General features: G+C 44.7%; 2 protein-coding genes and 1 long non-coding RNA gene across 12 annotated transcripts in view; 1 reads left to right on the top strand and 2 right to left on the bottom strand.

Moving 5' to 3' along the window:
• CHST13 (carbohydrate sulfotransferase 13) overlaps positions 1–21832 on the top strand; it is a 27638-nt gene extending 5806 nt beyond the window's left edge. The window contains exons 2-4 of one of the 2 annotated variants that reach the window (XM_063411754.1): positions 16063–16215; positions 17200–17276; positions 20508–21832. In XM_063411754.1, the coding sequence (XP_063267824.1) occupies positions 16173–16215; positions 17200–17276; positions 20508–21353 (966 nt within the window). In that variant the 5' untranslated portion in view covers positions 16063–16172 and the 3' untranslated portion in view covers positions 21354–21832. The remainder of the gene's footprint in view (positions 1–16062; positions 16216–17199; positions 17277–20507) is intronic. The other variant, XM_063411753.1, reaches the window with a different exon arrangement.
• Positions 21833–24077: 2245 nt separating this feature from the next.
• On the bottom strand, positions 24078–56104 carry SLC41A3 (solute carrier family 41 member 3). Of its 9 annotated transcripts, XR_010082275.1 has the most exons (13): positions 55957–56094; positions 54608–54924; positions 43885–43992; positions 42996–43067; positions 42048–42192; positions 39864–40010; positions 37111–37255; positions 36308–36387; positions 34500–34634; positions 33570–33718; positions 28384–30242; positions 25463–25535; positions 24830–25357 (listed from the first exon to the last, which is right to left on the bottom strand). XR_010082275.1 is itself a non-coding variant. In XM_063411506.1 (11 exons), exons 3-11 carry the CDS (start codon positions 43912–43914, stop codon positions 30057–30059), a joined length of 1089 nt encoding a protein of 362 aa, XP_063267576.1. In that variant the 5' UTR covers positions 43915–43992; positions 54892–54924; positions 55957–56104; the 3' UTR covers positions 24078–30056. The 9 variants fall into 9 exon arrangements, 6 of the variants coding, with proteins under 6 accessions (XP_063267576.1, XP_063267575.1, XP_063267574.1 ...); XR_010082274.1 differs by having other exon boundaries at positions 24080–25357; positions 25463–30242; XR_010082273.1 differs by having other exon boundaries at positions 24829–25535.
• Positions 56105–74721: 18617 nt separating this feature from the next.
• Positions 74722–143720, bottom strand: LOC134558178 (uncharacterized). The gene is made up of 3 exons (XR_010082294.1): positions 143590–143720; positions 142475–142578; positions 74722–77272 (listed from the first exon to the last, which is right to left on the bottom strand). It is a non-coding gene; the product is annotated as an uncharacterized LOC134558178 (long non-coding RNA).
• Between the last annotated feature and the right edge of the window lie 459 nt (positions 143721–144179).

Below are 144179 nucleotides of genomic sequence, written 5' to 3'. Positions count from 1 at the left end.
CACTAGGGCCTCTGTTGTCTCTGCAGGAGGCAGCATGGGTGGTTCCAGCAGCCACCAGTGCCAGTTCCCCTCTGCATGGAGCTGAGCAAGCCCAGGACACCCAGTAGCCAGAGGAACCTGCAGTGGCTAACATCCTGAGCTATCACCCTGACACTTCACAGCCCACAAATCTCTGCTCCCCTCTTGGTGGGCTCAATCTGTCAGAGCTCAGTGGTGTCCTGTGTTCTCAGTCTGAGCTCCTCAACAGGACAGTGATTGCAAAAAGCAAACACACAGACACTGCCCTGTGCACACACGCTCCCCTGCCATTGGCAAATTGGTCTCTGCACCAGCCCCACACACTGCTGTGACTCACCCTGGGCAGCTGCATACAGTATGGATTTTCATTCTGAAAAGCTGATGAAAGGCTGTGTGAGGGCACCACGTGGGATCAGGGCCACGGTCTTGCCATCGGAGCTCCATCTGGGATCTGGTGCTGCCCTTCTGACTTGCCAGCTTGTTGATGTGGGGACATCTTTATGCTGGCTTCTGGTGGACAGGGAGAGGGCAAGTGGGAGAGAAGCTGAGCTCTCTTGCAGCATTTCTTTTGAATGCTATTGAGCAAGTTTCATTTTTCCCAGACCCTTTGCAGCAGCCCGTACTGGGATGTCTGGGGTCTTGTAGGCTTTTTGAAGGTCCCTGCCTTGTAACCTTTTCCACCTCCCATCTTTTGAAGTCTCAGAGGCAACGATCTGCCTCAGTTTAGTTTCTAGATCTGTGGTGATCTTTTCTTCAGAGATCCTTTAGCTTGCTGGCATGGTGCTGAGCACATTTAGCTTCAGGGTATGAAGGTGTCCAGCCTTGAAGCAGCCAGTGGGGAATTCCTGGGGAATTCCTTCAACGGGCTACCTGTTGAAGGCTGGCAGCTCTGCCTGCTCCTGTTTTCCCCCTAGTGCCCCATAGCTCTTAATATCTGGATGTGTTTTGACTAAACAAATAGTTGTAAATTTTTGGGCAGGCAGACTGATGGGAATTTGGCTGGGAAGGGCTTGGAGTTGGTCTTTCCTGGGAGAAGAGAGCAGAGTTTCTCCTCTCTGGTTAGGACTGTAGAAGCTCCACCACTCGTGGGTTCAGCAGCAACGTCCTCAGCTGAGGTGGCTCATCGCTGTCTGCCAGTGCAGGAAAGCCTGGCCACATAACCCACATCCTCTGGCATCTCTGTGCTGAGAGAACAATCACCATTCAGAGCTGAAAGTGGTTGAGAACCTGGTTTTGAGGGTGTGAATGTGTATGGGTTCAGTGCCTGCTGATTTTTCTTGTCCCAGTTGAACATGCTGTCCCATGCCACCTTAGGTCCTTCCCTGTGCTTCCTGACCTACAGCTCTCCTAGCACCAGCCATCCCCAGCCCTGCAGACAGCTCTTTGGAGTCCTGGTTGCCTCCCTGTCTATTGGCATGTCCTATCTCCCCTCTACCTTCCCAGTGATCCCTGATACATTGGAGCAACAAATGGCAAAGGTGTTCAGTGCTCCCAGCAGTGCTGCATCCCTAGTCACTGAACCCTTGGTGGTGTCACACAGTGAAGCTGTTTTGTCAGCTGTGAGATGCTGCAAACCACAGTGCCCCACGTTTGTGTGTGGTGTTGTGCTTGGGTGAGTCTGTTACGTGGCTGTGTACACAAACCATGCTGAGCACAAGTGCCGAGACCTGCTGTGCTGAAGAAGCACCTGATTCTGGTGAGACCTAGCTTTTTCCAAACTGGACTTAATTTTTGTAGACTCCCTCAGAGCAGCATCCAACTGGACTTGAAGCTGTTTTCTCTTCAAAGAGTGTCTCTGAGGGTGTTGCTGCCTCTGCAGTGGCTCGAGTGACAGATGAGGAAGCCTCTAGCCTGGGCATGTCAGGTGGGCAAGTGCTGGCATCTCTACCCATGGTACTTGTGCAAGGAGATGTGCTATTAAATGTTTTGGATCTTCACAGCAGTGCACAGGGCCCACAGGTCCCTTCCCATCAGCTTGTCACCTGTGATACAGAGGGATGCTGAGGCCATGAGTCCTGGCTTCCAGTCACAACATGCTCACCGCTTTTCCTTCTCTGTGTAAATGCCGCTTGATTTATAGCCCTCCATCTCCTGGCTGCTTTCCCAGCTCTTCCAGGAAGGGAGCAGCAGCAGGTTTGAGCCATCCCTTGCGGTGCTCTTTCTCTACGAGTTTGCAGTGTCATTGCTAGAGTGGAACCCAACCCAAGCCTGCTCTCTGGCCAGATGTTGCTTCACTGACCTCGCAGGAAGATGGGTAATATTGACATGAGGTTCAAAGGTGATGTTTGTTTGGAGCTGCTGAGTGCGGATGTCTCTGGGACTGCCTTGCTTGTTCTAGAAGGCTTTCTTCAAAGCAGGGACCTGAGGAATAATCAGCACAAAGTAATGGGAGGTCAGCAGCTCCTCAGCAGCTGCCCACCCCCATTTGTACTGTGTTGCCCTGCGAGAGTGCGGCTCTGCCTGTCCGGGAGTGTCTCTGCACAGGCAGATTTCCCTATGGCAGGAGAAGGCAGCGAGTTCAGTCCTGCACATATCTACAGAGCCAGGCCCTTCCTTTTGGCAAGGGTGCAGGAGTAGCATGTTCACAGCTGGGTCTCTTCCAATTTTACTCCTGGCAATATCAGGGAGATTGATTCCCTTTAGCTTAATAGGGTCAGCAGGCACAGGCACTAGGAGACCCAAACAAGGGTGAATTGATGCTGGTGGAGTTTTGCATCAGTAGCCCACAGCTGCTGCTGGGTGGTATAGGCACAAGCCTCCCAGTTCCCTTCTTCCTGAGGTCCCATCAGAGCTTGCTCACTCCCTATGAAAAGGAAAGGGATGTCCCAGAGCCAACAGCCACTCTCAGGAAGGGTTAAATCCAACAGCCACTCAGACAAGCATCTACCAGTGATGCTGGACCTATTGTGCCCCAGAGATGCAATGGCACTGGTGTTTGTGTCCTCTGCTGAACATGCTGGCTGGGGAGGCAGGGCTCTTTGGTGGCCTCAGGCCATGGTCATTACCAAATGCAGCAGAAGTAGGCACGAGGGGCCATGTGGTGGGATTGTATGTGCTGGAGATGGTTCTCAGAGATGGTTCTCCCTAGTCTCCAGCCCAGCAGGCTCTAATTCACTCCTCTCCTCCTCTGCGAGCTCATGCACCTCTTCAACTCTTTGTAAAGCCTCTTGTGTATCTTGTGACAGAGAGTGTCACCAGCTAATGACCTGTGTCATTTAGAAAGGCAGGACACAGCCCCTCAGCTGCCTCTGCTGGGAGCAGAGAGGTGAGAGCCCTGAAGCAAAGCCAGGGCGGGATGGCTGTGTGCAAGGTGCTGCACTGGGAAGTTTGCTGAGTGTGCATTTTTTCTCAGATCAGCTTGTTGAGGCTTTCATCAATCCCAGATGCACAGAGCTGAGAAGATGGCTTGAAACATATTTAGCTGGCAAGTTGAGCCATCTGACATTAGAGACTCCTGTATGTTGTACCTGTGCAGGTGGCCTGTGTGCAGAGGGCACAAACAGCATCTGCCCAAACCAGACCTGAGTGTAGGCAGGTTTTGAGCAAGCCCAGCCTGGTCCCCTGCATGCTGGCCTGCCGTGGTCTCAGCAGCTGAGCAGGAGGCAGCAGGCTGGTGCAGATGGTCTGGCTTGGCAGCTCCATGGTGCTGCCTGAGCCTGCCCAGAGATGGGGGCCTGCAGGGGTACAGACACCACACCAGCGGGCTTGTAGGGAGAGATGGATCTCTGGTGCAGCCCTGCCCAAGGAAAATCAGCCCCTGTCCATCCCAGCAAGGATGCCTGCCTTGGCACTGGTGGTGCAAGCCCTTCTTCTGCAGTTCCTTCGGGCAGCAGGCTGCAGAGGAGGAGTTTATTGACAAGGAATGGAAATGCTGGCAGTTCAGGCTTGTATTATAAATGCAAGGAGGCAGCTGGGGCCAGGAGAACGACAGGCATAATGGGGAAGAGAAATTGCCCTTGGAAAGCTTCTAACTTGGCTCATAGAAGGAATTAACCATTTGGAAACAGAAGATTGCATGGTACTTACACACAAATTCTTTATTTGCTCACAGAGGCCGTGTTCGTGCTGGATATTATGAATTTTCTGTTTCCTATAAAGATCTTAATTGCAGTCCTTGTGACAGTAGAGACCTAGGGACACTGCCCCAGCAAAATACATCCTTCCAGCAAAAATGCCTGTGATGTTTCTATTAAACCTTCCTGGCATCTGCCTCAGGCTGGTACCAGGTGACCAGAGCCTCCTGCTGCTGAGGAGGTACAAAGGTTTAGGAAGAACCCCTGCAGAGAATGGGGCAGAGTGTTCAGACCAGCTGCCATTGGCTCTGTTCCTAATATGATCCCTACAGACGATGCTGGGGCATTTGGCAAGCTCCTGGAAGCAGCTAGATTCCTTCTTTCCCTTTCTGCATGATTTATTGGGAGCTAATCCTATAACTGTCACCATTTTCCATCACTTGATTAGGGTTTTCCTGGCTGATCCTTGACTCGACAAAATGGGAGGAGGGAGGGAGACCCAGAGCCAAGGCCCAACTGTGCCAGTTCCTGAGCCTGGGTGTGGTTGGTGGCACTGTGATAGTCCGAGAGGTGTCATCGGTGAGAAATAAAGAAAAATTATCTTTAGAACATGAAGGCAAAGTAAGCTGTGCAAGAAAGCGGGAGCCAAAAGAGGAAAGAGCTTTCATGAAGCTTTATAGAAAACAAGGAGGTTCTTTATGCAATTTTAGCATCTTCCTAATGGCAATGGCAATAACTTCTTCCTAAATAAACCTTCCAGGATCTTGAACATCAAGAGTAATGCACAAGTGGTTTTAAAGCATTTCCAGAAGCCAGATCTCTGAATCACAGTCACTTCTGGAACCAGTGGCAGTACCCTGCACTGGCTTGGGTACAGCCAGCTCTCCCTAAACAGTAGGCATCTGGCTGAAGCTTGGACACACCAGGGATTTCAGATTTCAGAGGTCTCTTCCAGGCAATTAAAAGCTGAGCAGCCTCCTGTCAGGGGAGAAGTTTAAAAAAAAAAAAAAAAAAAGTAAAGTTAGAAAGATAATTATTTTTCTGCCCAATGCGTGTGACATGCAATAGAAATCTAAACTAGTGCAGGATGTTCTGACCCCATCTCACGTCAGGAGTTTAATGTTCTTTTTGTAGCAGCCTAAAAAAACATCCATCTGATGACACCCCCTCAAACCTCGCAGCCACCTCTGGGGCTGCTGCCTGAGCTTTGTGCACAGCAGATGGGAGGCAGGGAGGCAGAGCTGGCTGCAAACCGCTCAGCGCTGGATCATCCCTCAGCCTGGGTTAGCTGCAGAGTGCTGAGTGTGCACTGCAAATGTGAAGCTCTGTGGGCTGAGTATGTCAGCCAGGCACGAGGAGCAAAACACACACGAGCCCATTCTCTCTTTTGCCAGGCAAGTGCTCCAGCAGCCTGCTGAGAAGTGCCCCTCCGAAGGGCACTGGTGGGGGCTGCATGCAGGGTCTGGCTTTGCTCATCTGGGTGTCCTTGCATGCCTTGGACCGTGACAAGTCAGCTCCAAGGTTTCCAGTTTCTGCTAAACCTGTAAGAGCATTAATAGAAATGGACAGTGGAGATTACACTGGCAGCAGTGCTTGCTGTGTTTCTTTGGAGCACTTTCAGCAGAGATCCCTCTTTTTTAGTGGTTTGGAGAAGAACCCAAATAGCTCTGAACATTGGATTGCTGCCTCCCTCCCTCCCACCCCACATCCCACGTGGTGCTGAATGGGACACGCAGGCTGTGGTGTAGCTGTGATCTCACCCAGCAACCCAGCGTCCTGTTTCCAGTCATGAACTGTGCCAAAGGCACATCCAAGCAGATCCTGGGGGTGGGAATGGAGAAATTGCCCTGTGGAGGGGCAGTTTTTGGATCCTTTCAGTAAAGGAAGGAGTGGTGATGTGAAATAAGGTCTAGCTGTCTCGTTTTTGTAGTGATGGTAGTGCCAGCCCCATGTGTGACCTGTCAGAGGGCTCTCTTCAGGTGTGACTCCTGGTAAGGGACATGGCTGGGACATGTTCAAGCTAAAAGAGAAGATACTGAAATTTGGCAGCAAGGGGGACAGCCATGAGGAAGGCTGGGAAGAGGGTTAGGTCAGCTGTGGGGCTGCTGCCTGTCTCACCATACTCTGGAGGCATCTGAGCTGCTCTTGGCACAGGGGCATGGCCTGCCCTACAAAGGGTGCTACCGTGCTTGAGAGGCATTCCAGTGAACTTGAACTGGACCCAGGTGGAGAAACCTGAAGTCTGGTGGCACTTGGTGCACGTGGCCCCTTATGCTGCTGGCCCCTGCTTGCTGTCTGTGCTTTTATTGCATCTGGCATGAGTCATTGAATGTGGAAATGGTTGTGGGTAGGTGACAGTTGTGAGCATGGGTCACTGCAGCCCCAGACTGAGGAAGCAGAGAGCATCCACCTGCCTCTTGCAGGCTGGAAACCATGTGAGTGCATTTAATGTGCCTGGGGCTTCTGTGCTCTCCTCAGATTTCTGTGTGAGAGTCTGCACTGTGAGTAATTTGCACTGTGTGGGTGGGACAAGTGTCCCAATATCAGACAAAGAGGTGATGCAGCTCTGCTGCCTCTCCATCCCCCAGTGCAGCATGCCAGAGGCACTCCAGTCCCATGAGCACCGTTTACAGGAATGCTGCCTGCAGATGACTGTGCCCAGATACCAGGGATCTTAGGCACAAGTAGAGGCAGGTGTGCTTGGATTTTTGGTCCCACTTCAGTTCCCTGAGGCTGTGTATTTCGACTCCAGACATTCACCATAACCACTGCTGCTTCTGGCAGGCCTGGCTGTTCCCTGTCTAGCTGGAATGAGAGCAGGACGTGTACTCATGCCTCTGCATGGCTTTTCCCATCCATCACTTTCCAGAGAGAATAGCTTAGAACCTTCTTCCACGCCCTCATTAACGTTTCCTGAAGGCAGCACACCCCCTGTCCCTCTCTTGCCCGTGGACTGCTGCCTTCCAGTAGGCAGGCCACACATCCCTGGAGGAGTGAAGGACTTTTCCTGTTAAAGGTGGTTCAGTCCATTGAGTTATCCCATGTAAAACAGTGACTCATTGTCCCCTCTTTGGAGTGTGTTTCTTGGCTGGAGGAAAGCTGTTGTCAGTGCCAGGGAGCCTGGCTGCCATTACCACCCAGTTGTGCCACACAGCCCTGGCAGTCTGGAGAAGCTGCAAGGGGGTGATTGCAGAAAAGAAGGGTATTATTTTTAGGGGGTGACACCTCCTTTCATCTTCCCAAAGGAAGCCATCTTGGACATCTGGTCTATGTACACCTGGTTATGTGAGGTCCAGGGATCCCCAGTACCTTCACATCCCTCTGTGTGTGGAAGAAATGTGTGGTTTGGGGCAGGAAATGCTGCAGAAGGGTTTGTCCCAGGGGATGGTAGCTGTGTTGCATATGCATTTGGTGGAAGGAGTTAGGAAAATACTCCTTTCCCTCTTGGCTAAGAGGTGTGTACTCCTGTGCCTCCTCAGAAGTGGGCTGTGTCACCTCAGTTCAGTGCCTGTGGAGCTTCCTCTGAGGGTTGTGCCTGGGAAGGGGGTACTGGAGTGCTTCAGCAGCAGAGATGTGATGAAAATGGGTCCTGGGGATGGGGTGCCCTATCACCCTTCAGGAGCCATCTGTGACTGCTTGGAGTTGGTGTTAAGTAGCTTCCCAGGAAAACAAGAGAGTCATTTGTGCAAAAAGGGGAGATTTCAGGGGAGGAAGGTCTTTATGATAGAGACTGGTAGGATCCCTCCACTGGCTCCATGGGAATGTGATGTATTATAGCCAGGTACTGGAGAAGAGGAAGATGATGGACCATTGTGCAGCCTTCATCCCTCTTCTGCATGGTACCCCTCATCTTGCCCTGAAATGGTACTTTATCATTGTGGCTAAAACATCACTTCTCTGTGACCCCAGTGCTTGTGGAGATGCAAAACCACCCTCTCGCATATGCAAACATATGTGGGTTCACCCATCTGGGCTGATGGGGGAGAAGATTTGTCATCCCCTGCTGCAGCTCATTGTACGTGGGCTGTTCTCTGTGTAAAACTACATATGTGCATGTCCTGTCTTGCCCTGCTCAGGTTTGCCCTGAGCTTCTTTCCTTGTGATTTTTTCCCTTAGCATTGTGGGTAACCTCCTCCCAATGTATCTCTATTTCCAAGTGCTGGGAGGTGAGGGGAAGCAGGGGGGTTTAATTACTTGGTTTGGCTGTTTCAAGAGGACTAGGGGAGATGGGAGAAAATGTGCAGCTCTGGGTAAAAAAGCCTGAGCTAAGCTTTCAAGCATCCCTGTGTTGCTGGGACTCAGTTTTGTCTGATCCAGCCAAGTTCAAGTCACTTGGTTTAATTTCTGCTAAATGAAATATCATTAAGTCAGGAGCCACCAAATGGAACCCCTTTGCCATGCGGATAAACTGGGCTGACAACATCCAGGCACTGACTTTGTTTCAAAATAAAATCGTATTGTCCAAACCCAAGCTACTTGAGGCAATTTCTGAGCTTGAGAGTTAGGGTGCAGCACTGGTGAGACACTTACCCACTGGTTTCAGAGGGGCAGTCGAGCTTCCTGGTGCCCTGCCAGTGCCTGAGGGTTGTGGCTCAACTGATGACATGGAGGAATGCCACTGAATTATGTGATGGCTTTGCAGGGCACAGGGATGTGCCTGCCTGCTCTTCTGCTCAGGGAGGCAGAATCACAAAGGTCCTGCCCTTCTAATATGCTGCATTAGCCTGGCTGGGTTATCTGGAAAGGACCTGCTCCAGGACCCTTGCAGGGATACAACCATCTTGGCTCTGCTCTAATGCCTGAAGGAACAAGCATGGGGAAGGTTCTGCTGCTCCCCAGGATGCTACAAGTTGTCAGTCTGCTGTAGGGAGCAGGAGGGGAAGGTCTGATGGAGAATTATTCCTGTTCCCTAGCAAGTGAGCTGAGACAGATGTCTCCAACAGACTCTCCACCACCTGTACCTCAGCAGAGAGACATGCAGAGCGGCAAGCCCTTCCCAAGGATTGGCCCACAGAGCCAAGGGCAGGCTGTTATGAATTCCTTGGGTTATACATTGCTGGCTTGCTCATCAGCAAGGAAAACACTGGAAGAGGCCAGTGGTGGGTCTGCCTGTGACCACACTGCATGGGTCTGTGTTAGGTGGCAACCTGTTATCTATGTCAGTGCTGAGCCTCTGCAGGAGGACATTGTCATGAGGCAGAACAGGCTGAACAAGGCATAACTGGGGAGAAAAGTACCATGAAAAGAGAAGCAATGATGGAAAGGGCCACAGGGGCATTTCCTGGGCTACAGATGATGTTGGTATGGAAAAAGAAATGCATGTTTGTATTGTAACTATTAGAGTTACAGAGTTCGTGAGTTGGTGCCAGCTCCCCTCCATCACTGCTGCTCATCAATCGCTGGCACAGCCCCAGGATGAACAAAAGAGGTCAAGTACAGTGTTTGCTCCACAGGGACCTATTCCCTGCCATGTGGAAGCTATGCAAAGCGCGGGCTGTTGTGAGTTGGTCTCTCTCCTCTTGGGGACTGGTGCTGTGCTGGGAGACACCCAGGGAAAAGATCAGAAATCACCTCTTCTTGTTATTCTCCATAGAGCTGGTTGCTTTTTGCCATTGCCATTGCTTGCCATTGCTTGCCATTGCTTGTCTGAATATTGCTGTGACATGTTCTCTCTCCCCAAAATTCTTTCTTGTGTATGTGCTCTGCTGCAAGTTACGTGCCGGAATGGGGCATGGATGCTGCCCACTGCCTCTAAGTGTTCTGGGTGCAGACACTGGATGAGCCAGGCACTTACACTTCCTTACACTTGCAGCTCCCCAGCAGAGGTGGTTGTGTCTGAATTCACAAAAATGAAGGATACATTTATGCAAATCAATCATGTGGCACTATTAGATTTCTTTTCCTAAGCTATGTAATTAAGCTTCAGTTGTCTATATCCTTCACTTTCTATATGCAGTAAAAATGAGCAGTCACAAGAATCTAAGGAGATTCAATTGCCTCTTTGAAGCCAAAAATATGATTTGCTTATGGTGCCAAAAAATTCCCATTCCCAAATCAAAACCCTTCAGTAAGAATTAAAATAGGAATAATTCCCAAAGGTCCTCCCTTAGCTCTGTGATCACCAGAATTGCCACACAGTTCTTCACAGCCAAGAGTATGATATGAGAAAGCAAATGGTCACTTATTTGGTCATCTTGTCCATCAAAGAGAAGTCACTGCCTTCCACAACATTAAAGCAGTAAGTGAGTCTGGAGTACTCTGGGGGATAATGGTGTTGGATTCTCACATCATTGTAGTTTTGAAAAATGTCTGTATTTAAAAACAAAACAACAAACAACAATCACCCTTTATGCTTAGACAGAAATTAAGGAAATGGGTTCTCCACCAGTAGGAATCCAATCACAAAAGCCAGAGCTTCCTAGAATTCAACTGCTTTCTGGAGACAACATTGTTTGACCCTATAGTTCTGATCCTTGCAGGCAGGGTTCTTCAACTCGACCACTGAACACTGCCCAGGGGTTCAACTGGTTTTTCCATGTGGGATTTCTAGGCCTCTGTGTCCTGGACCATCCTCATGCAGTCTGTGTGTCTAGCTGCATGTCTCAGTCTTTGCTATCAAACCAGGAGGGAAAACTGAGCTCAGGCTGCAAGAACTGTCTGGATCCATCACTGCTGCTGCCAAGCTCTGTTTTCTTTTTTGCTTTTTTTTTTTTTTTTTTTTTGTCCTGCTTGGATGTTAAAATCGAAAATTGGACAGATTTAGCAGCCAGTGGCTGCAGTTAGGGTTTGGCTTTGACTAGCACAGTCACAATATCCTCTCAGAAATTCTATGGCAGGATCCTTCTCTGTGTCTTGTGGGTGCATTATTTCAGTAGTGAGCAGCCTGTCTTTGTGGAGTGGAGCAGCATCTTTGTGGTCAGGGGTGGGTGACCTGTCACTGCTGAGGCTGAAGCACTCACTCATTGCCCCTGGCAGGTCCTGGAAAGGAGACAGCAAGGTCTGGAGAAGTTCACTGCTGTGCCCCTGAAGAGATCCAGGTCCTAATTTCTGGCTCTTCAGTGACTGACTTAAACCAAGTGCTAATCCCTGTACACCACAGAACTCTGGGCATTGTTTACCTTTCTGGTAATACAGTTGTTTCTCACTGTACACTCCTGCTTCTCCCATGCACACAGTTCAGCTGCACACATGCCATGTGTGCCAAGCAGACAGCTTCTGTCACCACTCCGTTTTCCTTTGTTCTAGTCAGAATCCATGGAAAGTATCACCTTCAATTTCACAACTGTTTCTTTGGTGTGAGAGAGAGCATTCCTTTCCAAGAGGGTCTGGCTGAGAACTGACTCTTCCTACAGAACAAGGAAGCACCTCTCCCACTGCCCCGCTGGCATTTGCAGGCTGTAATTTACACTGATCATTTCAGGCACCGCAATTGTTTTTTTCTCTTTTTTTAGGTTTGCACAGACACAACAGGAAGCAAAGCTGGGGTTGTGAGACAGCAGTGGGGAGGCAGTGGTGGGGTCAGGATTAGCTCCTCAGGGCCCCTGGGGTGCCTGCTCATGTGCAAGTACATGTGCTGTCTCTTCACTTCCCTTGGTTGGAGACCACTGAATCTCCTCCAGGTGTTAACACTCTCCAGTGTCTCATATTGGACATCGCATGTGGAATTTTTGGCTTTTTGTGGCCCCAGGGTCCAGCCTGGAAAATATCTGACAGCTTCATCCTCAAGCCCACAATGAGCTGGGATTCCTCCTGTTGCATCCCAGTCACTCACTCCCACTGATCTGGGGTTTTCAAACCTCTCCCTGTCTGCTACCTGAGCAAGTGGGCATGAAGATATCCCGCATGTGAAACCCTGCCCTCCCTCTCTGCTGGCCTGTTCCCAAGGGGTGGTCACATCCAAGCTCAGCTCATACACACATCCAGCCCGTGCAGCCTCCCATGGCACAGCAAATCCTGGGATCACCTGATCACCTGGCAGCCCTTCTCAGCTACTCTGGATCTGCTGTGGTCCCAGGAGAGCAGAGCTGTCAGTGCTGCAGGTGAGGGTCGCCAATGGTATGGATAATAGCATATGGATAGCGCTTTTTTTTTTTTTTTCTGCGATGGCAGATATCTCACTTGATTTGTTTCAGGGCTTCATTTGCCTTTTTTTATGACTGACACACTGGCAGCTGATGGCCCAGAACTAATGCATCTGGGACCTCCTGCCACTTCCAGCAGCAGAGTAGCAGAAACTGCTGAATTCCAGCATTGTGAAATTAAATCCTATTAAATTTCCACTCCCCTCATCCAGGATGAACTTCAGTTTCCCTGTTGGTGTTTGTCTTTCCCTGCCATGGCAGCCTTTCTCAAGTCTTTGCCCATCATCAGTATCTTTCTGTTTTTATGTCAACTCCTTCTCAAAGTATTAATTCCAAAGCTAATCTGGGAGGTATTTTTCTAGAAATCTGCCCTCTGCCCAGTATTTCGCATTGAAGTGCCACTTGCTTTCTTGTTGCTCATGACCTTTACTGTTCACCTTCCAAACTTCATCCTCTCTGACTGAAGTCCTTGTTTCCTGTGGAGTGTTGTCTCTCCTGCACTGTGTGTATCTGGGTGAGGATCTACCACATAGGCTCGATTTACAGAAACAGCCTATTTTATATACAGACAAGTTTGTATGCGTATGAGCTGTGTCTGGTAAGTGCCGTGTTGATTTTCATTCTAAGTTATTTATTATCCAGTTGCACCCACATCTTTTAATTGCTTTCTTTGCTTCAGACTGTTTTCTAAAGCCTGGGTAATGCTGATGTCAGCTTAGCAGGCTTGTTACTGCCTGAATCCTGTCTCCAAGCCAAAATCTTCAATTCACGCACTAGTTTTGCTGTTGTGGTTTCAGAGAACCTCCCTCCCTTTTTAAGGGTCCCTGCAGCCAAAACAGCATATTCTTTCACTGCTGCTTCCAGAAGTCTGGAATAGGCATGATCCAGTCTTTCCCTCACCTCACACATCTGGCTGTCTTTGCAATCAGCTAGTACACGTAAATATTCACAGCTTTAAAATCTATTCCCTTTTCCAAGGACTGGCAAGACACTGAAGCCTCAGATCCTGCTGCGGTGTTGATGTCACACTGAAAGAGAGTAGCTTCAGCTGTGATGGGACAGCACTGAAATCTGGGGTACAGGAGGAAAGAAAGGAGGAAGTGTGATATCTTTTTAAGCTCCAAAAGAAAGTCTGAAAGCCCTTGTAGTACAGGAGACTCAAAAATGTGCCTGAGCTTCCTGTCAGGCTCATCTTATTCAGCGATTTCTGGTCAGCGTCTCTGCCTTAGCACAGCGGTTTTGGTCTCCTGCTCCACATCACTCTTATTCCCTCACCTCATCGTTTGAAGATTCAAAGGACAAATGTGATACTTCCTTCTGCCTGTGTCAGTGGAAAACACTTCAGATTTGGATCATGAACATGCGCTGTATTGATACCTCTCACCCAAACAGCGATCCTGCAGTTGCCAGGGGTTGGTGGTTTTTCCCCTTTAGAAAGCTGGTATGCCTTGGCTAAGTGATGTCCCTGCATTCAGATGCAATTGTGGCCGTGCTAAATTTCCAAGGATTACCACTGCATGTGGTGGAATCTGGGAACCTCAGCAACAAGCTATAAAGTCAGGAGAAAAACCAAGATGCAAAGATCTTGGCAGCTCCTCCATGATGGAATAACCTGCTGCACTCAGGTGCCAAAAGGCAACACAAACCATTAATTTACTCACATGATACTACCTCCTCAACACTGTCATTTATTTCAGTATTCCTTGACCTTCACAAACTTTTTGGGAGTCCTGGGGGCATTCCAGAGACTGGTAAACCAGTGGTACAGGAAATGGGATGCTTAACTTGCTCTCAGCATGAATGAATGGGATAGGAGGGATGTGTAAATTCCAGCCAGCATCTGGCAATGGGGAGGGCTGGGGCAGGAGTGTGTGCGCAGTGATGCTGCAGGTGCTGGGGCTGATGAACAGGGGGTGCACAGCTTGGGGTCATGGGGCAGGGCTGTGTTGGGTGTCAAAGGCTGATCTTAGTGGGGTGGACTCCATTAAATTACTGTCTCCAGCCTGCTGCTGGCTCAAGCAGGTTGCAGCAGCCCTGGCCTGCTTACTACTGTGGCAGCCAGGTGATCCCAGATGTTTTGAGGATGCTTTGGGCACAGACAGCCTGGACTTGTCTCTGTTCACACACCTGCAGCCACTCTGACCCAGCCTTGTGGAGAATGGACACTCCATCCCTCGGGACACAGCCTATGCTGCCCTCCTCATGCACTGGCGCCTCATGGAGCTGTGTAGGCCCAACCCTGCATCTGCCACGGGGCTTGGCCCTGCCTCCAAAAGTCACTATCATGGCCCAGCCGGGATCCCGGCTGCTTTTCTCCTGGGGATGCCGTGTGTAGTGCGAGCAGTTTCTGAGCGGAGAGATCTCCTGCAGTGGAGCCGTGTAAAAACCAAAGCCCTGCCGCGGGCCAGGCCGTGCTCTGAGGGGTTTGGCTCCTCAGGACAGGGGTGGTTCATGGCTTTGGAGCGCTCAGACCGTCAGCGTGCAGCCACTGCCGAGGGCCCGGGTCTGCCCCTGCCAGCTCAGCACTCCCGCCCTCCTCCGGCTGCACGGGAGCAGCCTAGCGGAGATTTTTTTTTCCGCTTCTTTTTATCTCTTCCCCTTTTTTTCTGGAACCCTGTACAGCAAGAGCATAGCAGGGATCCCGGGGGGTTTGCTGCTATCCAGAGAAGTTGCCTTGTTCTCTGACGGATCTTGTGCTGGGGAAGGGCTGGAGGAAATCCATTTTGCAACGTTTCTTCTGGGGCTGTTGGCAAGAGCCCTGCAAAGTGCAGCAGCCGCTGGCCAGGCTGGTCCCTCTGAAAAAAAGAGGTCAGAGCATGGCTGTGACCTGCCTGACCTCTGCTCCCTCCCCTCTTTACTGCAGATTTGCCTTTTGTTGAGCCTAAAGAACCTCCTGCCAAACCAGCGCTCCTCCGGGGCCGTGACCTGACGCTGCAGCAGGCACTGAAGCCTTTCCCTGGGACATTTCCACACTGTCCTGTGCAGCACCAGCATGAGCTATTTGCATTTCTAACAGCCTTAAGTCAGCCTGAGCCACCTGGGGTTTGCTTCTGTCCCGGTGAGAAAGGTTCTGGCTGATGCACGTGTTGATCGCAAAAACTAACGCCTCCATGTTGTTTTACTAAATATAGGAGCAGTGTCTGCTGCAAGGCATTGCCAGCAGCCCTCAGCGGGGTCACAGTCCTGCATCCAACAGGAGATTATCAGCCCCAGCCGAAGGGGAAAGGGCTTGGGTTCAGTGCACTCTGTTCGCAGATGTGAGCTGCAGTGAGTTGAATTTTCAAAGTCGATCTCATTCCCTGCCAATGGCAGAGGGCTGAGCCTGGAAATGTGAAACTGGGCTCCTCTGGGATGAGCATCTCAGCCCAGCACTGTACACTGGATTTTCTGCTTATCTCCCACTGGCACAGATGCTATTTCACCCTCCTGTGGGATAACTGATATAGGGGATTGAAGAAGAAACTGTATCTTCTCTTTGACTCACATCTTGATCAATCCAGTACTGCAGGAAGTGTCATTTCCCGTGGACATGCAAGCGTGCAGCACTGCTGATGAAATCTAGTGAGGTCAGGCAGTCATTTCCTCCTAATTACAGCTCCAGAAATGAATAATGTTTCGCTGAGACCCTGGTGACTTTGTACTTTGGAGCAGTTTTCATTCAAGCAAAATACAAACATATCAAAATGAACACAGGATCTGGATTTTTCCTTCTGGTTATTTTGGTTGTACAGATACCATCTGGGATTTATATAACAAATTTGGGGTTGTTTGGTGATGGTCAGTGAATGAAAAGATCCAGAGCCCCAAACTGTCATGTGAAAAGCTTCTGTTAGAAAGCTTCATGCTGCCAGCAATGTCTTGCAGCAGATGCTTTTTCCAGGAACTTGGAGGACTGGAAGAGTGTCCCGGGCTGCAGTCTCCTGAACAATGTGTTCTGTCTTCCCCTTCAGAAAAAACATAATTCTCCATTTTGAAACTCATGATGTGATTCCTTCTGTGGAAGCTGACTCCAGGGCTGCACAACCCCCATGGTTACAAACCTTGTCATGTGGAAATTGTCATGACATCTGCCAATGGAGAGAGTCAGAGCCAAGAAGCAGAGGGTGGGTGAGTGGTGGGAGAGCTGTTTGAAAGTGTTGCTGTAAGTGAGAGCCTGTGCCCCTGCCATGCGTTGGGTTTGGGATATCCAGGCCACATGGTTCTGCCCCCACTCTGCTGGAAACAGGTCCCTGAGGGCACCTCAAGGGCTGAGGAGTGGCAGCTGAAGCAGATGCTTCCTAGCCTGGAAGGTGGATGCATCCCTAAATAATTTACGAGCATGAGAACTTGAGCAGCTGTCACTGATTGGGTTTCTGGTGTCGCACTTGTGGCTGGCCACATCCAGCCTTGTGTTTGGTGCTGCTGCAAATGGACCTCCAAAGTGAAATAGCTGATCTGCAGGCCAGGGAGGAGCAAGAACTGTATGGGTGGCTGTCTTCAGCTTTAAACATAATGGAGATGCTGCTGGTTTAGAAGGGAAGAAAAATATATAAATAACAAGTAAGAACTTCAACTGATTTACCAGTCAGACAAAGCACCTGACCAATTTGTGTGCTCCCGTCCATGTCTCTGAGCCTGAAAGTGCAAATTCTGAGCCTGGAGGGGCTCAGCACAGAGCTGCCAGTGTTGGATCTGCCCCTTCTCTCTGCCATGTACAGAGGCTATCTCACACCTCACAGGGCTGAGGCAATGCTGGTCAGGGTCCTGTCTCCTCTGAGTCATTCCCTTGAACATACAGCCTGGACAAAGTGGCATTTCCCAAAAGCATATGGATCAAACTTATCCCAGTTGCACTTGAAATTGTAATTGTTATCTTTATTTATGGTGTTTTATTTGTTAAAAAATAAGTCTGGACCTTTTAAATCCTGACCGCAGATTTTGTTACAAAGTAAGGGGAAGGGAAGAGCATTGGTTGAGCATCACTTCAAGAGCAAAATGGGTTTGTCTCTTTTTGGGAGAGGTTGTCTTATCCTGACTTGGTCATCTCAAGAGAAGGTGAAGGAAGCAGACCCTTCCAACCCCTCTGATTTTCCTCACTCCTTTTTCAGCCTCTGAAGATATGAGATCCACCTGGCAAGGCAAGGCTGGTCGCAGCCCACTCCAGGCCCTATATGAGAGTGACCAGGTAAGGGGACAGGGACAGAGAAGTGGTGGGGTGAAGATTGAGTGGAGCACTGAGTGCTGAGCCTTTCTTCCACTCCTCTGGTGTGTGGGGCACTGTGCCAGGTCCAGCCACCCCCAGGATCCTTGCAGCTGAACCTCTGGCTGTGTCTAAAAGGCAAGACCACACTGCTTAAGGGAGTAACTGGATAGAAACTGTTTATGGCCCTTGCTGGTACTTGGGCAAACGTTTTAATTACCAGTGGTCTGAGCCATAGCTGGGCAAACCTGGGAGACTTTGCTGTCTGAACATTTCAAAGCCAACTCTGGGCCATCATAGCAGGGCAAGAGCTTCATTACTGCCCTCCCTGGGCTAATAATTGGCAGATGTTTCTGTGTTAGCTGCTATAGATACATGCACACACATAGGTATATGTGTTTACGTAGATGTAGCTGGACTCAGCCATGGGGAATTTATAATCTTGGAACATCTCAGCTGTGCCAGCTCTATCTGCTGAGAAATGAGCAAAGCCTGGGCAAAGAATCACTCCCCTCCAGGTGGGCTAAGCGGGTCCCTCCCTGTGCAGGAATCCAGGAAGGTGTCCTGCGTGTCCTTCACAGCAGAGCTGTAAAAAGTGTTTGTTTCTTTCTTCTGCTTTTCCCCCTGGGCAGGCAGTTTTCCCCTCATTCAGCCACACTTGCCTTTGCAGAGGGATCTTCACCCACAGCTTCCCTGCAGGAAGCCCTGTGGGAAACCACCCTCCAACGGGTGCCATGCCACGTGTCCCAGCCACCAAACGTGCCCTCCGTCTCCCCGTGTCCATGGCGCTGTCATCTGTTGCAGCCCACAAGAACAGGGGGCAGTGCTGGTGGCCCCTCAGTGTGCTGCCATTCCTGCTGCCTCCCTACTGCCCCTGGGCAGTGCCCAATGCAGCCAGAGTCAGATGTGTTGCTTTGTGTTACTGTCTAGGTTGATGCTCTTATGTCTGTAAGCAGCCAAAGTACGTTTGCTCTCTGAAAAAATGGCAAATATGGACTCCTGTGGCCATGATGCCAGCAAACCCTGATGCTGCTGGAATGTCATGGTGTTATTTCCTTAAAAGTGATACTTAATTTCCCCAGTTTTTAAAGAGAAGGAAATGAAGGGAGCAATTTTGCTCTGAAATAACTGCAAGACATGCATTTATTCCAGTGGGTGGCTGCTGAAAAGTAGTCACATTTATTTGTTGCCATGCCTGCAGACAGTGTCTGTCTGTCTGTCTCTCTGGTCCAATAGTTTTGAATTATGCAAGTGCAGGGAAAAACACCTGAAAAAAAATCACATTATTAAAATGCCTCTTTTTCTAAGCCCTTGCAAAAAGGTTTTCCAATTCTAAAAGCTGACAGGGAGGCTCCAGACAAAAGAAATTTCTACTGAAAGGTTTGGCTGTGTTACAAAGCAGCATGAGAATGCTTCTTCAGCTGTGGTTATCACCTCCCTAGGTGTGCTGTATTTTCTTTCTAGCCTAGTAGCCAACAATGTCAGAGTAATACCTTGCTGGCAGTTAGCATCTGTTCACCTGAATTTCCTTCATTGTGGCATTTTCCCTTATCATGTTCCTATTGGAAGGCATAAGGATGGGATGCTTTCTCCTCTTCCTGTCTCAGATTACTGCCCATGCAGGTTCCTGGAGAAAGTGGTCACTAAGGTGACCTAGACGAGGTTATTTTTTTGTGGAAATAAGATCCAAAAGCGTCTGAGTGTGGTTCATCCCCTGGATCGACAGTTTGTCTTAGCATCCCAACTCCTGGTAGGAGCTTTACAAGCTCTTACAACTGCCCTTCAAAACACCTCATTAGCCCCCAGGGAGCAGTGAGGCACCTGAAGCCTGGTAAAGGGTGTCCTTTAGCATGCCTGAGAAGTGACAGCTCTCAGCAGCTGTGTAGGCAGCAAGGCCTGCCCTTGCCCTTCATGTGGAGGTTGCCACATCTGTGCAACAGAGCTGTTTGCTGCGGCACCCTCTGACCCTGGGAGGACTGTCTTTACAACCCCAAAGTGGGAGCCACGGCGATACTGGGAGATGGTGGTCACTGCATGGCATTAAAGCCACAGCCCTGCAGGGTCAGGGCCACCCCAGCTTAGTGGGGGTGCTGCACCCCTGCTTGGTGCTGCCTTTCCCAGGCATGGCTGTTGGATGTTCCCAGCAATGAGGAACACAAAATTTCCCAACCCTTGTGAGCAAAACACATAGGGGGCAGGAGGAGGAGGGGACCTTCCCCTTCTGACTTCCTGGAAATGATTCCCTTCCCCAGATGTTCTAATGACATTTTGGGATTTCTGACAAAAACCATGACAGGAAAGGTCACGTCCCCAGATCTGCAAGATGGTTTCAGCTGGGTTAGGGGTTAAGGGACTCTGGGCTTCTGGTAAGCCAGTGCAGCAGCTGTTAGTTCTTGATGCAAGGGGCAGAAGGGTTAAAAGACCATGTGTTGGTTCCTTGTCCTTGCAGCCAAAGGAAACTGTGACCAGAGCTGAGGCGCTGGAGTGGCCTGTGTGGAAGAAGACCCTCAGGAGAAGGAACCCAAAGCCCTCAGGAAGGGTCCCAGCACCACCCACTCAGCCCCTTGCTCCTCTCCATCATACCTGCCAGCCCACCTAATCTCCAACTCCCCTGCTGCTCACCAGGGTTTGATCATCAGTGTTAGAGACCATTTCCATTTGCCTTTCCTTGGCAGGATACCCAGGCCACTTCCATCCAGCATGCCCAAATGTGTGTGCCACATTTCTGCCCTTGGCTGGGCACACAGCAAGCATGTGTGTGGGTGTCAGTGTGAGGCAGCAATGCCCCATAGCAGCAGGAGTGTGCAGAGCCCTGTGCCAGTGAACAGGCTGTGCTTTCTGTCTCTGGGGGCGTGCATCCCCCCAGACTGGTGTGAGGGACAGTGCTTTAGCCCAGTGTATGTGTCTGCTTTTAAAAAAATGTTCTGTTATTGACCCTCTCTGCACCGCCTGTTCTTCCCTCACCCCCTCGATTTGTCTTCTCGTCCAGCTCCTCATCACATTTTGTACTTTCTTTTGATGCCAGCCTGTCCAAGGATTAAGTGCACCAAATCAAGTTGTGTTCAAAGTGAGTGCTATCTCCAAAAGCCCACATGGATGACTGACAGATCCAGTAAAGGGGATGCAGTGGGCACAACTGTGGGCCAAGTGTTGTGTGTAGGCCACAGTCAGCTCGGGCAAGCTGGTGACCATCTCTGTTGGGTTTTTTCTCCCCAGTTTGAGCAGTCATCCCTGCAGGCTGTTCACCAGCAGAGACGGGAGATGTTGAGCAACGTGTGCAGCCGTTACACCCGCAAGCGGCGTCTCCTGCAGCCGGATGACTTGCGGCACTTGGTGGTGGACGACACGCACGGGCTGCTCTACTGCTACGTCCCCAAAGTGGCCTGCACTAACTGGAAGCGGGTGATGATGGTCCTGACGGGGCAAGGCAAGTACCAGGACCCTCTGGGAATCCCCGCCCATGAGGCCCACGTCCCCTCCAACCTGCGCACCCTCTCTGAGTACAGCGTTCCCGAGATCAACTACCGCCTGCGCAGCTACCTCAAGTTTGTCTTCGTGCGGGAGCCCTTTGAGCGCCTGGTCTCGGCCTACCGCAACAAGTTCACGCTCAGCTACAACACGGCCTTCCACAAGCGCTACGGGACCAAGATCATCCGGCGGCACCGCCGGGAGCCCAGCGACCGCGCCCTAGAGCGTGGGGACGACGTGCGCTTCGAGGAGTTTGTGTACTACCTGCTGGACCCACGGACGCAGCAGGAAGAGCCTTTCAACGAGCACTGGGAGCGGGTGCACTCGCTCTGCCACCCCTGCATCATCCACTACGACGTGGTGGGCAAGTATGAGACCTTGGCCGAAGACGCCAACTACATCCTGCAGCTGGTGGGAGCCGACACGAGCGTCAAGTTCCCGGCTTCGTCCAAGACCACCAGGACGACAGACGACATGACAGCCCAGTTCTTCCAGGACATTAGCCCCTTCTACCAAAGGAGACTCTTTAATTTATACAAAATGGACTACTTGCTATTCAATTACTCCATCCCCTCGTACCTCCGCATCCGATGAGGCAGGGCCTATGGGGGAAGAGGTGAGCGAGAGCTGGATAACTCTCATCTTGCCACAATTCCTCTCCTCCTACCTTGTGCTCATCTCTTGGTTGACTTCTTTGCTGTGCCCTTTTATTAGGGTCTGCTCCACCTCCTGATGCCTTGTTCATGCATGATCTGGAGGAAGAACACTTGTGAAAACACTGGGGCTGAAGCTTTTCCTTCCCTTTCCCTTCCAGCCTTCAATATCTACAGGGAATGGTGATGGGACTGGACACTTCTTGCCTTGGCTGAAGACTTTCTTTTAACTAAGAGACTCCTCTGTAGATCCAAATATTGGGAAGGCTCCTTTTTTGGGCAGGTCCCCTTCAGGTCTTTCTCCTCCTTACTGTTTGTGCTGTTTGGAGGCAGACATGGAGTCTCAGGGGTCAGAGTGGAGTGTATCAGAGACTTGCATAGAACCAGAAATAAAGCAATAATTTAATGTAACTTTTTCCTTTTATTTAAAATTGCTCCCACCTCTTTGTCTTGTTTTCCTCTCTCCTAATCTCACTTCCCACACCATCCCCTACTGAGGGGGATGAACACACAGAGGGGGATGTAACACACAGAGGTGTGTTACTCTGACCACATTTTTATCCCTGGAGGGATTTTTTGTTCCTCCCCTTCCTCATGTTCTCAGTAGTGGTGCAAAATACTCCAAAGGTAGAGAGGAAAGGCTTGCAGCAGGTCCTCAGTGCTTTCCCCTGAACTACCACAGCAGAGCCCTCAGTGCCTGTGTGTGCATGTCTCTGGATTTCTGGTCAAATCCATTAAATCCAGGCCCCACACCTGCCATTTTTTGAAAGCAGATGATAACAGTTGTAAAACCATACAGACAGCATGGAGGCAGGTGTCTGTTCTGATGAAATCACATCATCCACAGTGTCCTGCCCATGGCCCCATTGGTCAGGCCCCTGCTGGCAGTGCTGGCTGCTCTTCCCATGGCAACATGGGCTGCTCCTGTGTGCAGCCCCTTTATAAAAGTCCTGAAGTGTTTGGGGAGCACTGGGCTGGGATGTGGGAGATTGCTGTGGTAATGGAAAGGTAATGTTGGACTGGGAGGCCAGAAAAGTCTGTGTGTGTATGTGTGTGTCCCTATGTGTGTGTGAGAAAAAATTGAGGATATAAACGGGGAGAGAGACACCTAGAGGGAAACAGTCCTTTGTCTGGTTGCCTTTGGAAAATCATTCCTTGAAGAAAAAACAGGGAGGAGAGGGTGAAACACAAAAGAAAATGACAAACCGAGCCCTAGGATTTTAAATTAAAAACAGTCCATATTTCAGTCTTTCCTCTTTTCTGTTTGGCTTTGGCTTGCTGGCTGGCTTTGTAAATAAACACACTGGTAATAGATGCTGTAGAGTGTGTCTGCTGGCTCGGCTGCAAACACTTGACTTATTAGTGCAATACAATGGGAGGTTTTATAAAACCACAGTGCTCTCAGTGTCTGTAAAAAAATGGTGTTTCCATCTAACAACTTTCAGCTGTTATATCCTAACCTTTTTCCTCCCTGCCTCTGACTAGCATCTATATGCTGACACTCCCTCCTTGCTTGCTCCATTGGAGATTGGCTTTAGCAAAGCAATGAAAAAGAAAAGTAAATGAAGCTGCTGGTGATCCTGGCAGTGTGACTGATTCTCCCAGTCTGCACTGGAGGTCTTGAAGAAATGGCCTTTCTCATGCTATCTTGGTATCTCCCTGTCTAGCTGAAACACAAAGCACAAAACCAGATTATATGATGCAACAAATTTCATCTGCAGCACTCAGGCTTGGAGTGCATTCCTCCTGCTTTCCCAAGAATCTCATGTTCCCTGCTTAGAGCTGCCTCCGCTTAGAAAAATCATTGTTCAAATCACTGCAAGATCTTTTCATTGCTTTTGGTCATGAATCATAATTTGGGGTCAGATGCAGGGTCATAAAGGGTTGGATTTTTGGATGGTTGTTTTTGTTTTTCCTAAGTACTGTTCCCTGCCAGTACCTCCGAAGAGCTGATGGCACAGTGAGTAGCAAGGACAGATACACTCACCCCCAGCTGTGCTGTCTGTGGCTGCTTAGACAACATCTGGCTGGCTGGGAGACACTTTGGGCTTTCTTTGGTGTGAAAGTGAGGGAATAGGCTTTGTTCTTCAGCCAGCTGGTTTCTAATCTTTCCTGCAACAGTGGCAATGGGGAGGTGGTCCCCATTGCCACTGGTCCCCCACCTCAGCTGGTGGTCCCAGCTGTGAATGGCTGTTTGACTGGCAGCCTGTCCTGGCATCCCCATCAGACCTGACCCACTGACCCAATCAACAGCCCAGCCACACACGGATGGACCAAATGCAGCCCTGCAGCCTTGGCTGTGAGCTGCTGAAGGCAGGACCCTGTAAAGGTGTGGTTTGGATCATGTAGGACCTTTAGAAACACCCGCCTTTGGCTGTTTCTGTAAAATCCCAACAGCCAATATCCACAATCCAGACCACTTAGGTCACTTGGTTTCCTCCCTGCCTAAATCCAAAGCTTTCCAAAGGAAAACCTAACCACGCAAACAGAAAAGAGGTACTTTTTATTTCTGAAGCGAACATTTCAGCCGGGGCTGGAGCTTTCCGGGAAAGGAATCGCTCAGCCCTGGGACCAGGATGCTCTGGGGCCAGCTCTGGAGCCGGGATGCTGCGGGGCCGGGATGCTGCGGGCCGGGGATCGGGATGCTGCAGGGCCGGGATGCTGCAGGGCCGGGATGCTGCAGGGCCGGGATGCTGCGGGGTCGGGATGCTGCAGGGCCGGGATGCTGCGGGGTCGGGATGCTGCGGGGTCGGGATGCTGCGGGGTCGGGGTGCTGCAGGGCCGGGATGCTGCTCGCCGCAGGCACGGTCCGATCCTTCCAGGTCCGACCGAAAGCGCTGGAGGAGCAGGACGGAGCTAGGAGGACCCCGTGTGACCGGTGATCCCAACTACAGGCGGTGTAATTCGCTGTACGGGTGCTGGGAACAATTTGTCTGAGGGCTCCTGGTTGGTTGGGCTTTTTAAACTGGTTGACTCGGTCTCTTTTTCTTTTTCGAGGAGAAAATTTCAAGGAGGCCTGGATCATCTCTGAAGTGTAACTGGATTTGGTTTTCTCCTCTACTTAGAAGTGGGAATGTGGGAGTGGCTGATGTGCAGCAAGGGCATGAAGTACAAGGGGATGCCCAGGGTCTGCGCCCCAGGAGCAGGTCAGGGCATCCTCCCCTCGGCCCTGTCCGGGCACTCCTCTCTGAGCAGGGCATGTGAGCGGCAAAAGGGGCCAGTCCTGGCCTCGCTGGAGAAAGGACCATGGTAGTAAAGTCCCCCCAGCCCCCTGAAAGGTTCCCATCCTGGCCTCAGGCTGCAGAGCTTGGGAACAAGAGACTCTAAATGAGTCAGGTTAGTCCTGGACTCTGGCCCAAGGCTTGAGAGCTACTGGGGAGTTCTCAGAGCACCAGGGAGACACACACAAAAAAACAACAGACTCACTTTGGTATGTTCATGTGTGCACAAATATACAATGAACATAATGATTATAATACAATGTATAATAGAATTACTGCTGCATCAATCTACGTACTTTATATTGAGCAATTACATTTGTATATGGTTATAATCCTTAATAGACATTTGGCTTATGTATGTCTACGTATGTGTGTCTGCACACCATCCCATTTATTACATAAATACTCATATACCCCCCAGCATAAAAGAGGGAGTACCTTCCCTTGCAGCACTGTTGAGCTTTGCCACAGCCCAGCGTGGCTCAGGAGTTAATAAAGAACCAGCCCCTTCCTCTGTGTGCCTCCAGCAGCTCCAGCCTTCCCAGTGTGGAAGGCACTCAGCCTGTGCTGTGGGTTTTGCGTTCTATGGAGCTGCTGGCCCCATCCCTCATGGCCCATGTGAAGCTGTTGAGTTTCTCCTTCCAGTGGAACAAAACAGAGCTTCAGTGATCAGGAGGTTTCCTTCCAGACTTTCCTGTGCACCACAGATTGGGTTGTTTACCAGCTGGAGGATTAAATAGACTTTCATTCAAGAGAAAAAAAAAACAAAAGTGTGTTGAAGTATGTCTTGGAAGCAGTGTCTCCCTTGAAGGAGGCTTTTCAGACTTACTGTGTTTGCTGCCTGGCACTTGGCTTGTCCCTGGTAAGGAAGCTCCATCTCACAGAGAGTTTCTGGAAAATTACTGTGTTAGGATAGAGACAGTGAGTGGAAGCAGTGGGGGAAGAAAAAGAAATGATTTGACTATCCCTGAAAACAAATCCCTGTTCCCATCAGCATCTATAGATGGTGACAGCCCCTTCTTTGCAAAGAAAACCCCTTATGCACCAGGAATAGGGGAACTCCTGCCTGACCTTCCTCCCTGGTTCGGCTGGGATCTCCCCAAGGTCCCCGCAGCCACCCCAGGACCCCAACACAGGTGCTGGTCCAGGGCAGGAACCCACCCCCTCCCAAACTCCAGTGCTCTTCCTTAGCCCCCATCCCACAACACTGACACAAACCCGAGATTTAGTTTATTAGAGGACAAATAGTGACTGATGTCAGGAGTGAGCCTTCCTGCACTGTTAATCCAAAGGGAAATAAAACAATGGGACTTAAAATTACATGGTTTCACTGCCCACTACTAGAGTCCAGATCGGCTGGCTGATGGCTGCATAGAGTTCAAAAATAGCCAATCTCATTCTCTGCCAACACTCCACACTTTCCTTGATTCCCTCTAAAGATTACAACAAGGTAAGCCTTCCACAAGCATCTCACAGCATTGGATGGGTTTCCAGAACCAGCACTGAGCCCAAAGGGGCAGGTCAGCAGCCAAGGACTAAAGAGCAGCAAGAAAGAAACTCTCTTCCTCCACCTCCTCCTTTTTAAGGCTATTGCTTATTTAGGAACTGTGAGGACTAAATACAAATAAAAGTCAGTGCTGGCTGAAACTGAGGTGCTGGTTACTCTGGCAGGGTGGGTCCAGCCCAGTGAAAAGCTGGGCACAGTAATAACACAGACACAGCAGCAGAGAAGCCAGGCATGCTGCTGGCAGTGACTTCCCTGCTGGGTTAGACTGAAGACAGAAATCACTGTGAAATGTCCCCACCCTCTGGGCTCTGCTACCCACACCAATGTGTGCTGAAACTGAAATTTGTGGAAGAAAAGGGAGGCAAACAACCCCCTCCCCAAGTCTCCCCCCTGACCAAATCACTCCACACAACACCACAGGGAGCATAAAACCAGGTAGGGCCTGCTGTGATGTACTGAAAATTCTTAGAAGCTGAGAAGCCTGCAGGTATTTAAGCATCAAATTTCTGCTTTTAAAGGGAGAGAAGGGGGGGGTGCCTGGACAACTCAGGGGCTTCTGGCCCTGCTGGGAATGCTGGGGCAACTGGTGCCAGGGGACAGGACAGTGCTTCCCACTTACTGGAAGGACTGGGGGTGCTTTCTTAGAGGAGCCAGTTCAGACAGAGTTACAGGAATGCTGACCCAAGCTGTGCACTGGGGTTACATATAAGCTTTGTGAGCAAAGGCCTTTCTCTTTGCACAAGGCAAAAAAAGAGAAAGAGTAAACAGGCTGAGCAGCCAAATAACTAGCTGTTGGGAAGGATGAAGTAGAAAGACCTTACAAATATAGTGGTTTAGATTCTGGGAGTCTGAGTTCAACAAGCGAGATAGAAATGAAAGCATGCTTTGAGATTTAGGGTGTGGGGTGCAGGGCCATCAGCTAGTGAATAACGATGTGCTAAGCTGAGGGCCAGCTCCCTTGATTAAACAATATACTTCTGCTAAGCTGAGGGACAGATCGTTTGATTAAACAATCCCCTTCTGCTTGCCTTGGGTGGTGGGACATTTCTATTGGCTGTATATGTTGTCATCTTGTATTAGATTGGTTGGTCCAACTCATACTCTTCAACTTAGAAAGATATTTAATGTACGGGATTCGGGGCTCTCTCTCTCTCTCGGCTCGGTTCGCTGTTCCTGCTCTCCTGGCCTGCTTTAGCTGTGCCCAGCAGCTACAAGCAAGGCCTTCACAATAAACCACGTGTTACCCCTGCTCATTGCTTATAGAGATACTTTGTCGCCGATTCTACCCTGACGGAGATACTCCTTCAACTAGCCTCTCACTGCCCTTAAAAAAAGGAAAAAAAAATCCCTTTTTATTGAAACCATTTCCTTTGGTTATATCATTTCTCCTGAGGCTGGAAGCAATTTTAAGTCTTAAGTATGTTCCCTGCACTAAGTGCACAGGCACAAGGCTGATGCTTGGCTGCCCACCAAGGGGTGCTCTGGAGAGCAGCACATCTTGCTGTGCCCTCTGTCATTTCCCCACATCACCTGTGAGCCCCTCCTGCAAGGGAGGAACCCCCGAGCCTGGCACAGGCAAGGTGCAGCATAGGTCACCTTGGAGCAGCTGAGTCCCACAAGTAGGACACAGATGGCATCCATTACATGTTCCCATCCCTGTCCTCTGTCAACAGTGACAGCCAGATTAAGATGAGTTCTGCCCAGAAATCCCCCAGTGAAAGGACATGCTAGTGCCAGGGCTTTGCTGCAGGCACATGGCAGAGAAGCACCCGTGCATTGGACACTGGGATTTGATGCTGGAGGAGTGTGACTGGGGTCCCTTGCACCAGCCACTGGCTCCAGTCTAGGTCTTTTGCAAGATTAGAGGAAGCAGGGGCAAATCTGTGTTATTAAGAGAAAAGCAGAAGCTTCACATGTTCAGGATCCTGTAGAAGGCTGGGGTGTCCCCAGCAGCTTGGCTTTAGCACCAGCCTTACCTGATTCCCAAGACCAGCAAAAGCACCAAGCTCCAGAGAGGACCTCTGAGGTGGGGACAATGCAGCAAGGAGGAGCAAACATGGTGTTGAGGCAGGAGGAGTTATTTGCCAGGACTGCTCAAGCCAGTGACAAATTTACAAAGTAAAGCACTAAGCTCAAGTTATTAAAATATTTAAGTACATATCCTCTAATGCAGCCCCTCAAACTGGGACTGTCAGATGCTTTGCTTTCCCCACACGCCCCTCTGCTGCTGCTGCAGTTCTCACCTGTGAGTGCCCTGGGAGCAGAGGCAGCAGCACAGGCTGCAGGGGGATGAAGCAGCGACACCCGAGGCAGGGCAGTGTGTGCCTCGCCTGCTGGAACCTCCCTGCTGTGCACAGCCTCTCCCGCTCAGCGGCATCGGGCAATTCGTCCTTCGTGACAAAAAAAAGACAAAGCTTGGAAAAAAGGGAGGCAACAGCTCTTTTTTTTTTCAGGAACTGCTTTTCCCCACGCCTGGCAGCCCAGAGCCGTTCAGCTTTTGCTGTCAGGGACCTTCAGCCCTGTGTTGAAACCATGCAGGGGCCTCGGCTCTGGGGCACCAGAGCAGAACTGGAAGCAACGAAACACCCCAGGCCAGCAGGCACTCAACACAGCTAAGGGTCAAGTGTTTTACAGCTGGCAGGTCCTTGACTAAGGCAAGCTCAATGCCAGGAGACTGGGGGACTTGACCTCCCCTTTTGCCTTCTCCAACAAGAAGGCAGATAATTAATAAAGGTGAGGCCTAGTGACATTTTTCAAAGGCTTGATCCATGTCCTCAGCTCCTGCCTCTTCAGCATCTTATCTGGAGGACTCTATTGCTTCTTCAATTTCAGTGAGAATTGGCTGCTTTTAGCCCCAAAAACCTCCCTGACATGTCCCTGGTAGCACCAGATTGCCACCCTGGAGCAAGGACTTGAGGAGTCAGTGGCCACAGCCTTGTGCCTGACTGTCACTCAGACCAACACAGACAGCTTTTGGACTTATTCCAGAGCAGTTGTTAATGAGTGGATGGTGACTGTGGGAGAGGCTTTAATTCTAACCTGAAACATGTGGGTGGCAAAAAGTTCTTGGCAAGGAAACACTGATTTTCCTGAAGCTCTATTAAAATTGTGTTGTCCAGTCCTGAATGGATGAGAAAAAAAACAAGAAGTCCTACCTGACAAGTTAGAACTAGAAACAGGCAGAGTTGTGGCAAGAAAAAAAAAACCTGCAAATCTACACCATTACCTTTTCTTTACCCACTTTATTTATGTGTGTGTTTCTATAAACATTTTAACTACTGGACATTTCATAAACCGTAAAAACAAACCTTCCTGCCCCCAAAATACAATCTAACCAGCTTTTTGGTCAGACACCAGCGATGCTGTCAGGGCAGGTAGGTAGTATCCCTAGATAACCTTCCACTGGGCATGAGCCAGCAACTCACTGCCTCAGATCCTGAGCCTCTGAGCAATGGAGAGGAGACAAGTTCAAAGACCTGGCTGCTCTGCTACTCCAGGGATTCAGCAGGAGAAAAGTGGGGTGAATAAAGAATTTCCCTTGATGAAAAGTCAGAGTCCACTGGAGGAGCTGCAACATCCCCTTGAAGGATCAGACGCAGTGACCTCGGGGCTGTGTCAGTGCTGGGGACAGAGACCACGGCCCCAGGGCTCCTTCCTGCCTTGTCTGCCAGGTCCAGGTGTGAGCAGCAGGTGCTTCTTAAAACTGTCTTGCTCCCCTGCAAGGGCACAAGTTTGTGGTGCTGATTCCTCGGGGCGGGTGAGCCTGGCTTTAAGGCACGACGGGGAGGGCAGGTGGGGTGTCAGGGTGGCAGGAGAGGCCCAGCCCAGCCGGGTGACCCAACGCTGATGGCCAGGTACCCCGGTGTCCCCAAGGAAAGCACCGTGTGGTGCCAGGGTGAGAGCAGCACACGGACTCTCAGTTCCCCAGGTTCATTTCTGTGCCATGGATGAGCCAAACGAGGCGGAAACAGATGGCCAGGAACCCAGTGCCCAGGAGATCACCCAGGGCAGTGAGGTAGGGGATGGAGAAATTATCCGGGTCCAGAGCCTTCCTCCACATCAGGCGCACAATCAGGTCGGCCACGTAGAGCAGGATCCCCACCTGAGGGAGGCAAGACAGGCCCTGCAGTGAGGCAGCAGAAGGTAACACACAAACCCTCAGCTCCAAGTGAAGTGATGTGGCCATGGCCAGGGTACCAGAGCTAACAGGGATCACTGAGCGCTCACACCTTTCCCAGAGAGCCAAGTTCCTCTGTGGGATGGGATGGGATGGGATGGGGTGGGATGGGATGGGATGGGATGGGGTGGGATGGGGTGGGATGGGGTGGGATGGGGTGGGATGGGGTGGGATGGGGTGGATGGGGTGGGATGGGGTGGGATGGGGTGAGATGGGGTGGGATGGGGTGGGATGGGATGGGATGGGGTGGGATGGGGTGAGATGGGGTGGGATGGGGTGGGATGGGATGGGTGTAGCTGTCTCCTACCCTTTGGCATCACATAACCCACAGTGCCACAGCCCTCTGCTGCCAGCCACAAGTGTAGAGACCCTGCTTGAACTGCTCATCAGCACTGCCTGCCCAAACCAGAGCCTGGCCACACCAAAAGCATCTCCCAAAGGTATGGTTCCTATTCCCATGCCTTGAGTGAGTGCTCCCACTCACTCCACCAGATGAAGGGTTCCTGTGAATACGCAAGCAGCTCCAAAGGACAAGACTATTTTCTCTTCATCCTTCTTTTTTCCATTAGAAATTCAGTTCATGTCTACTTTATTTCTCCAAGAAGTCTCAGTGGACAACTGGAGTTTGAGGCAGTTTTTACACCAAAGTTATCCCAAGCAGATATGTTAAAAAAAAAAAAAAAGAAAATTTTTTTCATCTCAACTTTTTAAAATCTTTGTTGTGATTTCTTTTAATTCTCATTTCATTTCCAATTCTGATAAACAGATGGAGGAAAAAAATACTTTGGTTAAAGATTAAAGATTGTCTAGTTAATTGAATTAAGAAGGGAGACAGAATTTGCACCTCACATCTTTGGTCCCTCCATGGGAGACCACAGCACATCAGTAACCAAAGCCTGAGGCAGCATTTCTAAAGGTGAAAACTGCAAGCTGGACTGGGAGAAAGGGAGGAGGAGGGATGGGGGAAGTAAATTAAATAACAGAATCACAGAAACTAAAGCTGGCTGGAAACTCGAGAGTCTTACATAGATCATTCGTCTTCCTCAATTCAGGATCAAATATATCCACATCTTTCCTGACGGAAAATTTGTTTAACTTGTGCTAAACAACCCTCAGAGATGGAGATGCCACACTCTAAGCAATCAGCCCCACGGCTTTTTTCCCTCATTTTGTTTTCCCAAGGCCTAACATAAATCTGCCTTTTTCCATTTGAAATCCATGATTTCATGTTTCCTCCCCTAGTGACCACAGAGCAAATGTTATTCTGTCCCTTCCTGCAGATATTTGGTAGTTTAATGGCTGTTAACCAGATTTTTAGCAAGCCTCTCTACTTTGGACTAGTTAATTCAATCACTCCATTCAGTCACTCCTCTGAAGTCATGTTTTCTGGGCCTCTGATCTTGGGCTTCCTCCAACTGACCCAAACTTTCCCCCCAACTTTCTTTCTTTCTTTCTTTATAAAGTATAACAGAGGGGAAAAAAAGGCCAGGCAGAGTGTATTCTCCTCCACGGGAATCTTTCGGGGTCAGTGGTGTTGCTGGGATGCTGCTCTTTATGCTGTCATTTATTCTTTGTATTTTCATGCTTGGCTTTGGTTGAGGAGTTAACTCAATGCATGAAGAGAAGAATAAATATTTTCCTTCACAACTGTGGCTATGCTGCTGGGCTTAGGGCTGTGCAAAGGTCGAGAAAAACTGATTGTTTACACACACAAGGAATTCACCCTCAGACACAAGCCTGCTTGTAAGGCAGTGAGAGTCAGCCACCTCATCATGCAAATTAATGAATCACTGACTTAAAAGGGCAAGTGAAGTCACAGCCTCTTGTGAGTTCAGGCAACAGCCACATGCATTTCTGAGTGAGAAAAACAAAGTTTACAGGGCAGGAAAAAGAGCAAAAGGGAACAAGCAGGACAAATCAGATGATCTGTCCATTGCCTACCAGGAACTTTCACTTCTGATGATGAACTGCTCAGGGCCTGGGCTTTGCCTTTGTTTTTTATCCATATTGCCCTGCCCAGAGGGATTCCCAGGGTCTTCACCATATGTCTTGGTTATGTAACCAAAAAAATGTGTATTCTATTTCATCTGCTGAAACCAGGTGGGGAGATGGTTTTTTTTTTCCTTTTTCTCTTGTAACTCCAGGGGGGAGGGGGCAGATGCCTTCTGATAACAGGCCAGCTGTTAAAACCAGGTGGAACAGTGTTTCTTATCTCTTCCACCACTGTCCACCTTCGGGGAACATTTTCTGTTAATGGGCCATTAAGGCTCACCAATGACATGACACATTGCATCATTTCATTGTGAGATGCTCCACCCAGTGAGGGGGGAGCCCCAGCCGTTCCTACCAAGATAAAAACTGAGATGCAGGAACACCAAGCATCCACTTTTCCACTGGATTCTCAGAGGAAGACCGGACTCATCTCGCCACCACTGAACCTGTTTACAAGATCATCTCTACTCCAACAGAACCACTTCTGTCACTTCAGGAGGACTTATTTGGACTGCTTCCAACAGCCTGGCCAACAGGGTGTCAGGTCGTATTCCTGACTCTGTCAGGGTTTTCTAGGACTTCTGTTTGTTTGCTTGCTTAGTTTTTTGTTGTTTTTTTTTTTTTAATTACTGCATTTGCATTTTTAATATTCCTAGTAAAGAACTGTTACTCCTATTCCCATATTTTTTTTTGCCTGAAAGCTCCTAATTACAAAATTATAGTAATCTGGAGGGAAGGGTTTTTACGATCTCCTTTCCAAGGGAAACTCCAGTTTTTCCCTGACAGATACCTGTCTTTCCAAACCAAGACACCATAATATGTGACAGTCGTTTCTAAAATGGATGGGGAAACCTGCTGGCTGAGGTGACTGCTCTCACTTGCCCCTTGCTGGGGTGACTCGTGGCAGCCTGGAAATACTTGGAGCTTGGAGACTCAATTTTAAAACAAGACCTTCCTTGCCAAGTGTGTCTCTGCACACTTACTGCAGCTCAGTGGAGGCTGAGAACTCCTTCCTCCTCTCCCTCCTGATCCCTCACTCACCCTAAAGCACAGATGTGGTCCTGTGGGAAACTAGAGCTTGGCAATTTGGGTGAAGTATTACTGGACCTACAGAATGTACGTGATTCTCGGTAGAAGCACATCTGAAATGACAGGAAACAGGCTGCTGCTGAATGTTTTACTGTGTTTCGTTTTTAACCTGGAGAATGCTGGTTTTATGTTATCTGATAGATTCCTGTTGGATGAGAGTTCAGGGTTTACCTGCAGCAAAGCAGCAGCCAGGTAGAACATCACAAAGGTGAAGGACAGGGATGTGTGGCCCCCCTGCAGCAGATGGATGGTGTAGAGGAACACGAGGTGCCCTGGGATAACCAGGAGGAACAGGACGCGAGCTGACTTGGAATTCACCCCTGCAAAGCACAGAGACAGAAACAGGGGTAACAGCAGCTGGAGAGGGTGAGGGGAGGACAGGACAGAGTGCATATTTTAATGCATAAACCTGGGGCTGCCCTCTCCCACCAACCACTTCTCTAGATCACACAGACACAGGAAGCATCTGCAGGATCAGCCCAGCAGCTTTGTCTAGCACTGAAACTACATGCCAAAGGCTTTGTGTTCTGTGCTGATCCACTCTGATTCTTGCAGACACTCCTCTCAGCTGCTCTCTGCCTCCCACAACTTCTGTTCTGCCTCACTGCAACAGATTTTCCCAGTTTATAGTTTGATCTAGCACTAACTCTCAACCTAACAGGGAAAATCAAGAGGAACTCAATAAAGACAACATACCCAAAATTGAGTTTTGCTGATGCTTAAGTATTTCCAGTGCTGAAGATGGAGGAATTGCTGGTTTTCAGCAAGATTATGGTCTATTCACTGCTCTGTCCACAGGTGATGGCTCTAGGCTGGCCATTAAAATGACTTTCTGTTAGATCAAATCCAAGATTCTTTTTCAATTACTTTCTTTAGTGCTCCCTGAAGGCCACTTTCTTTGCATGCCAGTGAGCAAATATGCCATGAGCCTTTTTTCATGCTGCCCACTGCAAAGATGCTTCCTCTGTGATCTGAATATTCTCTGTGGAAGGGGAAAGTTCTGCCTTTGAAACCCACCTAGTCCTTCACCAGCCAGGCTTGGGAAAGGAGCTATCTGTATGACAGGCCCTGAGACACGGACACCAAGGGTTCAGGGTCTACCTGATGAGAAGAATGTGGTGCATGGGTTGGGCCAATTCTGCCTCATCTTGTACGGCAAAACTCCAGGCATGCTCCAGAAGTGCAGGAATGTTGAAATTCGGCTGGCTTGGATGGCGACCAGATTTCCTCCAACACCTGTGAGGACAAAACACAGAAAACCTGCAAACCACCTTCAGCACATCAGGAAACAGCAATCCAAAACCTAGCCTAAGGTAAGTCATCTGCATTCACTGAGAGCAGTAGTGAAAGAGAGAAAACACCTGATCCCTGTATCCTTAGTGGTGCTGCACTATTCGCTTTGCAGGAACAGCTCCTAAAAATCAGGAAGGCTCCAGTAATTGTATACTGCTGACTGGAAACATTTTCCCTTTCTCACTGGATATAAATGCCACATGGCCTCTGAAGATGATGTAATTGTGCACCTGGTTTGACACAGCCTGTGAGCAACACCTGGGAAAGAAGTGTAGATGCTGCTCATGGCCACTTCTTGGATTTACTCAGTCAGAGAACCATTATTGTTTAAAAGACAACAAAACATCACAGAGAGTGATTATATGTCTGTCTGAAGGTACCTAACACACTTGTTAAATGAGAAGGAATCATGAGCATGAATTAGAACCCAAATATGTTAGCTAATTAAAGTAAATTAATTCCTTCCAGACCAATTAATTATAGCAAACATGAAAAAGCAGCTACATTTTCCAGTAGAAAATAGAGGGATAATCATCTGTGGAGCAAACTTCCACCACGCTAAGTATTTTCAGGGAGGAAATGCCACAGAAAAGATAATGGTGAGCCAGACGCCACAGGCTTCTCATGTTTTCCCTTTCTGGGAGAAGGAATCATCCTTAAATGTGAGATTTTCCAGATGGGAATCAAAGTGAAAATACTCAGGCAGTCTCACTGTAGCTCAAGATGGGATCTTTCTGAGCCATGCACTGCCACGCTTTGCACATGCAAGGTCAGGAGCTGCCTGTGCAAAGACACAGAGCACTGCACAACTCTGCCACCAGCTCTGCCAAATGGGTCACCTGTTCCCACAGAGCCATTTCTGGGGCTGCTATTGCTCAACTAAATGGCTGTTGACTTCATGGACATCCAGGAAGGTGGCAGCTGTGTGACACCCTCTGGCACTGCAACAGGACACCCTTGTTTTGAGGGTGGCATGAGGCCTTGGGAACCTGGGTCTCCCTTGGGATGGGCCTGTGCTACAAGAATGTTATAATAGCAGAAAAATAACCTAATGGATCTTCAGTGATTACCAGGAACAGGAGCAGTTTGTACTGATAGATGTGTGTATAAAAGTACTGTGAATGTAAATAAAAATATAAATACAAATATACACACAAAATATGTTGATATATATATATAAATCAAATTAGATCCAATACATACATATAATCTTTTAGATACATACACACATATAATCTTATTCTATTAATATTTATCAACAATCTCTATAGGGGATGGTTGCACAGCACAAATTACTGAGTGGAAGGAAGGAAACAAGGGAAAATGGATTTAGTCTGACATTTCAGCCAGTTTGATGTTATGAAAAGTGTCAATGTAGCTCTCAGAGATGCTGTTAACGTTTTTGCACAGCTTTGTCCTCACTGCCATTTTTCTCCAGAGACACTTCAAAACATAAGCAGGAATGTGATAGGGACCAGTAGCTTCACTTCCACTCATGATGGGAGCAGGGACTTGAACACTCATCTCTGTGTAGGGGCAAGAGTGGATACCAGAACCCTTGGGAGGAAGGGGAGGTATAAATAAAAGCACAGAGAGAACCCCCATGCCCAACCTACCATTAATCACAGGAGTGAAAACTGCCATGCCTTCAAAGTTTGGATCAGTTACAGTTTTGTCCAGGATGAGCCCACCAATGCTGTTGAGAAAAGAACAGGAAATTAGGGTGGATCAATCTTTTCCCAGGGCAATTCCTACACTGTGAAAATAGCACACTGACATGGGTTACTGCATCTTCCTCATTGCCAGGGCTGACTGTTCACCATGTACTCCTTTTACAGCTCAGTTTTCACCAATAGAAAGCATTACAGATTTTGTTAATGGCATAATGAGTTCAGGAAGACTTCCTTGCCCACCCCCAAGCAAAACTGGTAATAGTTAGGAAAGCTTTATCATCCTCCCATAAAGTTTTGTTACACTTCTGTACTGGCTTTAGCAGTTTGTTTAAATTCTCTTCCAGATCTCAGCTGGTTGTGAAAGATGTAGCATAGCAGGAATGAACTACCTGGCTCTACATTTACCAGTATTTTCTCTTATATCTTATATTCTCAGCTGGATAAGAATGAGGTTGGAGCCTGACAATTTGTGATGATCATCATCTGTGCTTTCAGCTCCCTGGCTTTCATCCATGTGGTGCCTGGATGTGCAAGTGAGACTTCGAATGATTTGCTTTTTCCAGTCCTTTGGGGGCTTCTTTTCTGCTGTCTCGCAGCCTGTTGGAGAGTCACCAATGGCTGAGAAGCCCTGGGCAAACACCCTTCTGCTGTCCCTCCCAGTGTCACCTTTGATGGCCTTCTAAGTGAGGCCAGGGTCTCTCTGCAGTGTGCATCCAGGGCTGGGCTGGGAGCGGTGCCTCCTTTACCTGCTGATGCTCATGGCAACAATAACAGGCTGCCATCCAGATTTCAGGACTTCGGCCAGGGAAGGACTTTGCTTGGCAATTGCAACCCACAGAGGGATCATGACAATGAAGACAGCACAGATCAGAGGAGAAAGGTACTTCACATCTGTCAAGGAGAAGAAATCTTGAATTAAATATCTGTAGCTTCACTGGTTGCCAAAATCATACTGCACAAAAGTAGGAAGAAAGGCAGCAGGACTCTTGTTCCAACCAAGTTATGTTAGAAGAAAAATCACATGAAGCATGATGGTCCCCACAAAACCATCCCATTATACCACAGAAATCCACAATTAATCCCTGAAATTCACTGCTAGAGGATGCTGTTTGAAAATCAGCAGGATTCAAAGCAAGTTATATTTGAAGACGAACAACTCTCCAATTCCATCTCCAACTAAGAAAGACAGAAAGTTACAAAATTTCTGGCTTCAGGGTACAAATCAAATAGCAAGGCAAGGGGTAAAGTCTTGTGTGGAAGCTGTATCTCACGTAGGGCAGACACCTCATACCTTCACCTAAAACAAGAGGTAAGAAGTACTTTAGGAGGCAAGCTAGCAGAATTGCTGAGCAGCTGGTCTGCTCTATAGGAACAAATGTTCTCTGGCACATATAAGCCAGTTAAGATCTGGGGTTTCTTTTGTGCTAGCTTGCATGTGTTTCCATTAGGTGCTTTTTCCATTCAGCAGAGGCATAGCTGTGGAGCAATCTTTGGAAGCAAAGAAATTAAAAAATAAGTAGATGTGCAGCACTGAAAGAAAATAAACATGACTCAGAAGCATGAGAAACACCTTTGAGCAATGGGGCTGATGCCAACCCTTTTGATTCAAAAATGCTTCTTCAAGAAAGCTCTCCATCTGGTCTCTGAGCTGGGGCCAAAGGCAGTGGCACGGAACACTGACTTTGCAGGTAATCTGGGAGATGAAGCAGCTCAAAGTGTGCAATTTTAAAAACACCATTGCCAGGGCCTTGGGCTACCTGGATGCAACAGAACTGATGTGATGGCATCTTTTGTGAGCGAAAGGCTCTTACACCAAGAGGTGCAACTCTTCATGAGTCGCTTCAGTGGGCACTGAAATGCAACTCCTTTTGGGGAGTTAAGAGTTTTGTCGGCGCACTTTTCCCCCTGGAGTCATCCAGGACAGGTGGGTTGTATGACAGACTTAGCTGCTGGACTGGTTGTCTTACCCACACCATATGTTGTTTTGAGCAATTAATTCCTTCTTCAATAATGCAGACACAGAGCACTGGAATTGATCAAACCTTATCAGAGCCCACAGAAAGACTCCTGGTAGGATGAATGGTCTTCAGGCTTCACATTCCAGTTTTGCCACATTCTCTCACAGGCAGCCCATAAGCAAGCTGAAAACCTTTGGCACAGTTTGTAACTCCTTTGTGCAGGACTGAGAAGGACCAGAGGCAATTTAAAAAAAGAAATTGAGAATCTTCTCTGGCAAGAGGATATTCTGCAGAAGGAGAAGGTGCTGCATCAGGTGGCACACAGTACTTCAAACTTTATAGACTCATGAGTATTTCTGAAGGATACATATACATTTTGATAGGACCCAAAAGTTTTTAGGTGACCTGTACCTTATTACACCCTGGGCAGGGAAATGGATTTGTTCAAGCACCATCAGCAGTGCCATCCTCCAACCTGCTTCACTTCATGCTCCCAATGGCTTGATGTCTGTGTGCTGACTATTTTTCCATCTCAAGAGGCTCTTTAAACTACTCTGGCAACCCCAGAAATGCTCTCTGGTCACAGTCATAGAGGTTATCATGTTGTTCTTCCCTGTGCTCCCTGGGAGATATTATCTGAGGCACAGCAACTGAAAGATTAGTTTTACAGAGGCAGGCGTGATCACATCATGGAATAAAAAAACTATTAAAAAAAAGCACCTCTGAAGCTCAAGGAGGACTGGATGGAAGTGATTCATAGGTCTCTCCCTGCAGTGTGTGCTCCTTCACTCCCTCACTTGTGCTTGCACATGGAATGAGTTATGCAAACTGAGAACAGCTGCCTCACTGCTTCTGCTCAGTCTGAAGCAACACTTCGGGTTTCAAATGGTATTGAGTTTGCTGCATCTTTTTATTTTCCCATTTCTGTTCTAGCTTAGGCTCACAGTAAGTAGCCTAACACTTTAAAAGCAACAGACATATATCACCAATGTTTTGAGCTTCTGAGGATCATCAGGTGTCCAAGGTGTCCAAGTCTTTGACAACCACCAGCACAGCTAACCCCAGACCACAGCTCCTACTCAGAGTCCTGCAGGCAGAAAACAGTGCAGACTACTTCCCTCCAACTGAATATCTTGTTCATCCATGACTCCCCACGTGAGAGGATACAAGAATATGTTACTACTCTGAAATTGCCTTGTGAAGAAGGACCTGCTATTGCCCATGCACAGGAGGTAGTTTTGCTGGGCTAGTGACAGATCGAGGAACAGAGTCAGTGTCACATATGTCAGCCTTCTGTTCCAAAGCTGCACAATACATGTTGGTAATTTCTTTGACAAATCCCAGTTGTGTTTATTAGGTTCTGCCTTCCAGTTTGTTACTAAAAGAGAGTCTGGAAAAAGCCTCTTTGGTCATTTTTCTACCCCAGTGGCATGACAGCCTCCATTCTGAAACATGCCAGAAATGCTGAGGCAGTCTGCAATAATTTCACCAGGATTTGTGAGCTCCCTTGCTGAGCTGCAATTCCCTGCTGAACACTGTACCTATGTATTTGAAGAGTGTACTGCTGATTCCTGCGAGGAGGGAAAGGGTTATCAAATCTCCAAGGCTTGCTGCTATGGGTGTGGCGACATTGTCTGGATTGATCCCAACCTTCCTGGCTCCGATGATCACGCCAATCATCACCAGACCTAGAGAAGACACAGAGCAGGCATTAGAGAAAGCATTCTGCTGTGTTTTACCCCAGAACTGCTGTTCTTGTTCCCAGAGGGACGTGGGGCTCCAAGAGAAGCAAGAAGCACAACAGCATCATGCAGCTGGAGATTAGACACCCCCAGGAATTTGTCCTCTTTTTTTCACCAACCTGAAGTGCATGACTCTGTCCTTATAAACTGCACCAAGGGCCCAGAGGCACACAGGCAAATTCCAGGGATCAAAGGAGATACCAGCAGGCAGCCCAAATGTAGAAGCTCCCCTCCTGAGCAGCCTAATCTTTGCTGCCTTGAAGCAGGACCAGGCATGAAGCACAGTCATAGATAAGCACACAGAAGACATGCAGCAGCCTCCTGGTGCCATCCCCTTCTCTGGATTCCATAGCACAAAGACATTTTCCATATTAGACTGAAATTTCTCAAAGTTTGAATCACCAAGGAGCAATGAACTTCCTTATAGTAGCCTGCATTAGCCTTTCAGCCCAGCCATCAGACTGCACCCTCATGTCCCAGAGTCTTTGGGCTGCTTTAATTTGCAGTGGGTGGACATTCATGCTGTGAGCAGCTCCAGAGTCAAGCGGTTATGGTGGTGGCCCACATCTCTTCCCGTGTCCTCTGAGGTGCACCTGGAATATTGAGCTGCTTTTCAGCATTGCTGGGGAGAAGGGAAGTTTTGCTTGCACAAGTAGGTTCAGGAGCACAAGCTCCAAACCCTGACGAACATGTGTGAATCCCTCAGCTATCAGACCTCTCACAGGCCTGTGGAAGAAGCACCTGGAATAAGCCCTGCCTGGCCAGGCTCCACTGCTAAGTAGCAAAGGCAGCCTTGAGTCAAAAGACATCCCTTCAAAGTCCTTCCATGGCTGACAGGCTGCACCAAAGGAAGCCTGAGAAATGGTGATTCCCTCCAGCTCACAACCGCTCTGTGCCTGTCTACACAGCCCCTCAAAACTGAGCATACACAGGAGCATCAGTTCTACCCCAAGAAACGCCACATGTGCATCTTCCCTGATACAACATCCCTTATACAAAAACACACAGCATGACATTTCCACAGCAGCCCTCCCAGACACCCACACTCCCCTCCCCACAGCACAATTCATGCTGCTTCCCTCCATGGCCATAAAACCAGCAGCTTCTTGTCATGCACACCCATACACAGCCTGCCTGTGACTGTGTCCAGGGAAAGAACTAATGTCAGCAGCAAACCTGAGACAGTACAGCAGCAAAGCCTCTCTGTACCCCACCAAGCAGGGGGATTGTAGGGAAGAGTAATGAAAGCTGAGCTGCTGTTTTTTAACAACTGCCTCACCCCACGTTTTTCACCAAAGGCATCTACAATCACCCTTTGACTCCAGCTTAGGGATATGCAGTTGTTCTAACTTGTCCCTTTCATATAGAAAACTTGCGGTATCCTTTGTGCCAGCTCCTCTATTCAGGGTATCATACTGCCCTCGTATGGCAGACCCACAAACTGGAGATCTGCAGGCCCAGCTCCTACTGCCCAGCCCACCATGTTCCCCTGGCAGGGAAGAGCCAGGGGAGAGGAGTGCCTGGCTCCCAGCTCCCAGCAGGCACTCTACTGGCCACAGCCCTGCTCAGGGTGTGGGGTGACACAAGCGTGTCTCGAGCGGGGTCTGGGTTTGTCTGCTAACAGACCCTGCATTCCCTGGGTGACATTATTTCACCCTCCCCGGGAAAGGGCCGTGTAGATAGCTCATGTGACACCAAGAGACACCGAGTGGGGGTGTTTGTACACCCATGCACAGCATGGGGCATTTTTCATGTGTCAGGGGAAGGACATTTTGATTGCTGCCTGTGGATGCTGAGGGTCCAGTGAACAACAGATCATGGGGAAAGAGAAGCAGAGAGGATGAAAGCAGCAGACACAGCTCCCTGCATCCCTCCTCCCTCTGCCAGACCAGCGGGGTGCCAGCAGGGCCTCTCTGGTGGAAGGGACAGTTCATTCCCCACCTGAGTGCTGCATGTTTGATCTGAGGAACCAGAACCACTCACCAAGGGAAAGGGCAGCTATGAAGGCCGTGGTCACGCTGCTGGCACACAGCACAGCAGCCTGGCTCAGCTCCACAGAGCCCTTGGAGATGGCTCCCAGGATCACAGCAGCAACAGCAGCCAGAAGTCCCACCACAGTGGCCTGGACCTGGGGACCAAAGGACAGCTGGTGAGCACTCACCCACATCTGCTCCCAGGCAGCCCTGGCTCCACACAACTGCAGCACTGCCACACAGCTTGAAGGGAAAAGCCTGGCACAGATGCTGATTATTTGAGTATTTAAACATCGTCCCTGCAAGGCTCCACTAGATCAAAAAAGAAAACCTGACAAAGTTTGGAGAAAAGCTCTGGGGGCCTGCAAAGGGCAGATAATACTTCAGTAAAGAACACCAAGTCCATTGGCAAAGGAATAGCCCTGGTCAGCACAAAAATGGACTTCCCATCAGCACTGCACTCCTGGGAAGGTTGGAGCTGTGGAGGGAGATAAAGCAAAGCACACCGACACATGTTGCCAGCCCTGTGGTCTTGCCATGTGCAAACGCTATTTGTTCCTGGATTTTAACAAGCACGAGGAGCTACAAAGAGGCAATTTCTCCCATCTCTCCCCTCCTGCCCAAGGTTGATTCCCAAACACTGCCAGTAAATGACAGGCTTTATCCAGAGGCTGCTGTGAAACAGGGATTGTGCCATAGCTCCCGCTGCAAAAGGAGTTTTATTACTTCAGTTTGTCCACAAAGGCAATGAATGTCTAGGTGTGTTTTACAGCTAAACTACAAGCTCTGGGGCCACAGAGATCTTTATTAGAGGTCAAGTCCTGGCTCTGCTTGGCTGTGTTGAGGATACCTGCCCCAAATCACCAGCTCTACATTCAGCACTGCTGGAACAGATGCTGCTGGTCTGCAGCATACCAAGAGAAAAGGGATTTTTCATCTCCCAGCTGAAGTGACTCACCTGGATAAGGGCTAAATTGCAGGTGGCCATTTTCCACTGCTTCTGGGCATCATCCATCTGTCCAGTGTTAGCCTAGGAGTCAAAAGAGATACCCTGAAAAGCTGTTTCTATGTTACAGGTGGCTGCTGAAGGTAGTTTCACCTGGTCCCTGGGGGAAAGGGGCTGTCAGAGAGAGGCAAATGCAGGTCAGCATCTCTCAGCCTTCTCCGCACTTCCTTCTTGGCAGTCTTCCACCAGCCCAGTGTCCCAGGGGTATCAGAGGCTCACACTGGAGGTGCAGAGGTGTTGTGGGGCACCCAGCTAAAGGTAGAGTGAGCATATCCACCACAGCCCACACAAACAAAAAGCTGCACAAATTAAATTATTTTTTGTCTCTTCTTCCCCCTAAATTGCTCTGGGCAGCTACAATTTCTCCTGAGGCATAATAAAAAAAAAGGCCAAAGTAAACAGTATTGCTTAGGGAGATAGAAGAGATCAAATACAGAGTAGCAAAAGCTGCTGCAGGTTCCAAGAAGCATGGGTCTGCTGCTCCCATGGTAGGATTGCTGGGAAGCCTGCAATCAATACCCACAGAAAAGCAATCCAGTACTGAAGCTGACAGCTGTGGAGCCCTGGCTTTGTCTCCTTCATGTGTCACAGGGCCCCAAATATCAGCAAGTGGCCACCCAGGGACTAATTCACCTTCAAAGTGCAGATGGAAATTCTCTGTTCCAGTTACAAAATGAGGGCAAACACATTATTTTATTTTAATGCTCACACCCCACTAGTTTCTACTTAGCAGAAAAGGGCATCTCTCATACACAGTGTGATTATATAAATGAATAATCTCCTGATGTTTCCTGCTAATCACCCCCTTCCCAACACCCCCCACCAGCTTGTTAACACTCACAGCAGTGGAGAGCCTGGATGCCAGTGTCATCTCCAGATTACCCTTCAGGCCAACCAAGGCAGGAACCAGGATAAACACTTCTGTAATTGTCCGAAACACATCCCAGTGCTGGAAGGAAACAAAGGCAATGATCTCAGTTTGTGATGCTGACCAGTCCAATGCTGTTGCACCCCAGGGCAGCAGGTTCTTGTCTCACCACCTCCAGGCATCCTGTGCACATAGGGCCAGATGCTGCCCTGATGCATTTTACGTTTTGCATTTTTGGGCTGAAAGAAGGAATTTTCAGCTCACAGTATTCTTTCTCATCCCAGGCACAACAAAGTACTACCCTAATGGGGAAGGATCTTTCCTTCTAGGGGCAAGAGAAGATTTTGGAAACACACAAGTTAAAATCTGCCTTTAGCATCAGCCAAGACCAACATTAAAAGTAATTAAGCTTCACAAACCAAATTAAATAGAGCATATTCTCCATCCTTTGCACTGACAGTAGATACAGGAACCTCTATTGCTACCCAAACTCGTAAGAACAAAAACAAAGATCTGGAAAATGATTTCACAACAAGAAGTAATGTCTGGCTTTTCTTACCAAACTTCTAGTTAAGCATCTAAGACTGGTGGTGGGAGGGAATGAGATTTTTGCATCTATTCTCCACAGGCAGTTCCTAAATCTTCCTGTTACCAAGTACATTCTTGGTGCAACTGGAAAAAGGTTTTGAATTAAGATATCTCATAAGCCAAATTGCTGGGCCAATATCTTGACTGTTGTTGCTCCTCTGAAGCTGAACTGTACAAAGCTGTTGAATCAGCTGCAACACCAGAGACAATCTGAAAATGTAAGAAACTTTGTTGACTGACAAGTCTTCTCTAGTTTTTGTACCATACAGTGCCTTGGAATAGAATTAATTCCTCCTCTGTGCATTCAAGGATGTTGGTGAAGTCCAGCTGTAGCCAGAGAGGTTTAAATCAGGATGAAATCACAGAATGGGGCCACTGAGCATGAAGGAAAAGTAACAAGCCCAATATCTGAGAGTGGAATACAAGGAAAAAAGGGTGTCTGCAGTGAGTCAGATCCATCTAACTAATCTAACGGTCCATCTAACCCATCCTTAGCTCTGCCAATAATTAATTCGGGTGTATAATACAAGAATCTACAAAAATGACAAGTAAATGTGATAATTCTCCTGTGTATTTTCCAGGCTATGACTACCTGCCAGAGTACTGAGCTGGTGGGGGTTTTCTGCACACTTACCAGTGTTGGAGGGCTTTCACAGAATCACTAGGTTGGAAGAGATCTTCAAGATCATGGAGTCCAACCCAGCCCTAACACCTCAACTAAACCATGGCACTGAGTGCCACATCCAGTCTTTTTTTTAAACCATCCAGGGATGGTGACTCCACCACCTCCCCAGGCAGGCTATTCCAGTACTTGTTATCACTCTCTCTGTGAAAAAATTCTTCCTAATATCCAACTTATACTTCCCTTAGTGCAGCTTAAGTCTGTGTCCTCTCCTTCTGCCAGTTGTTGCCTGGAGAAAGAGACCGCCCCCCACCTGACTACAACCACCCTTCAGGAAGTTCTAGAGAGTGATAAGGTCATCTCTAAGTCTTCTTTTCTCCAGGCCAAACCCCGTTTCTCTTTCAGGTGCTCATCCAAACTCCCCCCTCCAACCCATGTGTCATCCTGTGGCAAAAATTTCCATAGTTTAGCTGCACATGACGTGAAGGATCAATTTGTTTGTTGTTTCCAACTTGTCACTGGCTACTACCCATGGTGGTCCTGAATTCTGGCACTAGAGGACAAAACTAACAGCACATCCCTACCCACCTTTTTCACATCCACTGGGATTCTATAAACACGAGTATCCAGGTGGTTGGACAGACTAAACAAATGGTGACACATTCAGCTGCCAGCCTGTTAGGAAATATATACAGGGTGTAACAGCTCGGTGTTTTTCTCTGGCTGTGGCATGGGAAGCTGCAGGAAGCTGTGGGTAGGTGATGTTGTCTGTCTGCTGGGAAGACCTCACAGCTTCCTTCTCAGTCAGGATGAATGAAATTGGGGCTGAGCCAGTCCTGAGCTTGTGGTGCAAGGCAACAGAAGTGCAGATAACAGGAAAAACGTTATTATCGATATAAAAAAGGTACGTTTCCTGGCAAGTGATTTGGAAACAGGCGCTATTCAAAATGTTCAAGGTATGTTACTGTTGCATAAACAACCAACAACACAAAAAATTGTCCGTTTATTTGACACACTACGGTTTTGTTTATGTTTGTTAACATGGAACTTAAATACCTGAGAAAAGCTAGGGGCAGACACCTCTTTTAAAGATTCACATCCCCCTCTCTCCTCTCTCTTTAATTAAGAATAAAGATCCAAACACATCTCTGACACTTTGAAAGGAAAGGGGAGAAAAAACAGACTTCATAGTCACAATGTAAAAATCCCCAATCATTTAAAGCACAGAGGCATGCAGAAATTCATACTTAAGACCTTGCATATTTTGCACATAAAAAGACATAAACAGAAAGCAATAGAAATGTATTTTCTGTGCATGCCACCTTTGGGAAATGTGACTTTGGTATATCTAGGTAAGCTCCAGTCCTTGGGACATAATAGATTTTGCAGGTCTCAAGCCATCAGAACAGAAGTTTCAGCATATGAGGCATGATTTTTTGGTACTCTGCCTTACATATAATTACACCTGAAAGCTCTGAACAATTAATAATCACACAACTGTACTAATAAAAAAAGCTGACTTAATTGCCTCTATTTGAGTCTCATTAGTGACTCACCGAGAGCCTAAGGACAGATTCACAATGATTTATACCACAACAGCCAGGACTCCACTGTGTTAGTGACTGCAGAAATACAGAATAAACAGATGATGTCTGTGCCATCAACTTGCAGTACTGACAGCTGGGGGAGTGGCTGAGTGGGACAGTTTGGAGCCATGCAGGCAAGGAACCACCTGAATGAAGACACCTGGACAAAGCCTAGGAAATGTCTCTGCCCTTTGAGATGAAAATGGCCTAGAAAGAACAAAAGCATTCCATGCAGCATTGCAAACCCACACAGGCGGACACAGAGCCAGAAGGAGACTCTTTTCCACTTCATATTTTCATAATTGAGTTTTGGCCCTAAAATTTAGCTCCAAAGAAGCTTGGTTAACCCCCTGTTCTACCCATAGCAGCTGGATCTGCTTGTGGGGTCCCTCAGAGGAAGAGAAGTTATCATGGGTGTACTGAGCCAGCCCCCCAGCTTCAGTGCAGCCCTCCTGGAGCTCCTCACATTGTCTTCACAGACCCAACCACATCCTGTTACCTCCCCAGGACATTCATCTCCTATGGCAGCAGCTCAGAAGCCTCAGAGGTTTTCCATTGCTCTGAACAACTCAACAGAAAGATCAAAATCTCCTAGAGTACAAAATGCAAGCCAACTCAAAATCCTTTTCAAAGCTAATCATCTCATGGGCTTTTGTAAACAAAGGACAGAGATATCTTATAGCTGTGACTTTTATTTGGACCGTGTCCCATTCCAGTGGTGTGGAAAGGGAAAATGAAAGGGAAGTTTTCCTCCTGAATTCTCTGGTTTGAAATTGATTATCCAGCTTCAATAGGATTCTTCACCTTACTGTAAAAAAGTGGGCCACACTGTGCCAGGGTCCTGCAAGGTCTCCACCAATGCCAGCCAGCCAAGAATCCAGATGGACCAGCGGGCCAAGGATCACTGGAGCAGAGGCAGAAATGTCCAGAAGGAAGAAAACCTGTGCCACGCTATCAGTCCAGTAGAGAGACTGTATCACCTGCACCCAAGAAAGAGAAAATGGCAAACATCTATTTCTCTGGGCATCCTTTTCCTACAGCATAGGAGACCCAGGTCTGAGCCCTAGAGTCAACTGGGCTAGATAAGTCTCTTCTGTTGAGTTTTCTTTTAAACAGCAATACGTACTGTTCTTGGTTTCATCCCAGAGCAGATCAGAAACTGCTAAAATCTTAAGAAGTTTGATAGGATACGAATGAGCAATTTACACTTTGTTCTCCTTACAGCAATATGAGCCCTGCAAAAGACAGCATCAGCTGGACTCACAACACAGAACCAAGTTTTTTCAAGATATTTTGTATGTAATAAGAGAAGGGCAGCAGGATTAAACTCAGTATTATCTGTGCTCTAGATACCATCCTTAAGCTTGCCCATATATCTCCCTGTCCAAGGCAGACACAAAGTTTCCTAAGAATGTTTTGCAGTCACTACAAACAGAGCGAAACATTCCTTAGCCAGAAGAACCACTAGAAAATGGGCAAATCACAAACTCCTGGACTTGAAAAACCTGTAGTTTCAGTATGGGAGCACTCATGACTGGAAATACGAGTCTTATGGTACCTGGCCTCAAGCAAACAAACTTAGTGTCAGGTTTTAGTTGGACAAGACTGTGAGTTTCTAGCTCTCACGCCTGCAGGAAGTTGAAAATAAACAGCTCAAAGACAAAGAAGCACAAAAGAATATCCTCAACCTTTAAAGGCTAAGATCTCTGCATTTTCCCAGCCACTGGTTTTGGTTTTAGCTATGGGGTTGTTGATACCATGGCAGCTAACCTCACTAACATCTCTCCTGTGCCAGTTGTGACTTTCAATGCATAGCTAAAAACTGGGCTCCCTCCTTTGGGAGCTGAACCCATAGACTGGTGGTTTCTATCTCAACATAGTTCACCAAAATATACACTTCCTGTGACTGTGGTTTACACCTGACCCCATTTATAGGAGCCAAGTGAGAAAATACACAGACTAGATTGCACATTGTTATTTAAAGGACAGTGCAATGTATGCATACATGGCTTGTGTTTCCCATCAGTTTGGATACAATTACATTTTTGAACATAGCTCCCTTCCTAGCAAGTGAATTGATTTCTTCTAGACAAAGACCTATTCACTCCAAGGTACAGAGTGGGTATGTGCTACATCTTTCTCCTTCTTTGAAACAAATGATAACTATTAACATCTTGGGTAGTTTGAGAACTTCTGTAATGCTGCAAGACAGGTCTGTGGCTAAGCACAGCACAAGGTGGAGATGACAAACACAGCACAGCATCAGCTCGTGCCACTCCAGTTAACCCTTCTTTGATATTCCTTGTGTTCCCTTTAGTTCTACTTCTCTGCCTTCTTTGTTTCTTCCAGTGCAAGAAAAAAACAAGCAAGGTATTGTCTTTCCAAACATTCAAGTATCCATATTTAGCTCCTCCTGTGGTATTAATGCCAGAGAATCCAATGTACTCCAGTGAGCTCAGAGTGCAGGATATATCCTTGGGAAACTCTGCCAGCCTTTTGATTTGTAAATCCACTGGCATGAGATGACCAAACTACATCAAATTTTGCATTTCTATTTGTGCCACTGGTACAAAGGAAAGACACATAGGATAGATCCTGGTTGTGGGCACAATGGTGTAAATGCAGCAGCACTCCCTGGCAGTCAGTGGAAGTTATTCTAAATTTATACTCACCTCAGAAACTGCCCAAGAAGCACTCAGTTTGTAGGCAATGCTAATCATTTTATGGTGGCATGCCTCTCATCACAGTATCTAAATGCATTCTAGACCAAAGATTACATTAGTTTGCAAAAAACTGAAAGCATGAACTTGCCTCTAAGTAAAATAGGTAGTTAATAACAACCCTGACCTAGATCTCCTTATCAGCAATTTTTGAAGGAAAGAAGTGATATCATGCAACAGGGGAATATGCTGCAGCCTGATCCAGTTTCTTCACAGGAGTCTTTACCAAAGCGTTTAGTTTGATAGAGAAAAGGGAGGGCCCAATCCAATGCAGCCAGTGCAGTGTTACGCAGCCATCTGAAAAACAGTATCCCACATTACATGGAACCCAGCTATTGACCTAAAGGACCTAAAGGAGATGGATAGAATCCCTCCAGCACAGAAAAAGCCTACAGCCATACTGCTACTGGCTGCTAGGACCACAGTCATTAAAAACAAACAAGCACAAATACTCAAGGTCAGAGCCTTAGCCCACCCTCTCACTACAAGTTGCCTAATCACAGGTACCTACTTGAACAACATCCATCAAGAGGCCAGCAGCTACCATTCCCAAGCCAGCCAGAAGGAACGGCACAAAAATCTGGGAGGCAATGGAGAATGAAGTCTCTGGGAGAAATCCACTGGCTGACCTGGTCAACTTGCAGGTGAAACCTCTCAGCTTCTTGCCGTGGAAGCACAGTTCCAGCTGTAACTGGGTGACCACCATGGTCACACACTGCTACCCCATGCTCAGCAGGAAAATGGAGGGAGATCAAGACATCACACAGATCCTCCTTATAGCTCTCTCCAAAGTCAGAAGGAATGTTTTTCCTCAAACTACAGCAACGATGCCAAATTCCTTTAGTTTCTTCTCCTCCTAGGAGCCCGTCCAGATGATTGCAGCAAGGGTATCCTCCAAAACTGGTTCAGCTGGGTTGAGCCCAGGTGGCAGCAAACCCGATGGACACAATTTCTCTGATTTATATCCAGGGGGGAATTAAAAAAGAGAAGAGAAGATTGTAGAGATGCCTGTGGACAAACAGAAACGAGCCCACACCCCATTCAGCTCCCACCACTTCAGCAAAAACCAGTAAGACCTGCTCAGGCTACAACACTGAAAGAGTGACAGGTCACACAAGAATCCCTCAGCGTGCTCAAACACCCTGGTGTCCTTTCTCCTCGGGTTACATTTCTTGTCAGAGCGCGGCGCGCGTTTGATTCGATGGTTTAATGTGTAAGCCTGCTGCAAACCAGCCCAGCTCCCTCGCTCCCACCACAAGCACTGCCGAACTTTCCTCACTGTCCCGAGGCCGAGGAGGTGGGGAGTTACCAACCACGATCCATTCTGCACTTCTCCAAGGTGAAGAAAGGTCAGGGAAAGCAGGAGCCCACGTTTCCCTCAGCTGACAGCGTTGCGCAGGTCTCGTCCCCGGGCAGGTGACACAGCGGAGCCGGCTGGTGACACCAGATCTGCCCCGCTAGACCCTGGCCCCTCGTGTCCGCTCCATGCTCTCTGCAGGACACAGCGATCCGGCTGTGCCAGCTGTACCTCTGAATGACTGGCTCCAGGGGGAAAAAAAGTTCAGAGAACCAGCCAATAAGCTTCAAAAGCGAACACCCTTATCTGCTGTCATCACTTCAACTTTCTGCTAGTTTGCAAAGGCCAAGATAAGAGTCCTAGCCGGAGCTTATTTAAGGTAGCTCCATAATATCCCTGCACGACAGGCAAGGGAGAGAAAGGGCACACTGTGAGCTGCTCACCCTTCCTGTTCTACAGTGAAACATGCTGCTCCTGCATGCTCCCAGGGAGGTACTGTCTTTGAGAGAGGGGGGGTCTCACCCCAGAGGCTTCATGGTTAAGCAGCTTATAAAAGGTCCAAAATCAGAGCTGTACCATGGCTACATATGGCCAAAAAACCTGTATCCTGCTCCGTAAAGGCTTCAGCTCAAATTCAAGTGTGTAGGGAAAAGATTCATGGTATTATGCTTGGGCTTCTTTCCAATAATTATTTTGGGCAAAATAATTGATTCAGAGGGTCAAAAAGCTTTAAAAACTACCATTTAGGATGGATCAACCCCTTCCCTCACATCCTCTGCAGAGACAAAAAGGCTAATGGCTTGTGGACTCTGTCCTTGTGACAGGGTCCCCAGCATTGTGGGGGAGTTGGAGAGAACATGACATGCTTGCAGCTAAATTGGGAACTGAGGAAGCTCTCGGCCATTTAGACAGTGTTTATTTGGTCTGAATTCACACAAACTGAGGTGACAGAGCAGATCTCCCTGGAAGCAAGGCAGAGTGGAAAATAAAGCTCTGTCCTTTGCTGCTTTCTGTCTGCTATTTTGGTACAGCCCCTAAAACCTTCTCCCATCTACCTTGGTGTGTACTGTATCTTCAACACCTAACAATGGTCCAGTTAGCTGAAAGCTAACAGGAGAGTACATTTCAGCTAATCTAACTGGAAAGAAAGTCCCACAATATCTGGAAGAGTTAGGTTAATGAAAATCCTGTAATAACCACACATGACCCAACCTCTTTATACCAGCTGGGAGGAGAGAAATGACAGTATGAAGATAGAGTTCTGGTTAGTCATTCACAGAGGCTTCAAGGAAATAAAAGACAATTTCTGGACAAAATTTCTGGACAAGAACATAGGTTTTCAAGTTCTAATAATGTGCCTACCTAGTCCCATATGCCAGCTGGATTGGTGACAGGCAGAAACATTAATGTAAAGGAAATATCAATGAGCCTAAATGACTCAAATGGCATTAAAAAAGTCAGCAGCAACACATCCTGTACTAAAGAGTCAGCCTGATAGGGTTTATGAGTTTATCACGCTCCATCTCTCTCCTTCTAAGCAAGCACCATAAAAAGCCCTCAACCGATAAATCAGTATGCAGAGAGGTAATTGGTTCAGGTGACCCACGTGTGTACACTGGGTCATTTTATTATGCATTTAAGGAGCCTCTGATAAAGAGCCACACCGTATTTATTAGCAGAGAGATGCATCACATTTTCCTGGCAAAGAAATATACCTTGTTTTTCCAGAAAAGATACATCAGGTTTGAGAAGAAAGAGAGCATTGCTAAACAGTGGGAAAAAGATTGTAACTAGCTAGTGAAAAAACTAAAAAAAAACCCACAACAATTCAAGGCTGTACCACTGAAGATGCTAAAACCCGGGGAGGTGCACTACTGCCCTTCTGTGCACACAGATATGCCCTATCCTCATGTTGCCAACAAGTCAACAAGTAGCACTGTCCTGGAAGAATCAAAGCAGAAACAGCCTCTTTGGTGAGTCCTGACCCTGATCTAGATCCTCCATCCACCGACACAGTACAAAACACAGAACAGAAAGATGGCAAGTGTCTGAGAGCACAGTTTCATACCTACCTTGTCATCCCTGCAAAGAGACAGAAATGCCTGTGAATGCTCTCACAACGTGGCAATGTTAGCAACAGGCAGCACTATTCCAGAACCATGGGCTTACAGGAGAACGATGCTCTTCAGGGACTGCACGTCCCAGTTGCTCAAGCACTACCACTCCTGACTCTGTGAGCTCTCTGTTACATCAAGCAGTGTATTTTTGTTTCTAACCTTGCTCTCCTCCCCCTCACTTTAGGAAAGGGCAGAGAAGAGAACTTTTGTGGAGAGGTGGAAAGCAGGCAAATGGAATGTGCCTCAGGCCTGGGGACTCTCAGGGATCCACTGCTTGTCCCAAACAAGAGCAGCAGCCAGGCAAAGGCCAGGACTGGCTCAGGAAGGAAGGGCAGCACAAGTCCTTGATGAGATGTGCTCAAGTAGACCATGATCATGCACAAACAGCCACTGTGCTAATTGCCAAAAGCCACGTTTCCAATGACATGTTGCATGGGTTGCATGGGTTGATTTCCCATACTTTAAGCACTAATATGATAATTTTAGTGAACTCTTTATCTACAAAAACAGAAAGCAGACTTTTGCAGTTTCAGAGGAGAATGAGGTTTGCCTCACATTCTGTTCATATTAGTGGCTCAGTTCCTCTTAGGAAAAAAAAACCTGCCAGGGAAGAAACATTGAAGGAAAAGTCCTCCTCCAACATCATAAACCCATCTGCAATCCATTTCACACTTTAATAACTCACAGTAGGAAGAAACATACATTTAATGTCAGAGATTCATAGGAACAGGCAGCTCTAAAAAGTCTAAAAAATAAAAACGGAAGTGGCTGCTCAGTGCTCAAGACTCTTGGGAATGATGTCTAGGGAGACAAAAAGTAGTTTGACACTGGGTTCTGAATTTGCTTGGTGTTCTGTGATCTGACTAGACATTCTGCTGTGTATCAAGCACATGCTAAGGTCAGTTAAGGATACTGGGTCACTCCTAAGCCTCTGTAGCTCTTCTAGCTCAGGGAGATCAGCCCTGGGTTAATGACAAAGGAACACAGCTCCACATTTTTGCAAGTTGTCAATGTCAGCACAGTAGTTTCTGTGTCACTATTTCAGATAGGTCAGGGTAGTTTGACCTCACAGCTAGTTAGTCAAATAACAAGGTTAACAAAAAAGCATGCTTTTAGAGTAACCCAGAGTGCAAAGGCATGGCAATTTATAATCTGGAAATTAACTGCAGCTTTAAACTGTCTAATATTAGGTGCTGATCATTGCCTTAAAGGTCTGTATTGCTGCACCACAGAAGAAAAGGTCTCATCCTGACCACCACACAGTCAGAAATGGGACTTAAAGAATCCAAGTCATCTGCTGTGAGGCCACAGAAAAGGAGTAGGTGCACAGGCAAGGCTGAGCTGTTGTATGAAGAGTTAGCAGTGCTGGGCTGGCTGATGCCTTGTGCAAGGAAGCAGCGGGTGCAGGGCTGTCCAGAGCTACACCCGTGAGTGATGTCACCAGTGAATCTGCTGCAGGAAAGCACAGTGCTACCCCAGCCATGAGACTGCTCTCACCCACCCTCTTACCAGGACCAAGGGGAGATCTCTGCACAGCACTGCACATTCCTAATCATCCTTCATGTACTCTTTAGTACCGTGTTCTCTTTTTTAACCAGAGGAGGAAAGGCGCCAGAAAAGCACCACATGTCTCTCGAGAGGGACAAGCTGGCATAGAAAACTGCTGCAAATCTCCCTTACTATGCCATTCCCAGAGCAAATCCTCTGCCTGTGAAGAAAAGTCCCCCCCTTATCCCATATATGTCATATGAGTTTCTTTCCCTTACCTGAACATAATCCAAAACCATGCCTGCCAAGACCATGCCAAGCCCCGCTAGGAGGTATGGCAGGAGCACTTGCAGGCAAATTGAGATTGCTGACTCTTCCTGTGACTTTGCCATGGCCGCTTTCTCCTCAGCCAACAGCTTCTTTTGTGCATGCAGAGAGACATCCTCTGCTTCCTGGCTGCCAAGTCGGCTCTCTTTGTGTTTACCCTTGCTCTTTCCTTTGTGCCTGGATCGCTCTCCATTCCTAGACCTGCCCTCTTTTCTCCTCTGCCGAACTTCCTCACCTTTCATGGTGGCTTTCTTGAATCACAGATTTTCTGAAAAACAAAGTCAGAAACAATGAGATAACAAAAGTATCAGGTAGGTGAGAGACGGGAAATTCTTTGGCACTGTGTGCACTTAACCTGAAGGCAAACTAGCACTTAGTCCCCAAACCCGAGATACTCTGCTGGCCTAAATACTAGCACTTAGTTTACCTTCAACTTTGTATAGTGTCAAACCAATCTCCCTTTTTGTAGTTGCATCTCCTCCTAGGCATGTGTTCATGCTGCAGTGTTTGCTGTGCATCCCGGCTCTTCCCCTGAGAAAGCCTAGAAGCATGCAGAAGGTGCTGCATGTGGCCTGAACTCTTGACCCACCAGCTCTCACACTGGGAGTCACAAGAACTTACGAGCCCAGCAGAATCCAACCCTTTTCAGGACCTGACACCTAGCCAAAAAATGGGAGCAGTTGACTTCCTTATATCCTAGCATCCCACAGTCCACCAAAGAACTAGCCTCCAGATGTGTACTATGATTGCCACCTAGCACAGCTGTCCAGCCCTCCTCAGTAACAAGACAATTCTTTGATCTTCCTGCTAATCTGGATACTTTTCCTTCCTTTTGTGCCTTAGTTGACATACATGCACTGCATGACTCATCTATCTACAGGGAAGTTGCAATGACCCCACAGCATCTTACAAGAAAAAATAAACATGCAAAATTCTAACCAGTAGCCCATTTGCTGCCATCAGATCTCATTCCTTGATAGAACTGTCACTCATACTGCCTGTCCCACTGCTGGCCCAGGCAGTGCCCCAAGTCTTTCACCCATCACCTCCTGCCAGCCTTCATCTGGATTAACCTCTGCCAGATGTTCTCTGGCGCTCTCATTTTCAGGGTGGAGCCCTAACACGCCGAGGCCCTGCGCTATCCCAGGTAGGACCAGCCCTCTTCTTGCCCCAGCATCTGGGGAGAGGAAGAAATCTGGGGGCTGGGAGGCCCCAATCACGGCTGGGGAGGGGAGGGAGGAAGACAAAGTCCCGTTCTGCGGGCGGAGGAACCGCGGCCCCCTCCCCGCGCGGCGCTTACCGGCTCCGTGCGCTGCCCGTGCCGGGGCGGTCCCCGCGGGCCCGCGGGCGCGGCCGGGGCGATGCGAGCGCGGGAGCTCCCGCCACATCTGGGCGCGGCGGGGGCGGCTCGGCGCCCGCCCTGCGCGGCGGCCGCGGGTTCGAGCCCGGCCCCCGCTCGAGGAGGCGGAGGCGGTGCCGTGAGTGGCAGTCGCCGGTCCTGCCCCGGCGCCGTGCCCGCACCGCGGCTGCCGCACGCCCCGCTACGCCGGCAGCAGCCTCAGCCCCCTCCCGGTACCCCCCGGCCGCAGCGGGGGCGCTCCCAGCACGGACGGCTCTGGCTCGGGGCAGAGCCCCCGGGCCGGCCGCGCTCGGGGGCCCGGAGCGGCGCCCGCTCTCCCTCGCCGCTCCCGGAGCCCGGGAAGGATGGTAGGGAAAGGGTGACAGCTTCCAGCGTGGGCAGCGTAAACAGGAGGCTGCAATTAAGAGCTGCGGAAAGACGTTTCCTCTGTTTGGGTTCGTCGGGGTGTTTTTTGTTGGGTTGGTTGGCGGGTTTTTTTTTCCTCCTCATTTTGGCATTTGCGAGAGCTCGGGTTGCAGGCTTCCTGTGCAAAAGCCTGCCTCCACCACCGGCAAAGCAAAACTCCTGTTGATTTGGTTTTTCTCCCCCTCCCGTTCTGAATCAGCGTGTTAGAAATGTGATTACAGCATCCATCACATTTAAGCACATAAATCTTATTATCACTGGAGTAACCATACTCATGCAAGTCTCCTGAATCATGCAGCTCAAATTTCCAGAACAATTGAGGTTATTAAATCATACCTCAGTACCAGAGCAAACTTATATCCTGCTGGAGTCTGTCAGATGTCATGCTATGCTAAAGGGCTCTTAGAGATAAAACGGTGCCTCTGGCTCAAAGCAGGGCACACCAAAAGGAGTTGAAGGTTTTTGTAAGTGGCAGTAATGAAACCCTGCAGCTGCTGCGTGTCGAGGGTGCACGGTGGCTGTTGAACGTCACTCTATAAGGGCAAGGCTTTAAATTTCAGCTCACTTGGTGTAATTTTACGTCTTTGCAACTGATGCTTCCTTGAGAGTGGTCAGAAGACAGCGTCTTGGTGTGAGAAATGAGGGGAAGGAATGCGGTTTTAAAAAGTAGCAACATTGCCAAGACAATTTTAGACCTGTTAAGTGTATTCTCCTATCATTTTACCCCTGAGCTTCAAAGAAAAATATCTACAGAGCAAGCACAAAGTCTCCGGGGAACTTGATTGACAAGGGCATTTTGGTAATGCTTCCAGCTCAGGAATGTAACTGTTCTACAAGGGATCTCACACCTGGGTCTGAGCAGCAGCCACAAGAAGAGCTTCCAGCTCCCTGCCAGAGCTCACTCTGGGTGCAGAGGACCTGCCTGGCTCATGTGCCATGACCTGGTGTGCCAGGCTGCAGCCCCTGGAGCATCCCCAGTGGGTGCATGTTTGAGTAGGCTGCCTTTCAGCAGCGGCACAAAGCTGCTCTTTCTCGGAAGTGCAGCAACACTGTTTGGATAGATCCTGGCTTTGACGTAAGGGAACAGTGGCTGGACCTTGATTGCAAACAGAGCTCCAAAGACCCTTTAGATAGGATAGCTCAGCTGCTCCTTGCAGCCTGAGAAGTGCCTGTTAGCACAAAGCTGAGCAACCTCATCCTAAGATGTTTTATCTCCCCCCTGAGTTATAATTCACATGTGCTGCTTTCCTCTGCTCTCTCACAGGTGTGCAGGTAGCACCAGCAGTTGGAAGGTGAAGACTCAATACACTCATTACTGTTTCTCCCCACAGTGCTTTTGTAGACTGTTTCCTTCAGCAGGGAAAAAGATTTGTATTACCTTTGTCACCTCCATATTGCTTCACAGCTGGGCTTTCTTTCCAGCAATTATTCCCTCAGCCAAGAAGAGTGGAATTTTACAGCTTTCTTCAGTGTTCTGTCTGAAGATGTGATTTTTTTCCTTCACAGCTTTCTCCTATAAAATGGCATTTCTTGTTTGACTAGGGACTACTAGAGACATTTCTCAAATATAAATCACGATTTATTACTTCAGTTAGCCCTGGTTACAGACTTAGTTGGACTGCTGGGCCATGCAAGCTCCCTTGTCACCACTGGGGCTGTGTTAAGGTTGCTGGAGACTGCTGCATGGCTCACCAGGCTGCATGCCTCTGGACACCCACCTGCTGCAGCTCAGGGATGCATAAAGGAATATGCAGTCTCCAGCCTTTCTCCTCTGTGTGACAGTGTTAGCTAGCATGGCTTAAAAGAATTATTTGGAGATACATGCATAGACAGAAACAGGCAGTGCAATACTTGTACATGATCAATATTTTTTAGATTATAAATCTGAGGGTTTAGAGGCAGAACACAGCAGGAACTTCCTGGAGCTGGTAAAGGGGGAGAAGGAGAGATCTTTTCTCTTTTGTGTTCCTTTATGTAATATTTGAAGGAAAGTGAGCTTTATTGTCTGCTGGTCCAGGCCAAATAAATTCTAGATAGTTATGTTGATTTTGTTCTAATCTCTACCTCCTTCTCCTGATACAAAGTTCTGGGAAGTCCAGATGTTTTGTGTGCACCAGTGGTTTAAAGAAAAATTAAAAGTGCCATCTCCCACCTTCTTTTTTTTATCACCTCCCCTTTTTATATGCTCATCACTCAGTTGCCATTGCCCTTGGAGCAGTTGTTAAGCCAGGCCACAATCACAAACTTTCCCTGAGATTTCCTGGATGGAAACAACTCAGCAGAGAAGAGCAAGAGCAGTGTGAAGACCTGGTGTTTATAGTGCGACACTTCTGTGTTGAGTTGCAGCACAGCAGTCCTTTGTCAAACTCTTCTTTAGAGGAACAAAACCAGCCTAAATCCCCATGCTTCCCCAGCACTCTGATGAGAATTACCTGTGCAGGTTCTACCACCTACTATAGTCCCAAGGGTGATATTTATGTTGCTTTCTATTGCTTGAGGCCTTTCCACTCCATCTGCCATTAGATGGCAGCAACTGAATGCGAATGAGGCTCTGCGAGTCCTGTTTATCCTGTGGCTTGTGCAGGGATTTCAAGCTTTTCGCTTCTAGGTCAATGGTTCAAATCTGGCCCAGGTCAGGAGGGGCCAGAGATCTTTATAATCCAACAGCTGCTGAGCGTCCTCCGTGAGAGCAGTTTGTGCATTTCTGCTTCTGATCTTGTGGACGAGTGCCCTTCTCTGGCACTAATTGGCACCAGTGCTTGACAGCCAACAAAGAGGCAAAAGATGCTTCAAAGAGACAGAATTCTCCTCCCTGAACTCCACATGGTGGGACAAAGGGGAGCACTCATGCCTGTGCACAAGCCTGCCCTCGGTAATGATGCCAGAAGAATGTTCTGGCCCCATTCCTCCTCTAAGAGAGTAACTGCCCAAAATTATCTCATTCCAGACAGGAGGGTGACAGTTGGGGTCTTTCAGCAGATAAAATTAATTTGTTATTAATTTGAGATATGATGTTCAGATAGAGTAGTGATGGCGCAATGAAATCTTGTCAAACGTTGTAATACCGATGTTATTTACAGCCTCTATAACTGTGGACAAACTCCATCCAGAACTGCCTTAAAAGGTGACCTAATTTGGAAAAGAAAACAGATACAGAATTTTCTCACATTAGAGGACACTTCACTGTGACTTCTTCCCTTACAAATTTAAAGCCCTGTGAAGGACTGGAGCAACTGATACTCTCCAGAGAAACCCATGAGATAAGAACTGAGCCTAGCAAGCATGTGATTGTGATACAGTTCAAGCCCGTGTGCGTATCACTCAGCCTGTTCTATAAAGATTTGAGAAGCATGTCACTACGTAAATCCCTCTGGGCAGCTGGGCTCCCCTCCAACACACAGATTTCCCTTGCTGCTAATGAATCAGCCTCTTTTGCTAACTTACCTCCAAAGCTCGTTTACTTGGAAACCAAGGGAGCTTAGGGAACAGGGTTCTCTCCATGCATAACAATGACCTATTTTAGATACTTCTCCTCACGAGGTCACAGAGAAGGGGCAGCAAAAGAGTGCTTCTATCCAAAAGGCATTTGCTGGAATCAGTCCTAAACAATGCCAGCCATTTCCATTTTGAGACCTGACATTTCATGGTACCAGTGCCACCATACAACAGAAAATGCCGGTGTGAGCCAGGGATGGGATCCAGCTGCCTCATTCCAAGGACACGCACCCAGGCCCGCTGCATACGTCGGTATTATTCTCCAAACAGCTCCCTTACCACAGAAGCTGGTAACCCAGAATGGAAATGCTGCACAGCACTCCCAGAGCAGGATGGCAGATGAGGCCAAGGGCATGTTGCACACATCTGGGTGTGTTTACATCACTGGGCTCTCTCAAGTGTCATGAGCAATACAGTAAGGAAAACACAGAAATGCATCAGGGAATCTGTCCTTCCTCACTGAGCTCTGAGATGCTACCCATGCTGAATTAGCAGCACAGTTTACAGGACTGCAGGAAAGAGGCATCTGGTAGCCCCACAGGAAGTGCTTGCAAACAGGAAATGTTTCATGTGCCATCTTGCCTCTGAGATGTGGGCTACTGCCCAAACTTGGGAAGGATTCAAGCACTTTGTGATTTTCCCACAGTTACTGCCCTGAAGCAAACTGGGAGGAACAAACAGATTATAATGTATTCATTTTGTATTTTATTTAACCGAAATCTCACCAATCTGATTACAAAGCTGAGATCCCAGACTGGAACTCTGTGGTTTCAGCCCATCCATCCGAGGTTGATATCCTTCAAGGCAAGAGAGGACCATTGTCTTGTGTACTCAAAGCACACAACATGTCTTTAGATTAGCTCCTGGTTGAACTGGAGCATTTCTGTTAGAAATCCTGTTAGAATGTCTTTGTGAGGCTAAATTTGACCCATTTTGGCTTTCAGCCCCTGAATGCAGTTACATCTTTATGACTGTATAAGCTCATTTCCAAGCTGCCCTTTCCCTTCTTGTCATTCTGCTTGAGCCCTTCACACTAGGACAAGCAGATTAGCTTCCACTCACTCATGTGGGTCTCCCCAAAACTTCTCTCACTTAACTAACTTTCCAAATAGTGTGCAAAACAACAGGGCCCAGTATTGGCCAGTAGTGCTGAATCCAGAGAGAACCAAACTATCTGCACCAGCAGCAGACTTTGTCAAACCAGTGATCATTTTAGCCCTGCTAGACCTTTAAAGACTGACACATAGATTTTCATAACTAAAGTACTGGTTGTTTGCCTGTGCAACAGGAGACTGTCAGTCTGCTACAGTGTCACTTCAGCCCATCAATAATAGATCTCTGCCTGTAACCCATCACCCTAACTGGATTAATTTGAAGGGACCCATTTTTCCTAAATAAATGTTCAGTGATGTTAATTACCCAGTTATTTTCACTCATGAGTCACCTCTGAGCTCTTCCATTATTTTGACTAATAGCACTGTCGCAACCAGTGACACACAGCACAGCCTTTTTTCCATTCTCCTGGAACATACCTGTGCTTTGCTGCCCCTGCAGGGTACATTTCTCACCACCACCGACAGCTCAGGCTACTGAGTAAGAGTGAGAGGGAAAAAATAAAATCAGTGTTTTCACAGAATCACAGAATGGTTTGAGTTGGAAGGAATCATTAAGATCATCTATTTCCAACCCCCTTGCCACAGGCAGAGTTTTTTTCTGGTTACTAATAGGTAATTACTCAGTCTGCTTCATCTCCCAAGTTTACTCATGGCAACATCAAATATCGTCTCTTCAGTTAAAGCTATTTTTAGTATTAAAAAGGGTGTCATCTTCCTGACCCCTGAAAATTCAGTAAGGTATGATGAATAATTATTCTTAGTCATCTCAGCATGTTCAATTTAGCATAACTGCACCTTTGCTAAGAAACAAGATGGCTGTATTTATGCTAAGCACTACAATTAGCTCCCTGTAATTCACACCAGAGTATGAGGTAAAAGCTGTACTCACTATTTCTCAGTTTCCCTGTTTGCAGTGATCACTTCAAGATATCTTGCAAAACCATTCAAGAATACTTACACTTGCAGTGCCCTAGTATGGGACACAGCCTCATAATAGCTTTTTTCAGGTGCTTGAGTATGATGGAGGTGGCAGTAGGAAATCTTTCTGCTGGGATGTAGCAGCTCCAAATGTAGGTAACAAAAACATCATTTCTTCCTTTCAGTTCTGGCTGGAACTGATACCTTAAAGTAAGGCAGTGATCCTTCTACTAATTTTTTTATAGCTCTTAAAATAAACCATCTTTCAAAACCACTCAGTTTTGCAGAAACTTGGACACTATTGAATATATTTGGAGCTGTGTCACTGCCCCCAAGGAAGATGAACAAAGAAACCTTTCCATACAGATAAATGCCTCTTGCTTAAGAGGAATTAAATATAGACACTTATTCCTTAGGGCACGGCTGTACTTAAATGAATTTTATTAAGTGACTTAAAAAGGATAATTTTGAAATATTGTTCTGGTTTGTCAGGATATCTTCTCAGGAAAAGGTTTCGTTCTTACCTTTTGCTGATCTGTATTATGATTTTGTAGCTGTTTGCTGCTGCAAATAGCAGCAAACTTTCCTCTCTGAACCCTTTCCAGAAAAGCTGAAGCTTTCTTGACAAAGGATCTGTGAAGTCTAAACAATATTGCATAGCAAAAAAAAAAAAAAAAAGCACTGAAAGTGTCCCAAAGATCACCATAAGAAATGGCCCCAAGCTTGGCAGTCTCAGCAGAAAACTCTGGGCGTAAAGAGGACTATGAAGTCTGAGCCTGGACACATTCATTACCGAAAATAGGCTTTTAAAAAGCATAGTTATAGCCATAGGCTTTCAGGGGCACCTTTTCAAAGGGATTGTCTGACAAGGCAAGTGCATTTTGTGTACCCTGTCTCAAGAATTGTCAAATGAATATGTAAACTCACATAGTTATTATGCAAATGTATTTTAATCCTCAGATATCTCAATACAAAACTCCCATAAGGCAGCATTTAGACCTTTTGGAAACCATGGGAGGCACCAAGGTCTGGGTGCAGACCTCTGACAACACCCTCTTTACTCAGCCAGCCCTTGGTCACCTGGGGGACCAATGTCCCGCCAGTGCCATGGAACAGACACACACAAATGTCACAGATCACCTTCTAAGAGCAGAATCTGCTTGTGGGTTGGGTGGCAGGGAAGACATTTCAGCAGCATGAAAATAACAGAGTCATATTTCCTCCAAGGATCCTTGAGCAATTTACGAGCTTCCTCAAGAAGATTTATTTGTCAAGTAGTGTTCTGAAAAGTTGATAAGTATTACACAGATGTTCTGATGCTGCTGTTATTAAGCCCAAAAAGGCAGATTAAGGAATCAGACTCAGTCCCCTTCAAAGTACAGATACTGAGGGTTATTTCTCCCCATCAGTAACTACACACTCACATGGTGCTTCGCTGGCTGTAGGCCTGCACACCTGTAAATTCTTGCTCACGGTATCATTTATTTGTGCAAGTCCTAATCTAACAAACTCCCCTCACTGAAAACAACAGCAACAACTTTTTCAGCACTTGCATTTCTATTTCAGTCTTGACTTTTCTTCTTTTTCTACTACATACCAAGCAAAGCACCCAGTTTCTTTTCCCCATCAATGTGTTGTCCACAAGCAGGAGAAATGGATGTTGCTCTGCAGCCCTGTTGAGAGCATGCCACCCACAGGCAGGGAGAAATGAGAGGGAAAACTTGTGTCCCTGCTCTGCAGCTGGGCTTCAGCGTGTCAGCCTGGTCACGTATTTAGTAGGTTTGCAGCTGCCTGTTATTCAGCTCCCCAACAGAGGCTGATCAGGCTCACTGGGGCTGTGCCAGGCTCTCCTGAAAAAAAAAAAAAAAAAAAAGGAAAAGGTATTTATTTATAACTGACTTGTGAGATGGAAAAGTGGTTTCTATATTTAATAGAAAGTGTTCCCAGCAGATTAACCGTGGTAGTATTAGGTTTGGGGACTTGTTTGGTTTTATTTGAGCATTAGCTACTATACTTATCGTATTTCCAGGTCCAGTCCTCCACAGAGTGGAGTCCCATAGCATAATTGTTTACTGCTTAGAGTGAGGATAGTTTATTCTCAACCTGTCAGAAGATCCAGACTTAGAATTGTACAGTCAAGAGGAAAGGAAGACAGTAATTTTAAAGGGTTTGCTGAGTTCTTATTTTATATTTGAAAAAAAGAATTGTTGTTTGAGTACACTTGATGCTTTGTGCTGCAGCCATCGGTACCACATGAGCCCCTGTCCTGTGATCTGTAGTAAGATCACTTCTGCCTTTTGAGGCCAAATTCAAGGGCATGTTCCCACCTAAACAGCAAGTTTAGAAACACTGCATAAGATCTTCTAAGAGGATGGCCACTTCAAAATGAGTTTGAGCATGTATTTCTCAGTAGCTCCATTCAGTGAGGCGATGCAGTAGCTGCAGTGCCCATGTGCAGAAAACAGCTGGATGCAGGCAGACAATGCACTCACAGATGCTTCTGGAGCTGCCCTGCCAACACTTCACAGGTCTCTGCAATCAGTCTCCTGCCATCACAGCACAAAGGCAAAAGAAACTGTGAGAGAAAGGCTATCAAACATGGGTGCAAACTGAAGGCCAGAAGTTCCTTATGCAAATAATCTCTGAGTTCCAGCCTGGGTAGATTACATCCTTCAAATTTGCATCACCATTTCTTCTTCGAGGTATGCAGTGCATGATCCCTCTACCCTGCTGTGCACTGCTGTGCCAGGCTGTGAAAAAAGCACTGCTGTAACATTCAGTCCCAGACATGGGTACATTCCAGGAGCAGGAGACACTATTCCTGTGCGTTTCCCTCTACCCTGTCCAGCTCAGCTTGTTTTGAAACTGACTTTCTATTTGTGACAGACTTTGGGGATACTTGGCTAAAAACATACACATAGATCTCCTTTTCTAACTTAGGCTACATTTCTCTTGTGATGATTAAGGAAACTGAGACACAAGGAGCTCTAATTAACTCACACAAAGCTATGGACATAGCTGTAGAAGACTCCAAGTAGAAAAAAACTCTGTAACCTCTAGATTATATCACTTTTCATTATTCTCTAACCTCTTGTTCTCCAGTCCCTTCTCCTTAATAATGAGGAACATCTTTCCAGACTCAGACTCTAATCTGAAGTGTCCATATAGGCCACCATGCAAAGAGATCCCATCCTGATATGGCAAGCTTAGATTCTCTGTCAAAGTAGCTTAGAATTCTGATTACATTCAAGTATGTATATATGTAACATTAAAACACCAGAGACAAACACAATTCTAGAAAACCTTGGTTTTTTCCTTTCATTTGCAGCCTGGACAAAGGGAAAAAGCCACATGTTCTTGCGTGTGTGTCACTGCTCAGCTGGTGCAGGGAAATTCGCAGTTCCTGAATGCAAGAAGTGCCTGGTCAGAGAGGGGCCTGCTCATGGGTGTACAACCCATGTGCTGCCTCCAGGTCTCATACCAGCACGCTGAGAGTAGCCATCACATGCTCTGGCTTTTCAAGAACCTGTACCTACAATATTACTCAATCTTCTACACACCCCTGGCCATAGGGAGAACCGTTGCTGGCCTGTATCAGCAGGGAGAGGTTTATATGAAATGTAGAGCCCTTCTGGTTCAGAAACAATGAGCAGACATAGCACATGATATATGCTAAGTAGTTCTTCAATCTGTTTACCAAAAGCTTTGATATGATTCTGAAAGATATTGGCAGTGCTGGGCACTTCAGAGGCAGCACAGCCCAGCTGTCAAAAAAGCAGCTTTGGAGGAGGCAAAGCAAAACTTACATTTGAATATGCTGCTAGTTTGAGCAGCATTTTAGTCTCCTAAGTCTCAGTCTTCTCATGGATGCTACCAGGATAATTGCACTTAACAACTGAGCACAGTCTGTGGTAAATCTTTCTTAAACATTAGGGTGTTAAAATCTGCCGACAACATTTATGGATTTTCATTCCATTGGCAGTTAGCTTCTGCCACAAATAGGACCCAAACCAGCTTTGATATCTTAAGACGAGATCTATTTATGTATCTGTGTGCTAAGCAAAAAAAAAAAACAACCAGAGACCTTGAAATGACAGACAAACAGGTTTCTCTGTGTGGAGAGCCAAGCTGCTAGGGATAACCGATCTGCTGAGCACCATGTGTTTAATGTTTTCCTGTGCCTCAAGAGACAGACACTGGTGAATGAACACTGCCTTGCCCTGCCTGGAAGCTCTGACCTGGCAGCAAAGTGGTTTGGAGTAATGGAAGCCATAATAAGTATGTGAGCCCTGAGCTTTCCACATTTGTGGGGTGTGTGGAGCCTGTGGCAGCACTGTTAGTAGTACACTGCATCCCATGGCCTGCCCTGTAATAATAATGTACAGTGACATTAAGACCAGGGCAAATGTTTTGCAGTGTGCACTCCGGGATGAAGGTAATAATTTAATGAGCTTTTGAAGAATTTGCACCCTTCCAGAAAACTCTGCCTGGGAATGAGCTTTAAAACAACTTCCTTCCCATCTATAACATAAGAGACTATCACTCTCACTGAACAAATACCACATCACAAGTACCAGAGAGTGTCTTGTGTACAGGTGCAAAAAGGATCTTGCTGAAGCTCTCCTTCCTTTTCAAATTGCCATATAATCAAATATACTTCATTAACTTGAACTGGAAGAGCCCTCAAAGTCACTTGCAGTTTTTCCAAGAAAAGTGACTTAAAAAAAAGGCAAATCTTCCAACTTTCCCCAGACAGAGCACTTCCTAAAACATCTCTTTAATGCTACAGACCATTGCTATCTTCTTACTGTCAGAATCTAGTTGCAACCTCCCTTCTCCTCCCTTGTCCACTTAAACATCCCTTGAGATTTTTTGCTTTATTTTGATGTTCATTAATACATTTGTTTAATTACCTCTGTTGAAATGCTAACAAGCACCCAGAAAGACATGGTGAATTTGGCTTCAGCTTAGGAAGAGGTTTCAGACTACAGAAATAATGAAGCATTAGGCCAGCATGCCTCAAATAATTGAGATTTTTATAGGCATAAACATCTATACACATGTAGCTGCAGCAGAGGATGGATGAGAAGGCTTTTAGAGTTGCCTTCTCACTCCATTGTTTGTTAATTAGCTATGATAAACATCAACTACCCACTCTCTGAAAGTAAAGAAGGATAAGCAACTAGACTAGAGGTACATCCTTTGGTATTTTATAAATTGCAGTTAAAAGTGTCTCATTCTTAGACACTCAATTGAGTTGGTCTGGTTTACTGAGCTACTGCACATCAGCTGAGCTACATAAATCTTTGCTTTTCATAGATGAGGGGGGAAATGTAAGCTGTGAGCACTGTTAACCCAGATGAATAATACCTAAAGCCCCTAACTGCATATGTCAAAATTGAAACAGGTTGGATCATACCCACTAAACATTAGGAAGGCTAGAGAGCCAGGGAGCAAATCATCAAATCCATCTTAAACACATTTCTTCAGATGGAACCCAGTAAAAGTGCTCATTGTTCTCTCCTGGCTACAGAAGGAATCTTCCTTAAACACTGAATTTTAAAGTAAACAGACAATATGAGTCTTGGAAGAAATCTTCAGCACTAAACAAAGCCTACTAACACTGCCCACCTTTCTGCTTGTACATGGATGTACTGGTTTTGGCTAAACAAGGACAAGGAGGAAGGCTTTTTTTTTTTTTTTTTCAGGCTGCAGTGAACACAAGATCCAAGTGGCTTCAGGGTTCAAGCCTGAGGTGCATTTCTTCTCATCTGTTTAACTACTCTTTTGGCAGAACTGCTTATCTCAGCCCTGCAGCTATGCAGAGAGGTTTGCATTCACAGGAACACTGTGAGAGCCTCTCAAGGGAAACCTGCCTGGCATTTTCCCACATTACAGCCTTAATCCTCAAAGTTCACACTAAGTGCCTCCACTCACTGCATGTTTTGCACGTGGCAATGGATTCTGTGCAAGGAGACACTGAAATATGAGTGTTTAGCATTCCTTTCCTGATGTTGACAATGTGATCCTTTTAGAACAAGGAAAAAGTAAAGCCCATGATGAGATATACTGTTATAGCTTGATAGTTTCCCAGAATAAAATATAGATCCCTTACTCTTCCTTGTCACACAGCTGTTTTGCTTGCCAGTATCTGCCCAGTATCCTGCCCTGTCCCAGGCAGCAGAAAGTTCACTGTCTACCTCTATCTACTGACAATCCATCCTCTCCACAAGTAGTACAGGCACTTCCATAACATGTTCATTTTTCAGGGTGTTACTTCTCCTTTACCTATGCCCAAAGAAATTAATCGTCAAGCTCAAAACTCATCAGAAGATTAAAGCCTTTGGAAATGGAGAGCAAAGTTGGAAAGGGGCAGACTAGCGTGGTTCAGTGTTGCAGAGAGCAGGCTGGATGTCAGAGCCCCACGCTGCGGTCACAGCCAGTGTTGTCACACGGCAGGCACACAGCACACCCCAGGGCAGCAGCTGCTCCACAGCTGGTGCAGGGCTGGCTCTGGCTCACTACACTCCCAAGCACAGCCCCTCAGTGTGTTTTGGCACTGCATGTGGCTGACAATCATTCAAGTTTGGCCACAGTGCAAGCACAAAAGGAACAGAGGTAGTTGCAAGAAGCAGCTCTTTTTTCTTTCCACCTCCAACCCCCGTGTATTGACATGAGGGATAAAATCATCACCTTAATCCAAGGCACTTCTTCAGACAGAGAAACGTGACCTGTCTCTAGGCAGGACAACATTGCCAGATTAGATTGACTACAACCAGCTATAGACAACACTGGTTCTGGGAGAGGTCCTCATAACACATTCCCATTAAGGACCTCCACCCTCACCTCATTCATTTCTCAATGAGTGAAAGCCTGCTGTCAGAGACACAATAATGGCTAAAGGGATAAATGTTCTTCAGAGCATTAAATTCATTACATGCTTCCAGAAATGGTGGGCTAACCTGCTAAACCATTTGCAGTGAGAACATCCAGTAATGGACTTGTCTGTCCCACAGGTGTGGAAGATGGGGCACAAGATCATAACATTTTCCCCAATGGCTGAGAACAAGACACTTAAAACAACATTGTTAGTTAGCTGGCTTCTACCTAAGTCCTTAGAAGACCGTACAAACTGAGGAACACTGAGGTATCCAGTTTAAGGTATGATCAAGTTGTAAATACAATCCTAGCTTGAAATTCACAAGCCAGCACTCCTGTCTCCAAATCTAGCCACTGGCAAAAACCCCACTGATTCAAGTGAGGCCAGAGACTGACCCAGGTTGGTCACAGCTGGGGTTTTCTGACATGATAAAGATTTGCTAAATTTGGAACTCAGTTGTGGGTCAGCTTCCTAACACCATCCATGTTTGGGGTGGCTGTAGCTGGAGTTTCAGTTCTGGCCCTTGTCCATGGAACTGAAAACCAGAATTATGATAATGACAACAAAAATATTCAGCATTTCATGCTCAAAGGGTAGGGTGGCTGGTTCAGTCAGTGCCCAGCTAATCAATGGCACAATATGAACCATGCCATCAATTATTCATACACAAACTACCAATTATTCATACACAAGCTACATATGAAAATATCCTGTGGGGTTCATAGGTATATTTACATTTCTTTTTCTCTAGAGTTTTCCCTATTTCTAGATTCCCCAAACCGCAGTAACAGCAATACATTTTTTAAAGGCTGTTGTGATGCTCTAGAGGCAAGCTGGAGGGGAGACGTGAATGGATACTCCTAAAGTGATCACTTTTTACTTTATTTGTGGCTTTCTGAGCTGTTCCTGTGTGTCCTTTTACCCTCCTGCTGAGGGATTTGGCTGGAAACATCCTCATCACCTGCACTACCTCCTTGATTGTTGGAAGCATTTCCTTGGTGACCAGAAAGTGGCACAGAGGAGTAATTGAATGTGAACTCTTTAAAGGGCTGGCACAATCCCAGTAAATGAGTGATCAGAAAAGCCACTCTACTGAGCAGCCTGAGAGGAAGGAGCATTTTGCAAAGCAACCAGACTGGTAACAGAGGCTCAGGTTTTTTAAAATGGAAACTTCTTGTCCAGAGGATCAAAGTAGGTGCATAAAGAAATACAGAATAATTGTCTCAGAGTGCAAGAGATGCCTGGAGAAGATGCTTCCTTTCCTTCTTGGTCAGGAAGGGGAAATTTGCTTGACCCACATCACACTACTTTTATTAAGGAGCTGATCTTGCTCTGTGCTCAAGAGCTTTGGCTTTCACACTTATCAGTGACTGGAGGTCACCCAGTGTTTTGCAGGAACATATTCCATGGCAGGGTCAGGTTCTAAAGTTTTTGATGTCCAGTCTTTTCTTTGCTGTTAAACATGTCACATATCTGTTTAAAAAAGCATCAAGCTCACTCCAGGGCACAACACCTTTAGGATTTTTCTCAGTGCAGAGAGCTGTGCTATGTGTTTACTCTTCAATGCACTCCTGTGGATCACATACACACTGTGGGCTGGAAAAACCTTACAATGTTCCTTGTACTGTCTTCAGCTCAAGACCAACAGGCTCTTCTACTTATATCAGAGCCCAGTTTAGCTAACTTGAAATAATCTTCTGTATCTCAGCAAAATCTGGCATAATCAATCTCATTTCCTTCCTTTCCATAGGCAGTTTGCATCGATTTCTTGAGCTACTGTCAATCCATAGCAATCTCCTTCCTGCAGCTCTGCTGGTTTTGATTTGAAATTCTCCTCTGGGAAGGGTGCAGTGTTAAATGATCATGTTGGGGTTACCCCCTCAGCACTTTGGCTGGAGGCAGAGGGATGTCATGGCTTCATGGCAATTCTTACAATCAGGAAGATTTCCCAGCACTTTAAATTATGACCCTTCTTCTAAAATGTATCTTCGTAGATCCCATATAAATAGATGACTTGCCCCAGAAATTTTTGGATATGATTCTTTGGCCTATGTCATGAAGGTCAGAGGATTTGTTCATAATGGTCCCTTCTGGCCCTAACATCTATTAATACATGAATAATTTAATTTAGTCCTGTCATCTAGTCTCCATTGTGGCATTAGCTCTTTTCATAACAAAGCAAGGGGTCTGTCATGTCTTGGAGAAAAGGAACAGAGAATTACAGCAGGAACACCATTAAATAGTGAAGAGGCTGTCACATGCCTGATTTCATGTGCACCTCATGATCCAAAGGCAACTGGTGATTTTTCTAGTACTGGATGAAGTGGATTTATTGAGCTCCAGTGTCAGGTTGTAGTTAATGTACCTCCCTGAAGAGGAGGGGGATGCAGAGCCATGCACAGCCCATGGGGGAGTTGCCCATGCTGGAGCAGATGGATGCCTGGAGGAGGCTGTGATTCAGTGGGAGACCCGATGGAGAGAGATGGGCCTTGCTTCCAGGCTGGAGCAGCCTGTCCTTGGAGGACTGCACCCTATGGAAAGAGAAACCCACATAACAGCAGTTTTGGGAGGACTTTCTAACTGTGGGGGGAATTCACGTTGCAGCAGGTAGACCTGCTGCTCGTGAGAGTGGACCCACACTGGAGAAGTTCCCGGAGAACTGTCACCCATGGGAGGGACCCCACGGTCTCACGGAAGGACTCCTTTCCTGGAGCAGTGGAAGAAAATCTCAGTGATGAACTGACCCCAAACCCCCAGTGCCCTGTCTCCCTACATTTTTGTTGGGAAGGAGGGAGGGGCTTGGGACGAGAAGGTATTTTAAGGGCTTATTTTACTTCTCATTATCCTCCACTGATTCTGTTAGTAATAAATTTCACCTTGCAACCTTAAGTTAAGCCTGTTTTGACCTTGAAGTGTTTTCTCCTGCTCCTTATTTGTGTTCAGGAACCCTTTGTTAACTATCTTTTTCATTTTCTCTCCTCTGCCCATCTGTGGCAAGAGAGGGTGAGCGAGTGACTCTTGTGGGTGCCTGGTGTTGGGCCAGTGTCAAACCATGACAATAAGTCAAATATGCCGTAATTAACTCTCTGTGGGTACAGTCATAAGTTCTGTTGATACATCCCAAGGAAAAGGAGCTTACAGGCACTCAGCTTCACTGGATGCTGAAGCTCCGTGGGGCTCCTTACACCTGAATGTGGAAGTTTATCATGGATGTATGCATATATACTGAGTCTTTCCCTCTAGCACCAATCAACAAAATTCTCCCAAGCACTGTATCTGGAAGCCCTTTTAACAGGGTAAATTAAGAAAGCAAAGTAATTCCTTGGGAGTGATTAATCCAGTCACTGTTCCACAGGAACCTGTATCTTCTCTTATATTTTCTCATGGGCATGAAAATCTAGATTTGAAGCCGGAGTCATACACAGACATTTCTAAACAGAGAAAGTCATGCTAACCATCTCCACATCAAGAAAATCACCTACCTGGGGAGCTCATTTAATCCTGGAAGCCTCCTGGAGTGCTCCAAAACATTTTCAAATGTTGTGAAATGAAAAAATAAATGAAAATCCTGAATACTTAACTGTTTAGGTTGCAACCCAACTCCAGGCCAGCTCTAGGAAAGTCATGCTTTGCATGCTCTACAGAGATATTTCAGAGATGTTTCTCCAGAGGCTCAGACACTAAGAGGCATGAAATAAGACACTTGGAAGAGGCAACTCAATTCCATCTTCATCAGTAACAGAGAATTAACTGTTAATGGCTAATAGCTGACTGTAATTACATATTAAGTGGAGTAATGAATGAAGATGAGAAACATGAGAGCCTTCATATACAAAATTATCCAAATTACACAGTCCTTTCTGTTTTCCAAATAGTCAATCAGCAACCTCATGAAAAAGGCTTGTAATAAAAGGGATTTCTGTATTTTATTGTTTCTACAGATATCCCAGGAAAAGCAGCATGTTTTCCCAGAAGTCCAGGGCTGCATCTAAAGCCTAATTTACCTTCGTGCAGCTGAATCAGAAGTCTGGGCCAATAGCTGGGCCAACATGTCATATCAAACAGTAATAAACCTGAAGTCTGATGGTAAAGTTGATTGACAAAGAAGAAATTTCTTGTTCTATGGATATGGCCAGAGTAACAGCATCTCTCAGAAGAGAGATCCTCCTTCTGCTGACTCCAGAGATCTTCATGGGCCACTCAGAATAACCAACCTGTTTATCTCCTGATCTATTCACCACCTCCACTCAGAGGTTGTTCTGGCAAGATCTCACTTTCTGTAGATGTGGGAGCCCAGGCTGGATTTACCCCTTTTCTGGAGAGATTCAGAGGCCTGACACCAGCAAAGGGGACTGTGGGTACCACTAAATGTCACTGTGTAATTTGGGAATCTTTTCTCTGCAGGGACAGCAATAAGCTCTTGGCAGCTCTTCCACCACTGGTTCCGTAATAGTAAAACATAACATTAATCAGAATATTTCCCATGCCTATTTTCCATGATCACCACTGTGGCCCAAAACATGGTCTCATCCACACTCTCTAGGAGCAGTTAGAAAATAAGCCAATTCATTAAAACACAGGCCGGGTCATAGGGTGATAAGAAAGGAATTGGATGGGTTGTCCCTAAGTTCACAGACTCCAGGGGAGTTTAATAACTAGTTTGAGTGGTAGCACTGAAAAGGGAAAGCTCAGGATGTGGAGAGAAAGACAAGAACAAAGCCTGCGACTGTCTCCAGTAAGTAGCTGCAACTTGATGACTGTCATTAGTGCCACTGAAGGGAAAAGAAAGCCCCTGTGCACTCACACAAGTTTCTTCTTGTTGAAACGATTTTCACGTACCATGAACTCCCTGGCTCACTTCAGGGGCTGGCTCACATCACTCCTCACAGACTTGCTTGAGCCTGTATCAGACATACTCCCTCTCTCCATCCTCCTTTCACACCCACTCCTCCCTTTGCTTTCCTGCCACCTCTCTGTCACCCTTTTTTGCAGCACCATCTGTCCAGAATGGATCTGTCTGTTTTTTCCTCAAAGCAAGTTCTTCCTGAGAAGCATGTACACAATTTGAGTGAGTCTAAAACCAAAAACCAGGCTAATGATAGAAAAAAACACATCTTTCTGACTGCCCTTCATTCAGAGTTTGCACCTGCCAAGCATTTTCAACTCATTGCCAGAGGATTGTTGCATCTGCTGGATATGCACTTCATGTTTCTTCTGCTGGATATGCCTTTCACTCAACAAGCCAGTTCTTTCCCAGGTGTCTTTCACATGGGGTCTTCCATGCCAAGTGTCAAACTGCCACCTATGTGTGAGATAGTGGCAGCAGTTCTGAGAGAACAAGCTTGGAAGCAGCAGGCTGGAATGAAAAGAGCAGGAAAAGCTTTGAGATTGAAGAGGACTTTTTGAATGCCTTCCCATCAAACTCCAAATGCCTTCAGTGATGAAGGGGAAAAAGAAAAACCAAGAGATAAATACTCTGCATGCCAGAACTACAGCCAGTGAAACTAAGCACTGCTCCACTGCCATGTGGGTGACTTCAAACACTGACCCTCCCTCACGCCTTCCATTCGGAAAGTTCTACAAAGTGCAGATCCACAGACACACTGGACACCTCTATCCTAAATGCAGAGCAAAAGAGATCCCAGCTGAAAGAAATCAATGTCTATCTCCAGTGGTGCAGTATAAATTTGCACCAGCTTTAAACTTGCATTAAGAAGTATGTTATATAAAGTAAAATTCAGGAAAGGGATTTTCAGAAACCAGAATCAAGCCAAGTTACAGCCAGCTTCTCAATTCCCTCAGCACCCTTTCTTAGGCAGCTTTCCACTTAGTGTCAATGAAAGTTTTGCCCGAGTAGTGAAAAAGTAAAAATAGACTCAGAATTACCAGGATTTGACCCAGAGTCTTTAATACACAGAAATAGACAGACACACACCAACACACACAGAGAGGGCAAACCTCAGGAGTGATAATGAGCTTTGATTTTTCATCAGCCACAAAAATATCAGCTATGCCACCAGTACATTCTACAATAGGGCAATATTTATTTTTGATCCCTGTGGTGATTTCACGCTTACATAATCCAGTCATTCCCCATACAGTAATGGAAACAGACAGCATTTGTCATGGTTTATTTTTTGCATCAGACATTCTTTGCCAGGTACCCATGTGAAGTAAGATGGCAGGGGAATGGCCCTAAATTTCCCTTGTGCTGACACCAGGGAGGCCATGAACAAGCAGTACAGGAGTTTCATTCTTTTTTTGGAACTCTTGCAGGAGCTTCTGGCTCATCTTGCCCCCTTTGCATACCTAGAAGGTGTCATGTGCTATGAGAGTGTATTTGCTGACAGAAAAAATTTGGCCCCAGTGCCCAGAAAAGACTGGTCTCTGCAGTAAGCACCTCTCCTTCTACCTGTATGAAAGGGATTCAAACAAACCTTGGGGTGAGATCACCCTTCCCACAAGTGCCATTATTTTCCTGGGATCTCTGCTAGAAAAGCATTGTTCTATAGAGAATGAACTCAAAGATAGGTTGACCCCTTCGCTGAGCCCTAGGCTGTGGGGTAAATTTCTAGGCAGAGTGAAATGAAAATTCAATGTTATTAAAAGGGACTGACCATTTAATGTTGACACCAACATTAACTACATAAAACAGTTACTTGGTAACCTTTTGTGCATCCATCCACCACCATACTTAGGCTATATAAACATATGACTCTAAAAGAAAACGTGGATCTGGAATGAAGATGCCACTGCTAACTTGACTTCAGATCTGGGTTTAGACCCACTACAGATGTGGGATCATCTGGCAACATTGCTTGTTCTCTAATTCCTTTTAAACCTTTGCTTCAGGGTAATATTTGGACAGATTATTCCTGCTGTTAGACAGTCTTAGAGGGTGAAAGCTGAACTATCAAGAACTTCACAGACTTGTAGTATTGTTCTTTGAGTCTTTTGAAAACAGGCTGGAACAAAAGAAGCTGCCTAATCCTAAGCCTCCCACACTAAAGTAGGATCGCTCGAGTCTGGAATAAAAACCATTCCTGTTATATCTGAGAGAGCCACTCTCTGCACCAGGTACTGAATATCCTGAACCCCAGTGGCAGCATTGAGGAGCTGGGAGCATTTAGTCTTTGACAGGCTGGGCCCTAAGCTTGTGCTTACACAGAACAAAAACTTTCCCTGTGTCTCACCCCACACTTGCTCAGTGCTCAGAGCCTTGCAGAGGGCTTGCCAGGCAGGGGACATTGGGCTCCACAATTTGCAAGCCATGCCCAATGCTGCCCAGGCAGACTGCTAACATCTGACTGCAACAAGGTCGGGGAAAGAACTGGGGTGGGAGAGCTCGGAACATGCCCCCCATGAGCTAGAAAGGCCTGGGTGCAGCTTGAAGGTTTTATTGGCAGGGACCAGAAGATAGCAATGCACTTTAAATCTGCCTTTTCTCTGTAACCTGTATGCTGGTTTTTTTGGTGTCTAATTGCTTACAAACTGTGAAGGGACACAAGGACTGGAGTGTTAGCATGTCTTTTGCTTCCAGCAAATAGGCGTGTTTATTTTTTGCATCCTTGCTGGAAAGAACAGAGCAGACTGTACTGCAGGACTTTGTTACCTCAGGACATATGATCCCCATTCGTATGTGTCACACTCAGACTTACGCCAGCCTGTTAGCAGAGCTGGAATAGTAAAGGCAGCGAGAGACAAGTTGCATTTCCACAACCCTCCAGCTGTCAAGAGGAGCAGAGACTGACAGAAATAAGCTGCATAGAAGAGACAGGCCAAACCAGAAATAATCCATCATGTGCCACAGTTCGCAGATTCCTCAGGATCCTTTCCGAAGAATCTGATGTCAGGCGTTGGGCATGTCAGCACAACTTGCACTTTGGTGATTTTCCATCTGTAGCTGCTGTTTCTGATATTGTATGAAGGGTTACCATTGACACAGAACACTTCAGGAACAGCTGGAGGAGAAGTGGCCAACCCTCCTTTGCATACTGAAAATCTTGCACAGCCAACACCCACAAGACACATTCTGCAAGGCTGGGAATATCTCAGAGAGGCAAGGATAGCAGTTCCACAGGGGTCTCACTGCTCTCACGTGTGTTGGCACCAGGTTGAACATGCTGTGAATAGCAGGCTTAGCCCCCTCCTGGCTGACTTTCAGAGAGATCTGAAGTCACAGAGAAGCCCCCAGAGCCCCACAGACCCCCATTGGTGGTTATGTGACATAGTCAGTGCGTGAGGAGTTGTACTTACAAGGCAGCTGTGGCTCCAGAGCCACACAACCATCTTGAGAAAGATCAAGACATTAATGAGGGGAGTCAAGTAAACAAGCCAGAGAGAGGCAGATTTGTAGTTCTTAGTCCAAGTGGAACATCTGGGCTGTTTTGGAGGGGAGAGTAGCTTGGAGTTTTCAATATCTGGTTTGACCAGCAAAATGGACCTGAGAAAGCAAGAGCAAAACAGAACAAGGATGTTACAAAAAATCTTCCCAGCTTTCCCTGTTACAACTTTCTAAAGTGTTATTTAAGATGGGGCATCCACTATTTTTACCTTTCTCCCTCCCAGAAGATCCCTTTGCTAAAAATTTTGGGGAGTAACAGAAGTCCAAAACCCACACAGGTTCCTTCATCAACAGACAGCACAGACAACATTTCTTTTCTGCCCCAAACCTGGCTAGTCTTGTCCTGCTCATTCTCTCTAAGGCAAATGCCAAATTCTGCAGATATTCCATGGGACCAAACTCTGCTGCCAGCCAGTTCTGTCATAGAAAGGGAGCAGGAATCCAGAGCGTGGCCCTGCCCTGGAGACACTAGTCAGCAAAACAATCTCACAGAAACTAAAGTTTGGATCACCCTGACTGCTCACATGCACATTTCACCATCACTCCTCCACTTGCTCTTCATCTCCATTCCTATCTATTCGCAACCATGTTAGGCATTTCAACAAGTATGAGGAGAAAAGGATCTGTGAAATGAAGACAGTTAAAAAAGAAGTAAATTGGTATAATTAGGATTATTTTGGAAAGAAAAAAGCCCTCAGGAAATAAGAGTACTCATGACTGCACAGTTTCATCGCATTTCTCTTCATTGTGAGGCTACAGAACCACAAGCATTACAGAATATGGAAGGAAGCAACTCATGTTCAGAAGTAAAACATTCATGGTCATCTGGATAGACACTGAACAATGCACTGAACAAGAAATTAAAAGGTATTTAAGAAATATCAACGAACAGAAAGATGAAACACAGTCACATTTCTCAGCCTCATGTCCCAGCAGCTGAACTTTCTGTCCCCTTCTGTCATTTAATCCCAGTTTTTCCCAAGTCATCAGAGTGCTTCAAAGGAAACTGTTCACCACAGTGCCCTGCACAGCCCTCCTGTCTCAAATTTAACACCTCTTGAGCTACTGCCTTTCATACCATTAAAAGGGCCTTATGGGTATATTTTAGGCACTAAGTGATCATTTGCAGCATTTACTGCAACAAGCTCACGGCTTCCTTTCTTGCGTTTACCAGGGGAAGTTTGGTTTTTCTTTTAAAATCTTCCTGTTCTGATTTTAAAAGGCTTTTATTCCCTTGCCCACTACCTCAGCAATGTTTAGTATTCTTCCACAAAGTCATTCTGCCTTCTATTCCTCTCATTCAGTTGTTGCAATTGAGTTGTTGCAATCTAGCAATCAGAGTGAATGGACAGATTCTTGCACAGGGCTCTCCACAAGATGTTCTCAGCCCTCTCCCTACCCAAGTGCACTCCCTGTTCACACAAAGAGAATTAGGTCATCTGTTTGCAAGTGTACACAACAAATGCTGCAGCAACAGATGTTATAGAACTGTGGGCTGTTCTATAACAGTGATGCAGTTTACCATGACCCAATTTTGAGTCACCATCTATACCACTGGTGTTCCAAAATGTAGGAGCTTGACTTAAAAAAAAGAAAAATTCACATTCATTCCATGGAAGGCTCTGTGGATGGTTCTATGGTAGAAATGTTCATACAGCTGAAGAAAAGAGAGAGAAAAAAAGAAGCATTTGTGTAAAATAAGATGCAGAGCTGCAGCTGCCAGCATTGTCCAAGCCATGATGTTAATGTTTGCCACATAAGCGTTGGGCAGAGCTTCAGCACATGTTGCACTACAGCAAAAATCCACATTTAAGTCAAGACTGGGGTAGCCAAGTATGCCAATGGAGATCATCACTGGTTTGTAGAGCTCAGTTCTACCACTGTGTGCTGGTTTTGTCTGGGAAAGGGTAAATTTTCCTCACAGTAGCTGGTATGGGGCCATGTTTTGGATTTGTGCTGAAGAGTGTGTGGATAATAGAGGGATGTTTTCATTAATGCTGAGCAGTGTTTGCACAAGTCAAGTCCTTTGGGGGGGTCTCTCACCCACCCCACCAGCAAGTCAGCTGGGGGTGCACAGGAATGTGGGAGGGGACAGATGGGACAGCTGACCCAACGGATATCCCACACCACATTGCATTGTGCTCAACTCAAAAAACTCAAGGAAGAAAAAGGAACAGGGGATACTGGGAGTGGTGGTGCTTGTCTTCCACGGTGACCGTCATACACACAATGGAGCCCTGCTTTCCTGGGGATGGCTGAACATCTGCCTGCCCACAGGAAGGGGTGAATGAATGCCTTGTTTTGCTTTGTTTGTGTGCACGGCTTTTGGGTTACTTACTAAATCACCTTTATCTCAGTTCATGAGTTTTCTCACTTTTCCAGTTCTCTCCCCCATCCCACTCCCCCATCTCTGCTCAATAGCACTGCCATGAGATGCCAAAGCTGGACAGTTCAGCCCTCCATATCTTCAGCTCTTTATTGTCTCATGTATTATCAGCCAGCAGAAATGGTCACAGAAACATAATCTTTTAGTAAAATAAATAATAACAAGCTAGCCTATCTAGAGGAGTTTTTGGAAACAATCCCTTCACTTAATCAGGAAACAACACCCTCTGAAGTCAACAGGATGACCTATTGCCACTAATTCCCATCTCAGGCAAAGGAGATGAGGTTCATATTTCTAATCAACTTCACCACCAATGTTTGATATTTCAGTGACTCACTTGGACATAGCAGGGAACCCCAGAGGAGAACCCAGGAATGGAGATCCCATAGCATCAGCATCCTTGTTTTTCAAGTAACTTCATCTAACTTGCTTCCATCCAAACCTTTCCTCCTTTCAACAAAACTTTTCACCAGTCCAATTCGAGCTCCAAAGCCTTTCTCTTTTTTGTTTTTTTGTGGGGCCCTCGTGAAAGTCTTGGACTCAACCAGCACTGGGAATTAGACTGTACATGGCTGTCCTAGCACAGAACAGAGAGAACATGATGTAATTTCCATTTTTCTCCCATTTGTGCTCTTTCAAAGCCCCATACTACTTATGGTTTCCACGCCACGTATTCTTCTGTCCGTTGCCATGGTGCAGCCACTGGTTTGTCATTAATATTGTGGGTAACTTCAGATCCTTGACCTCAGGGCTTTCAGAGCTTTTCATGGTGTATTTTCCTCTTGATTGAATTGCTCTGCATTCCCAAGCACAGCTAAAACAAAAATAAAACACTGCTGCTTTTGATGGTGAAAATTCATTTCACAAAGACTGGCTAGCAAAGGCTGGAAACCCATTGAAGAACAGCAGATTAAAAGGAAAACAGCCATTCTCTGCAGACGTAGCAACTGTGGCACAGATTTAAATTTACCTACAGCATCTGAGTCAAGTGATGGTCCCCAGGGCCCATGCATGACCTCAATATCTGGCGCAGTTCTGATCCTAATAATATGCCAGCCCAATGGAGAGGACCTCAAATCGTTCTGTAAATTCTCATCCATGAAGTTTCACAACAGTTTTAGGAGTTACTTGTTCCCAGATCACAAATTGAAAGACAGGTACAGAAACAGAAAGCTGAATGAAGATGTAGCTCCTGGCTTCCCATGCATTTGTCCTGCCTGCAGGCCTGTGCAAATGGTTTTGTGTATGTGAATTTTGCCCAGTTGGATTATTATTTAGACAGCAGTTGGTAAGTCAAGTGTTGTCTGTCATTTTCTATATTCAAGTCTTGAATTTACTGACAGCAGAATTTCATCTCAAGTATTCTTTAATGCTAGTGATAATTCTCACTTCAGAAAGCAGTATTTTGCTAAAGTCTCTGAGAAATGAGCAAGTTTACATACATTAGACTGAATCTGTGGTATCCCTGATTAACAGAAGTATGATGACTTTTTTTCCAGCTTTAAGAAAATAGCCATTACCATGAAAAATGTATTAATTGTCATATGAATAGGAAATTGCCAAAGCTAAACTATTCTTCAAGTGAAGAGATTTTATAAACTGCATGGACTTAAAGATGGTGCTTTCACACAAGCTCTTTCTGTTAAATGGGATCCCAGAAACATGGATTTGCATTTAAAAGGCCTAAGCCATCACATTTCTGAAGGTCCAACCCTCCTGCCCAGTCTGGCAGTAGTTTTTTTGGTGAGGGGCCCTTCAGTATATAAAACCCCAAGGGAGCAGCAGAATTAGCGTTTTCCTTTTTTTTTTCCCTTGGGGTATTATTTGTTTAAATGGAAAAATGCATCTATTACCTGCTTGGGGAAGATGCTTCAGAGGATGCAAAAAACCTATCTATTCTACAGGCAATGCAATACTGTATGTGCCAGCCAGGCCGTTTTATGCACTTAAAAATGCCTGTAACAGAACTGGGAATGACATTAAGCACTTGATCATATCAGAACCCATACAAACACCTGTCAGGAAAAATAAAGAGCAGCAAATGGACAGTAAGACACAAAGCCTGAGGGGTTTTCTGGAAATGTCAATGGAGCGAGGAACAAGCAAAATATAGAAGGACAAGTAACACAAAGTTATATACATACTCCTAGGATTTGGGATCTGGTTGAACACACGTTGCCACTGAAGCAATTTGAGGACCACTCTCACTTCCATAGTGTCTCCCCTAGCCTCCTTCCTGGGCAGGACAGCTCTGTCCCAGACACAGTACAAAGCCATATCACAAGTGCTTAGGGACAAAAGCCTCCCCTGCCACCAACACGTCCCTCTTGCCAGAGGCTGGGAGTAAAGCCAATCCCACAGCTTCTTCCCAGCAGAATAAGGACTCCCTTTAGGATTTGCTCAGTCAAGAGGACACTCCAGCTGGCTCCACTCTCTCAGAAGCCTGTACTCCTGTATATCCATCCTGCCAGGCCAGCTACAGCAGAGCCGCTCTCACTCGTGCAGTGAGGGTGAGTTGGCTGTGAGATCCCTCAGGCAGCCCATTTGAAAGCCTTTCATTGGGAAGGCCAGGCACATTCCACTTGAAACAAAAACACTGCCTGACAAACAGCCTTGTTCCTCAGATCTCTGGCTGGAATAAGGGAAAAAAAAAAAAAAAGGGAAAAAGAAAAATTAGAAAAAATACAAAAAGGAAAGGGGGGGGAAAAGGCTATGAAATCCCAGATCTCCTCAGGGAAAAGTGTCTCTATGTGCGTCAGTATGTCTGTACCTGACATTTGTTCCTATAAAAGCAATTAAAAAAAAAAGGTTTTTATTAAAAAAAATTCTTATGTTGAGGATTTATAGAAGCACAGTAGAAGTGCTGAGAAATGCCAGATATCTCTTCCTGGGTTAAATCCTGTGAAATGCTGAACATTGTCACCTCCTTCTGAATAAGGCAGTTTAAACCCTTGGATCATAATTTAGTTTTCCTCATATTATCAGCCCCACACTCACAATGAAAATGCTGGCTTTGGATTCAGGTACCAGCCTAGTGCTTCCCACTATCAGAAGAGGGTTTTTGTTTATGGGGATGTTTTAATGCATTTATGAATAAAATAATGCTGTAAGTGGGACCTCTGTCTATATGTTGAAAAAGCCACATCTGTTCCCACAGAATGAACCATGCAGGATTAGCCTAATAAATTCTGCTGTAAATTAGATTCATAGCACCTTACTACATGTAGGAAGAGAAAAACGCAGGGTACCTGATGAAATAGAGTTGCCCGGCCATTCCCAGGCCCAAATCCATCCATCCATCCATCCATCCATCCATCCATCCATCCATCCATCCATCCATCCATCCATCCATCCATCCATCCATCCCAGAGGAGAACCAGTCCTACCATGAAGCACATAGAAACATAAGAACACAATTTCCATATTGTATGCTTTGGCACCTTCTCTGCTCCAGAGGGGTCAGAATTCAGCATAGACATAGAACTTCACCTCCTTATCATAGAGGAAAGATATTAAAGAGCCTCAAAAAGGATTTTTTTTTAGTTGAACACATTTCAGTAGACAAGATTTCTCCCACACGGAGAACAGGATGCTGGAATGGAAATAGCTTAACACGTTTTATAAATGTGTTAAGCATGAATCAAGGCATGAATTAAGGTAAACAGCAGGTGGTGAACAAGCTCCAGTCGTGCTGTTTGTGTGCTACACTTATTCTATGATGATACAATTTCATCACTGTTGATTAACTAATTTTGTTAACATCTAGAGTAGTCATCTCTCAGGGCCTTGAGGTCTCCAATTATTTCTTTGCCAAAGTTATGACCTACTTATACATCATCCAATTACCTAACAGTGACAATAAATATCACACCTAGTAGTTAAACTGCAGAAATGAAAGTCAAAAAATAGAAATTTTGTCCTAGCTCTGTTACTCACTTGCTATTTGTAGCCAGCTCAGGCCACAATTTCCTCATAACCACTAATCTGGGAATTCCTGTTTCAGACAATCAAGATCTCTATTTGACATCAAGAGAAAATATAGATACTCAGCAAATCAATATCTCAGTGCCTCCAAGTGAGTTCCCAAAAGCAGTAGAGTCCTACAATTCTGTAATGATTATTTAGCCATTGAATCAGATATAACAAACCTCATGAACCAGATGATTCCTGCCTGATGTTCCCCCCTAAAGATGCCTGGAACAGCTGCAGTGCAGATCCCTCTTTCCTGATGCAGCATCCCATGCATGAAATGCACCGTAGTAGCCACTCAGCTTCATTTCTTACATGGAGACAAAACAAGGGATCATATTTTTGATTGGGGCTGGGCCCAATTAACAGCCCTGAGGCCAGAGGAGCAACAAAACAAAAAAAAAAAACCCATCCCCAGGTGCATCTGTAGGCTGAGGAAAGCCACAGTGTGCTGCCTTGTGGAATGGGGGGGAAAAGAGCTCTGCAACACAGGGACAGTGTGTGTCTACCTCACACAGGCTGTGACAGATCTGAGGAGTGCAAACAGATTTTAGTTCCTTTATGGAAAAAGTGCTGCACAACTCTCCATTCTTGTGCTGTTCTCTCAGGTAGCACAGTAAGTTTTTGCTGCTTGTTTTCAGTCCTGTAGCCTGCTTAAAGGAAATATTGTTCCACTAAAGACGGAATGTGCTCTGGGCAGCTGAGCTAAAAGCAGAACTTCGTGCTGAAGCTGGAACAAGGTGAATCCTTTACACCATGGCACCTACTCATGGTATAATGTGCAAGCATGAAAAATGAAACCAGCTGAGTTCTGCACAAAGCTTTTGTGTGTGTCTGTGTCTGATGTGCTCTGTGAATCTTTTGTCACAGCTCAAAGTGCTGTCCCCCAAGAGGAGCAAGTTTTTCCTTTCCCTCAACTGTGTTTTATGGTTTTATTCTAATTTTACAACCCGTCTGTGACAGCTGGTCACACAGTGTGTCTGGCATGAATAAAGCCCAGGGACCCTTTGCCAAACTTCTACGCAATGTGCTGAGCTTAATGAAATGTGTCAGCTCCACTGTGAATCGTGCATTCATGGAACTGAATGAATCCGAGTTTTCAGGGAAAAATTAAGGGATACATAACTGCACACAGCAAATTGGGAGGGGTGGATAGAGGAGAGAAATCCCATAGAAACACTTAGCAGCTCTACTAATAGTCAAATAGATCCTTATAGCTGGTATTTAATCAACCTGTTTGAATATAGATTTAAAAGTACCAGCCACTGCTGAGGCCTCAGGGGAGACCAAGTGTGGTTCAGTGGCTGAGTTAAAATGCTGTGTCCCAGTGGTCAGTGTTATAGTGCAGCTCTGCCACACACATCCAGCACAATCCCAAGAAGGTCCCATAATTTTGGGGCCTTTCTCTCCCATTTATAAAACAGGAACAAAAGTGCTTCATTCTGGCTCTAGTTGCTTCTCTGATCTATTGAGGTTTTCAGCCCGGCAGGGCACTGACTATTCCTGACACTCAACAGTGTCTAGTCAGTACTTGAAGCTATTTTTGTATTTGGGATAGGACAGACATCTGAGAGAAGCAAGGTACACAAAGCAAAGTGCATGATGCAAACTGGATTGTACTCTGGGGAACACAAAAAATGCTAATTTTGACAGAAAAAGAGGACTTCAAAGGGTTTAAGATTTTCCTGAATCATTCAATATGTGAAAATCATGGTACCATTGCATTTCTCATCCTTGTAGTTTCTTGCTAGAAATCAGTCTATCAGTAAAAAAATGAATGTCTTGATTCTCTGTTGGAAGGAAAAGGAAACAGGAGTGCTCAGCATCCCTGAAAATCAAGCATGGTCTGGGAATTTTTCTGCCCTAAGAGATTCATAGGGAAATGGGGAAATTGTCACTATTACCTGCTGTAAAAGGGTTGCTCAGTTTTCCTTCTCCTCAATGTTTCCAGTTAATTGTCAGCTAAACAGCCCCAAAACTAGACTTAATTGTGTCAGACTGAACACTCTGCTCCAAAGTGGGGAGATCTGTAGGAAGGCACCTGATGTCCATGGCTTGGTCCTGCTGCAGTTTGCTGTCAAAGTCAGTCTGATATTTCTGGATTTGACAAGATGCTATCTGACCTTGACATGTCAAGGAAAACAGTAAGCACACTTGCACAAACATTGTAAAACAGGAGGACAGATGTCAAAATGTGGATGTCCTTTAAGTACAGTTAAAAGTCAAAGACAGAACTCCTGTCTTTGGAGGATATGTTAACTCTGCTTTCCAAGCTTTTCACCTCTCACCAGCAGCTTTTACCTTAGAAGTGCTTTACTAAAGAATTTAGCCTTAAAATATCCTTTTAGATATACTATTTTACATTAAGGGAAACAGAAGATTAAATGACTCCTGAAACTTTACACTTGTGTTGGAATCAGATATAAACCCCAGCTATCTTTGCTCCACTCCTTGGCTTTAGCCCAAGGCCATATTTTTTCACCTCTTAAAACAAGTCCTGCAGACATGTGCTCAAGAAGAGAAACTTCCTCTGCAACCAAGAGCCCTCAGGCTGTAATCATAGCTCTGAACTCTGCCAGCCTGCCACAGGCACTAGCAATGAAAAACAACAACAACAAAAAAATCCACAGCCTTTTGAGAAAACACTCTCAAAAGCAGCCCAGTTCCCATCACACTGTCTCCAGCCACCTTCTTTATGCACCTGAACCAACTGCACCATCCTCCTTGTCCCTGAACTCTCCTTCTCCTTCCACATCTGTTGCCTGCAAATCTTCCTGTCATCACCTCCTTCTTTTAAATTCCAAGATCTGGATTGCATCCCCATTCCTTCAGGCCTTGATCACTTCTGGCCATGAGGGACAGCAAACTCCACTTCTTCCATGGAGCCTTATCAGCTGCCCACAGCAGTGACCTTACCAGGTGCAGAGTGTAACTTTGCAACTCCTCGCCCTACATGGAAGGGTGGGACAAGGGCCAGTCCCACCCCGATCAGAGCCTTGGAGATTCAACTGCATCAGGAACATGAGATCCCACATGTAACAGGATGGAGTCTAGTACAGAGCTACTGGGACCCAGGCTAGCACTCACAGCCCTCTGATTTCACCAGCAAGTTTTTAATACTAGACAAGTCTTGCCTGCAATGTACTGCTTAGATCCCACTGGTTCTGGGATCCAATTCAAAATAATCCTTTTGGAGTTTCTACTTCTCTCTCTTTCATTGCTCTCTCTATTCCCTTATGCTCTTTATCATGACACAAATGGTGCAAGACCTTTCTACTGTACAGAGAGCCACAGGGTCTTCCTCTTCTGCTCTGAGTATGAGGTTTTGAATACTTAAATCTATTCCAAGTATTTTTAACCAAAGCTTTATGCAATTACTAGCATCTATTCTCACAGTCCTGCATGTCATTCTGGAGATGGCTTGGGAGTAAGACTGATTCTAGGCCATGGCAGTGCACTCTGTGTTGAGCCTAATGAAAGCAGGGTTTACCCAAGAGGAAGGATTAATTTAAGTGTCCTGTATCTCATCTATAGCAATATTTTTAATTCATATGTTTGTAGGCAAGCCAACCTGTTCAATTCTACTGACCTGTGCAAGAAATACATTTTTTCAAACAAATTCTCACTGGGATACTTTTCTTTAGCATCTCTGGCAAGAAGGATCTGAGGTGATTTAGTTATGAATCTTATAACTTGCTCTGGAAGTGTGCTTAATGATGGTTAGGTTCTGAGTTTGTAGAAGTGTTTTTAATTACTATGAAAAGAAAAAAAAAAGAAGTCAAAGCTTAGCCAGCTGCCAGAGCTTCCAGAGGACTGACTACATTCACAAATCTTGTAATTTTTTTATGTTCATTATGAGGATACTACAAAAAAAAAAAGGGCAATCACATTTTGGCCAACAAATTAAATGCTTATTCAAAGATTAATTCACATCATCTGTACTCCATTAGATGTTCTCCTCTGCCAGGGAATATAATGCAATATTTTCAGGGGGAATAGTTGCTGCTATTGCCAAGAGCTTGCAGTTTACTGGCTCTTGCAGCACTGACATGGGAGTCACTGGGCTATGGGCACAGCTAGAGCAGATAGTGGAGCAATATTCAGTATGAAACATATGGAGCAAATCTGCTTCATTCTGGTGTTAAAAGGTACTGATTATGACCCTGAGAAGCAGCCAAGTGACAAGGGGGAAGCAAACCCATAAACCAATAAAAGTTTATCTTTCGTTGTATCATGAATTAACAATTTGTCGCAGCTGGATTTGGGCTCCCCCTCCCCCAGTTACAAATACATCAAGATTTCATTTTAAAATCACAATATATGGTTGAGTGGAGTGGGACTTAATTTCAGTGCATCTAATGCTGGAACCTCCTAAGAGGGCAAACCTTCCATGAGTAAATGCATAGTCCTGTTAAAAGCAGATTCCCTGAATAATAATTTTAAAAACAGCTTTCCTAATCAATTTGTGATTTCTTTCAAAACACACAGTGCCACCATGCACTTCTCCTATCCGGCCTGTTTATACATTTGCTAAACATAAAGATTTTACCTTTTGTTTCGCAACAACAAAGGCCAGCTCTGCAGTGCTTATTGTTGGCTAGATGTTAGATGGGTTCATGTACAACAGTGAAATTCATGAGCACCACTATGTAGTGCAGAATTGCCTATGTTAGCCTTTAGAAAATCATAAATAGTTACTTTTTGTCCCTTTGGGAGCTGTTACTACTGGATTTAAATAGCTACAAAGACAATGATACAAGGCAAAGGTGTTTGCACATTTTGCTGGATTGGGTTTCTGATCCCTTTTCTGGGCAAACCTTCTAGAGCCACAACAAAAATAATTATCCCCCAAAAGTCCTTAATTATAAAAAACAGTTTGTGGGTTGTTGTTTTTGTTTTGTTTTGTTTTGTTATGCATCCAGGGTTCCTAATACAGTGGACACAAAAATCTCAGAGAGATGAAACTTCTGAGTAAAAACTGGCATCTAAATGACAAAGATGGCACTGCAAAAGCAAACACAGAGAGTACATCCAAGAGAACAGGCAGATAATTCCAGCCACTGAACTGGTCTTGAGAATTCAACTGATAATATGAAAGCTAATTCATACTACACCTCTGATTTAGGTAGGCAGTTCTTGTTTGTGGAACACTTGGTTCTTTCCAGATGTTCTATTGCATCTGTGTGGTTGAAAGAGGTGAATTTACATCTGTTACAGAATTTGCCTGCAGTTATTTTTTATTTTTATTCTGCAATATTTATAATAAACAAATCACCACGAAATCTAGATGCCACAGTGCCACATAATGTACCCCCTCATTTGATTTGTCTGACGTTCAAATCAAAAACAAATTATGTCCTTCTAACTGAATTCCCTGGGTAGGTCCTGGAAAGGACCCTGCTTGCATTTGGCTCCCTGTGTAAGACAGATTCTAAGACGTGGCCATTTCAAATGGCTTAAGAGCAGAACTAAGTAACTGGAAGTTGTTTTTTCCTGTAAAAGCCATACAACATCTTGGGTACCTAGCCCCGCTTTTAGATACAAAAGTAAATTTAATTCCCAAAACAGTTTTGTGTAAACTGTTACTTTCTGCCTGATCCATGAAGATTTAATCTCTGCTCCTCACTATAATGCACACTGCCTGTTTCTCCCACTGGTCTCTCAGAAGTAAGGCAAATGTAACTGCTCTGTTTAATGAGCTGCTATTATTCCTACTATGATGCCCAATAAAAATTAGGATTTATTTTCCTGAACTCTTTCCTTCAGGAAATGTCAGCCAAACATAACCCTGCAAAAGCAAACACCATGTTTGCCTTGGCTTCTTGGACATGCCATGTTCCCAGAATGAGGGGAGAACAAAATATTGGGGCCTAGGCACATTGCCTGGCTTGCAAATTGGGCACTGACTAAAGCTGGTTTGCAGATACTGGAAGCCAAACCTGTATTCTGGGATTTGCCAAGTCTGGTGCTTTTTCTCCACTTTACCAAACCCATGGTAGCCACATCAATATAAGTATTTGAGAAAAGTTTGAGTACATTTAAGGTGTTATGCAAATATCCTCTGTTATGTCTTACTACAATGCCTGTATTGAATAACATCCTGTAAAGGTTTTACAGACACCAGCGTTTTTGGATTAATTACCAAGCAAAAGCCAACCATTTTCCTGTGTTACTGTATGTTAATATAACCCATAAGCAGAGTCTAGTTGTCAAGCAGCCCAAAAAATAGGGTATTGCACCAGGTTTCTGGAAAACTATTTGGACACCCTACTGTCTGGCTTTGGCCCATGTGCTGTTAGAAAGAGGACACCCTTATTTCTTCAAATTTCACTGATTGAATAGGTTCATACTATAAATTACTCCAACTTAAATTGTGCTTTTATTTTCTTCATTAAAAATTCCAGAACATGATTCATTCTCTTGCCACTGTATTTTGACATGAATACAGCTCCTCCATAATCAATGGAGCCAGACCAAACTGGGGTGCTAAAACAGGCTTTTAGTCAACACTTTTTTCTAAGTCCATTGCTAACCAGTTTCTACTTTCACTAAGAGGACAAGACTGAACTACAAATTTTTTCCATTTCAGGATGTTTATTATGAAAAATCTCACAAAAATCTCACAATCCAAGCATGGATTCCTTGAGATTGAACTAAACCCACACACAAACCTAAGCTAAGCACAATCAGGGCATGAAGGTTAGCCAAGTCTCCCTATCCCAAGATCTTCAGCTGTGAATGCAGCCTGAAAACAAGGATGAGTTTAAGTGTTGTGTCCCCAGCCAGCTTTCTCAAGCAACCAAACACCTTTGAAATTTGATCCTCAGAGAAATAAATTTGGCTCAGTTTTCAGTCATGTCTGTCAAAGCTATCCATTCCTACAAATTCAGGAGCTGTCAAAATAAGGGTACAGTTGTTAATTTCAGGAGGCACAAGCATAACCTGCTAACCTCTCTTTTTATCCCCATCTTGATTGGAATAGAAAAGTAGAAATGGATGTGATAGCAAAATGGATATCATTTCACACCCTTTTATTTTGCCCCCCTTACTCTCTGCTCTATGGCCCATCATTAGAGCCCCTCCTCCAAGGTGATGTCTGCCGAATCTTTCAGTAATTTACATTGCCTTTACAGATGCTGACATTTAGAGTTCCTGAAAGCCACATGAACTTGTGCACTTCAAAAAAAATCAAAATCAGGTCAAGGTGTCAAGCTCTTACTTGGTGCTTTCTGAGTCTGTGTCCTGACATCTCTGCACATCTCAGTGTTAGACCAGAGAATGTTCAGCAGAATTACTCCTTCCAAAGAGGAGAAATCTCCGGTGTTGTGATACCAGACTGCATTTACCATATGCCACATTCAAATGGAGAAGTTTTCATTGGCACAGCATCAACCTGAAACATGCTAGGTCTTTGGAAGGAAAACAGATAGAGAGAGGGGGAAGACAACCTCATCCCTCTAACAGGTTACCTTACAAGCAACCAGTTTCTGGGATCCTGGCAGACTGGGAGCTCTTCTAGGGGAGAGAGGGGGATGCTGACACCAGCATGTGAAATGCAGGCCATGGTATGGCAATGCTGTTTATCATTCCTATTCTACTCCTCTATGGTTAGTAAAACCCACAGACACTAAAGTTGCACTTCATCAGCATGTTTCTGTTCCTGCACGTGACCATCATCAAAGAGCTCTGTCAGCAGCTAAAGCAATGAGCAAGAAAAAACTACCAATAATCCCAGGCTCTGTAGTTTTCTCTTAAGCAGCTTTGACAGGACTTGTTGAACAGACAAGAGAGCCCTAAAACTTTTGAGATGAAAGCAGGAACACAAGCAAAACTGTCAAACTTCATTTAACACCTCTAATAAACATTGTGACCAGAAATACTTTTCCAGAAATGCAGGCATGAGACTAAATAAATAACTGAAAGACATTGCTCCTGGACTGTAATCCCAGCTCTGCCACTGACTTTTTCAGTGATTTCATTTGGGGTATTTAATGCCTGGTTACACCACCTTCCCTACTAGCAAATAAACACAAGGATATTGAACTTCCTGGGTGAGGCTAAGGAAAGTGTATATGTTCTGACATCTGTCCCAAGGCAAGCACTATAGTTGTGTAAAATAATCAATATGTTACTCAGATGTTAATCCCCATCTCCATTTTTCTAGTGCCAGCAACTCTGGCACTATTTTAATTGAGAAATTTCATACTCCTTTTTCCATGGGTGCCCAAACTATACTACACCTCATGGGAAGCTGCTTCTGATACACATCTGTAAATCCATCTCATTCTTGATTTAATTCCTTACATCACAGCAATTCTGCCACCCTAAAACATGACAATAATGAGGCAAGCTCATTAAGCTGACACCTCCTCGTGTTGTGCCAAAACCAGCTGTGGCTGCACTGCAGTGAAATCACGAACAGGAGGTGTCTGAACCAGCACTGTTCCACACATGTGTGAGTCAGTGAGTTTCTGTACAAAACCATCAGGAGAAAGCAGCCTCAGTCAGAGTAAGCAGAGAGCGAGTTTGAGACAAACCAGAGGAAGAAGTTTTCCGCACAACGAAAGCTGTGGAGCTTGTGACCACATGAGCTCAAAATGGGATTAAACACTTTCACAGGGTCACAGGCTATTGAAATCTGCAGCTCAGAAATGGGCTGACCTGCCAGTCAGTGCTCTGTCAAGGGATAGACCACTGAAGGCATGCCCTGCTCCCGATCCCTTCCTTCCAACCCTCCTTACCAGTCACTTTCAGAGAGAACGTCAGTTTAGACAAACCTGTGCTCTCACCAGCAGCATACCCTTACATTTTTAGGTAAGCCCGTAAGAATTGCTTTTTGGCAAAAGATTACTCCTTCTGGCACAATGTCATGGTATACTGCTTCTAGCACTGCAGCAGCTTTCAGGGAGCTCAGAACCCCCACAGCTGTTTATGCTCCGTGTTTCTTGTCTCCACTTACTTGCTGATGCATTTTATTTAGCATGCACATTATAGGGAGCAGAACGTTTATTCAGTCCTGTTTATTGAATGCTCAAGATGACTCTGTGTAAATATTAGACACTAAGGTGAGCTGTCAGAGAGCCCCTGTGGAGCAAACACAGGCAGGCCCAGCATCCAGCCCCCTCAATCCATCACCCCAGGTTAGCTGATATGATAAACAACATAAATAGAAACTACTTGTTCTGAGCAATAGCTGTTAAACCAATAAACATTCAAAACTTTGGAGAAAAAACACTGCTTTTCCTAATTTATCAAACAAGACTCTGTATCTGTTTTTTTCTCCCACTTCTTAAACAAGTTCAGTTTGTAAAGATTGAAGGAAAACAAGACGTCCTTTCAAATCCCTCTTTGGATCAAACTTCATTAGGTTTTGATGTCAATGGTGCATAGAAGGCTGACCACTGCCAGCACAAGTATTTGGCAGCCAGGTTGTTACATAATACAATCCTGTCTTTCACAGGAGAGAGATCTCTGTGCTACTCAATGTGCTAGAATTTAACCCACTACTTCACTCCATCCAGCCAAAACAACCTTGTACATTTTTCCATAGCACTAAATGATGGCTATTAAAAAAAAAATTTAAAAAAAGGAAAGCGTCTGCTTGAAAAGTAAAATACTCAGGAATACTAAAACTACATATAGGTATTTATTTAAGGAAGTACACATTTCCCTTTCCCCACCTCTGACCAAAATCTGCTCTGAGAAGCGAGATGTTTATCTCAAAAAAGCAAGAAGGGTATTTAAAAAACTTGTACACCTACTACAAGAATTATACTAACAAAAATAAAAGAAGTGTGTTACTCTCAAACTGTGTCACTGCCTCATGTAAATGTTTGGACTCAGAACTCTGGAAACATAAAATGTTTTCCAAGGCTGTTTACAGTAAGTTTGAGTTTTCAGCTCCCATGGGTAGGAAGAAAATGTCTAACTTCAACTTTTTTTCCAGAATGGTTTTTTAGCTGTTCCTGTGTACCCTGTGACGCTAACAAAGAACAGTATCAGCTTTGAGTGGTGTAAATCAGGGGCACTTTTAGTCCCACTCATAGTTTCTGCCAACAAACTGACACTGCAATTTACAGTGCCAGATGCTGACAGGTGATATTCCCACTGAACCCAAGTTTTAAAAAACAAATTATCTTTTCTGAGCCCTGGTATAAAACAGCCCATATAATATCACCCAGCCATCCCTGGACCAGTACCAGTATCTTGTGTTCAGCTCATGAATACCCTCTAGCAACAGTGATATTAGCGAATCTGGGAAAGAGAAATCCCAGTTATGGGACTTATTGGAACTGGAAGAAAGGCCTTCAGGATTTGTTCCACCAAGAATGAAATGGAAAGAGCCCAGGAGGCCCAGATTTTCATAGTCAGTTTACAGTCACCAATAAAGATTACCCAATGGGATTCTCTCAGGGAGCTGGAGAAATACTTTGGGGATACAAATGCATAATCAAGCACAGAGTTAAGGGGAACTACGGAGCAGAGCAGAGGGAAGAAGCGTGAACTCCACCCCACACTGAAGATATGAAGCATGATGTGACCAGCCATCTTTCTACTCCATGGGTAGTAGACATGCCATGCCAGGCAGACAAAATTCTTCTCTTGGAAGCCCTGGTGCCAGCTGCTGCTGGAAGAAGAATTTAGGTTCAGAGGCATTCCTTTATGGAGTATGGACAGAGGTAGCCACAGACATCCAACACACAGCACACATTTCATAATGTCTATAAATGATGGCATCCCCTGTCCTGGGCTCCTACAACAGCAATGAGTGATTCTGAAGAAGGGAAGCTGTCCACTGAGGCATTTAAGGAAACTTCTATCCATAAGCCCCTCTTATAGAAAAGTCAATATAGGAATTATCCACTGAAGAGGGGTCTCCAACCACTGAGAGCAGAGCCTCAGAGAAACCAGGGAGGCCTCAGGAACTGAGCCCACCTCTGGGAACACACCAGTCTGAATGCCCTGGCTCAGAAACTGGACAAGTAAAGCACCATCTCCCAGTGGAGATTGGCCAGGCTGGCCTGCATCACTGGAGCATTCCCATTCAGAGATTGAGCTACCACAGTGGCCAGCAAAACCCTCCTCAGTGCAACCTGGAGATCATCTCTTGGTGTTCCTCCAAACCCCAGTTGAGCCCAGTATGTTTTTAATTGAGCTGTGTGTTTCATGAGTGGCCATTTTATTGTACACAGGGAGGAGCACAACAGGGGAGAAAGTAGGTGGGAAGTGTTATTTATTTAGCTTTAGGGAAATTTAGTTTACTTAAGAATTTATCTTTTGTTTCCCTGAATCAGGAATCAATTAGCCCACATTACTCTCTTTGTTTAGATGTTGTGTGTTATGTTTTTTTGGTCAGGAAGTGGTCTAGAGCAATAAACAAACACTTGTGCTTTGGAGCGTGATGGAAAACCTGGAGACACAAACCGGCCAAAAAGAGAGAGATCAGCCCCAGGCTGGTGAACGGGTATCACACACATCCAAACCCCTCAATACTCCCCTTTCACACACCACAGTCCCCTCCACTGAGGTCCCAAATGGCAGATCCTACTCGGAGCACATTCCCAAGGCCTCCTGCTGCACAGGCTGCCAGTGCAGGATTTGGGGAGAGGGCTCAGTCCCTCTCAGCTCCGGGAAAGGAGCGGCGCCCGTGAGCCCCAACCATGGCCCTTCTTCCAGCCTGCCCAATCCCTTGGAGGGATGATACAGCAAAACCCTGGCTCCCACCAAGTGTTGTTACAGCCAGAGTGCTCAGAGGTTTCTCTTGGCTCACTGGCTGACTTGTGTAACCAGGGTGAGGTGGTGTGGGGAGCACGAAGGATGAGAGGCCAGATCTGCAGTGCTGCGGGAATGGAGGGAGCTTAGCTGCACTTTACTGGGTGTGAGAAACATGATTAACAGTTTGGAGTCACTGTGGCTGTGCATGGACAAGAGCTGGGTTATGCACAAACAGTGACTCTACTGAGAGACCTGTGGAACACCTCTGTGGGCAAGGGCATAAGGAAACCTTGAACCAGCAGCCTGTGTGCAGGTTCCATTCCTCTTCCTACTTCACTCAAAAGCAGTACATTTCTTCCCCATCTTCAACGTTTTCTTTTGGTTTAAAGTTCAACTCATTGCACAGATTCCCACTGGGGCATTATTAACATTTAGAATAACCACAATTTCAATGCCACCTGTGTGTGATTCCCTGATATTCCCAGGCAAGGACCAAATTGCTTTGATTTTTTAGCAAGTAGCATTTAAATAGATCAATAGAGAATAGCAGTACTTACTCAGAAAAAGTACACTGCTGTCTTATGACATGACCATTCTAGAAACCACACTGCCTGCCAGAATTTGCCTGTTGAAGTCAGAAAATTTATTGTCTTTTGATTATTACAAGTTTGCTTCATGCTCTCTCTTTGCAAATTACAGGTACAGAATAGTAATTTTACGAGAGTCCCTTGGTGCAAATAATACAGCACAAACATCATTGATTGTCATTCATGCTTGGATATTATTAAACTTCCATCATAAAACAGAGTAAGTCTTTATGACTGCACACCTAAATGGGGAACTGTTTCAACTGCTCACCATATTTTATCATGCAAACACTGCAGGCTACATGCATCACTCAAGGTTAAAGCACGTTGAAGAGTATTCAAAAGCTTTGGTGCCTAAACCACTCAAAATCCCTTGATGAAGTATTTTAAATCTCACTGAAGTCTAATCTCTCTCAAACTCCCCTTTTTCCCCCTCCTAATATCACATTACACAGTAATTCAGCCTACAGAGATATTAGGCCTGAATTAAGTCATATCAAGAACAACTCTGATCAACTTACAAACATCTATGACCACATACAAGGGTTATTTGCACGTAGAATATTGTTTGTTGGCTGGACTTACCAACTTCAATAACTTTGGGCCACCAACGGAGTCCTCACTTACCCATCAAATAGAAAATATAGCTTTGGACTACATTTAAAAACCACATGACACCTTTGGTACTCACATCCCAAATTGGCTTCCTTGACCTTGCTGGCAACCACATGAGAGGTTAAACTCAAGACAATTTAAACCCTCTGTCTTCCCCATGATTTGGGAAGAGCTGAACAATGCCACAGGCACGTTAGCTGAACATGAAGGTACCCTGTAAGCAGTCATGTTCCTACTGCTACTTGGTACTTATTTGTTTCCCAGAAAAACAAGCAGATAGAAATGATGAGACAAGAGCATTTTTAAACTACTGTTCCATTAAATCATCCAAATACTGCAGAAGCACCTTCATTAACTATGGATTCATTCTTTGTATCCTTGAATTTGGACTCCTTTTCTAGGCATGTCCCCTTACAATTATTAGATATGCCATTCTTCTTTGCAGATAGGATGCTCAACTGTTCAATTTATCAAATAAAGATAAACTCATATCCCAGAAAGTCTACCCAGAGACAGCCTTTGTCTGTAGCAGCTCCCCTAGAAGTTAGAAACCAGGCTTTCAGCTGGTCCACAGGCACCATAATTTATAAGCTACTAGTTATGTGTACCTCATGGCAAGGAAAACTCTGCAAAATCATCTTACTCCTATTTTTTTCTCTAATGAAACTGTTTGATTTAGTTCTAGTTTTGTGAGGAGAAAAAAAAATCACATCTAAATAGAGGTTAGTAATCAGGGCTTCAGGCTGGAAGCAAATCTGAACCCCACATGAGCAGACACTTCTGCAGAAATTTTCAGTGAAAAGACTGGTAAAACATTAATTTCGACCAATACATGAAGGATCAAAGATCGTTGGAGCTCAAGTGATTTGTTGCTAGAACTCAAGCTCAGTTTCTTTGGGCTTAACAGCCCAAGAGACTGAGCAAAGATCTCTGCACTGCACACTCAGCACATGGAAATGCTCCTCAATGCCCTGCACTGGGGGCTGAAGAGGTGCCAGGACTCAGCCCCTCATGCCCACACAGAGAATACCCTGCTCCAGCCCAAGAGAGAAAAAGATGTCTCAATAATTCATGAGTGCTAAAAATAAACTCAAAATTAAATAAACACAGTTTATCAGGTTAGGACATTTTGTGCTACAACAGACATTTTCTTTGTCTTTTTTTTTTTTTTTTTTTTTTTTTTTTTTTTTTTTTTTTTTTTTTTAGCCTTCATTTGGCAGAGCAGCTCATTTTCCAACACAGTTCAGGCACCCTGTGTTACTTCAGAGACGATGTAAACAAGCCAAGTTTTTCAGATTTGCAAATTAGCTACTGCACACGTACATGTAGCATTTGCAGAACAATTTCCCAACATGAACACTTGTATCAAGAGCCTTAATGTCCCTGTGGTGCAGAGTGATTTATATCTGAGGCGTGTGTGCCTGATTCATGTTGCCCGCCCAAAGAGGCTGTGGTACACACCATATATCAATTCTCAGGCTTGTTTTCTTTTCATTTTCTGTGTTAAAAATTAAGGAAAATGAATCAGGGAATAAAGAAATGCAATTTGCCAGTCTCACAGATTTTTCACAGTGATTTGTATAAATCAAATCACTATTATAAAAGGGTCAAGATCAAGAATAACTATTGCATTAGAGAACATTGCTCTGAATCTGAAGCAACTAACAGAATAGCCTTGGGTCTTGCCTCTTTCCTTTGAATACAAGCTATACAGGAGCAGCTTCAAGAAATTAGCTCAAGCAGGGAATTGTCTTCCTGAAAATATATTAAACATCAACTTTTGACTATAACAGCTGGATATTTACAGCTTTATAAAAACACCACAGTGAGCCACACTGTCTCTGGCGCCCTTGCATGGGACAAGCACAGCTAGAAAGGAAGACACAAGGAGGTGGCAGCATTGTGCACCTTGTGAAAATCTAAAGGTGATCACAATTCTTCTGCTGAGGGATGTTAAAACAAGGGCTCTGCCTACATGGGATGTTCTAAATCAACTCATGTGCACATACAAACAAGCATTGCATGTTCTCATCAAGGAGATGCCAGATTTAAACACTCCTGAGTTTTGGGAAAGTTTGGATGAAAAACCACATGGCTCAGGTCCACTTCTCACTGCAGCCAAGTGCCCAGTCCTGATCTCATTGAAAACAATGGCAAAACTCCTGGAGAACAATCCAGGTCATAACTAGCCAACTGCCTATCATTTTTCTCACTACGTAAGCTCTTATTTTTACTATTGTACCTGACTAGACTCTCCAAGTTTTAGGTTTTTTCCCACCCTGTTCTCACTTGAATGATGTCAGACAGGGAGGTAGAGAGACAAAACCAGAAATGTGGTAAATGACAAAGCTGGAACCAGCACATCCAAGAAATAAATATAATGAGTAGATTCAGTGCCAAGGCTGGATACAGCAGCTGAGGAAAAATGGGAAATGTAAAACTTTCTTGGCAAGGGCGCATGGACTCATCCAGCTGAAAGAGGCACATTCTGACCCACACCATTGTAAGCAATAATCGATGTCTCCCTTGAGAAAATACAGATGTTTGTAATTTTTTTGATTTTTTTTTGACTGCTCAAATGAAATAACCTTGTTGTCTTCAAAAATTCCTCTAGGACTTGGTATTGCAAATGTTACTTCTGTACAAACTGTAAACTGCTGATTCAAACCAAACACACAATCACATACAGGACACTTTTGAAATGCATGCTAATAATAAAAATGTGCTTGAAGATTGACTGATATTAATGAATTAAAAATTCATTCAGGCTAGATAAGATGCAATTAATAATAACAATAATAGAGAGACTGCAATCAGATCTTTTTCTTGTCTGCAAGTGTCCCCCTCTTCATCGTCCATTTTAGAATTTTCTTTGCAGAAAGATACTCATGACCACTGAAAAAATATTTTAATTCTCTCATTTTAATTTAGCTGATACTTCAGTAACTTAATTGTCTTTTAATTAGATATTGCTGATTTACAGGAGTGCAAGTGGCTGAAGAATACAGTCATCACATTCTTAGAGAGGCTTACTGAGTTTGGCACCATGTCCTGGCAACTTGCATGATCTCGGTCAGAGAAATATTTTAACTGAAAAGGCCCAATTCTCCTCTGCTTTATTTACATAAAGCATATAGTAACTGTTGACTTCAGCCCTTCTGATTTTTACATCTTCTTGGGGATATGGACAGCTGTGTGCTGAGAAAATACTTCAATGTTCAGATGAAAAAACGACAGTGTTCAAATGCTCAAACACATTTTATTACACAAGCCTTCAGTGTTCATATTTAATCTTTCTCTACATTACCCAGAAGCCTGATTTGATTGTTCTTCTCTTTTTTTCCTTTCTGGCTTACAAGTGCCATAGCTTCAGTCAGCCTCCTGGCTGAAAGTCAGCCTTTAGCTTTTGTGTAGCTCTAGGGAAGATGATGAATTGGGAGAATTTAAAATACTTCTTCACAGAAGGGCCCAAGAGTCACCACTCAATCTGTCAAGCTCAGAACTGAGCCCCAAGGCAGTTGCTGGGGACAAGTGTCAAATTTGCTGTCAATCTGCTGGAAACCCTCCTGGCTTTGTTGAACTCTGACAATTCACATGAGCCAAAATCCAGCCCAGTATTTCAAAAATGTCCCTCATTAACCTAGAACCCTTAGAGAAGGGCTAACCTCCGAGTCCCTGGAGATGAAACACACCTTCTACAGATCAGAGCACAACCATCAAGAATAACAGCATGTCCCTTCCTGTATGAGATCTTCACCCAACACTGAAAGCACACACTCTTCCACAAATAGATTGTAGTCCTTTCTTTGAAGGGGACCTCAGCAGGGTAAGGTGTCAAGGAATTATCCAGGTAGCTTATAAGAGCTTTGTGTACTCTTCTTTAGATATTCCATGTTCTCTTTTACTTGCAGAAAGCAGCTTCTTAACAACAGTAAGACAGGAGAATGCAGGTGAGCAGAGGTGGTTTTTCACAACACCTTCCATTATCTGCTTCAGTGTTTAACAAAAAATATTAAACACTGAACTACTTTCAGTGTTTAATATTTTTTACCTGAAATCTTCTCTGTCAAGTCTTCAGTGACCTCTTGGTAAACAAATCTGGTTTTTAATTGATCACAGAGTTAAAAACTTTTCAAAATTTCTCACTTAAATCTACCTGTGTTTAATTTCACGGTGTTAGTCTTTGCATATGTCACCTATGTCTCTCTCAGACGTCATCTTCTCCTGGCTTTAGTTTTTTTCCAGTCTCAGTTATTCATGTCTCATTTTTCATCCTAAGCCTTGTAGGGTATTAAAATTGGCAATTTAGATGCACTGTAAAAATAAGAACACTCCTTCCTGCTAAGAGGACACATGGTTTATTGTTTTCTAAGCTCTGCTGTGTCAGCTCCTCCAACCAGCAATTATAAAACTGAAGCTGCCAAGGCTGGTAAAAGTCACTTTCTTATTAGCATCTAATTATCTACCAGTAGATCTGGGTCCAGCCTTCAGTGCCATTGAACACATATGATATTGGCTAGGGCAAGCAGAAAAGCTATGATTCATTTTTAAGGAGTCTTGTGAATAGAAATGGAGAAAGAGTTGGCTAACACAAGGAAAGCAATTAAAAACCGAATGCAAACCTTTTGTATTGCCAGAACCCATCCCCTCCAATTCTTTTCACTCCACACGTAATGCATTATGTCTAACAGACTCAATCTCCATGCATGCTGCAATGTCCCACTGGTGTAAGGCCTCTGAATTGAGAGGGCTCTTGAGTGTGGAGCTACATCCACTCCTTCCTTCATCTGTAAAAGTGCAATCAGTGAGTTTCAGACTGTTTTCATAACAACATCTCCCAAAATACCACACTGACCTGACAACAGATGTCTGTCCTCTGAAGAAGACAGAGGATTCAGGGGCTGTGGTTGCTCACACAACAGGTAACTGATCTGTGTGATTTCCAGGCAATGCAAGAAGTTTACAAAGGCTCAATGGAAATAATTTACTTGGGAAAGATCCATTCAGGGTTACTAACTAGACTATCCACAGAAGGCTCCTGTCTCAGGGAAAATAGTTGTGTGCTAAAAGACTGCCTTGGGCAGAACATCATGTGTGTTTGTCCTGTTCCTGATCTTCCCTGAGTATGCACTTGGACACCATTAAAGATGGGGTATTAAGCTAGAGGCCCTTTGGCATGTTCTCAGCACAGTTATTTTTATGACTTTTAAAATTAGGATGATATAATAAAGTATACAAAGTGCTGAGACAGCATACAGAAATGTGCAGACACATTGATTTGTACCAAGGATCTGCATGAGAACAGGCATAGGAGGTCCTTCCTGGTTCCAGTTTCCTCCCAACCTGATAGAGCAGTGGTTTTCAAATAGGACAAATGGGACTACCTGGATATCATCACATAAGGGAACAAGTCCAAATTCAGCACAAAAATGCAGCAGTTTCATTTATCTCTGGTGTGTTTACTCAATCAAGGCTAGGAAACCCTGTCTAAGAAAGCAGAGTGGTACAATGGGGCCCCTCTGCACAAACAGGCTGAAAAGCTTTGTTAGTAGCTTGCATTGGATGTACTTTTCCCTGGTTTTCCCCCACTGAGGAGAATCAGAAAGCAGGCAAAAAATAAAAGCTTCACAGAGTCTGTCCGAGCATCCGGCCCATCTGTGTACATGCTCTCATTTTCTTTAAGGGCCATTTCTGTCCCTTACATGCAGCAACAGTGTTGTTAATGGCTCCATCACCTTAGGAAAAGAGGGACTAACCCAAAATTCTTTGAAGTTGGTTAAAAGTCTTGTAAATGGACTTTGAATGAAGTCCTTAGCTACCTTCAATCAATTCTTACTGAGTTATACCATGCTGGTGGATGACTGTGGAGCTTTCCTTCATGGATTTAAGACCTTCATATCATAACTCAAGAGTTAAAATTAGGTATTAAAAACCCTACTATTCAAGTAGATAGTGAATTACCGTAGAATCATGGAATGGTTTGGGTTGGAAAGGACCTTACAGATCGTCTAATTCCAATCCCCCTGACAAGGGCAGAGATGTCTTTCACTACATCAGGTTGCTCAGGGCCCCATCCAACCTGGCTTTGAACACTTCCAGGGATTTGGCATCTACAGATTCTCTGGGCAACCTGTGCTAGTGCTTCACTGCCCTTTCTTCCTAACATATAATCTAAACTTACCCTCTTTCAGTTTAAAACAATTTCCCCTTGTCCTGTCATTATCTACCCATATAAAAAGTCTCTCTCCCTCCTTTTTTAAGCTTCTTTAAGATACTGACAGGCCACAGTGAGGTCTCCTTGGAGTCTTCTCCAGACTGAACGAGCCCAGCTCTCTCAGCCTGTTTTCACAGGAGAGGTGACCAAGCCCTCTGAGCAACTTTGTGGATCCTTCTGGACCTGCTCTATCAGGTCCACGTCCTTCTCATGTTGTGTGTCCCAGAGCTGGACACTCCAGGTAGGGTCTCACCAGGGTGGAGTTGAGGGGCAGAAACCTCCCTCTCCCTGCTGGCCACGCTGCTGCCGAGGCAGCCCAGGACGCTCCTGGTGCTATGGGCTTGTCATGGGTTGACATTAGACAAAATGCCAATGCACCCATGAGGGTATATTTTACCTAATGAACTCCTGTGAGATGTGGTCAAGAACAGAGCAGAGCAGGCCTAATACTTGAAACAGACAGACAATTTATTATACTACATAACAATGGACAATAGACAAGGAAAGAAAAACCCAGCCACCCAAAAGCAGAAGAGAAAACCTCCCAAAAACACTGCTTCTCCTCCCCCCAATTTCCATTCCATACATGCTCACTCAGTTGACTCCAGCACATTACCTTCATCTACTTGCTTAATCCCTCAACAACCCTGGGTTCCTAATCCAAATCATCATCCTTTAAAATTCAGACAATCCACATTCCATCCAGGACGAGAGGAGTCTCTCTCGCACCACAGACCCCCCCCCACACGAAACACAGGACCACCATCCCGTGTTCCCACGTCACCCATGGCACTGCCTCGAAGAGTCTGCCAGGGTGACACCCCCCTTTCCATGTCCAGCACTCTCACTGCCGTCCATGGACCTGAACTGCAACAGGGCTCTTTTTAAGGATGTTTTGGCCAAGTACCAAAAACCAGCCATCTTCTCCTTTTGGGACTCAGGTCCCCCCCATTTACCCCTGGGGCCGGGGGCTCCAAGAAGCAGGCCAGAACGTCTCTGGGTTTGAGCCAAAAACATCCACCCAAACACAGTCTTATTTATAGTCAGGAGGGTCCAGGGTCCGTCTATGGCTATCATTATGCAAGTCCAGCCTCATTGGCCACTCCTCTTCATTCCGGCAATCGAAGGGGCTTCTTTTCATCTCACATTACCCTCTCGGTCCCAGGCTGTCCTCTCTCTTCTAAAACCACCAACTATGAGAATTCAGCATCCAGGGATGACTCTCTTCTGCCTTAGAAAGAGTTAAAGCTTTTATCTCCCACCACCAAGGTCAGGCACAGGCGATCGCAGGCACTGCAGTTCTCACAAGCAGCTCCAACTCGGCACCTTCTCTCTGTGGGGGGAGGAGAGAGACGGGACCGGGGGGGGAAGGGGGGGGGGAACGGGATGGGACAGGGAGGGGGACGGAAGGCACCTCCAAAGTTCTCCCTCCACCCCTCCATTCTAGATGGAAGCTGGACCAGCTCCACTCCAGCTCCCTCTGTTCCCCACCCCGAGGCCCACCTTGCTCAGCCAGGCCCACCTTGCTCCCCTCCCCCACCCGGCCTACCCAGGCCCAGGCAGGGGAGAAGAGAAGACGCTCCCTCTCCGAAAGCAGAGCAGGGAAAGAGAGAGTCCTGCTGGGAAATCCGGCTTTTAACCCCTCGTGTCCTCAGAGGCGTGTCCAACCTCTTAGTGGCCAACAAAGGTGCCAATACTCAGACCTAAGGACTGATTGGTTTGACCACTACTTCCAAAAAAAACTCACTTCCCTTCAAACCACGACAGGGCTGCCAGTGCACCGTGTAATGGGTAAATCAGGGTGTGCTGCTTCAAAGGCCTGTGCAGAGTTCTCAAAACTATGTTTTAATAACTTGGATAAATTCACATGAAACAATGGTTTCTAAGTGTATTGAGTACTCAGCCATTTAACAAACAGGGTTTTCTGTTATAAGTAATAACTAGTGTTCTAAGTAATAACTAGTGTTCTAAGTAATAACTAGTGACCATTAGGACCATTTTTTTCCTATAGACTCAAGACAAGCAGTTTGGATCCAATTCCAAACAATCCCCAAATTCAGGGAGCTTGGATCTAAGATTTGATTTCAATTCAACCCCTTCTTTTTTATTTCCTTATGTTTTGGCCTATCTTTAAGCATTATTAGGGCCAGAATAACTATTTCCAGGATCCAATTCAAAAGGAAGCCCTCAAGCTGCTAAGAAAGGGGTTTGCCATTAAATTACATCCTCATCTTCCAATTTTACTGCTGAATAAAATCTGGACAGCTGTTAGCAGCCTTTTCAGAGTCTTGATTTGTAGAGTTACAAACTGAACAACATGTAGCTTGTACATGACTTATATCTGAATGCTTGTCAGACACAGTTCTTATTCAACACTGTTAGCCATCAAAAACTAGAGAGAGACCTTCCTTCCTCAGCATGAGGAAACATGTTCTGCTTTTCTGAATTTGTTGCATTAAAAAAAAACTGGCCAGCAATTGCAGAAACTTAGCTCTCCAAGGATGGTGAAAATCATCTCCTTATTACTTTGTAATTATCGTAAAGTTCTGGATGAAAATGCCTAGAGTCCACGGTCCACATTTCATCCTGGCTGACAAAGCTGGCAGATGATCCAGCACCAAGAACAAAAGAGTAGGAAATTATTTGGAAACATGCTAAATCCTTTGAAACTGCAAAGGAGCCTCTGATTAAGTGATCACTTGGAATATTTGTGATTGATTCAGAATAGAAGAAATGGAACAAAAAACCAACTCATTTGGGACTTGGAGCTGAACTGAACCCAGAATAATGAATTATCCTCATCCTGAGGGTGCCTTAGCAAGGCTTGAGCCGTGAGGGCAAAGGGGAGTAGGAAAGCCAAATATATAAAAGTTCCACTTTTCACAGAGAAACAGGGGATTTAATCTTACTTTTTTAATTACCTCCAGTTTATACCCTTGCTCCTCTGGATTAAAGTCTCAGAACCACTGACCAGTACAACTACACAGGAGTTCACATTACTCACATCCCACAGAAACATACTGAGAGCAGTACATAGGTCTCTTGGAGCTGAACTTAAAATTGTTCCAAGACCTTGATTCTCGAAAAGTTCTTGATCATATCCTGGGGATCACAGAGGAGGGATGAAGTCTTCCCTTCCTCTCCACTCCTGGATGAGTTACACCTTTGCTCTCCATTTCCTCTCTTTCAGGTGACACAGACAATATTTGTAAAGCAAGAAGCACTGTAAGTAATAATCTGGAATCTCCACCCCAGTTCCAGAGGCTGGGGTAGGATGCGCAACATCCTCAGGAACATTAGGAACCCGACATTCATGCATACACAGCAGCACACACTACACTATCTTATTTAAAGAAGTGTTCACACTTCTTTGCAAAAAATTTAGGCATCTTATTAAATTAATTGAAGTTGTTGCTAAGTTATGAATAAACTGAGAGTAACTTAAGACTCTCAGAAATCTCAGTTGAAAATAAAACCTAATTTCTGTCCCTAACTTACTTTCCGACTTCAGTAATAACCAAACCAGGGTTAAAAATGCCATTTCCCCTAAAGGATTAAGAGATTATTTTTTTAAAAAAAATAAGGAAATAAATTTTAAAAATCCATAATTTCAGAATTTAATCGGCTGATGTCTCCCCATGACAAAGTAGAAACACATTCATGACATGACAAGCATTTATCTTTAAACCACTCACAGTCAGTGCCATGGAATATGGATCTCATTGAGCAGGGTGGAAAACAACCCAAGTATCTTTTGGAAAGAATAATTTTGTTACAATTACAGGTTTTCAAAAAGGCCTGAAATCTGATGATTTCCGAGCAACAGGGCACTAAAGCATTTCCCTCCAGGGAACTAGTTTTGTTTAGGGACATTCCAGGAAAACAATCTGGACAGATATATTTTGTTGGCTGTAGCTTTTTTGCAGACTTAGTTCTGAATGCCATTAATTAACTGAAGAGGCCCCAAAAGAGAGCCTATTCCACATGAAAGTGGCAGTACACCAGAAGACTCAAGGTCCATGATGAAACTGCTTTTCTATCCTGCTCTGTTTTGCATCTTCCACATCCACCAAATTTCACTGTTATACAGGGCAAGAGATTGTTCCTAAAATGAAATCAAACCTTGCATTTTGCTCTATTTTTGCTTCCTACTCAACCACACTGAGTCAAGCACCTCGCTGTAGGCTTTGGTAACCACATCCATCATAGGAGCTTTCTTCTACTCACAACACTTGTTTCTCAGAGGTTGCAAGGGAAAGCAAACAGTGCCTCAGACCTATTTTAGACTCAAGTGACCCTCCAGAGAACATGCCAAGCTTTCTGCACCTCACTACTGAAAAGGGCCCTGGAGGCTGAAACATCATTTCTTGCTTTTCAGTTTAACCAAACCAAAATACCAGGACTAAAGCTAAGAAGCTTCTTCTTTGCAGGCATTTAACCTAGTTACTGTACACAAGATGCTGATGCTGCTTACCTCTTCCATAGTTTTACATTTCCTTCTCTATTTCTTTGGAACTCTAAGCACACAGCAATCAGTCACAAATTCACAGATGGAGATTACCAGTTCAAAGGGGACACCTCAGAAACAAAATCAAAAATCCCCAACAACTAAAAAAAGAATACCTATACTGTTGGTCACAACCAAACCTCATTACCCTTTCAAACTAGAAGTATCTTACTTCAAAATGTGTTAGTGAGCTGATCCTAACTCATCAGAGGCTGATTTATGGGCTGCATCTGCTCCAGCAGACCAAGAGCAAGTTTGCAAACACCACTGTGCACCAGATTCCTGCTTTTCCCAGGCTGTGTTTCGTTTCACATGGTGGTGGTTTCTCTTTGACCAGGCAGCACAATGGGCTCTCTGTACAGTCAATGCACTCAGTTTTTCTGGAAATCGCCATGGCTCCAAGAATTTGGTGGGGAGGAAGAGCAACAGCTGAAATCCAGATGACTTGAGTATTCTGCTAACAAAGAAAGATTGTTGGAGGCTAAATGAGTCTGATGCTTCCTAGAAAGAGCTCTAAACAAATAAGTACTGCATGGTTGAGTGCTAGATTAGGGCTCAAATGAGGATTTCTGCATAGATCATAAATCAAACCTCGCAGTGGAAGGAGTTCATAGATTGAAAAGCAGATGTGCAATCTCTGCCTAAGTGTTCTGTTATTTCCCTTCTAAAATAAGGAGTTTCTGGTTTAAGGGAAAGAGTAAAATTTGGAGTTATCCGTAAGACCTTGCCAGCTTTATGAAAGGCAATGAACAGGAAAATGAGAGATAACATCTTAGATTCACCCCTTTCTATTGGCTGCAGCCACTTCTTAGTCATAGTCTGCAGCCCCAACCTCCACTCACTCTGGGCACTCCAGATGAATTCCACCAGTGCACATTTGCCTGAATTCCATGCATCTCACACCAATATCTGTGCTGAATGCACAGCCATGTGAGAGGGGTGTGTGTCTGACCTGGAACAGATTGAAATCCACACATGAGTTCTCCATAGCAGAGGCACATGCCTGCTGCTAGGGTGTGATGTAACAAGAGGCTGTAGCCTAAGGCTGTACCCAGAGAATACGTATTAGGCCTCACCCACAAGTACATTTCTTGGCAGTCTGGGCATAACAACAAAAGTTAAAAGAGCTCATCAGCCATCCTTTTTCCCCTAGGTAAGGGGAGCTTTTAGCCCAGGAGCAAGAGTTCCCAGTCTGCAGAAAACAATTCTGTTTCTTAGAGAACAGTATGTAAACAAAGCTAAAGGTGAAAAGGGAAATATATGTGTGTGTATGTGTACATATATATATAAGGTTATAGAAGTAAATATGTAGATATATGAGCTGTTTGCTTGGGGTTTTTTAAACAAGATTTAATTACACAAACCCAGCACCAGTCTCTACATTAGACTTCAGTCTCCCAAGTCACAGGCCTCTGATGCAAAGTGAACATGAAGCATTAGCTCTAGCAGTCCCAAGTTCTCCTCCTTAGGCTTCCAGGCTCAAGAAGGAATGTTTGTCCCACATACTTCAGCAGATCTCCTTTCCAGCTGCCAGAGAAAAGTGCTGGGACCAGGAACCAATGTAGTCCAAGTGAATACTGCCTTCAGATATGCACTTGTTGCACTAGGTATGGAAAACATGAGCTCCCTGTAGTGTTCAGCATGAGCTTTCTGTTATGTTCACCCATAAATAAGTGGGAGACTTTTTTTCCTACGAAAATCAGAACATTGTTATCCTGAGGTGGCAAAGTTGCTTCTGTGAATCAAACCTGGTCACCTGGTGCATAAGCAGAAGAATTGGGTACCATGAACCCTTTTCTCAGGAGGCCTGTGTGCAGGGAATGTCTGGAACCCAGCACCTTGTGGTCAATCTAGATTTTGGGAATGTCCTCCACCCAGATCTTTCTTCCATTCATGAACTCCAGAAGAATTCCTGTGTCCTTTCTCCCTAGACCACATCTGTGAACAGGGAAGTAAAAGCATTTGTCCTCAGCTGATGTCCTTTTCACAGGGCCCCCTCATTCCCTGGCAACTGAAATGCAGCTGCAAACACACCACAGCCCCTGCTGAGGGAAGGGGTTTATGAGCACAGACACAGCCCTGAAACATGGTAATCCACCTCTGAGCCAGCCCAGGATGTGGGCACAGCTCACTCAACTTCCAGCCAAAGTTCTACTGGATGGAGTGTTCAAACTGCTATGTAAAAATTACAGCTCCTCGGTTTGGGGCTGTAACTGCCACGCCAGAACCTTGAACTGGCCAATCCATAAAGTGAGGAACACACTATCAGTGTCCATCCACAAAAACTGGGCTCAAATAACTTCCCTAGCAACAAGACCTCTGGGGGCAAGAGCTGGCATAGGCTCCAGCCCAGCAAGGTGCTACTCAGCTGCCTTCGTAAGAGCACCCTCCTGTATCATCTGCACCCCTTGGCCTGGTTTCGTCTCACAACATACCCCTGCCTCTCTGCCCAACACAACTTCTTCCCCAGAGAATCACTACCTTGTGTCTTGAAGCACATATCTTAGGAGATGTCGAGAAAGAAAATGGAACAATGGAAGACTGTATGACAAAGTAGCCAAATTAACCTTTCCTGTCCTAAGGAGAACATGCCCTTGCTTGAAACACTGTAATTTGTTCCATATGGCAGTCAGAAAAGTAAACACAGACATAAAAATAGGTAGAAATCATATGCTTTAAGAGAAGACTGAAAATCCATTCATAGAGCCCCTACAGCGTGAGTTCAATGGGGTTTCCTTTTTTGTTGTTGTTGTTTGTGGTGGTTTTTTGTTTGTTTGTTTTTTTGGGTTTTTTTTTGTTTTTTGTTTTCTCCAAATAGCCACATATGTGGCTGCAACATTTCCGTGGAGACAAGTACATCTTTATTTTAGTTGCTGGAGTCCGCTCAAAAATGTGCCAATAAATCCTGGGGGAGTGAGGAGTCACAATGGAAAGAGTGATGGATGCGCAGCACCGCTCGCACGGCTCGGCTGCCGTGACTGCTCCTCTGTGGCCTCAGCGTGGCTCTGTGTCACCAGCCCTTAAATATATATTTTGAACTGTCATGTCCAATAGAGTGGGCCCTGGTGGATAGTTAAAGGCAGCAGAAAAAACAGAGAAGCGTGGAAATATGATGTGAGAAGACTCACTTTTTAAACAAGAGAATAGGGGCTGCTCTTGAACATGGTGCCTGGTGCCCAGTATATTCTGCTGACTTTGAGGAGATAAAGGATTTAGTAACATACCCTTTATAAGCTTGCTTAGTTGTACACTCTGAATGAAGATTCAACAGTATTTGGAGGCTGTCCTTGCTCCTTTTCTTTTGTGTTCTCAAGACCAGAATATTCTCCAGCAATGCAATTTCCAGCTGACCTATCCGGAGCCCAGATGGAAACAAAAGAGGGAGATTAATGGCCCAGGAAACTTTGAAGAGAACAATAACACAATCTTGGGATGAACTAGAACACATGAAATGTAATAATCTTGGAGGGGGGAAGGCAGTTCTGCAAAGAGAAACCTTTTCCACGGCCTATTTAACAGTGAGTGTAAAATGAAAATGTGCCTGACTGTTTTGATTTAAAATCTGCTGGCTATAAACAGTGATTTTGAAATAACATGAGTCAATATTATTTTTCTTAAAATGTTACACAAGGTCTAAAAGCCAAGTTCTCCTCTGGGTGAGGCTGATACCAGCGTGATCAAAAGCAGAAATCATATTGATTGCATTTGGCACCTAGTGATGCTCACACATGAGACACAGGCAAGAAGAAAAACTCCATGAATGAGTTTCATCTGAAAACAGTAACTGGTTGTTCCAAGAGGAAATGTGCTTTTTTATCAGTACAGAATGACTCCATGGTAAATAAATCATTTGTATTGCAACTGAAATATTACTCCATTATACATCAAGGATGTGTGAAACTTTTTCACTTTTTTTTTGTTTCATTTTGATGGTTTTTTTCCAGCTTTTTAAGTAGCTCTCCAAGGACCTATGAACTAGCAACTAGAGGTTAAAAAAAAGCAAAACAAAATTATCCTAAGCAGTATTCATATTATACAGAAATTTGTCCAAGCCACAATAAAACACACAATACTCTATAACTAACCAGCTTAAATTGTCTTTCAGTCTCTGCCTTCTACTGCCTTACCCAAAATTCAGCCTTACAAAAAAATCTGTGCAGAAAGGCAATCTTTTCAGAAGGCAACTGAAATCTAAGCTCAGGCTATCCAAGAAATCAAACATTTTCAGGAGTCTGGCAGGCACCTCCATGACCCCTGCACAAGTCATGCCCAGCTTTCTGTGGCATTACATGCTGATGGCAGATCAGTTGGTGTCACTTAATCATTTATGACACATAGCTTCTCTGGTATCTCTCACAAGATCTTCTCATGTAGCTTCTCTGATACCTTTTTGGAGATCCCACAGACTTGCCTTTCTTTCTTTCTTTCTCAGAGCTGCTTTTCTCTGATGCAAGTAGAAAGACAACAAATTGATATCTCTGTCCAGCAGAGCTGGACTCTACCAAGGGTTCCTAGCAGGAGAATGAGGCCTGACACAAAGATCATAAGTCACATTGCTTCAGAAAAATATGTTTAAAAACAATATATGGGAGGTTGTAGGCAAAGATTTTCTAGCATGAATAGAAAATCCTGAAGTAATTTTAAGTTCAGATTTATAATACTCCTGAAAAGAGTTATCCTTCCACTGCTCCAGTTGTGTTTACATGGTAGGGTAGAAGGCTTTTATGTTCTTTCCTACCAGCTTTGTGTCTATGCTGAGAGACTCAAACTGCCCCTCAGAGCCTTTAAGGAATCAGTGGGTTAGACAGACAAATTATCTTTAAGAATTCACCAAGAACAGTGAGTTCCCAAACACAACTTCATTTCTACCATGGTGTCCTGGAGAGCCCTTTATAGTCAACATATCAAAGCTGACTAACAGATGAAATAAAAGGAGTGCAGTCATTATGTATTCCCTGGAGAAATCAGATGATCTGGTATCATCAGTGACGTATATGCTTTGCCCAGCTGAAAAGGATTTAGAAAATTCCAAAGTGTCCCAGTTGCATCTGCTATTTTGATGACCTACTTCCTATTAACAAGCAGAGAGGTAATGTGGATCAAAACAAAGAGGAACTCTCTATGTGTCACAGGCAGAGGATGTAATTCTAGTGTTTTCCCTTTTTTTAATCCAGATTAATTCTCATGGCTTTTTTTTCTTCCTATTCAATAAAAAGGAGATCATATTTCTCTTCATGCATCCCAAAATACTTCCACATGCACAGTGAGCCACTAGAAGCAAAAAATGAAAAACAAGTGGGGAAAAATTAATCTGCCTTGTCAGAGGCGTACAAACAAAATTATATGAACATCTACAAAAACATCTTGAATGCTTAAACATTCTCCTTACATTGGTATGCACTACATATAATAGACAACTGTTGAGTGGAGAGATCTGTCCTCTGAAGAATGAATAAGCAAGCAAGAACGAATAAGTCAGAAGCAAAGGAAACATCAAAAATGTTAGAAATGTGTCCTGCATCTGTCCCCACCACCAAACCCGAGATTGTTAATCCACATTAGAGGTCAGCTGCATTGCGAGGCTGGGAGACACGGACGGGGAATGAATTTACTCAGCAGCTGAAACCAATGTTCCAATTTACAGTATTTCCAATTTATTAATACTTGGATAAGTTGCACAGTGTAGATGAGCAGACAGTCCTTGTTTTCCTTTAACACTTTTAAAGAATGGACAATACTCCCACTGTTGTACAACCTTTAAGGTTCACAAATTCCATACATTCACTTCAAACACAGAAGTTCATTTCATCCTCCTGTGTTGCCCTTAGAACAGATTGTTCATAAAACTGTCCTTTGCAACCATCTCTTCTTTTTAAGGAGAAAAATATAAAGAAGGTTATTCCACAGCAAATTGAGATTTAACATTACTTAGACTAAAGAGGAGGAGAAACACATCTCTTCAGAAGGAAAAGAGAATATGGGGAGTAACACAGCTGTGGTTTCTTTCCTCTTCCTTCATTTCTCATTTGCACCTTGCTTTTTTGAGTAAGTCACAGGAGTGAAGCCTCCTTGTGGAAAGATTTTACAGTTTTCATACATCCCACTCTTCATGCAGAGCAAATGGGTCAGAGAAAGAAAGCAACATCTGGGTTCCTTCAGCTCTCAAATCCCTGTCCAGTCAGTGTGCTCACTTCATTAGCCCAGGACACATCGAAAAAGGAACACCTTTCACCAGCAACTACATTTGAGCACCAGCAACCACAGAGGTGGCTGGGCACTGGCTGTACTTTCAGGGTCTGGCACCAGTGGCAGCAAGTAAAAAGAAGCTGAATAACAGCAGAAATCTCTCTGCAGTTTTGGAGGTACAGATCCAGCATATTCTCCAAAACACCCCAGAGAGCTGCTGAGGCAGGAGCCAGCACTGACATTTCCTTGGATTTGGTGAGGGTGGAGTTCTGACTATTAAATGGGTACTGCTTCACTGCATGCCATGATGGAGGGGAAAGGGTGGAAGGGAAAGTGATGGAGGTGGGAACAGGAATCCTTGTACACTATGTGGGAAAGTGGACTTGACATTTACACTTTAGAAGAATTTAACCCATTGGATGCAGAGCCAAGAGGCCACACTGGGTGAAGTGCTAAGGGCACAAATTTGACATCTATGCAAACCCCTGGTCTGATCTGGGGACTGCCTTATCTGGATACTGTTCCCTGGGCTGCAGAATGTTCCAGCCCATCCTGAGCTCTGTGCAGAAGGGTCTCAGTTCAACCAACAAACACTGGACACGAGCAGACACAAAGCCTCAGCAGCACATAGATCTTCAAGGAGGGAGCTTTCAAACAGCACAATGTGGTTACCGCAACATATTTGGCAGCACTACACCTGAAGGTGATTGGTGGTTTTGAAGAAACACATAAGGCTCTATTTCACCAAATACCTTTTTTTTTTTTTTTTTTTTCATTTTAAAGCAATTTTTTCCTGTTTGGGAATGTTGTGCCTGGAATGTACAGATTCCATTAATTTGTTCTCTGTTCTATTACTTGAAATTTCTCCTCTAGCTGCCTCCTCCAACAGTGGACTTTGCAGACCAACTTTCTCTCCATATGCCTGGTTTTCTCTTTGAGTAAATTTATCTTCTGGCACTCTGTTTAGCAGAGATGTATGGTCCTTCCAACATCCACAGTTATACACATTAATTAAATTAAATCTGTTTCTTTTCCAACCTTTTGTTGTGCACTCAACTTGATAATTGATGCCTTTACATGCTTAAAGATAGTTTCATCCATGCTGGATCTGGATCTCCTGTCCATTTGTGAAAAAAGTAATAAAGTTCAGTGAAGATAGGAACACTTGGCCAGAGCCAGAAGTTCTGCTTCTTCCATTCTGTTCTAGCACAGAAAGCAGAAATAAAGAACACTGACAAGTAAATTGGAAATCCTGGCTGCTTTGGAACATTCCCTCCTCATTTCTTTATAGCACTTTGGCTTGTTCTGTCATGTGACCAGTGTCAAAGAGAGCCAGATTCTTCTTACTTGGACATTGATAGTCCGTGTACCAGCATTGATCCAACTGCCTTTATGGCCCAAGAGCAACATCTTAACCCTTTTTTTGTCCCCTCAAGCTTCTTAAAGTTATAGAACAGATTGATACACAGCCCTAACATTTATATATGCCTTCACTCAAATCTTCCTTTTCTGAGACTGCCACAAAGTTTGAACTCAATCCCAGGTCATTGTTTCCACATCCAAGCATCCTGTCCTTCTCTTATGTTGATACCATTTGCCCTGCTTACTTTGACTTTCTCCTGGCTGATTTCCCAGAATATCCTTTGCCTCTGGCAAGGTAATTGCCCTAGGGTAAAATACTGTCATCACAAAACTTAGTTATAATATATGCTCCTCTCAATACAACCAAGGGATTGGAAACCTGTGGGAGAGAAGTGCTAGTTCCTGAAGAGTTAATTATCTTTCATGTTCAGGAATGCAGGACAGTCTCTTCAAGTTTAGGGTTTAAGATTTTTTAAACGTGGGGTAAAACTTTCAGGTTTTATCTGCCAAGAGAGAAATAGTGAGTGGGGGTAAAGGGAGCTTTTTGTCCACAACAACAACAAACAAACAAACAAACAAACACCCACAAAAAACCCACCAAAAAAACCCCACCAAAAAAACCCCACCAAACAAACAACCCCCAAACAAACAAAAAAACCCAAAACACCTTCCTTTTCAGCAATATGGGTATTTTCAAACCTTTTATTTTATTCAATACTTAGTCATCTGCTGAAGAGCAAATGGAAAATTTTAAGCTGCTGTCTTAAAATGTTTGATCCACTTTCACTACACTTTCCTTAACTATGCCTTTAATAGAATGAATGTTACCAGCCAAATGCCAGTCAACGACACAGCAGAGACTAAAACCTCAGGTCAGTGATCTTTCATGGGCACCATGAAAAAATTCAGCCTTCTTTCCAAAATTAGAGGGTGAGGATGATGACAGACAACACAGCTGTGCTGGAGGGGCACCTTTGAGCACTGAATGTCAATGTTTCATGGAGGCAGTACATTACTGCCAGCCACTCACCTCTCTGCTAGGGGCAGCAGCCAGTTCCTGCTGTGTTGGTATCTCACAGGGGCCAGGACTCACCTCACTTCCCAAGTCTGCCCCAGTCCTCCTGCTCCTCAACATCTGCCCACTGCCCTCTTTAACTGCGTCTCTGTGATAAGAGGCCACTGAATTACCCTCTCTACCATTTCTTTGCAGGCAATTGCAAAGCATTCTTCCCACAGAAGTGTTGTTTACATCAAAATGGCTATTCATTCCAATTTGTGTCCATTTCTGCTGTTTGCTGCAGGCCATGTCACGCATCTTGGTGATGCCAATATTAGCGCATAGTAATAAATGGATTTTTACCTTTACCCTTAGGGGCAGACTGTATTCTACTGTCTTCACTTTCACTGTTTTTGTTTTGCATGTGTGGTGGGAAAAAAATGAAGGGTGGGTCTGTCAGTCAGCAGGGATCTCTGGCACTGGGGGACATTTGAGGGTAGTCCCACAAGGATTGTTTGTGTGATCTTGGGATAGGAAGCCAGACGTAGGCGTAATTGCAAGGACAACAGGCAAGGCAAGGTAAAAGTTTCATGCTCTGAGCATTTGTCTTCCCTGTGCTACAGCCCTAGAAATCCACAGGGCTGTCTGAGGGAGGGCATCAGGCACCTAGAGCAGCAGGCCCTGATAGCAGATAACAGGAGGGGAGCTTTGTGAGGACACCCATTAGTGCCCTCAGCCTCAGGTCCTCTCCTTTGGCCTCAACTCCAGGCATTTGTCGTGTCTCTCCCATTGCAAGAACAGTCTGTTCCTGTTCCCATTACGGTTTCCAGCTCCACCTATAACCTAGAGAGCACTGTGTCAGGTCTGCCCACAACCTCAAGGATACTTAGGTATTTTGCCTTTCTTAAACGTGAAGTGAGCTGGATCCTTTGAAAAATCTAGGTCTGAATTTCTCAGATCTTCGTTTGGACTTTGGGATTTACTAGTTCTTCTTACATTTCCCCCAAATTCATGAATTCCTCAAGATATTTCTTACCACTCAGTGTTTTCTTGTCTCCCTACCTTCCACTCTGTAAGGCATTCTTCAGTGCTGACTTTCCTTGCACACACATGCACACTCTGGTATTTAAAGGAAAGGATTTCACTTTCACAGCAGAGTAATTGCATTAAAAAAACTAAAAAGTGCTTTGCTTCAGCAGAAAACCTTTCTTAGAAATAAAGATGAACCTCTTATTCAAACAAAAGGTTAAACAAAGAACAGGGATTGCCACACTGCTCAGCAGCAGAACCAATCAAATATGATTGAACTCAGTCCAGGATTATATTGATTATAATCGCTTGGTATTTACTTTGATGAAATTAGAGAGATTGGATTCTACTCTCAATTACACCACAGGTTTCAGTGAAATCACTTTGAATTCCTACTGTTGTCACAGGACAGCATATATCCCAAGTCTGTAATTCCCCCCTCCCCAGCTTAGTTCCTCTCACGTAATTTATGGCTGAATCTCCACTGCTGAGGTTTAACAAGTACTCAATGAAAAAGGCCATTCTTCAAACAAATACTCAGGAAAATGTTAATAAAGTAATAAAATGTCCAGCAAGTCAGAAGCCCGAGTTTTGTAGCGTGTCAGGAAAGCAAATTTTATTTGGAACTTGGGAAGTGAAATTACAAAACAATTCCATTAGCTGGTAGAAACCCAAGGAATGGTTTTACACCCGAATTTTTGATGTCCAAATTCAGAATTGCAAATTACACTGAAGAGTCCAGCATGCTGGCTGGGCTGATCTAGGCAATGAAGGAGGGAAATGGAGTTTAAAAAGCCAACTTGCACAAACCCCAGCAACCTTTATTCTTATTTTACTCATCCACATGAGCAACACAGTTGAGGAGAGTATTTCAACAATCTGTGTAATTTTATCTTTCCTGTGTTCTTTGGATATTATGTGTCATCCCTGTTTGCACAATAGCCAAGTGCCTGATCCTGCTTTCTTTGCCAGCCATACAGATCATAAATCAGAGAGCACAGCTCATAAATCATGTGCCACTGAATACTGAATCAAAGTAAAACACCCACTTGATAGGAGCTGCAGGACTTCCATGGGGCTGGGGGCAGCTGAAGCATCCCCTGAATACATGGGGATAGGCACAGGCCCAGCTGTCCTCAGCAGTAAATATCCCCTGGTGAGGTGCCTTGGCTAAGCTGTTCCCAGTCTGCTCCTTCTCCTTGGCCCATTCCAAGACCATCTCCATTCCATGTACATGAATTGGACAGTGCAACTTTTGCACCATGTCCCTGAAATCCAGTTTGTAAATATTCTGAGGGAGGAAAAGTCCACAAAACACTCAGACTTCTTTGGCCAGCAATTTTTGCTTTCAGTGACATGAAGGTTTCTTTCAAACCTTCTCTACATGTACATCTGAGGGAAGGCAACCAGTCAGCAAACAGCCCAGTTGTGCTCAGAGAGGCACTCCAGAAACATCCTTCTGAAGATGTAACGTGGCCCTGAATGCACCACAGCTGCTCATAACACACAGCCAGCCAGGCTGCTCATACAAGCACTTCTCAATCCAGGCAAACATGAGCCAAATCAGTTTGGGCACCAGATCTTTACAACCCCGTCACTTTCAATTCCTTCCTTCCTCAATGCAGGATGGAGCACCTGCATAGATGCTGTGCCACAGCTGAGAAGAACCATGCAAAATGCAGCTAAAGAAAACTCCATATGCAAGGATCATCAGAAATGTGCTCAGCAGGCAGCTCGCAGCCCTTCCCAGACTCTGTGCAGCAGTACATCCCTGGATGTGGGTGGGGTGGGGAATATTGCTTGTGCTTTGGGGAAGAGCAAGCTTGGAGTGACTCAGTGTTGTTTTTGGCTCTCTGTTTTTAGAGACATGGGGAGGAGAAGCTAACAACATCCCCAGCGAGCTCAGAAAGAACCTACAGTGGAAACTTTCTCATTGCTGATCTTTATTGTCCCAAGTAGTGCTGAAATACATGAAAAGTCTCTTAGCAAGGTCCCAGACAATACTGGAGGATAGGGGAACAAGAATGATAAAAACCTGAGTGCATAGGACTCAAAACCACAAAACCATGTGGCAGTGCCTCTTTCTTCACAGAAATGTTTATCAAGCAAGGAGCTACTCCACTCTCCTGCATGTGCTGAGCCATCAGTGCATAGGCAGCTTCTACTTGAGCACTCAAGCAATGACCTCAAGAGAGCAAGGAAACTGTCCCAGTAAATCATAGTGAAAACTGTTCCTACTATTCCACCTTGCTCCTCTCCAGATCCTGACTTAAGTAATAAAGGGAAGTTTTAAAAACAGAAATGGGAGTGCTGAGTAGTGCCTGGATGTGCTCACACCTCCACCATGGTGCTGGTGATAGAGCTCACCTGCCACAAATTCTCTAATGCCCTCCTCAAACTGCTCTAAGCCATACGGAAGAAAATTAAAATCAATGCACTAGAAGATAAAACAATCAAAATTCCCAGCTAGTGAAGCCCAGTTGAAACTTTGAGTGCTATGCAACAGCCTTACAGCCCAAAATTTAATATAAATAGTATCTCCATATATGAAGGCAAGATTATGTTCCCAGTAATCTTTAGTAGTATCCTTAAACCAGAATATATCTGCATTAGTGGTTCCTTTTCTCCTCATCTCTGAGGTTCAGTAGTGAACTCAGATTAAGAAAGGACTAATGTGACCTCACTAGCTGCCCACAGAGGTAAGACAGAGATGTGTAGGCTATGACTCTACCAAGAAAAGCTGCTGTAAATATGGCTGGAACTAAGGCTTTTTAAAATCTTTTTCTTAGGTTTAATACTTCTTTCCAGAGGCTGAATTAAGCTCTGCTCTGCACCCATCTGTTGGTTACCCAAGGGACTCATTTGGAGCTCTGAGGGCTTTGATTACTGGAACACAGACCTTCCCTCTGCTGAGGAAGGCTTCAAAAACTGAAGGGTGGTTGCTTCAGGACATGCAGAGACACACACACTTCATCCAGTAGATTTCAGGACCAACATTCAGAGCCTTGGAGCCCAGCTCCTGCTGGACACTCAAGAATAAGGAAAATCACCAGGAACCTCTTCTAAGTTAATGGGATACCTTAAAAAACAGGCACAATGGGCAACCTTTGGCCCTATCTGAACTTTCCCCAAAATGTAACCAGCTGTGGAGAAAAAACACAGCAGACTGATGCTCTGGCCTTTGTGGCAGCTCCAGAAAGAACCACACTGCCTAAAGACCTCTTGGAGCACACGCAGCATGCAGCAATCAAACTCATATGGGCACTATTTTTGCCTGCCTGACCTCCCCTGCATGGCACAGTTTCTCTATTAGCAAATACACCACCTCCAACAGCTGTTCTAGCTTCTCTCCTAAATCCTCTCATAAGGTCCAGGCCTACAGAAACTTGCTATGCACTAAATCCCATTGAATTTATCAGGATATCATGTGGCAGAAAACTGCACAGAGGGTTACCAGCATGGCCAAGGCACAGGGAGAGGCCTTACTGAGTTGAGAACTGTCCAGATGGTGTGCCAAGAAGTTGTACCCTCCATCCATTGGGTACCTGGAAAGTCAGTCTCATGCTGACCTATCTGTTTGGTGGACTAACCCACAGAACTGCAAGACCTAAATTCCAGATTAGCAGAACCCAGATCTCCATCTATGTCCCATCTAAACTTTGATGGGAGTTTTGGAAGTCAAAGAAAAAGAAAAACTTGATTTTCTTTCAAAACCCCGGCAAGTTGCATACCATTAACACAGACATCTGTCACAAGCTGCTGGGGGATTACATTTGGATATTCTTCACCTTGTGTAAGGAGACCACATCTACAACCCAGGAAGTCATTGAACCAAGGTCATTTGTTTCCCCAAAAGCAAGGTCATCCAGCTGAGGTGAAGATGTTGCTATGGTGGATTACAACTAAATGAAAACTGTATTTTAACCACAGTCCACCTATTACAAATGAGAGAACTGGAGTTTTTAGAGCACAGGTAAGATCCTTCTAACTCTAGAAATCAAAACACAATACACTAAGGTACCAGCAGTCTTTTGTTTCCTTGTCTGCCTAGAAATAATATCAGGTACCATCACATTTTCATACCTATACTCTGCGCTGCAAAATCTCCTTTAAGACAGATGATTTTCCAGGCACTAGATAGCCACATCTAAGATAGCCCCCAGGAAACAGGTGACAGAGAGAAGGATGCACCAGGGGAATGTGGCTGCTGGAACAGATCAGTGTGGTTTGCAGGATCAGAACAAAGGCAGCTCATGGGAGGGAGATGAAGAATGGAGGTAAACTCTCAGCCTGTGTCTGCATCCACATTGCTACTCAATTACAAAGTTTTGCTTTAAACTGGTGATTTGTGGGTTATGTCAAAGCAAAAGTAGAGTGCCTACAGTTACTCTGTAAACAGTTGCCTTAAATATAAGCACTCCAGGATGCAGAGAAAAGAGGCGGGTTTTTTTTTTTCTCTTTGCTCTATACTTTTTAAATTTGGGTTATCTGCTTGCTAGTGAGAAAGAACACTAAGTAGCAGCAAGCATACAGTGCCTTCCCACAACAGTATTCTGAAAATGACACTTGTAAACAGTTCCATCAAGCAGAGAATGATAATGCAATTTGGCAGAAAGAATCTTAGAAGCCAAGTTACACAGAGAAATTATAGTTAAATTACATTAATCAAAACCAGTTAGGAAAAGATGAGAGGAAGACTCTGGCAGAACACATGTGGGATGTTACCAATTAAACTTGTTTTTCTTCCTAAAAGGCTACAGCATTCTTTTTAATTAGCCTCTGTCATTGTAACTCTAACAATAACCCACGGCACAATTACTATTTGAGCTACTTGAAAGCTTAAAGCATGTGCCCAGTTTCTTAAAAGTCTCCTCTGTGGACATCCAGCAGGGCTGGGTAGAGAGAAATAAACAGTTTCCTTTTTCATTTCTCAAGCTATAATATAAGATTTATTCAAATGCTGAGAAGCCATTCTGGGAAAAAAATGAGCTGTAACAAATAAATCAGCTAGCTAAGAGTCAGAAATAAGCAGAAAGACATTTCTTTCCAGATTTAACTTTAATGTTCTCTGTGGAGTAACACACTGGCATTAGTGAACCACCACAGAGTTCTGCACATACTACTGCATCTCCTGAGCTCACAGCAGGCACACACTGGCATTTCTCCTGCTCCTGCTGCTGCCATTGGCACTGAAGAAGTTAATGCCTGTAGGTTGTAATGCTAACCCCAGTTTGGCTAATCTTCTGGCACTACTACACTTTGCAAAATAAATGCTTGGCTGAAATGAGATTAGAAAACCTAATGGCATTAACAAAAGCCTGACCTATAAAAACTACTTAAAACATAGAAACACTGCATTTTTCAGGTTCTCTGCTCTAAAACAGATTCTCCATTTCTCTCTACTGATACAAGCTCATAACTAGAAGTGCAATACTTCAGACCTTTCGATGTCAACACAAAAATCAGACTCTTACAAAGACGGTTCATTAATAAGATATTTTTCTCTGACTGAATTTGTACTAGATTCTGGTCTTTGAAGCTTTTTTTTTCTTTCTCCACCACCAAGGACACATCTCTTGATCTGCGTCTCTGTGGTGTGAGTTATAGAGGATAGTTAGGGATGACAGGAAAGGTGAGAGTTTGATAAAAGTTGCACAGTGTGAAAAATCTCAGTTCAAAGACAACTGATTAGACTTGCTCTGTAAACACAGATGAAAAGAATTACAGACTAAATTCATAAAATACACTTGTTGTTATCAATAATCTCTTTTCTCTCCTGATTCTGACCCATTCACTGTGTGAAATACCTTAGTTGGGACAAAAATCTGCAATATATTCAAGTTATTTCTTTTCTGTGGAAATGTGTTACTGCTAAAAAGGTCACTGAATTCTTCATATCTTTACTAGAAAACATAAGGCATTGCCAGATGTATCTGCTTTCCAGTTTTTTCAGTGCTTTTCCTGCAGCAGCTCATACAAATGGATAGTTTCCCCTTGACAATGGGAGTCTCTGAAATTGAGTCAAGATCTAAAGAAGGGTTTTTCAGTCAGCTCTGTATTATGAATGTCCACAGTGGTGGCCTTTTCTCCAAAGGTGTGAAAGAGCCAGTTTCCATCTGGCCACTTTTAACTTCCTTCTATTGTTACAGGGGGACAAGGCACAAGGCAGAGTCATGAGTCATGGTGGAGATTATTTGTGCACAGAACATATCCCCTCCGTCCAACTGGTGAGACATTCCCCCAACACACAGCACAGGATAAAAGTAAAACAAGCACTCTGAGATTCAATGAAACACATTGAAGGACTGAGAGAAGGATTCAACAGATAATGAGAAATATATTCACTGTGATACTAAGTAGGATGTGAGATACCTACCAGCCAAACATTAGCTGCTAGGAATTCAGAAGAAAGTGTCTCTTAGTAATGATATCATATAATTATTTAGTGGGATTTTACACCATGCTCTGAAGCATCTCTGAAAGTACTGGATGGAATACCTGGCTTGACCAACTAATGCTGAAAAGAGTGGAAATATTAATATTTTAACCTACAAAAAACAGCATACAACCCATAACAAAGACTATATCAACCATGCTTTACAGCTTCACATATTCTTGTCATGTGCAGTTCCCATTAGAGGCTAATAGGTATTTTAAAAGCCTCTCAGCTCTTTTACAGGATAGAATTTTAAAATATAAGACATGTGGTATGCTGGCTAACACTGCGTGTGTTGGCAGCCAGTCTGAGACCACTGCTGGCAAAAACAGGACACCTGTTGTCAGTATTCTATCAAACACAATCATTTTAACATTGGAAAAGTTTGCAAAAGCTCCATGAAAACCTGTCTGATGTCAAGTTAGCATCCCAGCCAAGCAGCAACTCAACTGAATTTTCAAAGTGTCATCAATTGTCTAAGTGATGTGAAAATTTAGATAGGCTCATGGGTGAAACAGTGCATGTCAACTTGAAATATTTATTTATTTTTATTTGTAAAAAGACATATGCTAAAAATGCTATTTGAAAGGCACACAAATGTTATAAACAGGTAATTTTAGTGGAAGCCCCAGTGAATGAAAAGGAATGAATAGAAATGCCTGGCCAAGCAGGCAGAAGAATGCTTTGAAGAAAAAGTCACATCAGAGATTGAAGTCACTCCTGTAACTAATCTAGGAACTGATGAACAAACAAGAGGCATGCAACAGCCAGGATTCCACCAGCTAGCTAGTTCTGCCCTTTCATGCTCTCCTTTGTGAGCATCTTTTTTGTATTTTCTTACTGGAAACAAGGAAGGAAGCATGGTGTGACCTTGAGAACAACTTCAGACAAAGGCCAGCAGGAATGAACCTGTGAGATGCTCTGGAGAACAGACACATTTGGCAGAAGAATCTTGCATCAACCACTGCAGCAAGAGGGCATTTAGAGGAACATAGCTCAGTCAGAACAGAAATACACCGGGCACCACGCTTTCTCCTGCAAGGAATCCCAGAGATTTAAAATAGCACAGTTTATTTATAAAGCTACCCTGAGGCCAGCATTCAGAGAACTTCCCTCTTCCAGGATGTGTATTGTTGTAAATTCAACTAAGGCTCTTCCAGAGAGAGCCTGAGAGAGGAGAACATCTGTGATTCAACACTAGTGGTTGCAAAATGCATCACTATTAATGTCACTGTAATCTACCGTATATGTGGCTGTACCCAACTTTATTTCTAGCATCAGTTAGATCTGAGTTTGATCAATAAAACTCTGTCTCTTACAGGACCTGAGGTTGTCAAACCCAAGAAGTCTCCTCTAAGACTGAGGTACTCACTGAGAATCACTGAAGTACTCTTGAGAATCACCTGTAAAATCAGGAATCTCTCTCATGATGAGAACATCAAGTTTTTGAGAATGCAAAAAGGGGAGCACCAGAAAGATAAAGTTACCCTATTCATGTTCCCAACAAAGTGAGGGCTTTGATAGCATGCCCATGGCACAGCACACAGTACGTGATGGGAACTGTTGTGTTGCACAGCAGAAGCAGCTCTGATTTCTCCGGGCACTGGATGTCACAGGGCAGCAGCTTTACTGCCATCAGCCTGACCTGATACCCTGTGGATAATCTTCATCTCCCAGATGGAGACTCTGTTTGATAGGTGTAATCTGGGAATGACTTCCCTCATCTCCATGTTTATGCTGGCACAGTCAAAAACTGGAATCAGTGCCTTTGGAAAGAGATCAAGAGGAAATAGTGAGTAGAAGAGTAAGGAAGTTCCAGAACAAGAAGGAAATGGACAGGCACCCACCAAAATGTAAAACCAAAATGCAATTACTTTCCCATATATTCCTTTTGTCTCCTTTGTTACTATTAATTCAGTAGAACCTTAAGGCTCCAGAAAAAAATCAAGGTCTCTTCTCATTACACCATATAGACACAGAGTGAGATCTGGCCTCCAAAATCAATTCAAGTATGGTTTTGTTACTTATATCAGCAGAGGCAGCATTTCTCCCACAGCAATAGGCCATCTCTGCCATAAGGTGTTTTTATTTAAATAAGCAAGTCCAGATAAGGAAGTAACAGAAAAAGAGGAGCAGACAGAGATAAAGTTCAAAATTCACAGAGCAAATCATCAACAAGAGTGAAGAGGACCACAACTCCAAACATTGCTTCATGTGCTGCAGTCCATGACAATACAGCAGCAAACCCTGCCAAGCTGCACAGTATCAGCTATGGATAACAGGAAAAAACCCCATCCCTTCTCTTAAGCTGGTACTTAATGTCCAGAAACAATGTATTCAAGCCATAAATAAGATTACGTTAAACCATCTAAGGTGGTGAAGGTGGTACTAAAGGGTAGAGAACATTTACACTGTGGGAATGTGCCAGCTCTCTGAGTGGACTTTGATGTCCTTTGGGTAATACCAGGAGCAGCTACCAGACAAACCTTGCCAGTGTTCTTAAATTCTGCTGCTAAAGAGCTGCCTGAAAAGGTCAGATAAGCCTCTGTTGATTGCATTTGTCTTGACTTCTCTGTGTACACAAAGTCCACTTACTACCAAAAATGTCTGGGATATTGACAGAGAAATCATAGTGGATAACATTCAGTTAGAACGGCAAACAACGCAGCAAACCCATAATCTCTTGGGTCAATTCCAACTCCAGTGCACATTTCCTAAACTACTTTGGACTTCCATTTGTTTACTATAAATGCAACCAAGTTCAGTAGTGGAAAATACCCAGAGAAGGGAGGCCAGAAACCAGAGCACAGTCCTTAATATATGCAATATGACCCTATGTCTTGGTTTGGAAAGACAAGTATCTGTCCGGAAAAACTGGAGTTTCCTTTGGAACGGAGAATGTAAAAACTTCTCCTTCCAAATTATTATAAGTTTGCAATTAGGAGCTTTCAGGCAAAAATATGGGAATAGGAATAACTGTCCTTTACTAGGAATATTAAAAATGCAAATGCAGTAATACAAAAAAACACCAAGCGAGCAAACAAACAAAAGTCCTAAAAAACCCTGACAGAGTCAGGAATATGACCTGATACCCTGTCGGCCAGGGTGTTGGAAGCTGTCCAAATAAGTCCTCCTGGAGTGACAGATGTGGTTCTGCTGGAGAAGAGATGATGACAGATATGGTTGTGTTGGGGTAGAGATGATCCTGTAAACAGGTTCAGTGGCAGTGAGATGAGTCCAGTTTTCCTCTGAGAATCCAGTGGAAAAGAGGATGTCTGGGGTCCCTGTGTCCCCATTTTTATCTGGATAGGGAATGGTTTGCTCCTCCCCACTGTGTAGTGCATCTCACAGTGGGATGATGTAATGTGTCATGTCATTGGTGAGCCTTAACGGCCCATTAACAGAAGATATCCCCCAGAGGGTGGATGAGGTTGATGAAAGAGATAAGAAACACTGTTCCACCTGATTTTAACAGCTGGTCTATTATCAGAAGGCATCCACCCTCCCCCTCACTCTGAAGTTACAAGATATAAAGAAAAAAGAAACCATCTCCCAACTGCTTTTTACAGATGAAATAGAATACACATGTTTTGGTTAAGTAACTCAAGACACCCTTCTATGATTTTCCTCCCTGGCAGCACTAGTTTGCTGTGAGTAGACAGCATTTGGATGCACAGCCCGGGGCAGAAGGCCCCAAGGGGTGTTCAGACAGCTGTCACTTCCTGGGTACCACATGGAAGTGCAAAGATCAAGTCCTCCACAACTCAAGATGATTTGCACAGGCTGCACTAAATGTCTGCACAAATATTAAAACACCTTTTTCTTACAGGCACAGTGATAGCATTGGCCTCCACTGTTTTATAATTAGCATCCTTTAATTATTTCATGCCCAGTTTGGCAGTAACTTTCACCAGGGCATTTTCCACGGTATAGTCAAGAAGGCGGCAGGGTTAATATAAAAAAATACACCAAAACTACGGTTTCCTTTGGATAGGAAAGATCACCACAATTTTCATGCACTTCTATGAATGTCTATGATCCTAAAGTAGAGAGTCTCAGTCTAAGAGCCTGGAATGTGAACTCTCACAGCTGTTAATGTGGGGGGAAAGGAAGGGCAGAAAGAGATGCTGAAAGTCTCTTTCTTTTGCAGGTGTTGCTCTCAAACACCTGACTTGATTCTGGTTTAATTTACACCAAAGGATTACTGCAACAATTGAGTTTCATGTCTAAAGCAATCTAAGAGTGAGAGCAGAATGGGAGCTACAAGATTATTCCTTTTGCAAAACTGTACAAGTTAGATCAGTCTAGACAAGCTGCTAGGCTATCCTGAGAGCCATTTTGAGACTTTTTTTACCACAAATCCCCCCATCTTTATTACACAAAATTGTGTCTTTGCGCATGAATCTCTTTCTTCATTGGCTGACCTGTCCCTAAGAGGTTTTGTAGTGATCTAAAGAATTCAGCTAGGAAAGTCCACTGCCTTCTGTCTTTGGTTTGATACCAGCTTGGAGATGAAGGGGACATTTATGACTTCACTTTCTGGAGAAAAGTAACAACGGCTGCACCAAAATTACTCCAGGTTTATTCCAGGGTAACTGCAATCACAGTTTGTTACCAGTCCTGTAGGTTATGTAAACAGGCAGAGTAAATAACAGGTCTGCAGCAAACAAGCCAAGTCCTGTCCTCTGACAGCACAGAGGAAGTCTGAGCACATCTAAATGAGAATGTTCACAAGAGGAACACGGAGTCAGGACTAACATGAGAGAAATGCAAAGCATGTCTTTGCCCTGATACCTTAATGACAAAGTAGAATTGGGTAAATTCCAATGTTTTTCAAGTACAATGCCAGGTGGCTTCACTAATCCTACAAGTGCTTGCAATTCTGTTTCATCCCCAGTAGCATCTGCAGTGGGCACCCTCCCTGCAGCCGAGTCTCACTTGGCTCCAAAAGAGTCCTTTGTCAGGACTCTCCAAACCATGTGTGTTGCAAGAGGGTCTTAAACATGAGTTCTGTGCAAGTACCAGGGGAAAGATGAATGTGTGGTCCTGCTGTACCTGAGTGTCTCTGGACCCTACAGAGGGTCTCTGTCTCACCTCTCCATGCAACACCCCAAAGGTGTGGCTGACCACAAGGACACAAGTTGGGTGAAAAGTTTGCCAGATCGGATCCAAAGATCATACAGCCCCTTATCAGAAATCACAATGCCTCACACTGATTAGCTTCTCCTGGTTTTTGCCAAACAGAGCCAAGCCTGAACCTGAGCTCCCTGAGCTGGACTCCCTGACAGCTGTCTTAGGCTGATCAAGCCACCAGGACTGTGGTGATATTAATTCAGATGCCATCATTGTGTCTTTTATAAGTTACTGATAGGACAGTATGCACACTCTCTCAATGTCTTTTAGTGCTGAGACTGTTCCAGTAGCCCAAGAAGAATCACAATCAGACAAGTGGTAATGTTTTTAAACTAAAAGAAGATTGATTTAGATTAGATGTGAAGAAGAATGTTTTACAGTGAGGGTGGTGATACACTGGAACAGGTTGCCCAGAAATATCCCATCACCAGAAACATTCCAGGCCAGGCTGGGCAGGGCTCCAAGGAACCTGATAGAGTTGAAGATGTCCTTGCTCACTGTAGGGGCCTGAAAAGGTCCCTTCAAACACAAACTATTCTGCAACTGAGGCTCTCAGCCCTGAAGCCTTTCCATTCAGTCCTCAGACCACCTGGAAAGATGAAAAGCTCTGCAAATGTACCTCATTTTCAAACTTTTTTACAGTTGATGCCTCCAAGAAAGCCAGCTTTCTTGTAGTGCTTGCCAACTACAAAAAACACCATATGGAGGCAAAAGAATGACAATAAGGAAGCTGAAACCTCAGGGAAGGAAGGAAACCCAAGAAAATAAAACCAAAAATATCCAACCAAAACCACCAATCAATGAAATTATTAAATAGTAATAATCTTGAATTCTGTCCTGTAATGCTCACATCATTATCTCTAAACTATAGTGTACAAAATAAAGGAAATGGGATGAGATTGTGAATATAGTATATTGCACAGTATATATATGTGTGTGTGTGTGTGTGTGTGTGTGTGCACGATGTTTTCTCCCTCACAACAAAGCTGTCTCAGGATGCAAGACCTTTGGAAAAGAGCATTTGCTCTGGTTGACAACAGCTGAATTTGGTCAACCTCTGACTGGCACAGCAATGAAACATCATTATTATCCTTTCTGTGAAAAGGTTTCACCAGGGTAATCTCTAACATTCTGGATTTACTCTTGAAGAACCCTATCTATTTTTGCTGAGTAACTTGAGTCTGGAGTAAGGAATTCAAGGACACTCAATGCATCCCACAGAGGTACCATGACTTTTTTCTTTTGTTTTGGTTTTTGGGGGAATATTTTAACTGTGCCCTGGTTTAGCAAACATCACCAACATAACAAGAGTTGTTCCTGATTATTTTACTAGTATTAAAAAAGCTAATTAATATAAAACATAGAAGGCCTATTTTGCTTCTCACAAATTTGGGTTGTTCTTTAACAACAAAGCTTGGCAGCTTTCCACAGTCACACTATTAACTAATTTCCTTTTTGGAATAAGCTGGTCACACCTATGGAGACTGGTGCCAAAGAGCACTGACTCCTGAACCATGCCAAGGAATTGCTTGAGAGAGTGCTGGATGACCAACAGCATGCCAGGGACAATGCCAATAATATAAAGGCACAGGTTGTTGAGTTGCCATCTCTGAGAACATTTCTAACATACTTTTGCATGGATAAAGGCTTAAGGGCCTAAGTGATTTTTCTCCTGCTACCACTATGGGTGTAAGTACCCACGCAAAAAATCAGAGACAATATCCCCACTATGGGGGTGTGTATACAAACTCACACAAATGTAATATTACAGATTCTCTACCTCAGGAAGCCAGAAATACTGCAGAATAACTTGTTGCATTTGATAAGTTTGTGTATCAACACTGTACTTCAAAGGCAAAACTGTTCAAAAGTAAAGTCCTAAGGACTGCACATAGCTGGGAACATTAAAGCTATTAAATATACAGAAACATACATTGCCCAGGGATGTTAATCCACGGTCTACAATAAGGCAGTTACTGAAATGTTCAGGAAGAGCTTTCACAGCTTTCATGGCATTTCACAGTTTTCATGGCATACAGATACAGTGATGCATTTTTTTCACTTCTATGCAAAAGGTGTTACCTATGCAAAGGTAGAATACGTAGGAAGTCTTGGAACACCTCACCTGTGAGACCAGGTAACCAGTGACTGAAAGTATGTGTTGCATATTTGGAAGCACTTTGAAACTGTGGATTTAGGACAGGATTCTTATATCCTTACAATTAAAATTTATCCCCACTTCCTGCCCCTAAACTATTAATAAATATTAAAGGACAAAAGAACACAGTTTGGCTTCAGTCGACTGGTGAAAATCTGGAGCAACTCAGCTGAGGCCAGCATAACTGAGATCAAGACTTGGCCAAGACTCAACAAACTAAGCCAAATTCATTACCACACTCTTTCCCTACATGTCTGCATATTAAAGAGCATGCTTTTTTGGGGTTTTTTTTGTTGTTGTTGTTCAGCTTTTGCTTTTTTTTAAGTGCACATTTCAGTCAGTCTAAAAGTACATTCTGTAATTGTGACAAAAATTCCAACTGACGTAAAGAAGCTCCTCAGATTTAATAATATTTTGCTTGGAAATGGGTGTAGAAATGCATGCATTTTCTAATCCAGTGTGCCTTGGCTCTGAGCAGCAGAAAACACCTTTCTGAGAAGTTAAAAAAAGGAAACTTTTCTCCCACATGCAAAGCTTCGAAGATGACAGCAATGACAGTTTATTTTTATCAACTTGGACACTGTCTTCAGTGCTTAGATGAAGAAAATTTAATCAAGATAAATTAAAACCAGCCAGAAATGAAACCAGAAGATTTTGGACACACTGTATGGGTCCAGTGTAAAAATCTTCCTTCTTGCCACCTTTTATTTTTATAAATTATATACTTTTTAAGCCAAGTCTGCAAAGTGTTAAGAACACTGGGAAAAAAAAATAAAAAAGGTAGTTATCTGTCTGCATCTTTGGTCTTCTTTCAAAAGATAAATTTAAAACCTTGCCAAGTTCTGCGCCCACATAAACAAGTTCTTTGGTAGTCAGTCTCGGTCCATATTCATGAATGTGGGCTTTGAAAAACCTGGGCACAGCTCTGAATCCAAATCCATTGAGGGGAAGGGGCCATGCACAGCAACAAATGCAGAGACAGAGAGTGAAAAGCAATGGGGAAAGGGGAAGGATGTGTCACGCCTTGGCATCACCAGGTACATCTCTGTGCACCACACCACAGTCTTCTCCTACACTTTAAAGCACTAAGACCGAGCTACACCAGACAGTTATTTTGGGTTCAGACACCAACTGAAATCATAATCCACCTCCTACAGCCAAGGTACAGTTTTCTGAGTAAAAGGAGAATCTTTCAATTTACCTCTTGAAGAAAAGGATGGAATTTATGTCATTTTCTTCTCGTGATACAGAGAATTCTGGAGGGGACAAGTGGTACCCACAGCACTGTCATCTGAAGCAGCATCCTGGGGAACCCAAAAACAATTGGATTTATGATCAGTCTGTCTTTTGTACTCTATCTCTAGCCTCTCCCATTGCCTCAAGGACTCATCCTGCTTATGCAGACACCCTCAGAACCTACACTTCTGGGACACTCATGTATCTCTCCTTTATGGGTGCTCTGTCCATGGAGTATCTGTGGAGGGCTCCCCTGCTCCTCCCTTGCCATCCTCAGCTCCCAGTCTCATCACCCTCATGGGGTGGGAAAGGTGACCTCTGCCAGGGTACCATGGAGCACAGGCACAGACTGGCACCTCCAAAGTGTGGAGGACAGGGGTGGCAGAGGCACCAACCCCTCTGCTGCTCTCCAGCACCAGGTGCTGCAGAGGCAGGAGGGGATGCCCCATGTGCAGCAGGACTCCATCATTCCTGCTCTGGCTGAGGCAAAGGAGTTCTGCTGCTCAGAGCATCTCCTGAACCACTCATTGCCAAAGCCACCAGTGGGCCCTGCTGTCCCACCTGGCAGCAGCCCAGTCCATCCTCATGTTGAGCTGCTGGCACACAGCTGTGGCCTCAAAGCCAGCTCTGGTGACTTCTACATTCACTTTAGGACTGGTCCTCACTGCCAGATGTTCTCAATGTGGCTGTGGAGTAAATTAAGTCCAGCCTTAATAAAGCCTGTTGATGCTGTCTCATTTAGCAAAGCTCAGGTTTATAGGGATTTATTAGGCACTTAACTGCATGAAAGAGGAAAATATTTGCTTGTAATTTCAATTGCTCCGTATGGCTCTCTGACTCAGTGGCCTCTGAAAGCACACAAATATTTTCCAATAAACAAAGAACTGGTACAAACTGCTGTCCCTTGAAAATGAGAGACTGAACACAAATACATTTGATTCATAATAATTTTTACCCCCCCAAATCTGGAACAGGTACAACTTTTGGGGTTTTTTAAACTCTATTATGACAAAAATTTTTAGGAGAGTTAGGATATTTACACAGGGCAGGGAATCCTTCAGGCCTCAGAGAGTCACTGACTTAACTAGGGAGTGAAACAGAGAGTTAAACTTGCCTTTACATTAATCTCAAAAGCACAATAGCACATGGTCATCATTTTTACCCTTGACAGTAATCACCTTCAGTGATGGAGACCAAACCAAATCCACGTGTGGAACTCTCAGCGAGTAACTTTCCTGTGCAGGTCAAATTTATGTACATGTGCACCCACACAAACATGATCCAAAGAACTTCCAGTACCAGAAAACAACTGGAAATCATGAAATCAAGCAATAACTAAATAACTGAGCCACTGCATCACATTAGTGACTAGGCTGAATAGGCAAAAATCAGTGAAGTCAAAGAAACTGGGCCAGTCTGCATCAAGAAGAAAGTGTTCCATTATCGTTAAGGGTCCTTGTTTCTCTGTCAACAGTGCCAGTTTACCCAACAACTGCTGTTTGTTTTAGTTTTTCAGGTTGTCAGAAACCTTGCTAGAATGTCATCAGCTGAGCTAATTTCTCTTATTTATTATGCAAATAATTTTCTATTTCTTCTTGCTTTGTTGCTAGTTCCCTACAACTCCCGTCTGACTACAGAACAACAAAGACACCAACCAAAATGTTAAATTATTTGTAGTCTGGCATACTGAACTGTGCTTCCTCATCAAGCCCAAGAGTTCTGTTTGAACTGGTATTTGAACTGGTTGATATCCATACTAAAATGTATCTTGTTCTCCATCTCCTCTATTTTTGCAGGTTCACCTCTCAATATACCTTGAAATTTTCAGTTAAAGCCACTGAAACTAGTCTAAGAAGAGACTCAAAAAGTCAGGCTCCATTGCTCTTCCAAGAGAATCACTCTTAATAATTTGGGGGGGTAGAGAGGAGAGTTGTGCCTGTTTTAGTTTTTAAATAATCATTTATTTTTGAAGGTCTATCAGACCTAGATAAAAAAATCTTTGTCCAGAGGTTTTACCCCATTTTTCCAATCCTCCTCCCCATCCACTAGGCCTTCATGGTACTTAACTGACAGCTGTAATTAAACCTCAACAACACCTTCACAGGCCATCTTTCAGTGTCAGAGTACAGTTCCTATACTTGAAATATTCACAACAATTGGTAGAACAAACTGACTCATCTAATCATAGCAGTGGGTTTAAAGATAAAAGTTAGATTTAGAGAAGTTCTTCGTAATTTGTTACTCTGGGAATGAAGAAACTAAAAATGAAGCAATTACTAACACTATTGTTTACAGGATATTTAGCAAGCCATTAACACTGGCATAAGTGCCTGCTGAACTGACTCTGGTGTCCCTTAGGAATGGATTTCTGTATCTGTTTGCTCTTAACACCACAGGGCATCTGTCCAAAACTGTGTACTAGTAAGAGATTGCGCATTTTTGCATCTCTAAGAATTGTGAAAAATCTTGTCTGTGTCAAAAGTTTTTGTCCTGAACTATCAGTTGGCTTAATTTCTACTTATTTATTGATTTATTTTTAGCAGAGGAATTTGAAACTTTGTTACAAACTTGCTCATCACATAATTGAGGTAAGCTGCATCTTTCTTCTCCCAAGTGTTCTCAACAAGAAACAGGGTCTCTAAATCAAATCTTGTGTAAAAATTTGCTCCTTAATTTTTTAATCGAATCTTCTGGATCCAATGAAAAAAACTATCACTTTTTTTTTTCCTTTATTTTTTTTGTCAGAAGACAGAGTTTCCTCCTCCAAATGGAAAAATTTCAAAACTCACTTCAGAAATAACATTTTAACTCTGGATGGAAAGAGATCTTATTTCTCTGGAAATACTGTTCTCAGAGGATGAGATGTTCAGAACAAAATGAGAAATTGTATTGAGAAAGAAAACAGTGGAGTTCTGCATACAGCTTCCCACTTACTTCCATTTAAAACAAAGAAGAAAAGTTGCTTTTGTACAGTGGCCTTTTCTGTTGAGAAACACTACTTAGAGAAACAGAATGAGCTTCCCACTAGGCAACATACATTGAGCAACTTCAATACAGAGGGCACAGGAGAGGCTCTGCTCTATGATCTGCTTGATGAGTGATGCACTTGTCCCTGCTCAGAATTTCTTTATGTCCACTTTCTTCCCATAACTGCTGGTTTTTCAGGCAGCACCATTTCCTGGGAAGGAGAATGGCAGTAGGAGACTGCAGGGACACTCCTCTGGATACCTGGAGAGGTATCAGCTCCCACCAAGAGAACACTTCCTTGCGTTCACATGCCTTTCTCACAGGAAAACCAATACCAGAAATATTTAAACTTCTTCTTGGGTTGCCACATTATTATTCTTAAGGCCACTCCTTGAACTTCATAACCTGTAAGTCTTTCATTTATGGATGAGCATATAAATATAAGATTTTTTGCATCATCTTTGGCAGGATGTCAAGATTAAACATCACACACAACCTTGAGGGAAGGCTGATACATGGAGCATAAGGCTGGCAAAACCCAAGTGTTTCACATATTGACTTTTGGGTTTAGAGGACTGTGACCATGGGGAAAACTCATTCAGTTATTTAGCATTTGCCCCTTTCAGAGATTACAACAAACTGATTGCTTCACCATGGACTGTGAATCACATAAAGCTGTGCTACATTCCAGAAAGTCCTTGATCTCATCTGGGCACAGATAACACACTTGACTCCTACTCTCAAACAAGGAAGAAAAAAAGGCTCCTTTCACAGCATTGCAAATGTCATTATTTCATTTTAAAGCTTGTGATCAGCTCTTTCTTGTGATTATCAAAGAAGTTCCAGCTTCCACTTTAAATAATCACTGTTTAATTTCAGTGTCCTGAGAGAGCAACATAATCCCATGGTACCCTTAAACCCAAAATGGTTCAAAGACTAAGCCATAGGATGCTCATTTAACTCTTTTTGGAGAAAAATATTTATTTTCACTGTACTTTGGTGTTAAAATCCTCTTTTCTTCCTTGTGGAAAAAATCTCTCTTAAAAAAAAAAAAAAAGGAAAAATTATATTAGTAAATATATTTTGAAATATTGAAAGCCACCTCTGGATTCCAAAAGGTAATTTTGATTTTTTTCTTGCAGTTCCCTTCATAGTTTTTCATTAATCAATGTTCTGATAGTCAAGCCAGCAACATTTAAGGAGGACTTAAAAGAACATTTAAAATTTTAACTATTGCTCTCCCATATAAAAGATTGGTGTGTTTTCAGTTTTGCAACACACACTGTATAAATGCTGAGTTTTGTATACTGAATTAAAAACATATCTTAAGATCTCATAGTACCTAGGCACCATCGTTTTTAGAAAACACGTTGCTCTTTTGTGAGAAAAAGAGCCTAAGATTAAAAAAATAAAAGGCAGATTGATGTGTCAAATAACGTTTATTTCCTCTCCTTTTCTGATGCTTTGAACTGAAATCATTATTGTAAACTATGCTTACACTTACTGGAATAGACTTACTCTTAATTCACCAAATCTATCACTGTGGGTTTTACAGACCACGAAAGGCAGGACAAGCCTTGAACAGCATAACAATTGGGCTGCTTCTGCTTTGAGGTCACACAGACTTAGAAATAATATTTTCATTTATTCCCATGGTTTTGAAGAGACAATATTCCTCTAGAGAATAACTGAAAAAAAAATCTGACTTTTTGATTCTTCACATGATTCATCCTTATTTATCGTAATACAATTTTCTCTACAACAGTTCAGCAAAAGGGACTAGAGTCTTACACTTACCATATGTTCCGAATTATCACTATTTGAAACTTAAGTGGCAGAGACAATGAAATTAATTCCTCTTTGCCTTTAAAAAAACACAAACTGACAGAAATAAGAGAATTTACTCCATCTGCTTCCAGTCTCAAGTCCACCTTGTAAAGTTCAGTACTTTGGATTGAGTTTGATACCAAAAATGAAACATAGGAACAATAAAGGCATGCAAAATCTTAATAACAGAACTTATTTTTGTGCTAAATTAGACTGGGGAAAAAATAAGTCCTGAACAGGTCCAGATAAAGCCAGAATTCCAAGCCTGATAAAAGCACAGATATGAAACAAATTTTATATCAGATATGGGCAACAAGTATGGTCTCCAACCTAGTTCAGTGCATGGCTCAGTCAAATGTTGTACAAACTGTCAGGTTTATTCTGCACAGATCTGTTGAAAAACTTTTTATTTACAATAATGGTTTGTATGCAGCTATGCCCTGATATTCTTTCTAGAGGCTTTTGCAAGCCTCCCCCTTGCAGAAATTCCTCCTCTACCTTAAAAGCAACAAAGAGCAGATTGTTACCAGAAAGTAAAGAGTGCTCCAACCAGCTGAAAGCACAGAGGGGAAGCAAACACAGGATTACGCAAATTACAAACTGGCCAGGGGTCTGGGATGAGGATAGAGCTCCAAATCTCCAGCTCTGTATCTGCTGATCTCATCAGTGCAATTCCTCCCACCTCCCTTAAGGTCTTGCATTAAAACCAAAAAAAGCAATAAAGAGGTCATAGCCAAAACACATGTTTATTTCAAAATAACTTTCAACACAGTCTTTAGATAAACAGTTCCTGTAGAGACTACTGAAAATTCCTCTGTCACAATGAGGAAGGAAATGCAAATATTGGACTCTCCAGTATCACAGAGTCATCCAGCAACCTCCAAGGTCCTCAAAGTGTTTTTCCCAACTTCTTCTCAGGGCAGTCTTTCTTTCCACATCCTATGAAGAGTGAGCAGGCATTCTGAGGTAGCCAAAAGCAGTTCCAGCTCCTTAAGAACCAGCACCTTTTTTCAGGGAGGCTCCAAGATAATTAATTTGGCTTTAGCAGAGTGGCAGGAATGTCCCCTAAACACAAAGGAAGAGGTGGAAGGGAAAGGAGGTTTCAGACCGAGGTGGATGGGCCACCTACACTTAACCCAGAAAAAGAACTTCCATAAATTGTATGTATTTGATAAATAGCCCCATACTTAAATATATATATATATTTCTTTAGCCCAAACCATTGCTAAAGAAATGCAGCCATGGTGAAAGGTGAGAGGGGTAAACAGCTTCACTGTTCCAAAGAAAATTATCATCTTCTTTTTCCTAACTTATGGCATAGTGTGAAAGGAATGCAGCTGTCTGACATCCTGATGGTTTTGTTTGTTTTTGCAACAGATAATTGTCCTTTTAAGCTCCACTACTTCCTTTGTGTCATTTGTACTGTCCAGGCTAATGCTCAAGGCTACCAAGACTGAAACTCTAACAGCTCTTTTTTATAGCTATTCTGAGTTGCAATGCAACAGCAGAGAGCACTGCAGATCTACAGCCTACATCAAGTGTCCCCAGATCACCCACCATCAGTCTTCATTCTACCATCTGCAGGACTTTCCCCAAGTTCAGTGTTACTGCACCTTCACCTTTCTTGAAGTAGAGTTTCTAAACACCTGCAGTGGAACTAACAGGAGAGAAGATATTCTCCTTTCATATAATCCTCTCCAGAGCTCTGGTCTGCCAGAAGCACCAATCTCATCACCAGAAAGAAGAAAAGTGAATTGAATCTCCTAAGGAGAAGGTGACAGTCAAATAATTCCCACCTTGAAGACATGAGCAGTTGATCTTAGAAGTTGTGGCAGGATCCAGCCTCACCCCAGACTGTAACAAGAGGCATCTGGAAATGCTTTTACATCTGGTCACAGAATAAACCCATAATAAGAAGCTTGATGGTTGCTGTTCTGGGAGTTCTAACTTAGCTTCAGTTCCAGATAGAACATCTCTCTTATGGGTAAGAAGCAGATTAAAAAAGGCATGGGGTTTTGTGGGTTCTAGGATTCACAGTCAGTTTATTGGAGCCTAGTTCTGGGTCCCTCACTTCCAGAAAGACATTGAAGGGGCAATAATGCTGGTGAAGAGTTTAGAGAGTCAATCATACAAAAAATGGCTGAGGGAGCTGGGGATGCTTAGCTTAGAGAAAAGGAGGCTCAGGGAGGACCTTATCACCCTCTACAACACCTGAAAGGAGGTGGGAGTCAGTCTCTTCTCCCATGTAACAAGTGACAGGACAAGAGGAAATGGCTTTAAGCTGTGCCAGGGGAAGTTCAGTCTGGACACACTCAGTGAAAGTGTGGTTAAACACTGGAGCAGCTGCCCGGGAAAGTGGTGGAGTCACTGTCACTGGAAAGTTCAAGAAACAACTGGACAAGGCCCTCAATGCTATGGTTTATTTGACAAGGTTGTATTCAGTCAAAGGCTGGACTCATTGATCTTGGAGCTCTTTTCCAACCCCAGTGATTCCACATGGGCCCCTTCTCAGGAACCAGCAGTCCCTTCCAAAAGAACGTCAAGTTTTAGCCAAACTGTCACTCAAAGTCTGTAACACAGTTTTAGTTTTAGGTTCGTATCACCAGAAACTTCAAGAGGTCAGACTCAAGCTGTAGTGCCACAGACATTTCCAGCCCACCTTCCCTCCACCACAGTCCCTTCTGCTTCCCCAGGACCTGCTGAATATCCATGGCACATCAAGATGGATGAGGTGACGGGGATCCACAAACATTAGATGCTTCTGCATCACCATGACTTCTTCACACTTTCCAAGCTGCTGAGCAGTGTGAAAATCAATCAAAACAGCACAGCTGTAAAAGACAGTCTATATCCAGGAGAAAACAGCTCTGTAGGACCACATGACCTGAATCAGGCAATATTTTGATGACATAGATTTATCATCTGGGGAGGGCACATATTACATACCTAACCTTTTTTTTTTTTTTTTTCTCTTTAAATACAACTGTTCCACCTCTCTATGGTTTTGTGGGTCCTGTTGTTTACCCAGGACAGGTACAAGGAAGACCTGTGTCCTGAAGCCCAGAAGTACAGGAATTAACTACTGTACAGGAAGGCGGCCTGAGCACACCACTGCTCCTGCTGCTTGGAAGAAGAGATCTAAGATGGAACACCAAGCTCCTGGCTTTTCTAGCATGACCTGCAGGAGGTACTTGCTACCTTCTTCCACAGTCTTTTTTTTTCTTTTTGTGTAAGGGCTTCATTACAGCAAGCTCAGGCACACCCCACATGTCATAAAACTACTGTTAGCACTTTGTTTCTGACACAACCAATTTTTGGAAGGGGGTTTGTTGGGTCTTTAATGTTGGTTTTGCTTTTTAAAAAGGAGGGAAGAAATAAAAGTCCTGCTCACACTGCCATTTTACTGCTTCAAAAGTTTTGGAAAATTTACCTCATTATTAAAGCAAGCGAGGTCTTCCTTTGTAAACCTCTTACCTTCCTCCTGATCTAGCCTTTATCAGATCAAGACAGAAATAAAGAGTTTAAATTCTTAAGTTAGAAAGGGCAAGAAATATTTCTTACCAGCATATGCATATGCATATGCCTGCCTCTATTTTTGCCCCTTTTTGTTTAGCTCTGTAGCTGCACCTTAACCTGGTCTAAACCATCCTTCCTTTCTCTGTCCCCATTCTCTTTTCCAGCTACTTCAGTGTAAATCAGATTTCTCTCAAATAGCTTCTGCTAATCTGACAGCTCAGCAGGGACTAACCCCGTCACTTCCTGCCTAAAGATAAACATCTGCTACAGCATGAAAAATGAATGAGAAGGAAGGGATGCTCTAGGTCAGCAGAGCTATCTTTGCATCACAGAGGGGGGTGGGGACCCAGGGGAAGAGTAAGAGCACCTCAAACAGTATCTTTGCGACCAAAATAACAGCTTTGAGATATGAAAAAGAGGTGAACCATGTCTGCCTATTCACCAGGCCACATCAAACCTGATGAATGTGCTTCACAGTTTCTATCAAAGGTCAGTGTGGATGTTCATTATTTAAACCTTTCAAATTTTTCCTCATATTGATGATTATTACTCCCTTTTACACTCTCAATAACACATCCAGCCAGCTGTCAGCACCTGAACAGTAGCAACCTCAAGGTTACAAACCCTCCTGTCAAGAGGCAATAAGCCAACAGAGAAAACATAACCCAGTCTATAATCCCTTCTGCCCCACACATACATCCACTTCCAGGTCTAACAGAACAGTTATATATCCTCATTTCTTCCTCACTCCTCATTCTTGATGCATTTTCCTGTGAGGGAAGCAGGAGGTGAGAAGAAGACAGGGTATTGTGGGAATTTCAGGATGGGTGTTTAATACCAGCTGCCTCTTAGCCTGTGTCACATCAGAGGTGCCACACAACTCACATTCAAGCTCCTAAAATTGTCAGCATGTGGGTACCAAGAGAAAACAGAAGGAAGCCCAGATTTATTGTGTTCAAATGATCACAACTGAAGGCACATCCAAGCCTGGCACAAGAATTAGGAATGACAGGAGCAGATGCTGTAAAATACATTTAAAGAATTGTGATAGCTCATCACACCTTTCCTTCAAGTAGCTGTATTTGCTGTAAATCCTCCTGCATTTTCATTCCCCTGGCAATGGCAAGCCTCACTTTCCAGAGGAGTGTCTGTCCCATTAGCCAGCCTTCACCAACCAGGCACCACTAATGAGAGCAATGCCTGGAATACTCCCCACATCAAGATGCTCTGGAGGTGATTACTGATGTGTTTGCAGAAACAGAAATTGACTCCAGTCTCAAATAATAAAGCAGGAAGAGCAGCCAAAATACTCAGGTCCTATATGAGCACCTGGCTGTCACTAGGTACACACCATGGCTGGGTTTGTTCCCTGATTTCAGCCTTTACTCTCTGTTCTTACTCTCAAACCCACCATGCTACTGGTCTGGAGAGATGTGGGAGAAGCAAAACAGCAGCAAACTGCACCATCCCCAGCGATGGGGTTGCTGCTTTACAAGCAGGTGCTGCCAGCTCTCAAGACATGCTGTCACTCACAGACAGAGTAGGTGTCACTGATGGCAGCTGAGCAGTGGTTGAAAGGTTGAGGGACTTCCAACTCCCACCACAGCAGCCTCCAGCAGGTCCTGTCAGCCCACCACAGCAGCCTCCAGTAGGTCCTGCCAGCCCACAGACACAGCCTGAGGCCAGGCCTCGAAAGATGCATTTGCAAATATCACACACTGGGAAAGACAGTGCCAACTTCAATTTTGGTTTGAGAGCCAAGGAATCCAATCCTTCATTCTTACCTCAGAGAGATTTTAAAACCTGAGGTCATATCCTAGAGAAAATTAGCAGCACCTTCCATCACTAGGAAAGATGGTCAGAGTTTTGTTTCCACTCAACTGGTTACAGCTCCAAGGAAGATGACTGCGAAATTACATTGTTACAAAAAATAGAGCCCTTGAGCTGGGCATTGAGAAAACAACACTGGGCTACAGGGGAAATGCACAGTAATACATTTTTCTGGAAGGCTGATGATTTTGGTGGCAGTTGAGCCATACATGACCATGCAAAAGGATATTTCACTCCTGTTTTGGGCTCAAGTTCCTCCCACCCCACTATTTTTCCAAGAAAACACAAAAGATAACGTAATGCAGAAGCGTCCCAGAGAAATCATGTGATTGCTGCCTGTGAAATCTTGTCTTTACTACAGAAAAGGCTGCATTTTTTAAAACTTTTTGAGTAATTTTTGTGCTATCATGTTACCAATTGTAAATATAAAAATATAGCAAGGACCAGGTACTGGTTAATCTTTGAGTTGCTTTGGTTAGAAAACTTACTCTGTATTTTCATCTTGGAAATTATGATGTGTCTTTGTTACTCAAGAGACAAAGTACATTAAAAATAGTCTCAGTTCTATGGTGAGGTTGATTAAGCACTCTTTACCACCCTGTCCCTTTGAGATCTCTCAGTTTAGGCTTACAGCAGATTTGGAGAATGAGAGATAAGGCAGCAGTTCACCAGGGCAGCCTCCTCCCCTCTGCATTCAGCCCACTAGAGCAGTAACACAGCACTGGGGATGTGCTCCTGGAAAAAAATTAAAAAGAGGAAAAAAAGTCATGTTCAGTCTTAAAGAGAAAGATCAAAGTCAGCCTTCCAGAATGTAGCACTTGGACTCTGGGGAACTTCATTCTTGGATCCCAGCTTTACAGCCTGGCCCTAGAAAATGCATCTGGTTTAACCAACTCCATTTTACCCCTTAGCAAAAAACCAACAATTGTCAAAAAGTTTCCTAACTGCCAAGAATTCCTTTCCTAGATATATATCATTCACTGTCCATTGTTCAATTTATTTTTAACTAACTACTTCAAGCTTTAGCCTTGATCTTGCTGGTTCTTGAGAAATTCTTTTCCTCTGTCTGCATGCTAATACATTTTAGAGAGTCTGTAAATGGCTAATAAAAATTTCACCATCTCCCTGATCTGATTAAGGCAAGATATTAGCTTTATCTGTTCTCTAACTGCTGAGAAGAAAGGCAGGATAGAAGGCTCTATGGAGGAATGAAGGAAAAAGTTTTGTTGAAGGGGTCAAAATGTGGGAATGGAGAATAATGAATGCAGTAGAAAGACCAGATTTGTGTAAGGCAGCACTACTTATTGAGAGTAATTTTGCTTCACTAAGTTCAGTCAGAAACAGCTAGGAAGGTAAATGTGTTGTGTTTATTAAAGTACAGACCAAGAATCTGGAAAGGGAGAGAACGAACAAATGTCACAGTACATAAGACATCACAACAAACTTATAGAGACCTTTGTGTCTCTTAAACAATTTGCCCACAGTAGTTCAGTAGGGCAAGCCCCACTTCTCATTGGCTACAAAGGCTTTCTACATTTTAAGAACCTGAATGAATTCATGCATGATGGTGAATTAAGTCAGCATAATGCAGGTTCATAACCAAAGCAGCCTTTATTACCCAGTTCAGCACTTTTCCCCCCTCCCTCACCCTGCTCTAGGCAGGGTAACCTCAGGAAGTTGCATATGCAACAGAAAATCACCCACTTCCTCCCTTACCAGCTTCTATAGTCCTCACACTTTCCTCACCTCTTCCAACTGTGGTGCACACATCTTGCTTTGGTTATCAAGGAATTCAAAGGAACACTGGAGTAAGCCTCTTGGCCACTGCAAACAGGTCAAAAATACCCAGCAGAAACCAGGAGCTAAACTATGTTAACTGAACTGTATTCATTTCAGGAGTGCATCGACTCTGTTTGAGGCAGTCCCCCAAAACCTACAGGTTAAGCAAACACTAGGTGTATTTCTCAGCTGTTGGTTATGTGTCAGTGTTTGAATTAATTTGCCTGACAAAAGGCACTTATATAAGACAGTGATCAAGCAAAGCCACAATGACACTTGGCCCTCTCAGAGCAGCTCCCTGCTCCTCCAATACCTTTGCTCATTATGCCTTGCACAAGAGCTTTGGCCTCAGCCACTTGGATCATCAGCTGAGCTACAGAGCTTCTCCATGAAAGCAGAACCCAGCCTCAGGCTTTTACAACACACCTGCAGCAGACAGAATGCAAAACTTGAGCAATGGCCACTGCTGAAGCCTCCTTCCACCAAGAGAAGCTGGAACCTGCAATGACACAGGAGGCAAACTGAGATCCAACCACACATTTCAGCAGGGGTCCAGC

The sequence above is a fragment of the Prinia subflava genome, chromosome 14 (assembly GCF_021018805.1).
Source record: "Prinia subflava isolate CZ2003 ecotype Zambia chromosome 14, Cam_Psub_1.2, whole genome shotgun sequence".
In the NCBI taxonomy this organism is placed as follows: Eukaryota; Metazoa; Chordata; class Aves; order Passeriformes; family Cisticolidae; genus Prinia; species Prinia subflava.
This window is presented reverse-complemented; position numbering and strand designations above follow the sequence as displayed.

Coding starts and splice junctions, on each gene's coding strand:
- SLC41A3 (XM_063411503.1), bottom strand. CDS start 54,898: ATGAAAGGTGAGGAAGTTCGGCAGAGGAGAAAAGAGGGCAGGTCTAGG. Junction 43,068..43,884: donor CATCCAGGCTCTCCACTGCT/GTGAGTGTTAAC, acceptor TTTGACTCCTAG/GCTAACACTGGACAGATGGA. Junction 30,243..33,569: donor TGGCTGCTGCTTTGCTGCAG/GTAAACCCTGAA, acceptor TGCCTCCCTCAG/GTGGGGATCCTGCTCTACGT.